The sequence below is a fragment of the Acanthochromis polyacanthus genome, chromosome 4 (assembly GCF_021347895.1).
Source record: "Acanthochromis polyacanthus isolate Apoly-LR-REF ecotype Palm Island chromosome 4, KAUST_Apoly_ChrSc, whole genome shotgun sequence".
NCBI classification, from domain to species: domain Eukaryota; kingdom Metazoa; phylum Chordata; class Actinopteri; family Pomacentridae; genus Acanthochromis; species Acanthochromis polyacanthus.
The window spans coordinates 26,841,316-26,985,494 of record NC_067116.1 but is presented as its reverse complement, the minus strand read 5'-3'; the positions used below and the strand labels follow the sequence as shown (position 1 = coordinate 26,985,494).

Sequence of the window (144,179 nt, the reverse complement as noted above, 5' to 3'; positions counted from 1 at the left end):
CGGGTGTCACATAACCTCCTTGGCAGAGGTAATTAATTGTGTTGCCTCACATGGCTGCAAAAAGCGCAAGACACTGCCATTATTAGAGTATCTATTTGAGTCAACATCATTTCTGTAGCTGAAATATTTCCATATAACTGACGCCGTTTCTTTTTAACAACAAAATTTTCATTTTCATTGTTTCCTCTGTTGTTACTCATTCATTTGGACGTGAACACACTCAACAAACTCTGTCTTGTAAATACAGTAAAAAGATTAGTCGCAAACAAATAAGAACTACGTGAGTTTTCTTTTCCTTTCAAGCAGAAAAAAGTTTCGGCCTGATAAGTTTGAGGTAATAAATGACTTCAGATCATACTTCCTGCAATGTCACTATCACACATGTGCCAAAGGCTAAACAATATATTGTGTAAAAACCCTCCAGGGATATACACTACACACTGATTACATACATATGACTTAATAGAGCTACGTGAGCTGTCTTTACATTTAAAATAACACATGTGTACTGTGTGTACCTGATGCATTCAGTCTGTTGCGGACCGCCAACATCCCCACACACACACACACATAGAGGAACTACCTGCTCACACTGTGCGTCTAACATTTTGTCTCTCCCATGGGGAGAATCTAAAATCAATAGCTGCTATGTTAAAAATGCAGCTTGCCGTCTGACCTGTCCTCCCCTCGTCTTCATCACAGGCTTTTTGGCTTTCTCTCCCAATGCTCATCACCCCTCCCTCCTCAGCCCTCGTAAATGATGTGCCCACATGCTCTTAACAAGACACAAATTGTTTAAGTCAGTCTAGGTGAAGTGAGTCCCGCGTCCTCAGGCTGTCAGAGATTATGTGCACAGGAATAGCAGGTCAGAGTTCAGACAAAAGACTCGATCCAGCCTCTTTAGTTTCCAAGGAGGGGAATTGAGTGCGCTTAAATGACTTGGGAATCGTTTGCCTCTTGATTTTGGAATCAATGAAGGGGGTGAAAAGGGAGGGGTGGAAGGTTTCTGTAGCAGAAAATGGCATTAGAGTTAATGACCAAGTTTGTCCCAGAGGGGTAGTCCATATTAAAGCTATTTCAACAGTGACAGCACTCACCACATGACCTGACTGATTAATGACAAAACGGTGGTCAAAAAGGAATAACAATAAGTGTCAGTCACTATGAAAGAAAAACAATTATTCAGCAGCATTTGTAATATTTTTGCAGTTTCGCTTCAGGATTTTGTGACATAAATAAGATGTTATGGCAGCTGTTTTTTGGTCCATTAATATTTGCTTTAATCAAGTGAATTTCATATAGATAAATGCAACACAGGTGGTTATTTTTATAATCAAGCTAACATGCAATGATCAATAAAGTGTCAACAAATGTTGGAAAAAGGCATTCACAGCTCCCTGATAGACCAAAATACAAGTAAAAGAATTCACAAAAATATAAAACTGAGATCAACAGCAAATCTTCACATTTAGAAATAAACGTACACATACTTACTATTGAATGACTAAAAAATGGTTTGACTATTAAAATTATCACAATTATTATTGATGACTTTGTTTAAACTCATACGTGACAAATTGTTTAAGCTCAGCAATCAAGTCTGACAGCTGCTGATGAAGCAGATAAAGTATGGACAGCAAACCTGATCAGAGGCGTGAATTAAATATGGCAACGGGCGGTGAAAATTTTCCTAATGACAAATGTAACTACAGACTCGTGTATGCAAAGGCCATATAATCAGCAGTTTGGTCACGGGAGTCTCAGATAGTTATGAGGAAGGAAGTTGGAACAGGGATGTGATATTCATGAAGGTCCAAAAACATGATCCCTTTGGGGCCCGGGCAGTTTCCCGCAGCTGCAATTTTAAAGTCGCCCCACCACTCAGAAATGTGTTTTGGTCAATGATATTTCTCTTGGATGTTTGAGCTTCACTGTGCAGAATGTTGGACAATGTGCAGAGTCTGATACCAGAAGAATGTTTCCAAATTTTTCTGGTGAGAGCGGAAAGCTTCTCGGAGCTCACCTTCTGTCTGAGTTTAAGGATTGCGAGCAGAATTTGTGACAACACTACACAGTTTGGAAGCCAATCAAAGAGACTGAAACGAAACATATTTGCACATTGACAGATTCTCAATTTTCCAACTATGTAGGATCCTGTCACTATTTTGTGTTTACTTTGGGCTTCTCAGAAGCTGCCATTTCTAATACCTTGCTGACAATGATGTTCACAAGCTTAATTTTTAACAAACACACAATAATTTGACCTGAAATGCGTATAAAAACGTGTCGATAAATAATTATTAAATACTTAGAAGATAATTATTTACTGAAACGGATGGGCCCACAAAGAAATTATCTTGAAGAACCTATTAAAGTTCTGTGGTGCACCATTTATAGTGCCTAAAGGAACCATTTTTGGATCGTTCTTCCAATCTTCTGCAGCCCAAAACCAGCAACATGATTTGAAAGGCATGTCACCTTTGAACAAAACTAACTAAAATCACACCAGGTATCAGTTAGAAACTGTAAAACAAAAAGAATCATCCTATTATTCACCCTGAATGGTCCTAGAACTACTCATCTGTGACTTGAGGAAAAAAAAAAAAACTAAACCAATCTAAGCTTAAAATTGTAAAGGCACTTCATTACACATGTTACTTAAAATGTTGCCAAAAATGCTCCGTTTGCCCCAGATTAAAAACTAGCATGAAGGACAAATAATGCCACTCAGCTGTGTCAATCACATGAGGAAATTTCAGGAACTTTTTGGCTGAATTGCCGGCTGTGGTTGCATAGAACAGTGAAGAGGAAAGTATGAGAACAATTTAAAAACGCAGGTACTGAAATATTTCTATTATGTAGAATTGTACCTTTTGTTTGTTTGGTTATGGAACTATGACTTTGTTATACTGCTCACAAGACATTCTTGAGTTCTTTCTACTTCTATCATGGTTACGCTGTTTCCATGGAGATGCAGGTCCACAGTAAGTAAAAATGTGACGGTAAAATATGCTCAGAAACAGCGTGGACTTTGGAGGGTTAAAGAACCTCTTGTTCAAAGGTGGAACTCAAAATTGTTCTTCTGTGACATCATTGTCCAGAACCATCTTTTGCTTCCAGTAAGCATTTTACATCTTTAAAACTGTCTGAAGGGGATGTTTAAGTACGTAAATGTAAAAATAGAAACAACTGGACAGTTGTACTTGAAAGGGTCCAAAAGTTAACAGTCACACATGCAAGTGTGACAGCAATTTGCAAAATGCTCATTCTTGCACCATTTGCAGAGGATTTGTTTTACTTCTTGGTCAGTTTTGTGTGTCAGAATCCTTAAAGCCATTTTTGGGTTATAGCCACCAGTTGAAAAACTCCTATTGTGTTGGGGATTGTTCCGAATGCTGATTGTATCGTGTCTGTGCAGCAACTGAGGCCCCATCTGATATTTACCACCGCGAGTCTGCTGGGGGTGACGAGGGGGCAAGGCCAAGTCCCACGTGTCCGACTGGAGAGCAGATTAAAGTGCTCTGAAAAGCCGCACACCGGTGCCCGCAATGAGAAAAATAATAATGTGGACATGGCCTTCCCTTTATGACAGTAACAACACATTCTCCAGAGACCAATCTTTTTTTTTTTTTATCAATTCCAAAGAGTGACAAACAGTGCACACCCAAAGCCAGAATTGTATGAGAGGATGTATGGAGTATTTATGATGCTTGTGCGTCCAGAAGGTGGTGATGACAAAAGCAGTCAAACAAACTTATATTACTATCTGCCATTTTTTATCAAAACAGGTCCATTGTATCTCGTTATTTCTTTCAAAATGAATGAGGCACTGGCTGTACCCTACAGAAAATCCTTGAACAAATGTGACTGCTGAAAAAAAAAAAAGTGCTTGAATCAGATGATTGCATTTATTACTTGCAAAAAGGAACCTGGAAATACTGTGGTTTAGTGATTGAACACGTACTCAGATCCTTGAGTAACCAAAGCAACAGCCAGAAATAAAAATGCAAGTACTGCACTCAAAGTGTTAACTAAAGCTGTTCTAAACCCAAATATCATCTAAACTAGCCAACGTCAAACGGGTCACTGCATTATTAGTGATGCCAGATCTCACGTTTTCAGAGCATTTTAACTTATTTTATATATTCTTTTATATTTTATATATTTTAATACTGATTTTGTGTTGTTTTGTTAATGTAATGTGTTGTATATGCATTGTTTTAAATATGAATGTTTGTTTTTATGGACCAAGGACTACAGATGGAAATTAGCATGATGCTAAATCTAGTGCAGCCATCTTTTTAATGTAACTGCACGCTGTCCTTTTTTAAATAAACTAAAATAAACTAAACTTTCACCTTATTGTTATATGGCGCGCAACTATTTTAGTTCAGTCTTAAATCTCTCTTCAGAGATGTTTCCAGGCGCATATCAAAGTAGAGAACAGCCGGCCAACATGGTGGCTCATTTAGCACAATTACCAACTGTTTGGTAAGATTTTCACTTTACTGTTCTACAAATATTGACAGCAGGAACTACAGAAACACTGGAAATAAGACAAAGGTTTATAGCATTTTAGGATACATCAGAAAGTGTACTCTGTGTTTGGACATGCCCAAAGGTAAGGTAGCTAGTTTTTGTTAGCTAGCTTTATGTAGCAAAACGAATTCTATTCTTAAGATATTGGCCAATTAAAATCAACTGTTCAATCACAGAAAAGGTGACTAATCAGATTTCTCTAATGCTAGCTGTGACTGCAGCCGACAGACTAGACATAACTAGCTGGAACCCAGTCTCTGCAATTTGTTTATTCCCTCTTTTTTTGTTGTCGTCTCGTCTGTTCATTTTGAGCCTGCATGTCAACAGCATCATTTAAATAAATATGTAGCATATGTTTGGGTTATGTTGCCTTACTTCACATTCCACTTCCTGTGGAGGTGCATATCACATAAGTCCATGCTGAAACAATACATCATGCAGTTCTAGTTTACAGCCCGATTCTGCTGCCTCAAGTGGACATAAAATGAACAGTTAATGCAAGTTTAACTATATTCACACGTTTTATCAGTAAAATATACTAATTAATATCAGTATAAGATTTCACTTATTGTTATAATGTTCTGCATACGTTAGAGGATCATTTTTTACTGATGATAATTTTAACATCATTTTTGCTGTTGAGGTGCAAAGTTATTTTTCCCTCTGAAATATAGTGAAGGTAGTAGAATTAGATTCGTGCTCTAGCAGTACAATGACTACTTTGCAATGCAGCTGCAATCATTTTATCTGAAGTAGAAAGCTTATATCAGTAGAAACGCATTTTGACTAAAGACATTGTTAATGGAGTGCTGATGGCATACAATTTGAAACGCACAGTACATTTTGAGTTAAACGATTAGGAAACACAAACTTTAACCCTCCACACAGAGTCAAGCATTCATGAGGAACTATTCATTTTTAGAGCACTTGTTACAGCAAGTAAAGTCATTGCACAGATTGTTAATATTTAAAGGTGCTACATATTCAAGTCTATACGACATAGTGTCATTTAAACAAGGAAAAATGCTTTTTTAAGTTATAATAGTGTAAGGCTGTTGCGTATTTATTGTACATCAGTGATAAAGTGTGTTTTGTCCTGCTGCTATGAGGGCAGCAGTCAGATTAAGGGCCTAAAATCAGACATGTAATCTGGCTTGAGGGAAACAGCAGATTCATGGTTCACAGTGTGTGCAGGGTTTTCACAATCGAAATGATACTTTGGCCATGATCTGTGCAGGTTGTTGCAAAGTCCATCACTGAAGACCACTGCTGCCTCAGTGGGAGCTCAGCAGACCTACTGTGTTTGTGTAAAGCAGATTCCTTTTTTTGAACGTTGAGTTGATTTCAACATCAAAAAAATTAAAGAGCTACTTTCTGGCAACACTCAGCTGCTACTGCAAAATAATAATTTTTAAAAATGTCAAAGAAAACCCAGAAATATTACAAAAGAATGCTTTAGGAAGGAATATCTTGGACCCACCTCTCAAGTGCCTTCCACAAAAATTTAAACCTAACCATGCAACACAAGCAGTTCAACTATTTTTTTTTTTTTTTTTTTTTTTTAATGTTCTAAACGCACATACACACAACTCTAAGAATAATCTGTATGCCAAACCTAAAAACAAGGCCAAAATTGTTGACTGGAAGTGACATTTATAAGAAATAAAGTAACATACCATATGCACGTACAAAAAACCCCACACTAACAGTACACATTTCTATAAAAATAAGAAAGGAATATAGTCTGTTTGTTGAAGCATAACTATATATGTATAGGAGGAAACTACTCTGGTGAATGTTAGCAGTGCACAGCATCTTTGAAAACAATGAAGACACATTCAAGACAAAAGCTGCACATCTCTGTGAGATCTCTGCACACTAAACACAATAGCACTTGATCCTTTTCTCATATTATACAACACCGCGAAGTAAATAGACGCTACATTGACGGAGTAGAAAAGAGGTATAAATAGATGTTGTTATTCTAAACCATCTAATGTGAAACAACATAATTTTCCTCACAATGCTTCCCAGCTTCTTTTAAACCAAACACAGCGCTTTGATACAATCTTTTGTTTCGTCTGTCTTTCTGTTCTATTATTGCAAAGAATTGTTGCTCCGAATCTACAGAGGAACTCACATGCTCGAGATTAAACTGGTCACCATAATCAGGCTGCAGATTTTAATTGTAAGAGCTTCTGCTGGCACTGTTTTCTCTCTTTTTCTGTCCTCCTTGACAAAAATCTGACAGTGGCTTTGCATGGCAAACCTGTTTAATGAATGACTAATCCAAGAAGAGCGCATTATGGCAAACTGTCACACACACATTGTACCAATATTAACTTGAATTTACATTATCATCCTCTGGTAATGCTGGAATATTTGGATTTCCATTAATGCATGGCCTTTCTGTGTGAAAAGCAAACAGCAGTGAACTAAATCTGTTTTCCCCCCTCTTTTGACTGGATGTTGGTGTTAACACCGTACAGAGGAGCTTTCTTTATTGGGATGACAGCTCCGAGGCTTCCCCACTCCTCGCAATCAAGCTCACAAACAAAAGACCCCGCTTGCATTACTCAAAACCTCTTCTCAGGCAGCAAAGCCAAACTCCTATTACGCCATTGTACTGGTGCTGTAAATCAACAAGAACAATGAGAAGAGGCACAATCACGCGGGCCGGCACCATCATCCTTATAAAGCATGAACCCCAAGAACAATGAATCAGACACTCGTGTGAAAAAGTACTTTCCTCCTCCACTTATTTATTGTGTCTATTTTCAAACTCTCTATTCAACGTGTATATTTTTATTATCCTATTTCAGACACATGAGACTCAAAGCCAAAATAAATCCAAAAAGCAGACAGTTAGGTTTTCTGGGTGGGCACCCTACATGACCATAAGAGTCTACAGACCACAGATGTGCAAAAGCTTCATCAAACACTTCGTAAATGCTCAAATAGTCAGACATATAATCTCAGTTTGCTAACAATTTTCATTAGAGCTGCAATTATTAATCAGTTAATCGATTACTTAGCAAAAAAGGAATCCTCAACAATTTTGATGATCAATCAATTTTAGTAGTATTTTCAGAAAAAAAGGTTTAAATTCTCAAATCCACACTTCCTAAATGTGAGTATTTCATTTCCTCCTCTATGACTGGATATCTTTGAACATTTGTAATCCTGGGTTTTGGGAAACACTGATCGCCATTTTTCAGAAACTATATTGACTAATCAACTAATTAACTAGTAGAGAAAATAACTGACAGGTAAATCAACTATGAAAACCATCAGCAGCTGCAGGCCTATCTCTAAATACATCTAACAGGGTCACTGTTATTGCACAGTCAGCCTTTTTCTGTGACTTCTGCCCTAATGGTAGAAGTGAACTGGACACTCAGTAATTCACCTAAAGCACAGAAATGACTAATGCCGTCGACCTTTACTTCAAGAGATGAAATAGATGTTTTGTCGATATATTTCCAAAACAACCCACGTCAGCAGACAAACACATTTTGTCCTGAACTTCATCTCTAAGGTTTTAAGGAGGTTCATAACATCACACAGCTTCTGTCTTTGGTCCTCACTATTAAAAATGTTTTGGGTCTTATTAAAGAAACATTTTAGATCTATTTTAATTGTGCTCCAAAAATAATGTAAAGGAAATACTTCCACCACCTAATTATATGTATAGTTGCAAAATAAACATTTTAACTTACTGATTTTGATAACCTTTCAGTTTGCAAACATTACTTGATGGGTTGTTTTAAGAATCGAATTTCTGCATTAGTTGATTTAAAACTAAATTCAAGCTGAGGTAACTTGATTAAAATGGTTGAATAGCTGAAAATGTTTTCACTTGGAGGCCAGGATGTAGACCTCTTACTAATATTGTAACTTTTTTTTTTTGTTCAGAATTATGATAAATAGGTGTATAACATGGAAATACTGCTTGGAACAACTTAATTCATTGAGACTAACAAACTTTAAAAACTGCATTTATGCTTCAACTCATTCAGTAAGTTTTTGTAAATCATTAAATAGGTGGGTGACATTAAATTGTTGCGATAACTGTTCTTTGTTGAGTTCAAACCTAAATTTGGTGCAGGTATCTGACTTGCTATTGAAGTCCATCATAAATCTTTCCATCCTTCCTCTAACGGCACAGATGAGGTAAACATGTGGAGGCTAACAGCTAGGTCTCTGCAGATAACTAGCTCTGTAATATTTCAAGCCCCTCCCACAGTTTTAAACAATTCAATCACAATTAAATCCCTCTGGACGCTAAACTCAGTCCACATATTCCACAGTTTCCACAGTCATGTCAGTATTTCTACGAGTGAAAATAAAGTGCAGGAGCGGTGACTCAGGTGATGCTCCACTCCTATGGCCTTGGTTCACTCCTTCAATTTTGTTTCAATTTTTCTCGGTGACAGAACAGCAGCTGCAGTGATCTTACATTCGGATGGGTGTGAGGGATTCTAAGCATCACTTAATCTCTTCAACGCCACACGTCAAAACAATCCTCTTCTCTTGTCCTTCCTTAAGCTCAGTGTGCTCAAAACAGAAAACTCAAACTCAGTCATCACATGAGCATGAAAACGCGGCACAAAACCTTTAACATTTTGAAATCTATCGTGAGCATATGAATACTTAAAGACATTATTTTACTGCAAGGACAGCTTTGATAGTGCTACTCTTTAAGTTACACTGATACTGTGTACTCTGTCCTCCCTCCTTGTACCGTTCTGTAGGTATCTCAGGATCCAGAACTGTGTGTTTCTGACCTGCTCAGTGTTTTTCTTTTTACTCAATGCTCATCATTTCTCTCTCCCCTTACACAAGGGTCGAGGTAGATGGCTGCCGTCCGTGACCGTGGCTCTGTCCGAAGTTCTCTCTGTTAAAATAGACTTTATCCTTCCAGCTGTTGCCATGCGCTCGCTGAGGAGGTTGCTGTGTTTCTCTTTATCTGATTGTATTATATAACGTGACCTAAGATGACTTCTGTTAAAATGTGGGGCTATTTAAATGAAATTTCATTGAACTGAAACTTTTCATTGTAAATTCAGCTCTTCCATTGTAACTGCTTAATTTACACTTTGTTGGACCTTGGAGTCAACAGGGGAAGAGCTGTGAACATTAAAAAGAAACATTTGTGGTTGAAGTACTACCTTTGTATGTGCAACTATTACATCAGTTTTGTGCGGCTGTAGTCTTCTCACCAAAATATTACAATTTTAGCGGACTGATTTGCTCTAACAAGGCTTTTATTGCAATTTTGGGGGAAATCCATCTGTGTATTGTTTTGTTTTGTATGTTGATATGCTTATGCGTGTTTCTTTTCTATAAATATCTGTTTCAGTCAGTCTGTGTCCTTGTCTAGATTGTTCCTGGAATTGTGTGTATGTGCAATGAGGGCAACAAAAACACCTGATTCACACTGCTTGTAAGTGCACATAAACATGGTCAAGAAAGTTGACTGCAATTCTAATAAATTACAGGCAAAAATAACAGTACTGCCAATGGTAATTCACAGCATGATAAGGTTATGATGAGGGCATCTGGTTCTGATCGACTTCCTTCATTTAAAGTGGGTACTGCCTGAAGGACAGTGATGTCCAGGTAGACTTATTGTTGGCTTAACTGATATAGACTTAGACTGACTTTACTAATCCTCAGGGTGAAATTCAGTTGTTACAGCAGCATGGATATTCAACAAAGGGTTAAACAAAAAGACAGCACAGGGAATGTTCTCATCCTACCAAAAACCCTTTGGTCAGGCAATCACTGGTGTTACTTCATAAGGAGAAAAGTGCTAAATCAAGACTTTTCAAGGGTCAATCCATTATTTTTGGCAGCAGGAGAAATGGACTACCTGTAAACACCTTCTCATTTTCACAATTTTGAACTGGTAAACCAAGGCTGGGCGATATGGCCAAAAAGTAAAATCTCGATTTTTTTAGTCATCTTGGACGATTACGATTTTAATCGATTTTTGTTGTTTCATTGCGGTCTGTTTGCTATGGCTAGTGCTAGCCATGCCGCACTCCCGTAGCTGCGAGCACTCTTTCCATTCTTTAGGATGCCTATCTACCGGAGGTGCTGAAAGAGGTTAGCTGTGCTGCTACTCTTCGTTTTCACAGTACTTTTGCAAACCTTGCACATGACTGTAGTTTGCTCTGTGTCAGTCCTGTCAAAGCCAAACCACTTCTATATGATCGATGCAACATGAGGCCCTTTTCTCGCGACCAACTCTTCGTCTGCTGTTCTGTCCGCCATGACGGGGGTGCGAGTGTTTTTGCGGAAGGAGATGAGAGGCGCAAGCAAACGCCAGTGCACAAGTTGTAAAAGGCAGAAGAAGAATCTGTATTGTTATATATTTAAGCTCTCCTCGATTTTACGATTTGGCAAATTTTCAAATCGTCAGGTTTTAAAAAGGCGACTTAATCGAATTAATTAAATTTATCGCCCAGCCCTAGGCCAACCTAATGGAAACTGTAAACTAATTGACAGCGTAAGTAATTTGTAATTTGTCTGCATTATACTCCTCAGTAGTTCTTGTGCTGATGCAGTTCTATCTTCAGACTCACATGATCTTATGTTTATGGTCATGTGTATGCTCTGGGTCTGTTCTTACCATTTTAGTGCAAAATAACCAGGCCATAATGATTCAATATGCTATAAATAATAGTTTTTCTATGTTGATTTAAATTTAATTTGGGTGAATAAGACGAGCAGGTGGGGAAGACTCCATTTAGTTCATCTACAGATAAGGTGCTGATTTGTTTTTCTCTGCAGCCAAAGGATTGGTTAATGATTAGGCACCGTTTTAGTGAATAAGAGACTACAGAGTTTCATTCATTGCTTCATTATGTGCAGTCAGTAAAGTCACACTGTCTAAAAAGGAAATATAAAGTATATCATAGCTGTATACTGGCCAGTGGTAAAAGCCTATATAAATATTTGTCATCATAAACCCAAACTGCTTAGTTAATAATGCTTACGCTTAGTTTAGTACAGTGGCAGCTTTTCACCAGTCACACATAACGAAAGAGCAGGTGTGGAAAGGACATCCATAAGCCCGAGACAGGCAGAGTGGTGCTGGGGAGACGGAAGAGCAAAGCAGCAAGTTTTGAATATTACTGACCCAGCACTTGGAAAAGGCAATGCACAACAAGACGAAAAATGAATGCTTTTTAGTCTGAAAATCCTTTCACCCTCTCACATTCAGCAGATCAGATTAAGAGAGAGGTTTAAGAAGATTTTGACACGCACAAAAAAAAAAAAAACTTCTGAGCCACGGGAGGGGGTGAGTCGGGGAAGGTGGTAGAGAGCAGTTTGTAATTCAGTGGCTTCAGGCAATTCATCACAGAAATTGAGTTTCTAATGCAGCATCTTGTGAATCCCTTTTGCCCTGTCAACGTTTTAATACATTACATTGAGAATGTAAATCATGTTTGAAATTTGGCACAAACTACACAGCTTCTACTGCACTCACTCTCACTGTATCGCACATACTAGTCCCACATTATATACAGCATGCACGGGGTGACATGTGCACGCATGTATGCATCATACAGACACGCACATACTGTAGCCAGAGCTCTGTAGGCGGAAATATTCTGCAGGGAAAATGTCCTTTAAGTTCTGCTGTTGTTTGCCATTAAAGAAAAAAAATCTAACCATTAGATTCTACAAATGAAAGCTAATATTAAGCTGTGGTTTTGCATAGAATCTTACAAGGAGTCATTGATTGTCTTAATCATTGGAAAAGAAGACTAAAAAGAATATGACAAACCACAGAAATAGGATCAAAAGCCAAAATATGCATGGTGAGCAATGAAATTTTCTGTTTCAGCAATTAAGCTTATTTGTACTGAGAGAATATTATCATGACATTTACCCATTACTGCAAACACAAGTACTGTTATTATTATAATGTTAAATCTTGCAGTTTTCTTCTCTAAAAAAAAAATCCCCGTGTCTTTGCTCCAAAACCATTTGGGTGATTTTTGTTCTTAATTTCTCTTAATTGTGGCTTCTTATTTTTCACAGCAATAAAAGTCTCGTTCCTCTTTGGCAACAGTAGAGCCATGGATAGCAGTAAAGCCTGATCAAAAACATATTTTGGGAAGTAAGACACAGCTGTAATGCCATAAATTGTTAAAAATAAAAATGTGTGGATTCAACATGTACAACATTTTTCTAAGTGCTCAGTGGTGTTATCAATAGTTCAAGAAATGGAGATTCTACACACTATGGATATTTAACTACTTACATTTTATCACAGTTTCCATACTTGTCTCCTCTCTGCTCTTGTTAAACACAGCCTGCAGTCCAGCCAGAAAATATCCTTGAATGTTGGTCATGTGACTGCTGGTCCTCACTGAGTCAGTCATGGCTTCACATTAGGACAGAGGAGTGCACGATTCTTAGTTGTTTACTATTTTTGGCGAATATATAAGTGAAAGAAAAAAGACTTCTCTTTAACCTAATTTCCCAGATTTTTCTCCTTTTGCATCACAAGGCTGAAAACTAGTTATTTCCTCTGTAGCTACCAAAATTTTACACTTATTGCTCTGTTGTTATTAAGCCAGAACCTCCTTATAATCACAATCTCAGTATAGATTATGACGCCATTGTTCTTTATATCTAAATGACATGTTGCTACTTGTCTCTGAGCTCCACATGAAGGATTAATGAATGAGCACATGAGGCACACACCCAGAGATTCAAGGAGTCAGCGTTTCTTGCTGTAAAGTAAATCAAATGATCACGGTGAAATGCAAAAGTGATGACAAAGAAACACAAAATGACTCTTAATAACTACAAAGAGCCACCAAATGACTACGAATAGAACAAAAACAAGTGACTTAAAAAGAACACACAGGAGATGCAAAACACATCCTTTGTCATTCGTGGTACATTTGTGTTTCTTTCAGCCAGTCTTTTGCAATCCAATTTTCATTTTCAGTGCTAAAATGAACTAAGGCCTCCTGTTTTAAAGTCCAATGTTTTGTCAACTGATCCATCCACCCTGACCTCGTCCCTGAGCAACACTTTGTAGCTCTGTAACAATGTCACTTCATTTTCTCCTTTGTTCCACTCAGAATTACTACAGTTCCTAAATGTCCTGGCCTCAGTGAAACATAACTAAGGCTTGTACTAAACCCCTCAAGCAAATAACCATCCTGTATTGTGCGGGTCGCTCATGAGCTCTTGTGTGTTCTAACTTGAATAAAGAGGATGATGTTTGAGGCTGGTAACGGTGTTCAGTATCAGGTCTCATGAGACAGGGGATGGAGCACACATAATCAGATAATGCAATGTTTCTCTAAACAAACAGTACGTCTTTTTGTCTGATGTTTTTGTAGACCTTCCATTTAAAATATTACTTATTGGCCACGTAATCCTTAACCACTGGCTGTCATATCATATATTCTAGAGGTTATTCGGTTAGTCAAGCCTACAGCACCTGGTGGGGATTATCCAGTTGCTGTGTGTTTGTCACACGGTGCACTTAAGATTTATGACAAAACAGATCTTGATCCTCAACGATCTCGTTTAGACACTGCACATGTGTTTGACATAGTTGTATTCATTACTGGTGATTCTTTATTGTTTTGGGAAAATGAACAGATGCAAAGTGATCAAAGTTTGGCACTGGTTTGTGGTAAAATTCTAAAAGTAAACGATCTTACTAAAGCTTCATTTTTCTTCAGTACATCTACCTCAGCGAGATGTCAGATTTAGGCTGGAGGTAGATGTTTAAACTGCAGAGTCTGAATGTTAGGATCAATATGAAGGGCACCACGGGATGTTGAAGGAGAGGGTAAGGCTTGAAACATCTTTTATCTTCCCTGTTGAACCCAACTGTGTTCACGTTTGCTCTTACAACCTTTGTTATGCACCTAGTAAGGAGTTTAGAAATGTTTTACTTATTAGATTTGAGTGGCATCTAACCTTTCCTTTTAATAATTCACTATCACCACAATGGGGCAGTTTCTCCTGCAGAAAAGATATTTTCCTTGTTTCTTAGTCACAGTGATTAAAGAAAAAAGGTTGAGAGGAGCAACATTTTTTAATGAAAAACTCCAGCTTGAAGTTGTTTAAAAGAAGTACACAATGAAATCTGTGTTTAATGTTTTGGAGGCAGCAAAAACAGTGCATTCATGCAAAAAAAAAAAGGTCATGCAAAGTTCATTCATGTTTTTTTGAGAGGAGTCAGAAGAGGAACGTCAGAAAAACGTCTAAATGTTTAACAAGTTTGTCAGATGACAAAAGTCAATAACTTCTCACAGATAAAAGCTGGCCACACAGGACCTTCAGTGGTCCCAAACAGTCACACTTTTCTTTCACTAAAAGTATTCTGCCTAGTACTTGATTAAAATAATTTTTAAAATGGCAGCCCTCCATGACTGTATTTGAAAGACACAAAGAAAAACTGCTGTATCGACCTGCTATTTTTATTGTTTTGTTGATTTTTGTAAACACTGCCTAATTAACAACAGCTCTCTAATTATGTTACAGAATGAATGAAAAACACAAATGCAGGATGAAATATAATGTGATAGTTCTACAATTTGTGTGCTTCACATTAGGGCTGGACCCGAATATCCCGAATATCCGGATATTCGTTCGCTACGGCACTATCCAGATATTAATTTGGTATCCGAATATTCGCCCCCACCCCCCAGACGTTACCGGGTGGAAAGAATATGCCGCGTTAGTGTCTTCCCTCCGCCTTCGGCCCACATCGGCTCATCTCGTCCTGTGATCACATAAACATATACACATATGTCTATGTGATCACTCCCTCCTCCCCCCAGATGAAAATATTCGGAGCTCGTCTCTTCCCTGCGCCTTCGGCCAATTTCGGCTCGTCCCGCCGTGTTCTTCGGCTCATTTCGGCTCCTCCATTCGTTTGTTTGTAAACACCACCCGAATGGCCGGGTGGCTGCTGACTCTGACGTCGCGCTTCACTTCGTTGCATAAACACAAGACAAGATGCCGAAGACCTCTGCTGAAGACAAAACGAAGGCAACGAAGGTCGGTTTACACTGGGTTCAATCTGTCATCAGGAAATGTTGGCCAGAACTTTCTAAAAATGAAAAAGGATCCGAATTTTCGGGCCGTCTGTGTCACAAGCCGTCGCCGCCACAATATGAAATTGTTGGGTGGCGAGTCTTTTAGCTAAAAATGTGATGTATTACTGATTATGATCCCAATGTTTGAACAGGAAGACTATGTGAGCAAGACCATGATACAGATGTGACAGACGAAACCTTGATTCCCATTTATATACGACCATGAGGGGAAGGAACACCGTCCACATTCTGTAAAAAACTAAAAATATCTGTGTTCCTCAGCACAACCAGGAAGCCATTAAGGACAACCAACAACAAGACCAAAATTCAGGGACTTTTCTGCTTAACAGTAGAATGCCTTTACAAAGAGCAGAGGGGAGACAAGTGCACTGCTTCTAATCAGTTGTTCATACATGTGGAAGTTGTAGTCTCAAAGTCATATAAAAATTTTGATGTTCTGGTAGAAAGTCTAATATTGTGCACCCACTGCCAGCTACATACAATACATCTGCACATCACGCTACTGTCCTCACTTGATATCAACGAAGTTACACCAGTACAACTGCTGTAGTTAAATGAGAAGTTAAAAGAAACCTGATGATACTGTGGGGAAACATTAAAAGAGCAGAGAGCATCACACAGTCACTTCCCAGCCCACATGTTTCTGCTCTAGTGACTCTGGTCCAAAGTCAGTCTTGCTAACCTTTAGGCTATCACAACCCTAATTAACTTAAGTACAACAACAATGCATCTAACAGTGGAATTCTTGAGTCTGTCATTCTTCATAATGTTTTTTTCCCCACTAGCAGTTGTGCAAATACAGCCCTGCAAGCATGTCTTCTTTGGTGGAGTGTGCCACTCACGCTGCTCCACAAGGTAAAGTGCACAATGAGCACATTTGCTTCAAATACGGTACTATCGTTTTCAGAGTGGGGGATCATAATATTCAAATCCGTATTTAACCTTTCAAGGCAGGAGGATTATGCAGCAAAGTCTCCATTCCGAGCGGTTTCCTCGCCCCCTACTCCCCTGCCATAATAATGATCATTATCATCATTGTGTGAAAAGAGGATTATCATATCGTTATATAAACCCAGGAACACCCCTACTATTATGAAGTAATTTCACTCTCATCAGTGGACCGGTACTGTGTCTGACAGTCAGCTGAGCTGTCACAGGTGACCATGGCAGTCTTCCATCATTCTCTGAGCTGGCAGAGTCTGCTCTGAACGAGAGGCAGCGTCTCATCTGAACCACGAAATGGAAAAGATAAAGCTGAAGTCATTGTCTAAAACATGGTGTCTGAAGGAAATTCTGCGATATCTGCAGCAACTTTTTATGTATTTGGTGAATGAAAATGAGAAAAATATATGTTTTAGTAGACTGGGACATTTAGTGTCCTCCTGTGTTAAGCTACTATATTATTGAAGATTGCACCAAAATGGCTGTTTCTACTCCACAGGGAGATAATGGGTGCTAATGAGCAAAAAAAAAAAAAAAAAGACTGTTCATATGTGGTCATAGCTATACACTCTGCCCGAAACCATTGCAGTCCAACAATGAAGCTACATAAAATCTCCCTGCTCACAGCTATCCAGAAATAATCATGAGAACAACTTTAGGAGTTAGCCAAAGTACAAAATAATCTATGAAACATGTATCACATGACAGTGTCTGACTGTGTGCTCTGCCAAAGAAGTTTCGTAGGAGGTGAAAAGCTACTATGTATCATTCTGATATGACAAAGTTGAGATGGACCGACCGAATGATGAGTCTGTCAGTCAATAATCACAATCCAGCGACACAATGTTCCAGTCCAATGCATCGTAAATACATACCAGTGAAGTTCTGACCAGCAGCTAGCTTTAGTACAAAGTAAACTAGTCAGAATTCTTCAGTTATATTTGAAGTGCATCACATTAAAATGTTAACCAGCTTGATAGGCATCTAGTGGTTGTCCTGTCAGTATGTGACTGTTAGCCTCAGCCGACAAAACGACAGCAATATGCACCAGCGACAGACAATTTATCAGTACGAATAAGAAAATCCTAGAAAGAATGTTGATAGTTTATCTAAGTGCAGGAGATGCAAACCACAACGACAACACAAAGGTTAGTTGGATGAGTGAACCAAGCATGCTCCTTCTATCTATCATAAACAATCAATCACATCCTTTGATCATGGAGCCCTTTCACACACTGTCCCTCTGCCTGTGGTTTTACATACAGATCCCCCATAGAACGCTGGGACCTTTTGTCACTGTCCTCTGCAGACTTCCCCTGGTGGAGGCTGCCAGGGATCAGCCGTTGTCCTTGTGAGATGGGTTTTAAGGTCCCCCACCATCCCCATCTCACCAACAGCCGACTGCAAGGGCTGACAGACCTGATGTCAGGCAGCATAGATGCAGATACAGCTCCTCCATCGAATGGTATCTGGTTCAGGTCACCACTGTGAACCTTAACCTCAACACAGCGCCTTTGGTCGCCCTCTGGGCATTTCCACACGTTACTTGCTTTCTTAATTTAATGTGCATTATAGTAAGATTTTTCCTTTATCCTTATTTTTATTTATAAATGCAAATTAATTTTATGTAATTTTCATTGTTGTGTTAACATTAAAACTATCCCCTGCGTACCTTGATTAATAAAGTGATTAAGTTCAAACGAAAACTTTCATGGTCCTTACTTGAAAAAATTGGTTACTGAAAATGATCACTAATTATCAGTGTCGACTGAAATAGAACATTTGATCATGATCATTTTTTCTGCCGGCAACTATGTTAGCTAACGTACTATAGCTCCACAACCAAATGGAAGCCTGAGGACCACCAGCAAGATAAAGCCCAACGTGTCATCAGCTCTATGTTTCACATGACTCATCAGCGGTTTGTCATTAGTACGGTCAGCACAAAACTACACAGCACCATTACTAAATATGAAGCTTTGAGTGTAGTCATGGAAAATAAAGCCATCCCAGTGGCGTAGGTATCATCATTAAATGCCAACTACTGTAACTCGGTCTGGTTTTCTTGTTACAGATGAACTTTAAAACATTAAACTAATATTTGACCATCACACATTTAAGTCCAGATGAAAATTTGAAAATCTTAATATCTTTAGTGAAGAAAGACAAAATCTCACCTAATTCACCCCTTGAAAAGTACTAACGGGACCATTTAACTTCGTGCCAGACAGTTTTGGCTGCTACACCACAAGCACGAAGCTTGTAAGGTACTGTATTTATTCTTTAATGTAGCTGGTTTGCATATGGAAGCAGTGTCTTTTCTGAAAGGGACACTAGCACCATATTGTGGATAAAGTCAGCATTACTGGACACTGATTGCAAAAACTACCCAACGGTAGTGACAAACAAACACGCGCCTTATTCAAAGATTGCTTTTCTTTCGCTATTCCCCATCTAATTATTTACACTGTGATGCATGCTGTCATTTAGAAACTCAATAGCGAGGTCAGTTCTGTCATTCCCAAGAACCCCGATGTGTCTGCATCTCCGTAGGTACAGTCTTAAACATATGAACTCTTTTAATTAAATCATACCTTGACTCAGTCCTTCTCAGTCTTACTGACAGCAAGGTCATTAAACTATTAAAGGGAGTCACAGGCAAAATTGTTGTGAGCAGATTGAGGCAGGAAAGGTTAATTAAATGGCCATTGCTTCTCCTTACCTCGAGCAAAGCAGCATTCTTCCATCTCAGACAGGCCAATATGAGAGAATGTGGCTTTTTTTCCCACACTGCACAGGAAGTGTGAGTGTGCCGCTATTTTTTTTCATCTTTTTTTGTGCCGGAGAAAAAACTGGTTTATCTTTCTAAAAAAAAAAAAATTTCTTCCCACAATGCTGATACAAAACTGTGACCTCTTTCTGTGAACCCAGCAATATAGTAAAACTAAGGAAACAAAAGCAGTGAGATAGCACCTCTGTGTCTGGTGTGGTTAAGGACAAATCGTCTCAAAGTGCTGCAGAGATGATTATAAAACATCCAGATACTGCATGACTTTCTTATTACCGTTTGCTGAAAGGGTCAAGACTTGGCATATAAAGCTCATTTCAAATAATTAGCTTTTAATTAGATGGCACACCGCATATTGGAAAATTTGCCTTATTTTCTCGCTGGTTTGTCCTTGCAATATTCCAAAAACATAAACATGCTTTTCCAGTCTCGAGGTATGTAGAGAGCAAAACAGTTCACCGCTTCCCATATGAATAACAACATGCTCAGCGTCAGTACTGCCAAGGTTTGTCTACCTCTGCCTGCAGGTGTAAGACATTTTCCACTGAATGTGCAAACACTTGCCGAAATCAAATATTACAGTGGAATATAAAAGATTTTCATTCCTTTTCAAAATATGATCTCAAAATTCTTCTCCACCCTGCAACTTCCCTGTGCCTCTCTGGTACTGGTAAGATTTTGTGGTAGATTACAGGCACGATGGAATCTGTATTGTGGCTACAATCACAGCCCTCTATTATAACCACCTTTGCATCAGACAATACAGCGTTTTAACTGCAGACAGCTCTGATGGATTTAACAACAGCTGGAAGTGATACTTTACAGAGCTCAAGAATTTTATCTTCTCTGTACCTGCTGCTAGAATTCCACAACAACCATGCAGTGTTTTGTCTGTGAGCCATCTTCAAACGCTAACTTGGTCTTTGTGATAATCTGGACATACAGTATATCTATAAATACATGAAGACCAGGATGGATGTGATACTTTAAAGATCTAATGAACCTTCACGTTAACAACATCCCAAAACCGTGAATCAAAGCAAAAACTGTCGAAATAAAGGCAAAGGTGCAAGCAGTTGTGATAAAAGCAACATATTTGAGTTCTCCAGCATAGTCAGGGTATGTTAAATGTATATTCATTGGTTTTCTTACTGATTATACACAAGTCTATTAGAATATGTCAATACTTCTCACTTCATCCGCTTCCTCAGTAAACATTTTTCTTTTGTCTTCTTCAATAGAGCACGATGTTGCTTGTCGATCCACTTCCAGCATTTTTTTCTGTACACTGAAATTTGAAGCTACGTTTGAGTAAAAAACACCTAAAAGAATGAAACTGTCACTGTTATTTCTCATCATGTCTTTGAGTCAGAACCTGCAATACTGGACAAGTAGAAAATAGTCTGACTGCTGGTGAGTCAAAACACGAAATAAACGTGCAATAAAACATGCTTTAAGTGGGTCGACAAGCAATTTTTAAAAAAGATAATCTCGGAATGTATTTAATATGCCAAGTTCAAATACCATAAATACCTTTTTAAATACCAATAGTTTATGATAAAGAAGTTTCAAGTAAATCAAAGATGGTCAAGCAGAAAGCCCCAGATAATTTGAGATAGAAATAACCCCTTAGTGGATTTATTAATTCATAACAGGCTACAAAGTAAGCCGACAGATGTGACAGATGTGACTATAAATCATGCTTATCAGGCCGATTTGTGGTGAAAACATTACTGATCATCACTGCATACACTTAGATATTTTTACAATTCCACTTCTGATTAGTATTTAATACAGGGATGGGAATAACAAGTTCCGTTTCCAGCGGAACGGGGGGTGGGGTGGGGGGTAGTGGTGGCTCGGCGCGGTGGCCGCAGCGGCGCAGCAACTTCCAATCGCTGGGCCGTTTACAATCGAACGACAGCTTGTTAACGTCGTTAACAAGCTATCGTTAACGGCGTTACCATCTCGCGGGAGTATCAGCGACAATAAAGTGTTCAAACTTGAAATGAAATACGCGGAAGGATACGCGGAAGGATCCGCGGAAGATTCCCATCCCCGTTAATAGTGCTGGGCAAGGATAACAATTTTTAATCGCAATTAATCACATGACTTTCTACGATTAATCACATCGTTAAAATTTAATTTAAAAGTAGTGTATTCTGCACTTTATTTTAGAAGTACTGCTATATGAACAAAAAATGCAATCACACTTGATTTGCAAACACTAAAATAAAGGGCTTTTGAACAGCAGTATTCCCTTTACACTGTAGCAGTTAAAACATTTCTAGTGAAAGTCAATCTAAACATTCACGTAATGAAATCAAATCAAAGCTATTTGCCACTGCAAGGGCATTAACGTTTTATCTGGTTTGTTATCAAAAAGCAAGTTACCCTCAGAGTCCAGAGCCACAACCATAACATAAAAAACCTACCTACAAAATAACCGGAACTTTCCCAGCAACAGCAAGTTAACATTTTTACATCTGTATTCTTATTTTTTCTCTAAACAGGTACCAGCAGAAACATTTTTCTTTTAACAGCGAGCAGCAGAAACATTCTATGTTCAGTAGAAGCTGTGCCTCTTAGAGTGAGGTGAAGTGGTTGAACACAAAAGAGTCCACAGCTGGGACTGACTGTGCAGAAGACTTTTTAGACTGTAAAGTCCATGTTTGTACTTGTTTTTTGGGCCTTTTTTAGGTTCAATGCATAGGACAGTGGAGAGTGACACGAAATGTGAGGAAAAGAGCAAATGGCCATGGGTCGGACTCGAAACCATGACCACTGTGTCAGGGACAACAGTCCCGGTTTATATCGTCACACACAAAAAACCTTCCTGTGATGCAGGTTGAGGCTCAGATGTGTCGTCATTCGTTGCGATCCTAAGAATGTTCCTCAGACCAATATCTTCCACAATACCAACCAGGTAGCTGCAGGACTTGCTAGCTTCTCTTGTTTTAGTTTATCTCTACTTCCCACATGCTGCATACAACCAGTCTACCGAAGCCTCCCTCTACTGTTAGTTTGGTTGAGACGTGATGACGCCCATCCCAAGTACTGATCGACATCCCAGCCCTCCTGTGGCCAATGGTTGATCTGTACGTGTATTCAGAGCCAGTGAGCAACAGACTTTCTGAATAATATTTTTTTTTAAAAAAAAGCATTATCGCGCTATAAAATAATTGTTGGTGTTTAAAAAAAAAAAAAAACACATCACTTTACCCACACTAGTATTTAACACAAAATTTAAAATCTGTTGCATCATTTTCTTTACCTGTGTCCACAAAAATGTTCAAGTTTTCACTGAGATTTTTTTTTTCTCTTGCTCTCCAACAGTGCAATAACACAATAGTTCAGTCAAAAATAACAGTGAGACTTGAATTTTGGTGATATCGTTCCTCGCAATGTATTCTAATTAACAAGATTTTCTTTGCTTTCTGTAGTCCACAAACCAATAGGTGACTTCACAGTAGCTACAACCATCACTGAAATACAGTGTATGTAAACAGCAGATAGGGCTGTGTGACAAAGCTGAATAATGTATTGTATTCCAACAAAAAATGAGTCAGTATTGATATTCATTTATAATTTGTATTGACCTATTTTTAATAAAAAACCAAGAGAGAAAAAATTATATCTATAAGTCATCAACGTACAGCATCTGGGAAGCAACCACGTCTTTACAAAGTCCAGCTCATCCGGTAGATGTCGAGATATTGCACTGTTGAAATTCAAAGCGTGAATGTAATTCATCTCTCTGTCAAAACCGTCTAGGTGCACCAATGGCATCAAGCCAATCCTTTCATAAACTGAATAAAAACAGAAGGTACAAATGAACTCGGTGGAAAGATTTTAATCTCATTCAGTATTTTAGTGCTGATAGTAATTTCCTGTCTTTTTTGAGACTGACCCACCAAAAATTAACTTTTATACTTGACACTGTGATTTCAAAAGGCAAACGCTGGTGAAAAGGGAAAAGCATAATTATTGAGATGAATGTTTAGAAGGTTTTTCTTGTTTTCAGTGAGACTCAAAGGTTGAATTGTGTCATTTTCACAGAATTTTTAATGTGGGCAGTGTGAAGCCCTCTTTGTCTGTAACTGCAAAAAAAGACAGAAAAATTAAATTACACTTCATTTGGTAATGTGTTTGCTCTTCTTTGGCTACTCTGTGCCTTTCTCAGTCAAACACGAGGTATGCAGCATCATGCAACAATGTGGGCAGTAACAAAGGTAGCAAACCCAGGCACAGTGGGAGGAACAGTCAACGTTACAGACAGCCAAATCACTCTCAGTTGCTGTGTGCTGTGTCAAATTTCACCGGCTGCTATGAGCACCTTTTCAAAGGTTTACTCAAGTTTGAAAAGTTGCATTACAATCGTACTATCAGGCAATAAATGCTTATTTAAACAAATTTCAATTCACTGTTTCAAGACAGTGTTTGCTTAGTAGAGAAGATTTAGGTACTGGTCACTGCCGATGACAGCTCAAGAAGTAGAGCAGGTTGTTGATTTATTGTAAGTTTGGCAGTTTAATCCCCACCCACCTCCACACACCGTAGTGCCCTTGATACTGGCTTCCAGCTGCAGGCTAGTCGGAACAAACACACCTGTGTTCATTACAAATTTCCTCTGGCATTAGATTTAGCATTAAGATATAAATATATAAGAACAAATCTATGACATTTTGCGTGGCAACACAATTCACCTGTTCGATTAATGTTGACAAGCATGTACACCAATGGTAATGCTATTTTAACAAAATATGCTAGCATGTAAAAGTAAAGTCCTCAAACCACTCCAGTAGCATATTCCACCTGTCTGCTGTCCACATATTTTGTATGTTAACATACATACAATATTTTAAGCAAGAAAATATCAAAGTATGGCTAAAAATGTTGCTGACCGCTCCATTACACGCAATGCTGTCATCCCAAAATTACGAGTTCTATGATAACTACCCAAATAAATAATGAAACGTTGCCAGAGCAACAATTTTAATTAGCAGAAGCTTTTGTCCAAAGCGACATACAACACAAGCAAGAATTCAGACATTTTTCTCAACTTTGTCAGTGCTAAATAAGTGCTGGGTTTTGGACCACCTGACTTATTCTACCCTATGCTTGCACTAGGAATTTGAAATGAAGAGCCACTGTGGCTCACTCATAAGAATAACAATGAGCCACAAAAAGCCACAAATTTCAGTGTCAGTGATAGCGGAAAAAATGGAGTCATTTTCCTGCATTCTGGTGCATTTTGAGGAAAAAATGCTCAATTAAACAGTTCTATTTTATTTCTACTTATATGTATGTATGTTGTTATTTTTATTACAAACAGGAAGTCAGGGGTGAAGACACATTCCCATGTATATATGCATTTGGTCATTTAAAAACCTGTACCTGAAACATGTTCATGATCAAAACTTTTTGACCCATAAAAATATTAATTTCATGTCCAATTTACTTTCTTTTCCTCCTACGTCCAATTCTTGAACCCTCACTATGTTCCATATCTCACAACTGTAGCATAAACTCAACAAAAACCTCCTCTAGGGGAGTCAGATTTTGTTAAGTGACCCAACAAAATCTGAATCCAGATTTTATTTCATATCATACAATCTGCACAGTTAACTCAACCTGCATATTTCTGTTAAAGTCCTAGTTTTGAAATAGTCTCTCTGTTCTTAATCTGCCATACTGTGATCATTTAGCCCCTTATTTTATTATTCTGTTCTTACAGAGTGTAATTTACTAGTTTTTAAATTGTTGTGATTTGGTGTTTTAGCTGTTGTAGCAAATAATTTCCCAGGTATGGGATAAATAAAGAATTTCAATTCTATTATATTGTTTACTGGCCCAATAAAAATAACAACAATAACAAATGACTTTATACTTAAGAGCTATACTTATATTAAAGACTTTATACATAAATACCAGACATATTGTGATGCCATATCTTGCATTCTTAGGGGAGTCCGATTTTAAATAAGGAGTGTCAAGTAAGATGCAGATGTTGAGGTCTCAGAGAGGACTCAGGCTCATTATGGCCCTAAGGTAACAGAGGTTTTGAAGCAGATAAATAAAGATCTTAAGAAGAAACATTATAAGTTAACCATATGATTATGCTTGCTAAAATACATATATATTTTTTGAAGTGTTGATTTTATTAAAGTAATGATTCAGATGATTTATTGTGTTCAGATTGAGAGGAATGATTCAAGAAATGATTCTGTGTGAAGTAATCCTTGTTTAGGCTCTGTGTGTGCGTACAGGCCTCATAAGCTTGTGTGTCCAGGCCTTAAGAAAGCAGAAGTGCAGTAAACAACAGTCACCATGACTCGGCAGCCACAATGACATTGCAGCCTCCTCAGAAAAAAGGGAAGTTTGGGAAAAACCCAAAAGGGTGGGCTGAAATGTGTGTGTGTTAAACAGAATGTGGACACTGTGTATTTGCTGTAACAACATGACTTCTGTATTACTGTTGTATGTGATGACAAAGTTGATTGCATAAGTTAGACGGTGTCAGAGGGCGTACCTAGCCAGTTTTGTGTGTCTAGAGAAAGTATAAGAATAGGAGAGCAGAGACATTATTGGGAGTCGTTCGCCGGAGCTGCTAAGAAGAAGCTGCAAAGGGAACTTAGCCGGAGTTCTGAAGAATCTTCACCTTCCTCTTTTGCCCAAGAGACGGGAAGACGACGCGGGACTTAGGCTCCAGAGATCGCTGAGGACATCGTTGGAAGCAAAGTCTTTTTCTGACTTTGTTCAACAAGCGAAGACCACACTCTGCCAAACGGAGAGTCCTAAGAGGTTCTGCAGTTATCCAGAAGAAACCAATAGAGGGAAGAACCGACTACACCCGAAGAGGCAAAGGAGGCAACAGCACCGGGCTGTTCCCCTCCCCGGGGCTGGGAGACCCAGTGACCCACTACAGCCTGAACAGACGAGGGTTTTCCATCACCACCATACCACAGAGAAGACAGCTGGGGCGTAAGCACTAACGTTCCAGCCAATTCCAGAGGTAACTGCCAGACCACGATTGGCTTACAGGACTCCTCCGCTCCCCCCTGCCGAGGGATAAGATCCTTTTGTCCACAAAGAAGACATCGTACCGAGTCCTCCGGACAACTGAGTGCTTTTCCCAGACGCAAGACAAGACCGAGTGATACGGTAGTGGCCATGCTGTTCGCTCTCTCTCCTAAATTTAATAATTAGAGAAGATTGTCAGGTACGCTCAATTTATTACTTTAGTCTCATTTTTAATCAGAAATAATTAATTGTTTTAATCATGAATTGATGCTGTGCTCTTGCTAAAATTTGCTTAATAAAACGCTCTATTGCATTTAAAGAGAAGCCTAATGAAATTATTATAAACCACTGAAAATCTGCATAGTGGTAAAAAGTTAAGTTGATTGTGTGCATTCAATCCAATGGTTCTTAAAGGTTACTTAGTCCAAAGTGAGATTGTTTAAACATTACCCCTGAGGTTAGTTCTTTCCAAACCTCTAAAACGAACCCAGGAATAGCACCAAGTGCAGGCAAGTCCTTAAGAGAGAAGCTGACCGATAACGAATGTGAATGATAGATCAATTCTACTACTAGAAAGGCTGCTTGGTAGAATAGCATTTATCAGATAAGAGGGGTGAGACATTCGGATGCAAGGCAGTTAGAACCTGGGCGAGTATCTCTCGATTCCAGCTTAATTTATTCTGCTGAAACCTGTTAGGTGGAATACTAATAGGCAGATAGAATCTAACCCTTTAAACGGAGAGCTGGACCAACTTTAACCTGAGGCAAGGGTTAAAAAAGGCTAGACTGGCGAACAGGAGATAAAGTTTTCTCAGTGAACAATTATTTTATCGACACATGTAGAACACTGATGGAATATGAAAAATATTTGGCGACTACACCCTGTCCTGTCCTGATGTCCTCATAGGAGTGAAGCTGAGAGTAGCGTAGAATCTCCCCCCGATGCCATTTACCCAATTTCCACATAACGCGAAAGCGCCGCGCCGCGCTCTTGAATCGTACTGCACAGCACTTAGGACCCATTCTCTTCTATAAGACAATTTCCATTGCACGTGCTACAGAGCGCCAGCGCCGCGTCCCTGGTGCGCACATACGGATGAGAAGAGGAGGAGAAACATGTCACCTTATCATATTTAACAGGAAAACATGTCTGCAGTTCCGTACTTAATCACATTTAACCTGAAAACCTGTAGAAAACAACAGCAAAAACAGTAAACGTACAACAGAAAACCTGTCAAGTGGTCACAGAGTGAAACGTAAGTCGCGCGCTTTCACACAAAGGGGGAGTCAGACGCGTGACCAAGATTCGGGTGGTTCCGACCATTTCCGACGCCTGCCGAGAGATAAAGTTTGTTTTTCTTATATTATCGCTCTGGCGTTTCAAAAAGAAAAAGTAAGTCGAACCCTTTTTTGTTGCTTTTTACAAGAAAAATAGAGCGCCACTGTGGCTCACATGGTTCAGAATGACTGCGCCATCCAGCAAAACGATGCGCCAATGGCGCTGTGGAGATTGGCTAGCGCAAGCCTAGCTACCCCCAAGGTGGAGTCGGATTGAGTGCCTAGGTGTTCTCTGAACAATTGAGTCTTCAATTGTCTCTTAAAAGTAGAAAGGGACTCAGCAGAATGGACAGAGTTTGGTAGCTTGTTCCACCATTTGGAAAAAACAGAAGGGAAGTGTCTGGTTAGAGATTTCAAGCCGTGCTGGGCTGGAAGCACCAGGTGTCTCTCACATGCAGAGCGAAGTGGGCGTGAAAACATCAGAGAAGGACATGGAAAAATATCTGAGAAAACAGACTTAAAACTCTTTAATTAAAAGAACATTTGTGCACATTTTCGTCACACACTATGACTCTTATGCAGGAATTGAAGTTGTTTAAATGTCTTGTGGTTGACTCTAAATCCAAGGGACCCCCTTTCATTTGACCTAACTGTTCCTTTCAGGATCTTTGAGCACTGACCACATCAAAATAACATTTTTACAATATGAAATATTTTTTATGTTCAACTGCACCTACAAAATCAGTATTTTAGAAGTATGACATATATATATGTCAGGGTAGAGACTGCGATGTGGTAGAATTGGAGTTTCTACCGGTAGAGATTGCGACTGGAGTCTCTACCAGTAGAGATTGCAATTGTAATCTCTACCAGTAGAGATGGAACTTTAAATCTGACCCCTGCCCTGACCCCTGACCCTAACCTTAACTAACCCTGACCTTTTAATCTAACCCCTGCCCTGACCCCTGACCCTAACCTTAACTGACCCTGACCTTTTAATCTAACCCCTGCCCTGACCCCTGACCCTAACCTTAACTGACCCTGACCTTTTAATCTAACCCCTGCCCTGACCCCTGACCCTAACCTTAAAAGTCTAACCTTAGCCCTGACAAATCTCTACTGGTAGAATTGGAGTTTCTACTGGTAGAGATTGCGATCGCAATCTCTACTGGTAGAAACTCCAATTCTACCAAATCGCAGTCTCTACCATGATATATACATGTATAGTGAGGTTGCTTCTGCGTGGTGTAGAGATTTCTCACTGAGTGAAAGATGGGACATGCTTATGGTCATTAAACACACCAGCAATGACCAGTATCACCTTTCTGCTGCTTAAGTGAAGCCCTGCAGCTACACGAGGACAACAATAAAGACAGAAGCGTAGGGTCCCAGGTGAGGAGTTAGAGCTTGTGCTGGTGTAATTAAAAAGGATGAAAGTGCTGGACTCAATTATGAGATACAGCACATTGTTTAAGGCACAATGTGGTAGTCTACCATTGCTATGCTCAGAAGATGAAGTTAGTGTGGTTTCATCTTTTGTGCTCACATGGCATGCATGCACGATCACTGAATTACTTCGTCAGGTGGAGGTGCCAAATGGGCATAGAGCTGCAGCATACAGGAAGTGCATGTGGAGACTCAGCCTCGGATTTGATCTTTTAGCTGCATAGAAAATGGATATTTCTTCACTTATTTGGAGATTAACTCTATAATTGACCAAATGAATGATTAACATGTAAATTTGTGGTGTTTGTTTGACAAACATAAGAATCCAAGATCTATTTCATAACCATGTACCGCATTCAACTGAAATACATGGCTCATAACTGTTTTTTCTTTTCATAACTTGACCCCAACTTCCACTACCTGCCACTGGTGACACACTCTCAAGGCCACAGCAAGAAACTTTTCAGGAAATACACAGCAAACTGCTTTGTTTTCCTGCCGTTTTCATCCGATTATCAGCAGTGTAACTCGTCCATAGCTTGTTTCTCAGCTACTCCTTGACATTGAAAAGAATGCAGAGCTTGCACTGCAGCTGTCCATGGGCATCTTCTCTTTTGTTAGATTGTAACTTGGGCCAAGGTAACGTCAGATACATTTTAATTACAGCCCTTTTTACATAACTAATCTGAAAGTGCTGGTGGAGAGCAAATTGTGAATGTTTTGCGCAGAGGTTCTTTATCTGGTTTATACCTGGTGTAATCAGTGCTACTTTATGGAGGGAATCTGCAGCATTCATTCTGTGAAACAATAAGCAGTGCTTATCTCATACTTCAACAGATATCGGTCACTCTCTCGCTGGACAATGTCACATGAATATTCCATTATTTAACAATGTGACAATGTAGTATAGCCTTGATCAACCACAATGGTCCACTAATATGCATCCATTCATACTGTAGAGCTGCTGAATATTCAGATCACTATTAGGATATTTATCACTTGTATTTATTTATTTTAGAAACAACAGATTTTTATTACATCTTCATGTTTAACTAATATTTCTATTAGTGTTTAAATCTGGATCAAAATAAGACCTAAAAAATGTTCACCTGAATTTAGAGGCTGAAAATAACTAAAATTAGACCCATGCAATAAATCAATCATAGTGGCCACAGACACTTTATAAATACAATAACAAGACTCTTCTACAGAACGTTGGACAGTTTCAATTAAATGCATCAGATGCCAACTACTAATACAGATAACAAAATGTTAAGTTGCATTAAAATGTGTTTAAATTCAAAAATCAACTTTTTTCCACTTAATCTTTATCAAAAATATGACATTAAAAATGATCTGAAATTAGCAAATAAATCAACTGAAATGAAACATTTGATCATAATAAACTTTTCAGCTATATCGCCAAGCCCTCAGTAAAATTGTGGCTAAAAAACGCTGGACTGGCTGATCATCTGTTTATTAACAGAAACTACTATATACCAATGTTCCCTAAATGTCTGTGCACAGAGAAGCTTCTAGTCTCCATTCAGTCACTGTAGTGTAACCACAGTTGATCTCCTCTATATCCACACTTTTCTAATATCAGAGCATTTTAGTAATCAATAATAAAGTCACATTCATTTCATGGTGAGAAGCCAAAATTAATTCTCCATTTATTGTGCAGCTAAACAACTGGCATTCTGTTTCTGTTTTGCATCTAAATCTTGCTATTCAGTGTTTCTCTCTGGTTCCTCAAACAAACTCAGTGTCTTGCCAGCAAAATTTGCAAAAAAAGTCAGTGAATCCAAAGGCTCTTACATTAAAAGTAAAATTATTTTCATCAGACAGACTGGTAAATTAGTAATCGTAAACGAGAACCATGTAAGCTTTTTGTATCAAGCAGCAAAAAAAGTTGTGATATTGCGATATAACATGTGCACAACACAATGTCAGTGCTGAACTGAAACTGTACAACCCTATTCTGTTATACAATACAGCAGATGAACGCTTATCAACTGTTAATTGGACTAAAATGAAAGTTTTATTTAGTGGAAAGCTCTGGGTAAGTTGCCAGTGTGAAGAAGAGGCTGGTAGTCGACTGTGCTGCACCGCTCATAATTATATACAATAAAACCTGCTCGCCATCTCTTTCTTTGCCAGGGGACAGTGGTCAGAGAGAGTGAGTTAAGTGTGAGGAAGCAAAAATTGCCTTCTTTGCTGCCCTGGCATTACCTATGCAGATCTTTATCAGGAAGGCCAGTGACTCTATTGTGACTATTTTGCTAGCTTTACAATGGCTTTCTGTGCACCCATGCTACCAGGAGATTGGCTGAAATTATATTCTCTTCATGCTTGGCTAGGTTGCAGCTTAGAAACAAGCTGCTTATGGAAGCCAGGGGAAGATTGCTGATAATAGGAGCTTCACATCCAGTTGACCTTTTTCCTACTCTTTTTTCGCAATAGCTCAATTGCAGTGACAGGAGGAAAGGAAACAATCTGTTCTGTAGAGGACACACAACCTGCACCATCTAAGCCAAGGCCCAAGTGCACTGAATGGCAAGGTCTTTGCTCCCTGCAACCAATACTGTGATTTCCACCAGGCCTAACCAGGATTGCCAGGGCTTACTCATTATTTATGTCTGTCAATTTCCACATCTCTTTGCATCTTGTTGCCTGCAGCTGGGATTCCATACAATCAGGTCTCGGAGCTACAGTGGGCCTTTAGCTGTTTGCCACAAGGCAGCAAAAACATCTGAAAACCCTCAATTTTATCTGTCCTTTGTACAACATATAAAAACAACCTTATGGGCAGAGTTCCAAAAACATTGTAATGACTCAAACCTGTTGCAAAGTTGAAAGCCTTCAATCTCTAATATTACTTAGACACACATACAAGTATCATCTCCATAAATGCTTTTGGGGAAACCTAATCAAGCAGAAAGTTATTGAATGAATCTGAATGAGCTGTTGTTAACACTATCTGATTTGATCTTGCATGCAGTATTTGTAAAGACTTGATTGAAATTTCATTTTCTTACTCTGTCTTCACTGAAGCTCTAAATGCAATATTTCATTGGAAAGTCAAACTAAAATAATTTACACCTGGCAAAATACTTTCAAGCCCATTTACATGAGCAAATACAAGCATCGTGGGGTTTTTTTTGTTTGTCTGTTTTCTGTACATGGCTGGGGGTAAATGTGACAGTCTACCAATGGAGAAGACAAACAAATACTGATTAATGAGTTGTTGCACCTCTATTCAGCATTAGTCTTAGTAAACTGGAAAGCAACGAACATGAGCGCAATCACAAGCCCTATATGAAAAGGATTTTCCATGGGTACTCATTTATTTATACACCTGTTATTTACTAAAAAAAGGAACTGGAAATACACTAATAAATAATACAATCTTAAGATTAGGGGAAATCTTTATTTTTCCCCCTTTTTCCTCATATGGAAGACCCCGGCAGCCTCACACAGGGGAGTGTGTGAACACACATGTTCTTCCTCTGATGCACGGTGAGGAGCTGAACCAGGAAATTGTAAGGACTTCAGTATGCAAAGTTTGAAATTGAATTTGGTGTGTTTTCTCAAAGCCGCTGGGTGCAAATGCCAGGCCCCCCTCGCTCCATGACTGAGGATCTATCCTTAAAAGCCAGAAGGTAAAGTTTGCATATCACAGTGAGGAAGTTAAAAACTTTGACCAGAAACGTATATCCGTTTATCCAGGACCAGCTACCTGCAATGCTTCAAATGAAAACCATGGATCATTTTCTTAACTCATCAAAATTAGTTTACAAAATGCATCGGAGTTTGTTGCAGCAACTGTTTCTACTAATTCTACAAACCTCTAAAGTTGAATAGTTTTTCATGTAAACATGCAAATCTTGGGGTTGGAAAAACCCTAATTATTTAATCAAACATTTTAGTGCTGGGATTTAGAAGGAGGATTGGAACAAATTATCATTAAATGTAAAACAAAAGTGTCCCTTATGAACTTCTATTTTGCACATTTGCATTAGTGAGGATTAGTGTGTAGCATTTTGGTGAATGAGAAACCTGTTTTACACACAAACAAACTGCAGATGCTGCCATCCAAATACTGTAGGTAGGGCTCAAAGTTAAAATTCTCCAAGAATCTCTGTTTATTCTACAATGAAAAAAAGTTACAGGATGAAGACCAATGGCTCAGGGGGCTTCTCTTTGATCAAGACTGAAACAATACAAACCATGAAGAAGATACTGCAGGTCTGTACTTCAGTTAACTCCTGCATCTTTCTATTTGAAGGGAATTCCGTCAAAGAGTTCAAAGCTCCTGGGCTTATTGACTTCCTGGTATAAGACTAGACACAATTTATTCTAAATTTGAAAAAGGAATTTCAAGTGGAAACAGCATACAAAAGCGAAACATTCTGTGTTCATGTAAAATGTGTGTGTCAAACTTGGAATAAGTTAACAAATTACATAAGTCAGGGTTATACTGAAGTTCACTGCCTTAAAATTATGATACTTTACAGTGTACAATTGAAGTTACAGTGTAACTCCCCAGGCTACAAAAGATAGTTGTCTTGAATACAGCTGTATGATGTAAAGTTTCAGCATCAAGACTGATGTGTGCAATTGTTCTCCCGGGAAATGTGACGTGAAGAAAAGCAAAGCAAGTCGAACATCATGATACAACATTCGCTTACATGGAGGTTCCACATGCACAATGTAAAATTAGCAAGGAACAGGAAAGACACACTGAAAACGTAGATTTGGTTGCAAAGAAAATGTCAGCGTTGGGAAAATGTTTCAGCTTCACATAGGATGACAAGGATGATGGGGATGAAAGGATGATGAAACTAAGCAATCCAACTAATTGGTTTGACCATTTAAATCAGCACTGCAAAGCTCTGTTGACGAGTGCAAAGCCAGATCTGAATGCCATTCAAATTTAAATAAATTTATATATATATATATATATATATATATATATATATATATATATATATATATACCTAAGTGATAGTGTTGTTAGTGAGAAAGGGGGACAGAGAAAGTTTATTAGCCTAAATCTCAAGTATACACATTAAATTATCAGTTTCAAATATATAGACCAGGGACAAATTAAAAGACATAACAAGGACAATACGGAAAGAAGACTGTTGATACCTAATTTAAGTGGCCAGATGAGCTCCACTGCCAACTTGTATCATTTCAAATTTAAAATGCGAGTCACACACACTCTCTCTCCACTCTTCTGTTAGCCGAGTTATGAATCTCTGAAACTATGCACATGAAAAAAATTCTTTGACTAAATAATAACTCTAAAAGTTACAACATGTCGACACACCGAACTGCGTATCTGTAGTCCTTTATAATGGGAAACGTGGGGGCGGGAATGAGTAAATCAGTAAATCATATGTAAAACAAAGTGTTGGAACCTGCAGCTCCAGCCACTATTAACCTTACCTATTCAGCAGCCTTTTTACAAGAAACATGTTTTGCAGAATACAAAGTGATATTTACAGAGATCACTGAAACACTTCCATCATGAAATGTAGATTGCAGCAGCAAGAAACCTTTTATTTTTTTTTGCAGATTAATCTGTCAATTTTTTCTCGATTAATCGATTAGTTTATTGGTCTGTAAATTGTGAAAAAATTGTGAAAAATGTTGATCAGTGTCTCCAAAAGTCCAAGACAATGTCCTCAAACATCTTGTTTTGTCCACAACCCAAAGATAATCAACTTACTGTCAGAGGAGGAAACAAACCTGAAAATATTCACCTTTTTGAAGCTGCAACTAGAGAATTTCCCCTTTTTTCAATAAAAAAAAAATACTCAAACCGGATCATCAAAATAATTGGTGACAAATTTAATGGTCTATGACTATTTGAATACTGTTGCAGTTCTGAAATGTTTATAGATGATTCTCCAGTTCAAGCTATTTTTCTATTTTGACTTGCTGTTAGATTTCCAGTTTGTCCAATCTTCTTCTATCTACAAGAATTTCACACAAACTCTCAAAGAGTTAAATCGACGTCTCACATTTTTTTTCCACCCTTTCAGATAAAAAAACAAGAATAAAAGTGATCCAAGAGATAGCTCTGGCCCTCATGTGGGGGCCAGTGGTTGCAGGGGATATGTATATCTGCAGATAAAGCCTTCTGTTCCGAAACAGTATTTACCAGGCCTTTTTAGATACACATCAGCTGTGAAGCCATGGGTCCAGCCTTCATTATACTGTGTGAATCTTCCCTCATTTAGCTCGGATAGCATCTTCTTTCTTCCACCTCCAAATACCCCTATCCACATTCCCATTCGCTCTGCACAGCTAACAAGCAAGATGTTGCCATCGATGGTGGCAATATAGCTGGAAACAAATGTCTTTGTTCAGTCTTCGAAAGAGCCGGGAAATCAAAAGGTGCTCAAGGAGACGATACAAAGTCAGGCGGCGAGAGGTGAAAAAGACCACCGACCGATAAGGCGACCAGATAACCTTTGAGAAGTTATCGGAAAAGGGAAAAAAAAACAATAAGTCACAAAAATATCAACCAGTGATCTTTAAAAAAACATGCATCTGTATTTCACACACACAAAAAAAGCTCTCCCTGTTTATAAAGTAGGTGGTCTCACATGAGAATCAGACACTGTGTTAGAAAAATGTCCAAACCGTAACATGCAGTATTTCAGACAATTACGGTAACTGGGAATTGAGATCTACAGAATTGCGGCTGCACTATTCATCACACAGCGATTTGTGTGTGTGTGACATTCCTGCTGATGACCTCTGTCACAGCTGCAATTAGAGATGCTCCATCCTGATCTTACAGCCCCGCTGTGCCGTTTCACACAAGAATATCCTTTATATCCCACTCGCACAAACACGTCAACCATCCACAAATGATCAAATTCCGGTGTGCAGTTTACACAGCATTTACTCACAACTCCCTTAATTTTAATCACCACATAAGAATGTGTGAGTAATGACTTTTTCTGATGCTACACAATCTGATATATTTGCTGCACGGGTCAGAAGGCACCCGATGCTCCCTGAAACACTCTATTGACATTTTTCCCTGGAGAACACAAGGCCCAGGAAGCATAAACATTGGCTTGCTAGGCGTGCACTTGCGCTGATGTCGAGATGGGACCATTCCCATATCAGATTTCCGTCATATTTCTCCGGCTGACTAGACTAAGCACAAGTCAGAGGTATGAGCCGATAAAGGGTGTCTTTCACACAGCAACAACACGTACCAGTGTGCTTATCACCTCAGTGCCTAACATGCAATCACAAGGAGGACAGGGGGAAGATTGTTACATTTGGTGATTTGTTTTTTTTTTTCTTTTGCGGACTGATAAAGAATGTGGAATCTGAGCAGGAAAAGCCCGTCTCGGCAGGCACGACATGAGCCGATGCTGAGGCAGGCCTAGATTTGTTCCCTTATGTCTTAATGTAAATAAAATGCTTTGTTGGGTGGTAACCGCAATAAACACAAAAGGTGTAGACGCATCACACCAAAATGCTGAAAATTAGATCATGTAATAAAGCCTGTAAAAGAATGTTTGCCTGTACGTTGTTGCTTTTTAAAGTAGAGGTGACGAGGAGAGATGAAAATGTATATAACATCATACGTGTCATTTCTAATTATTTAATATAAAGAATTAAAAGGCTTATATTTACATAAAAATGTTCAGTGAGCTTTGAGTCTGAAAGCTACTGAGGCTCAGACTCGTCTTCATTCCTTTAGCTGTAATGGCAGCAATTAAAAAATATAAGGTAAACTTTTAAAGAGCCTTTTCTCCAGCATGAAAAACACTGTGTAGCAAAATGGTAATAATATATTCATCCCTAGGTAAACATCCCTGCCATGTCCTTTATAAACAACGGCGGTGAACAAAATGAAAGTGATAATTTCTCTCCCTTTGAGAATTCTCTTCTTTAATTCTGACAGTAAACTCGTGGCTGTTACGGGGTGTTAAGTAGGATTTAAAACTTGTCAGACAAGACATGTTTGAAATTGCTTTAAATAAGTGCACTGTGTTGCTGTCAACCACAGGCTTAGAGGAAAATATCCCTACAATTGAAGCACTCATCTGGGCTCAGAGAGCTGTGCCCCAGCAACCGGCGCCAGATTCTTCCTCCTTCTCTGCAGCTCTAAGGCCTGTGAGCCAGCGCCCCCTGCTGGAAGACCAACACGCCGCCACAGTCCTCATCAGCTCCCAGCCAGGAGATGTTCCCATGCTCTTTTCATCTGCACGGTTAACTTTGAATTCTGTCATTGCCACTTTAAAACTGCATCTATGAAAATGGGGTCAGGTGTAGAATCCAGTAAGTTTTGGCCCTCAGAAACCTATACTTGCAGAGTTTTTCTTGCAGTTGGTGATTGGAAGTTTCTGACCTGGTGTCCACCTCCTTACATTTAAACCTCTGCTGGAACTGCACTGTGTCAGAACAAACCAGCCTTCATGTTCTCCAGGACCACATAACAGACATCACCTTGAGAAAACATGCACCGTCTTTCTATCAGCACATTTTTTAAAATGCCTACACTTTCATGGAATTGTTATTACATTACATTGACTGAGGATTAGTGATTCTATCACACCAGATTTAAACAAAAAAACAAAACTCTGATTTATGAAGACATCCTGTACAGAAAATTACAGAAGTATTTTTATTGATTGTCTTTTGTTCATCCACTAAATGTGGATTAAAGAAGAGACTATGATCAGTCTTTGAATAAAATAAGATCCCAAGAACTTTTCAGATTTTGCCTCCACTGCTCTAAGATCTATTAAAAAATGTACTACAAGCCAAAAAAAAAAAAAAAAACACATTTAAATCAAACATTTTTTGAAAAGGCAAAGCATTACAATAAACTGACTTCAATCACAGAGTGATAACTTCTCTGAGTGAATGCTGTAAGGGCTTAATTGCAGACAATGTGTTCATTGAGGTGTAGAAAGAAATTCTTTCACTCAAAAATAATACACATTTCAGTGCAAGTGAATATTATTTCGTAGTTTTATGTGTTCAGTACTGAAGTACTTCTTAGGAAAATTTTATACCGTTTTATCTGCTTTTCTTTAAAAATCACACTACTGCATTGAAATTACAAGCAGAGACTTCTTAGTCGTAGATTTGTTACTTCTAACAAGAACTTTTATAGCAGGACACCGATTTTGCAGACCGAGGAAACGAATCCGCAACAATCCCCATTCTGGATTAATTCCTTTTAAAGCACAATTCTAGCTTCTCAAATGTGACAATTTTCAGGTTATCTTAATTTTACACAAATGAATATCAAATGTCTTTGGTTTTTGAAGTGACAGACGTATTTTACCATTTTCTGATATTTTCTGTACAAAAGATTTATCAGCAAATATAACTGATAACATTAAATAATAAAAATACTTGTTAACTTCAGCCCTATGTTAACAACACAGTAATGCCTTCAAATATTTTCACCCACATCTGCCATCAATTAACCAGCTACAAGCATGAAATGGAAAGAACAAGGGAGCATTGCAGAATTTTTGTGCTTCAGTAAAGGGTTAAACCAGCTGTTGTCAAGTCTATCACACAACTTTTTGTATTAGCGCAATAACTTTGGCTGCTGGGTCTCAAATTGCTTGTATTTCTCAGTGAAAAGAGGAGGGAAAGACAGAGCGGGGTTGTGATTTGAGGGACTAAACCTCTGCAGCACCTTGTCCTATGATCTGGCACACTCTCCTGCCAAGACGAGTCTTTATCATACAAAGGGATTAGATTGCCCAGTGTAAGTGCCTTCAAGTTATTAGCACCTTCTTATACAAAGTATAACAGCAAACCCAAAGACATTGATTGCAAGGAACAGTTCAAATATGATTTCCTTATAGCTATTAATATGTATGCCTTAAATAGAAGCACACCGCTAAGCAGCTTATGATATTATGAAAAGAATGTTCCCTCAGGGGCATAATATGCCAGCAGTGACAGTAAGGAGAGATTCGTATTTACCCAGATTGGCTGTACTTACGTCAAGCATTCTCAGAGCTTGTGGGAGGGAAGATGGGGCAGTGGCAACAGCTCGGTTTCGATAAGCACTTACCGTGAATAAAAGACAAGCATGAAAGTGAGGTTTAGCCTCTTTAAAGATTCCCGACCAAATGTAGAGGCAGATAGGGCAGGTGCCTTTGGTTCCGGAGGTGATTAGCTGTCTGTGCAGCACTGTTCCCACAGAAATGAGACATAGCAGAGACATTGTCCAAGCTTGTCCAGGTGGGGGACCTGTCATCCCAAACCAGAGCTTAGCAGTGCAGCGCTTGGAGCGAAAGATTAGGACCCAGAAATTCTGATTTTTCTTTTCCTTTTTTTCCCAATGAATGCTTAATTCAAAACTGTTTTCCCCCTGTTCCTTCTGCTTCCCTCACATGAGCTTTCACTTTATTTTATTCATCTTTACCTTCATAATATATTGACGATTTATACCTTGTCTCACATGACGAATGACGGCTTTATAAGCTTCCAAGTCATGCAGACATTTTTAGGTGCAAATGTTGTCAGACGCCACCACGCACACAAGTGTGTGCACTCCTTCTCCTGCTATGTTGAGAAATGTAATATATTACAAATTAACACTCGTCTGCATAGCTGCATTATGACCCAAACTAAGATTATCCTTTGAGTTAGATCAAAAACAGATCCAGTGAACATTGACAGATATGATTAAGGGGGCAGGATTTTGTTGTGTATATTTTATTGTAATATTTGACTTGCTATGGGCGTGTGTTTCCATGACCAGCCAGCAGAAATCTTCAAATCACAAAATCAGGGAAGAGCAATCTGCATAATGTGTGTCATTCTTACCATTTTCTTTCTTTTTTTGTTTTTTGAGCTGTTGAGGTGGTTGTTCAAAGATGTGTCATTATATGTATAAATGTGAACCACACCTCTACAAATAAAGCATGAAAAATGTATATTTTTTTTAATGTAGTGTACATATATGTGTGTGTGTGTGTGTGTGTGTGTGTGTGTGTGTGTGTGTGTGTGTGTGTGTGTGTGTGTGTGTGTGTGTGTGTGTGTGTGTGTGTGTGTGTGTGTGTGTATAGAGAGAGAGAGATCAGAACTGTTTAGCCCTAAACTGCAGAATTAAAACTGAATTATTTCCTTGAAAAATGTATTTCTCTTGCACAATCCCTTTGTGGGGCTTTAAGGGGCAATGACTCAGATTTACTGCCCCAGAGCTCAGAATATATCTGTGATGGATTGGTATGATTATTGATCAATACCAATGACTCAATGCCTGCTTTGCAAAAAGCACAGATTTGTGGTTTGCCAAACTTACTTTCTAGCCTATACAAGTGCAAATAAAGACACTTGATGTCATTCTGCCAGCCTATTAGGGGTAAATTTTCAGCTGTTTAGGGATTAAATACAAAAAGTACATTATTTTTACAGCATGATATATTTATGATCTCCTTACTTTGGTAGGATGTGTAGTTTTCTTGGCACTACTGTGAAACCGCAACTGTGCTCTGTGTTCGGTGTTGTTCATCAGGTTCAGGACATGAATATGCTGACAGATGGAGAGTGGGGCTGTGACATCATTTTAGCAACAACGCTGCAATGTGTGTATTCATCACACTGCAGAAAGTGCAAGCATAAAAGACAAGTTAATTCAAATACATCATGTTACAACTTCATTTCTACGCATACAGAAACGAAACAGTATTTTTCATGACGAATCAACAAGAGAGGTCTGTCTGATGCAACATCAGTTACTCTGATTTAGGAGTTCTTAGATACAGAGTATCTTTAACTGTATTTAACACAGTTTGCTCACCTTCAGACACCACATATAGACAACAAAATAAGCAAGGGACAGGAGAGAAACATTAAAAAACAAGATCTGGTTGCAAAAAAAGAAACAGCCGGTTGTAGGTTTGCACCATTTGTGGAATATTAATCATGATCAGGATTTTGGCTTCTTACAATTAAATGGACATATTTGACTGTAATATTTATGTCTAAAATGCTATGCTTGTAGAAATTAGCTCATGCTGAGAAGACCTCCTGGTTGAAGGTAAACTGACATGAAAAGGCCTTATTTTGCCATCTCTTTTCAACGTGTTTTTCTGTTGCACATTTGTCTCAGCGGTTGTACTGCAGTATCTAAGTGGAGTCCAGAAGCTTCTCTGTGGAACGCTGCTTAGCTGTTGCTGAGTGCATGTGAGGCATTTAGTGAGCATTGGGAAATTTTAATATCTTCAGTAAGCAGATGTTTAGTCAGTCTGGTGTTCTGGGAACAATTTTTATTAAAAATTTTCCTTGTAGCGGAGGCTCTGAATGCAGGTGGAAATTCTTTAAAGTGGTATTCTGATGCAGATTTGTACATTAGCAGGAATGTAGTAAAACATGAAAGTGAAAGCAATGTCACGTTTATTTAAATGTACAATAAAAATAGCTTCTAAAAATCACTAACTAATTGTGATAAATAGGCTAGTTGTGATGGTAACAGTCATGTTTTTCATTTCAGCCACAATCATGCAGCCCTAGTCAGTTGTGTGTAAATTTTCCCGCTCCTGAAACACACAACACTGAATCAAAAAACACAGCAGTAGGTGATCACATCTGTACTGTCAGGGCTAAACTTGTTTCATATCACAGTGATGAAGCTTTTCTCAATCATTTTCACAGGAAGACCTACAGTTAAAGCTGTATACAGCCCTTAGCATACTGGCAAAATTTCAGATTTCTGTGAGCAGCAAAGTGTTTGATGTGCCACTAAAACCCAAGCAGGTGAAGGCTAAACTGAAGGAGGTGGTGAGAGTGGAAACAAGCAGAAAAATCAAACAGCAGCAGCAAGAAACTGTTAGCTGGTGTGTAAACAAAGCAGTAGACACTATTGTGTGATTTCAAAGACGCGAGATGCCACACAGCTATTGACTCTGTTACAATGCATAAGATATAATACAAGTTTCTGTGTCACCAAGGTCCCTCAGTGTGTTATTAGACTGGACGTTTAACAAGCTGTGTTCCTGGAACAAGTAAAGAAATTCAAGAGAATAACATCTGTGCCTGCTCTTTTTCCCTCTTCTGTTTATCTGTGTAAAGCATGAAGTAGGTTGTACAGATCTGCAAGCGGGCCAGTACTTTAGACAATGATGTTCTGTGGTAGAATCACAATTCACTATCTGAAACACAACTCTCTGCAGATTTAATTGATCTCATGTGATCGTTGCCTTTACACAAAGCCTGTCACTTTAACTCGAAAATGTGTGCACCCTGCCCTCACTCAGATTTAATTCTTAAAGTTCTGACCGGAAGTGATCTGTATCTCTCATGTAAGGCTCTTTTGTCCACTGGAGCTGCATACGACATCATTCCACTGCTACAGCTCTCTTTCAGCTTGTGCTTTGCATTTTTCATACAGCTCAGGAGTGGCAGCATACTGCTTGTCAAGCGAGCAGATCGTGCTTTTAAAACCATCTTTGCAAACTGTGTTAATTGGTATCATGTCTCTCAAGAGGTGAAAAGCACACATTAGCACATTAGTGTTTTCTCTCTGCTGTTTGGAAACTTTCTCATATGGTGTAACTCTGGCAAAAAAAACAAACATCCAATGTAGTTCTTTTTTTTGCTTTAGATGCTTTTAGCTCATAATACAGAGCTTTGTGGTGCTGATTTACATAGTCAAACTAATTAGTCATGCTGTCTTGCGTTGTGGATATAATTGCAAAACACTACTGACAGAGCACCTGGTTTTGGTCAACAGCGTCTTTTCTGTGGCTGAAATGTTTCCACAGAACTGATGTGGTGTTTCTTTTTTACAGCTGAATCTTCCTTTCTGGTTTCTTTTCTTTCCCTCTCTCATTCTGCAGAGCATATGTGGAGCCTGCATGTCAAACACTGTATGCTGTGAAGAAAGTTGGGAAAAAAAATCATTCTATCCAAAACCCTTGAATAGGATTAAATTAAGTTCTATCAGACAGACTTCTTCTGTAGATTAGTCCTGTAAAATGAGAACAATGCAAACTTTGTTTGAGCATCATGCAGCAATAAGTTGTAGCATGATGTGTTTGACTTAATTTCTGTACCACTCCACACACTGTAATGCCAAAGCTGACACAATACAGGGTTATTCAAAAAGAATGAACCGATTTCATTACACAAAATTTGATAAGGAAAAGCAATAGAAAAATCCAGCCAAATCACAAGTATTCTGCTCACAATCAACTTTTATTTTGTTTAAGGTCACCGAATGATATTGAATAAAAACAGCGTTCAACTCAGTTTATCGTAATATGCCGATACGCATCAAGGAGGAATTCTCTCATCGTATTGATGTTGCCCGTGCTGCAGGTGGTGGAACACTTGAACACATGTAAGACAGGAAAAAAAAGTTGATTGTGAGCAGAATACTTGTGATTTGATTGGAGTTTTCTATTGCTTTTCCTTATTAAAACACTGCGTATGAATGAAATTGGTTCATTCTTTTTGAATAACCCTGTATGTCTTATTTTGAGTTATACTGGTTAACTTGAAACTCTTAACATCTGTCAAACTAAGCAGCAAAGCAGAGCTTCACAAATGTGTGCAATCCTTAAAGGGGAATTTCGTTTTTTTTTCAACCTGGGGTTACATCCTTTTTAAAAAGAAAAGCTTTAAGAGCTGCTTCTTGTTGAGGTTTTAAGGACAAATTCAGCCCGTGCAAAACAGAGGAAAGCGCACGAGAGAAACCTCACTCTGTTGCGGTCGCCAACTCAGCCCTGAAGATGACGCATCGTTAACTCCCGCCTCTGGTGCTCTGATTGGTTCGGTCTGATCTGCTCGGAGCTTGAAAACCTGTCAAAATGTGTCAATGGAGGAGGGCTAGACCGTATTCCCGTATATCCCTTATAACGGGAATACAGTCTAGCTAAGCTAGGCTAAGGTGTTCCTGCTTCATTAGGTTGAGGAATCTGACCAGACCTCAGAAGCCAATGGCGGATTTCTCATTCTGAGGTTTGCTCATTGGGTTGATAACATTGTCACTGCATTACAGTTGCACATACGGACACTTCTCATTAATGGCGCTCTTCATAAACCAGTGTACTGAATAGAAAACGGTTCATAAATAGAAAAAAGTAACTTGCTTTTTTTGAAAAGTTAGATAGTTTCACTTTGAACTGTACGAACTACTCAGTTTGAAGCACACATGGACTCTAGTTGGTGGACTTTTTTCTTTTTTTTATTTACAAAAAAATTGTCCTTTTAACTTTTTAGTTGTCGTCATTTTTAAAAGTAGTTCCAATTTTCAAATGCACTGAGTAAAAGCATGGTCAGTGACAGAAAATTAAGTTTCCTTACATACAAATGCTACGATAATGTCATATTTGCGCATGTCACAGTGAAACTCAGCATAATAACCATTTCAACACACAGTTATTGAATAAAAACGGCTGACATGGACATCGAATGAGCATCTGTGGGGTCTATTTCCAAAAACATGCTTCCAGGCCAGGGAACACTGCCAGCTTGTAGCAGTTTTTTTTTTTTTTCCATTAGGACTGAGATAACTCATCCCTTCAAGCATTTATTCAAGCATCAATACTATTTAAGCACGTATAAACACATTATGGCTTTCTTGTTCATTGTTAAACTTATAATTTTATGAAGCCACAGTACAATGGCTCTGTTAAGAGGACCAGTCTATATTTTGCCTCTGCTGTTCTAGGCAGCTGCTAAGTGCTGGTGACCAGCAGCCACAGCTCCAGCGTTCAGGCTGATGTGCATACTCATAACCAATCACATCTGTCACAGTCGCAACATTCTCCAGGGTTAGATCAAGGCACATTGATATTTCATGTGGCCTATTTCTACTGAGCATGTCGCAAATTATACAAATTTTCACATCGTATATGTAGTCTGCGGCAGAATTAGAGCGGTCATACTTCTTAAATTTTTCATCACAGATATCAAAATAAATTGCAAGTTGCGTTCTAAGATGCAACCCTATACAGAGAATGCTGTAGCAGGCAGGCAGTCACAGTGTGACCCTAACTGTTCTGCTAACTATCCACACAATCACAGCTCTGCAAAGTAGCCCTTCCTGGGTCAATTCTCCCTGTTATGGCAAATAAGAAAAATATGGTAATATGTGTATTGATACTGGACTAAGTACGTCCTGAACAAGCCCTGACAATGATCTCACCCTGACCCTAGTGTTTATCGACTCAATTATCCTTCTATCTCCACATTTGGACCATACACTTGGACTACTTGTAAAAGATGAAAGCAGGTGAAAAGTGTGGCAAGGAAAAAATGGGAAGGGATGGGGAGAGAGTCAAAGAGTTTCATTTATGAGAGGAGGGAGGTATTATGAGCACATTTATCCAAAATTGGAAAATAATGAAGAAAGATTAAAGCCCTCCCAGTATTTTAGATGTTCCAAATGGACAACCAGTCCTGTAGTTGACAATGGGCCACAGAGAGTTCCAGACACTATTATGTGCCACAAATGTGAGAGTGACAATGTGAAAGCCTCTTTGCAAGATAGAGGGAAAGAAACTTAAATAAGGTCCACTACTTGTGCACACCCTCTTTCATACATTTTGTGTTGTGGTGACAAGACAAGAGATAAGCGCTCACTGTCTTAAATGAAGTAAAAAGTGTAAAGAGGCTTTTACATCCCCCATTATGGCTGTTATTACACTCCACATTTGCAAGCTTCAGCCAGGCTGGTTATGCTGACCTCTAATCCCTCCGTTGCCGTGTACTACATGCCGCCAACACAAACATGCACATGGACTTGTTCATTCAGATGTCGCTGCCCCTGATTGACTTTCTAAAAAGCTGGAAAATATACTTTATTAGTTATGTTTTCATTGAATGAATCCGCTCCTGTGAACTACAGGTGCAGCTTCAGCTACACATAACCGGTTGAGCATTTTGTTCAGCGAAGCTAGATGAGAACTGCAGCCCCCCATCACCTCCACCTAAGCTGAGAAAATACAGACAACCGGGTCACGGAAATTCTGTCACAAGTTATTGGGCACCTAAGAGTGTGGGAAATCCTATGGTGCAATATTATTCTCTGTAAATCTCAAACTGTGAATAACACAAGCCAAGCAATTTAGGCAGGAAGGTCATAGCAAAGTAAAGCAGGAAAATTGCCAAAAAAAAAAAAAAACAGGCTTTCTGAGAGAGTGAAATAGATGAGAGATGAAGGGAGATGAAAAGTTGACGGGCTACCCAGGCAGGTCTACAAAAAGTAATGAATATCCCTTGGTGTGGAGCGATTTTGAGGAACTGTCATTCTGAATGAAGTGAGATAAAAATTATATTTCACCGAGATAAAAAAACCCAACCATTACAAAAGCAGAAAGGACATATGTCTGCCTGATGCTGCCCTTAATCCAAGACAAGGCCTGACAGCCTGCACCATCAAATGTCAAAGCCACTGAAGCATCAAAACAGTATGATTATACAACACAAATGGGAAAAATAAACACCGGCAGAACATTCTGTACAAAGAGACAGAATGCATGGACATAATGTAAAGCAAATTAAATCAAATCTCACACAATTTTCCATTATGTTCTTGTAAAATGAGGAATTGGGGGGCAAAAAATAGAAAAGAATATATGTCTTCAGTCCAGCAATCGGGCTGCAGGATTTTGAAAAAAAAAAACAACATTGTGATATTTTGTTGTTCTGTGAATGTACTGCAATAAAATAAAATACAGGAATTTTACCCAGATGATTTGAGTAATTGTATTTGGAAAGAAGCAATCTTTCCAAATGATTGGATTATCTGCAGGGGAGTGCATTCACATTGAAAAATAAAAATAAAAAATTTAAATGCGGGGAATTACTATGAATTTTTTTGAAGCGCAAACTCGTTGGAACTTTTCTCATATGGCATAAAAAAAACTTTCTGGTTCTGATTTAAATGGTCAAAGAGATTAGTAGTGTTGCCATCTATTGCAAAACCCCACTGACAGTATCTGTTTGGGTAATATAATCCTTTCTGTAGCCAAAATATTTCATAGCAACTGATGGTATATTTTGCAAATAATTTCTCCAAGCCTGCAGTAAAGTGAAAAACCTGTGTGTATCCAAGAGCTTTTAAATCAGAGTAAATGATGTTCTATAAGCCAGAATTCTGTTCTGTAGGTTACACATGGAAAAGAGAGCTATGCACAGTTTTCTTCTTGCTTCAAACAGCAAAACACGTTGTAGTACGTTGTGTTTAAGTTAATGGTCTTTCTTTACACTGCACCTTCTGTGATGTAACTACTGCAGCCCCACCTAGCATGCACATTTTCTTTTTCTTTTCTGGAAAGAAGTTTAAAAACATTTAGCCATATAAAATCATTTAAAAAATAGCATTATGAGTCAAAAAAAAAAATGTTAGTGTTTTTGTTTCGAGTTATATTCTGTGTCTCAAATGGCCCAAAATGGTCCACAAGGCTGTCAGCTTTGAAATTTGCATTGCACTGCAGCCACCGTTCAGACATGGGGGCCTATCTATGAATTCAGACAAACTTTTTTTCCTCCCCTCCTCTCTCTCCCTTTTATCAATTCAGTTTCTTTTGTGCGCCGCAGAATGAATTGAGCAGCCATAGATTTTGCCTTGTGTTGTAGAAAATAACGTGTCCTTCGCAAAAGAATACAGTCATGCTTCTCATTCCAAAGTCTTAGTGCTTTTTCCTTGAATAAATCATCCACATCTATTGAATCCTTTTCATTTCACAACACAAGCTCACCATTCAGAGTGAAAAGAAAAGAGTCTGAATTATTTCAAGCTGGAGAGTTACCTTGCATAGAGAGGAATTAAGGACCATTTGCCAATATTGTGGATCAACTATGTTGAGAATAAAAGCAGCATTCTTGTGTTACCTGGCTGGGGAATATAGCCACAATGGACTTCAAGGACCAGCGTACAATCCACAGACTGATTTTTACTTGAGGGACCTTGGACTTTTCACAACAAACAGTTTCCAGCAAAGACAAGCATAAAGGAAAGCGTTTGAATAGTCGTTGTATTACCCTCTTGCCCTTTGTCAGGAAGAATGTAGGCTGTTCATTGTACGTCAATGGATGACCTCAATCTCATAATTTATCACTGCGGTGCCTGAAAATAAATAGATGCCTTTGGAAACTGTTGTTTTGCATTGTTCATAAGCTGTTTGGTGTGGTTTATAACTAGGAAAGTTTCTTGCAAATTTGTATACTGGGTACCTTCACATGCCCTTGTCTGTTACACATTGTGTTACTAATACAGAATAACTCCCAACAATGATAAGGATGGGATAAATGATATCCATTCTTTCCGCAGACCCAAGAGCAAATTAAATCCAGTCCTTTTCAGATGCACAGGAGTAGGTGGTAAAAGTTTCAGCTTCTGATTTCAAATAAATCTTTCAAGCATGAATCAAAGTGAATATGTAGGTCTGATGTTTGCACATTTCATTGTCAGTACTGCAAGTCTGCTGACTATCCCTGCTGCTCTTAAAGGTGCCCACACTCCCACCTGAGTGACACTCACTTGAGCTCTGCTCCAGTCTCTAGCCCCTCTAACAGCAAGATAAGACTCTTATCACCTCCAAGAGTGAAGATTTGGCCTCAATCCAAGAGAACCAACGGAGCAGGAAAACCACTGTCTAGACACTTAAGGTGAACTAAAAGCAACAATGCTCTGTTTGACAGGAAATACTAAAGGGCTGTCGCTGAGGCACGGCAAGTCGAGGAGGCTGTAGTTCAGACAATGTCATTGTGCGAAAGCGCCTCACCAGATCCCCTTTCCTGCAGTCATTTTTCATCACCAGCTAGCATGAACCTTCTGCAGGTCAGTGGAAGAGATGCTCCAGAGGTCTGACTTGGCTTTAAATCCCAGCAGATTACAGGTACCCTCCAGATCTTTATTAAAAACCAACTCAATTAGGTTTAAATTATGACATATGAACACATTGCTAAAGATGATTCTTTAAAGCTTTCTGTTTGTGTGCTTTGTTTATTGCCACTCGTCAGTCAGTGTGTCTAACTGACAGCTGCAATGTGTGTCAAGTCGTCTGCAAGTGTGCAACTTTGTATGCATGTATAATAAGTGTGCGGAATACCGGAAAAAAGTGACATTCTGATGTTTAGATTTTTGGTGATATAAACGGCAATACGAAAAAATACAGGAATTTCATGAGATGATTGAATGACTCTCTTTGGGGGGAAACAGTATCCTTTTAGGATGATTGAGGTGATTTTGTGCTTCTGCAAGGAAAAAAGAATTTTTAAAAAAAAAACTTAAAATGGCATTTACTTTGAAGGCATTAGTGAGAACCGCTGGAAACCTTTTTCATTTTGTGTAACACTGGCCAACCCACCTAATATACATTTGTGCTTGGATGGGATTCAGATCTGGCTTCGCACTCATTTTACAAGATCTTTGTGGTGCCAATTTAAATGGTCAAACAAAATAGTCGCATTGCCTTTTTTGGTGCTAAAAATTCCAAGACACTTGACACAGAGTTTAGAAATTCCCTATTCCAGCATCCATTGGTTTCCATTAATGTCTGTACAATCTGAAAACATATTAGCATACTATAGTAAGCTGAACATGTGCAACTGTTAAGACTTAATATAAGGAAGATTAAGTTAAAGTAGACCTGATGTGCTGGTATGGACTACAATACTCAAAAAAGTGAACAAAAGTGTAAGGGTCTGATAAAACATTTTTAAACAGAGATTAAATTAATGGTTGGGATGAAAAAATATATATTAAATATTATAAATTGCATTTGAGTATTCACAAAGACCTGGTTATGGAGTGAAAACTTAAAAAAAATTGCAATGATCTTTAAATTAAGAAATATTTTTACCTATAACTGGCTTTCTATGTCAATACACAGCTAAAAAAAAAACAGATCATCGTCACTCAGTTAAACACACGTTAGATATCATTAAAACCATTCCAGCTACTATCTTTAATTGTAGTGAGAAGTAATTTAATTATGAGCTGAAGATTCAACAACAAACAGTAACGTTCGGTGCCATCTTGTCTGTACATGGGTTTGTTGTGGTGAGGTTAGTCTTTAAAACAAGGCAGAGCAATGAGAGATAGCAGCAGCTGCAAGCTGGAGCGTGCAGGAACATGAGGCTATGCGTGCTATCCAACACCTTTCTAGGTAGCAACTCACCTCAAGCTTTTTATTTTTCTGTCTGTGCTTTGTTTAAGTGGCAAAAACAAGATCAAAACATCCAAATGTGTTTGGGTACAGCACACTGATCTGGGGCCAGATTACTGGAGAGATGGAAAAAAACAGGGCCTCATATTCAGAGACTCAAATGACTAGAGCAGAATAAAAGGTATCACATAAATGTAAGGCGTAGTCCTGTTTATCATTTCAGGGTCAGATGAAAGTAATTAGTGGGGTTTTTTTTGTGTGTGTGTTTTTTTAAGACTACTGATGTAAACCTTTTCACACCATCAGAAAACATAAAATGTGCTTTCTTTACTGCTATTATTACTTATTACACTGCTGAAGGGGAGGAGGACTGTTTTCACTTGCTTTAATTAGCTGCAATTAATGATTGTTTCATTGTTGATTAATCTGTCAGTTGTTACATTAAACAACTACCTGTTTGGTCTGTGAAATATCCAAAAAGAAAAGTCAAAATTTGTGTTTTCCCAAGTCCCACAGATGACAAATGTTTTGTTTTGGCCACTGCCCAACGATATGAAGCTTATCATTGTAGAGGAGAACTGAAACTACAAAACATTCACATTTATGAAGCTGGAAACAGATATATGTATATTTTTTTCTTTAAAAAATACTCAATTTGGTTATCAAAATAGCTGGCAGTTTATTTAATACTTGACAATTCATTGCAGCTTTACCTTACATCACAAGGCATCTGACAGCATAATCCAACATGTAACTATGAAATCTGAAAGATGTTGCAGCTGATGTGACCGTGCTTTTAAGAATTACTGAGTACTTTATTGAATTTTTGTGTAAAAATCAGAGAGTATTTAGATATGACTCGATGCTAACAGACCTGGTAGCCACTCTGTAAAGACAGAATGATAAATAATTCACTGATAACCTGCAAACACAAATGCAAAGACTTATCATTTTGGTGACAGGCTCCTTTTTGTTTACATTTGATGGTGGAAAGTACACTGAAGCAAATGGAATAATTCCCTGGCCACATGTGACCCCTACTGGTCACTATAATGGAGTCCCCCTGCTTTCTCTCTTCCTTTTTGCTACACAAGTGCTGACACAGTCAAATAAGTACACATGAACTGCCCATTCTCTCTCTAAAATCTTTGGATACGGTACTCATGTCCTGTCAACAGATTCAATAATGCACTGAAATGTGGTTGTTGATTTTTTTTTTCTCAACTTGACCGAGGCAAGCCCAATGCAGGGCAAATCAGAAGGCAAATTGGATGTTTTTTTTTTTAATGGAAGTCTTTAAGTTCAGCAAAATTTCATATAGCCAAGCCTTTTCTGGGTGTGTGTGTCAGGGAACATTGTATTCACTGGCATATGAATGTGTTGCCTCATCATTTGATTGAGCCCTGCCAGTCTCGATCACAAGGGGATTCCACAGTCTGCCTGTGCCATTTACTGCCAGGGCCCTAAAATCCAAATTGACCTAGACAGAGGCAGATGGAGTGTTTTTAACGCAAATAAAATATGAAAATTAGAGAGGAGACAGGAAACACTTTGGCAATTTGCTTTTTAAAAAAATTCTGTTTTAAACACGTAGAAAAGTTTTACATGAATAATATTTCTTAAAACTCAGCTCAGTGCGGATGAATTCTATGGCACAAGACTTGAGCTATGAACCTTACTATTCATGCATGATGCTACAACTAACTGACTTAATATCCCAGATAGCAAACTATGGGTGAATCAATGTTGAATCTATGTTGAGACCTAATGTCGAAATTATACAGAAAGCGCAAGGTTGATAAAATGTTGAGTCAACGTTTGCTTTTCAACCATAAATCACACTTTACCCAGATAGCAAAAGATGTTAAATCAATGTTGAATTATGGTTAAGAAGGTTGAATTGTGGTTACGGTTGAAGACTGATGGTTGGATCAATGTTGATTCAACAACATTTTGTCAACATTGAAGTTTGTGTTTAAAAGATGCCATTGAATCTACATTGTATTTTGGTTTAATTAAAATGTTTGACAGGTCAATGTTTAATTAATGTTGAATCTATGTTTGCAAACATGTAATCTATGTAAGCAAACGTTGACTCAACATTTTATCAACCTTGCGTTTTCTGTATAATTTCTACGTTAGGTCTCAACATAGATTCAACATTGATTCACCCATAGTTTGCCATCTGGGACATCTACGTAAAATGTACACCTTTAACAGAAACTGCTGCAGGTAGCAAGACATGGCCATCTCTGCATCTCAATGGGGGATTCTCTGTTTCATAGTAAATTGTATTTTAACCAAGTGGGTTTAAAAGACATGCTGTCTTTACAAAAAATGTCAGGACTACATCATTTATTAGCTAGAAACTGTAAAAACAGAAAGAATAATCAGATAGTCCTTGAACTAATCATGTGACATTGAGTTACATCAGGAATAATAACCACACTGAAGCTTAAAATTGTAATATTTCATCAAAATCACTTCACTAAATACATATAAAACATTTACCAAAATCAAACTGCGTACTCTGCTCAGACTTATCAGTGCAACAGTAAATCCTTTCAGTTGAACTGCAGGCTGTGTTTACACAGAGGGATGAACTAAAAAATGTAAGTAGTAAAATATCTACAGTATGTAAAGTCATCTTTTTGTCCAGTATTGGTAACAGCTGTTGGCACTTGGAAAATGTTAAATATGTTACTTCCTGTTTTTTTAAAATAATAATTTAAATTTAAAAAACAACTTTGGTTTTCTCTTGTTTTCTAATTTATGGCAGCAAAATGTTGCTATTCTTCACAGGAGAAATATTTGAGTTCTCTCTGTTTCTAGCCATGGTTGTGTTGTTTCCAAAGAGGTGCAAGTGGAAAAATGAGGCCACACTGAGTATAAATGTGACAGGAACAGAAAACACCCAGATGATGCTCAGTGTCTAGAGGGTAAGTGTCATATAATGCACATACACAACGGGTTTTTTTTTCAACAAAAGCAGCTAAAAATATATTCATATTTTATTAAAGCTACCAGTAAAACAGCAACACAAATTTATCATATGCATTTCAGACAGGCAGAAGAGGACAGGGAGCTGTACTTGATATTTTATATTAAACATGAATAAGAGAATTTGTACAGAATAATCATTATAACGGTACTTCTTCAGAGACGGTTATCAAATGCTCCAGCTTTTCTTTTCAACATTCAACAACTGACCAACTGATTTCAGTCAAAGATGCGATGTTCAGATAGTTCGAGTTTAGGTTAATTTCTTATATTAACATGTTTGAGATGCATAAGGAGATTTGGACACACCGAGCAAGCTGATGTGGAGTGTGAAGGCTGATTCTGGCTGAGAGGAAATCAAATTCAAGTCTATCAATGCCATCTAGTGGATGGAGGTATTTACAGAGACTTCAACTGACCTTCCAGTCCCCGCCACACATACTGTACTGCACGTCATTATTTGTTGCTATAGATCATAATTATGACAGTAACTACTTTGAGTAGTTTTTGCAAACATGATTGCATGCTTTATCATTTTAAAGATTATTGTAAAAACGGATTAAATGTACTTCTCTGGCAGTCACTTCATCACGCAATAAGACATGATGACAGAGCAACAAAAACATAATCTATCATTTACATAAATTGCCATGACATGGCCTGTGGGTTATTTGTAACCTTCCTAAGTAAGCTTTACCTAGTCTAGATGCTAATGCCGTGTCCCAAATCCACACTGAGGAATTTCTGGCACCCCCCACAAAGAAGGCTTCGAGAGCACCAACGGAAAAAAATCACCAGCACCACAATATTATGTTTTGATGACTGGGGTTTCCTTCACTTGGCTGTAACAGGTATTTTTGTTTATCAAATGGTCCGATATAATACGTAAGATTCCTGTGAAATAACGCAGAGTCACTGCTGCCACTGTCTTGAGTCGTCAAACCCCAAACGTCCATTCGGATCCAGAAAAAAAATCCTGACTGTTAAGTGCTGTGTATAAAAGTTAAAAAGTAATACAAAAAAAGTGTTTATCATTTACCTGACTAGCTGTCCCACAGCACACTTTTATCTTTACATCAACCACCAGCAGCAAGTAAAAGTCAGTTAAAAGACGACTGTAACAGGTGAATGTGAACTGTGAATATGAACTTACTGTAGGCTATATCTATCAGTTTTACTGAATTAAGATAGGAAAACGTCAAAAATTGGTAGCTTAGGGTACCTTGTGAAAACAGGCAAAAAAAAAGTTAAGTCAGTAAGAATGAGTCTGACTTTGCAGCTGGTGCTGGTGGACAGTTTTGTAACGGGAGAAGTTAACTACATGTCAGCATGAAAAGAGACTGATTGCCGCCTGCTGCGGTTCATCAATGAAATGTATTTATCAACTTTGGAAGACTTCATCGTGTTCAATTTGTAAGACTTCAATTAAACAACCATATGACCAACATGTAATGATGATCATGTCTGACTGAGGTCATTCTTATAGGAATCCTACTGGTGTTTTTTGAGGACTATTTATACTTACAGGGTTATTTTATAAAATAAACTTATTTTGAGAACATTTTATAGGGAGTCTTAACACACCATCAGGTGGTTCCACTGTTAACACAATACACTTTGTATTTACTGTGAAGTGAGATAAAACAAATTGTATTTTCTTATCATTATTAAATATAAAAGTTATTAAATACACAAGTGGGAAGGCAATGAGACAGGTAATATTTAACCTAGTCAAAGAGTAAATTTCACTCACTAGGTTGGGTCAAATGGTAAAACCAAATGCTTGAGTCAAATTAACCCAGCGCATGTTTTCTATCCCGGCAGTGGGGTCAGGACTGGGTTGTTTTTTGTCCGTTTTAACTGATGCATTTTTCTTGCACCGGGAAAAGCAAAGACTTAGCGGTGGAAATTTCGGGGTCTTGGTATGATACGAACTGGCCCCTGCCAGTGCTTACTGGAAGATCTACATGGAGCAGAGCTATCATTAATGTTACTAGTAACTTTAGAAGTCATTTGTGTGCTTTTCTTTTTGTATGACAAGTCAAAATTTCTGACTAATGTGATTGCAGTGGAATGGAGTCTGAAGAAAAATATAGCATTTTAGATTTTATTAAATTCAAGGGAAAACACGCTTTTGCTAACTTATGAGTTATTGCACGTAGACAGAACAATAAAGTGCAAAAAGGTGTCTGACTGCTACCCAAACCACTGTCTATACAGATCACAGGGTTAATTGTTTTCAGTGCTGTATTCATTAATTCACAAGGTAAATATTCTTTGTCTATTATCAGTAGTTCATAATGCAAGCAGAAACGCAGCAGAAGTCTTCACAAAAAAAAAAAACTAGTTAAAGTCATAAAAGACTGACAAACTCTCCGTTGGCACTTTGCACTAAATGAAATCTGAGGCTGTTCATTCAGACGTTATGCTCCACAGTGACTGAACTGTAACTTTTCACTCATACTTTCAAATTCTTCATCATTCAGTTTTAGATTATTTCTATCTTCCGTTTCATTTTACCCTTTAAATTCCACTTCTGTTACCTTGTGCTTCTTTTATAATTATTTTTCTTTGAGTTGCCATTTAAACATGTCAGAAAAATATCATACGTGAAAGTATCTTTCAGCTCAATGTGACCTCATCAAATGTCGAGTTTTTGACCTAGAAACACTCAAAAACTTAGAGAAAATATTCAAAAATGATCCAATTACTATGATTGTAGGCAAACAAAGCAGCAAAACCTCACATTTAGGAACAAAATGCATTGGTATTTTCCTTGAAAAAAAAAATTGATCCTAAAAATTGTTTCTGATCGATATTCTTGTAATTCATTGATCGATGAATCTACTAATAGCTGCGCTCTAATGTAAAGCACTTCAAATTGCTTCTTTATTAGGAGATGCTATACAAAGGAATAGTCTTGCCTTGACCTTCTGTTGCAGCTGCTGCTGCTGTTTGAGGGTTTTCTAAAAAGTCAATAAGTCACAATCATATGATTCTACAGAGGGCTCTTAATTTGAAAGGACAGATGCAAGAACTTGTGACATGGTAACACCAGGGCTAAAGAGGCAGATAAAGAAGCATTAAATAATAATCTGGGATGTCTTGTCTATTGATGTTCACGGCCAACTAATTATTAATATTAATTATGTTATGAAAACAGTGGTTCAGCCACACTGTTACCTATGTAACACTAATGTAATGTTAACACTAATGTTAGCGAACTCAGTAAATCATAACATTCAGAATATCATACCATAATGGAGCACCTTTACCCTCCATCTCTCTCCACGACCATGTGTCCCTGCATCACCTCCACTAAAGTGACACACTCCTGGAAACCTGTTCTGAGGGCCAACAGACTTTATGTTGGCTGCTCAGGCATTTTAACTTCTCTGCTTTTATGGTTGTGTTGTTGTCATAATGGAGCAGAACATTTGACTTATTGCAAAATAAACCAATAGGAGCATAACACGTATCAAGGTGGGGTCCTTACGTTATTCCTCTGTTTTTATATTTATGTGTGAACATGTGAAACAGGCTAAATTCAAATCAAGGTAGGCTTAAAATCAGATTACACTATTTTTTTTTTCTGTGCTGTTATAAAAACAGGCCAATAAGAACGATATCAACTAAAAAGAAAGTTTTTCATGCGATTTTTCAGCTGTACTGTACAGCCCAAACTGCTCCCCTACTATTTACAGTCCAAAATGGCTGCAGTGCCATCTAGCCACAGATGCCAAAAAAACACAATAATTTCACCTCTTTATTTTTATACTCCTTGACCCTGGTACAACAAATCCCTTTCCATGAGATTTCTACTGGAAACACTGCCAGGTTTAGTACAGTAAGTAGGACAGCCTGTTTCACTAATGAAATTTATAAAGGCTGACTTAGGCTACAAGAACCTGACATATTTTGCTCAGATTTCCACCCCCACACCGTAATCTCATTCAGTATGTGTTGAATTTTGAGTTTGTCATTGGATGGCAAGTGAAAGACAGAAAAAGGAGACAGAGAAAGAAAGTGAGACAGAGATAACAGGCCACTTGGCTCTTTCATGTCGCAAGATGCAGGAGTAGATGGCAGCAGAGGCAGGTAATAAGACGACAAATGCCCAGAGACACAAATCCACCACTCAAATGTTTCTTTCATTTTCAAAATCAAAACTGCATTACCTTCTGGGCAACCTCAATGGGCAAAGAGATACCTGAGGCCACCTGGATCCCACTCCAAAGAGTTAGCCAAGACAATTTCCCTCAAATCACCTGCTATCTTAATCTGACAGCCAGACTCGATTACAAGGCGTAAAAATTGCTTTTCTCGCCACCAGCAGTCGTTGAGAAATTATCTTAATTGTGTCATGATTATGCCTCAAAGCTCTGGTGAGAGCTTTACGTTGCTGCTTTCAAACACAGGAGCTCTTCATAAGTGTTGAGAGTGTGCCTCTATCAGCTTTCATGAGGAGACAGGATGAGAGGAAAATACAGCCATTGCTACTTTTTTTCTGTCTGTTCAAGTATTTCACAAACATGTACATATGTAATCCACAAAAGGGAGGAGAACTGCAAAACGTCTGATATTAAAAGAGCTTAAAAAGGAAAAAAAATATTTAACATCAATCACAAATCACCCTTTCAGTAGTTTTAAAGTGCATGAAAGGTAGTTAAGTGTTTAATTTGGACGAGCTGTAGCATTTGTAGCTTTTTGCCACATGGAAATGGATAAAAAATAGAGCTGCATGATATAAGGAAAACGTGCAATATTTTGCTTTTCTGCAAAATATACTGCAATATGAAAAAATGTAGGATTTTTTACTAGATGACTTGAGTAACTATTCTGAAAGAATTAATCGTTCTAGAACAACTGCAATGATTGACTTTGTACAGAAAATCTTTTTAAAATAATTAAAAATCTGAAAAATTACTTTTTGTCATTTTGTTAATGTAAAGACATCTGAGAGTGAAACTTTCTCTTATGGTAAAACACTGACAAAGGCATCTGAAAGAGTTTTTTGCAAATTTTTTAACATTCAGATTTCAAGAGCTGATTCAGATTACCACTTTCATCAGTGTGGCCTCTTATGGCTTGTCCTCGACTTGCCACATGCCGCACACAGAACTAACAATTTTCCTTAAGCAATGCCTTGCCACCTCCTGCAGTTTACCCCATGTGCTGGACAACTGGGGACTGACTGGATTTGGCTGATGTGCACTCACACTTGCATAGTGGCGGTGGGCTTGAGAGTTTTGGTGTCCTGTGAATTTTTCAATGGCTTTTTTCCAATTCCTGAAGCCTGAACTAATGAAAGCAAAATCAGCTCTTTACCCAAAAGAGGGCTGGTGTGAGAAACCTTTGCTGCAGTAAAAACACAAGACTCCTCTCACCGATGGACTGTAATGTAGCCATGGGAAATCCTGAAACCATTTCTGCTGGAATGTCAATGTCTTATTAGCAAGAGTTTGTGTTATTATACACTGGGGATGTGGTTGGTATGGTTTTGTGCAATCACTGAGGTCTGAACTAAAACATGCTGTATCCCCTTCCCTTGTATCTGTGCTGCTCCTGGCAGTAAGGTCCTCATGACCTGCCGCATCTCTGCGGTCATCTGAAGTGTCAGGCTCTCTGTCTGGCCCTTTCACCACTCTCCCTGACTCTGAACAGTCCGTCTCCTATAAATAGAAATAAGGTGTTTTCGATATTCAGAAGTAACAGAACACGGGTGTTGTCTGTACAATACTATAAGTCCAAATAAGAGAGTTCTCCTTACTTCATAACACTGATAAACAAAAGCTCAACAAACTGACCTGAGACTCTCTGCCTCTGTCTGATTGGCTCTGGCTCTCTGTGCTCAGCGGACTTGACTTTGTCTAATGAAACCATTATGAAACATTTTCAAAAGCATTTCATCCCTTTCTTACAGACGTCTTTATCAAAACGCCTTGATATGATAGGGGTCTTTCTACTTACTTGGCGTTTTGGAGCAATAAAAAAATGATCGGATGTCTCTTTTTCTTTTGTCTCCCATTTCAACTGACCTGGTTGGCTGACACACACACACACACACACACACACACACACACACACACACACACACACACACACACACACACACACACACACACACACACACACACACACACACACACACACACACACACACACACACACACACACACACACACACACACGTTTGTTTTTCTATACCGGTGGGGACTTACCATTGACTCCCATTCATATCTAACTCCTAACCCATACCCTAACCCTAACCATCACCAAATCAATGCCTAACCCTAAACAAACGTTTTTGCACTTTTACATTTTTTATTAACAACAATATGGCCAAGAAAACGGTGTTGCCACCCGTGGGGACCTCATTTTAGGTCCCCACCGTAAGACAAGTCCCCACCTTTATAGCAAATAGTCAGGTCAAAGTCCCCACCTGTCTAGCAGAAACAAGCGCACACACACACACACACACACACACACACACACACACACACACACACACACACACACACACACACACACACACACAGGGGATATTGTCATTAACAAACACCCACTACTAAACTCAAATAAAGCTAATATGCATAACTATCCAAGATTTATTTTCCACATTTCTAAGAAAATGTGACACTTCAAATAATTTGTTAAAACGGGCACAGTATGGGAACCTTCAACAAAGAATCTGTCAGAGCAATCAATGTTTACTGTGGTAGTACCAGCAAACGACATCTGCTGCTAATCTGCTGTATGTTCAGGATATTTACGTTATTCACTGACCAATTCAGCGATTTAACACTGAATCGTTGCTTGGCATCACATCTAACCATGCTGTGTTTGTACCAGCTGTGTAGTCGAGGTAATTGCATGTAGTCTGTGTACAGACTGATCAACTATTTCCTAGATTTTCCTACAGAGGGAAAATACTCTTGACACAGTGTGATTTTATTCTACTCAAGGAAATGCCAAAGGTGAGATCGTATGTAGTGAATTTAGATCTCACCTCATATGGTTAAAATGCAATGAAGTTTTCCTTAATTGCAAATAAATTACATACAAAGAGGGGAAAAAAAACTTTTCACAAATCAGAGGGTGCATTTTATTGGCTCTCTAACCTCTCTGACATAATCTAGTCTAAATTTGACTACTGAATTTAGATCGGGACCTTGTCTAATGTAGTCCATGTTTTTTTAAGGACAGGGAAATCTCTGTTTATTGCATTTTTACAAATAGCATCAAGGTTTCACAAAGAGGACACTGTGTTTCAAGAACTCTTTAGCCTCTCAGGAGCAATCGAATCCAGAGCTGACCAGGCTTAGTAGAGTGATTTTAGGTCTGGACCTGATCGAATGTGATGTGGAAAAATAGCAATAGAATCTACTTCTTTGTCTTGTATTGTCACAAAAAGAATAATTCAGATTCAGTTCCACAATTCAGAGACTGTATTTTAAAGCGTTTCTGTCAAACAGTCTAGTCCAGATTTGACATGTCTGAGTACAGAGGCTATAGATTTAGATCTGATTTACTGTGGTCTACATTTTAAAGAAGCAGTGAAATCTCTGTTATACAAAGTTGAAAGTGGGTTTCAGGCAGTAATAGGGCTTTGTCTGAAGTGTTCACGAGGGTTTTCTACATTATTAAATGAATCCGTCACTCATCGATTAGGTTTTCCCCAATAACCTAATCAAACAACTTCCATTTCATTGGGCACTGAGGGCCAAAAAGTAGTAAGTAAAAACGTAAGAAATTGCAAATTATTCAAAACCCAACAAGCACAGGCATTTCAGCATCATAATGTCCATATCTAACATATGAGCAACAACAAGAGTTGACACACACAAACCCACAAACACACAGCTGCACATTTAACCAGATGACATTACACAGACAGCCAGAAGTTGTATGTTACTCACTTTACTTGTTGTTTCAGTCCGTTTACTGTCTTTCATGAACGCTAGGAATCCATTTCCTTTGACGTCCCACTGCACCTGTTGCTGTGTCGGTCTTTCTGGTAAATCTCCTCTTCCCGCCATCGCTGCTAGCTAACTCAGCTAGCCAAACGTTAGCAACACAGGATGTTAGCTACCAAACCGTTCAGGACTTAAATGGCGTAAGGTTTTTGTCTTAAAGCGACAGTTGAAGGCAAAATTTATTTTCCACAAACCTGCCTGTTTAAGACACTGACTACAGTTTTTATTGATTTCCTAATAAGACGGTGGGAACTCACCTTGCTACACTTTCGCAACTGGGTTATCAGCAATTAGCATACAGGGGCGCCGTTTCTCTTTACTGCGCAAACTCAGTAAAAAAAAAATAAAAATTTTTATTCTGCAAACGCCCAACTAGTATTTATTTCAATGCATTGCCACTATGAAATGTTGGTTTAGACAGAGCATACAGATACAAAAAAGTCCAATTTTTCACCACTTGAAGGTCTAAATTTTGACAGAATATAACAGACAATAGAATCTTGTAAATTTCATGGCAGGGAGGTGAATCGTGCATATTTCACCAACCCAAATATTAACCAAAGCTTGTTCAAATACTCTGGAACTGAAGGCAAAATTTCTACAAAATTAGTTGTCAATATTCATAGCATGCATGACAAGTTATCTAGATTTTAGCCTAAAAATCATGAATGTTTACAACTTCCACTGGGTTTTTCTGGACAAATGAAACTCAAAGTGAATACATGTTGCCATGTGTTTGCCTTCTGTGGTTGTTTTCATATTTAAAGGGGAGGACAGTTAATGCAGAGGTTATCAGAAAAAGTAAAGAAAAACTTTGAAATGCATGAATTACAGCCATTGCCAATAAGTTGATATTTTTCACTAAAAATTTTTCAGTTTCCATATGAGCACTCTACACAAAACATTTAAAAAACGTAAGTGATTTAACACCTCATTTTGCACAGCTCTCAGGCCAAAAAGTAACAGCCTGTTATGGAAACTCACAAATGACATAGCATTATCATGCATCAGATTTACCAGTTTTAATGCGTTACCTTTCATAGATAAATGCACTTTTACAACAGACTCAAAAGACACAACAAAAGATTTTCAATTTTTATTGACTTTTTGGACAATTTCTTTTCCAGTGTCATCCATAACCGTTCACTTCCATGGTATTTGCATAATCTTTCATTCAGTACTAGGAGGATATAAACCAAGGTAGGCTGATGCTAGATGGTGAATTAGCAGCTAGAAAGCTAAATCTGCACTCCTTAAGCAAAATCAAACTAGTTACGATAACTGGGGGGATGAGGGGGGTGTTCCCAGAGCTTTGAAGGGAACGATAAACATGCCTTCCAGTTAAAAGTGCACCTTCACATCACGTCTACCTGGTTTGTATCTTTCTAGCTGTAAGGCTGATTTAAAAAAAAAAAAAAAAAAAAAGAAAAAAAAAGAAAGGGGGCCATTGCTATTGAACAGAACAATCTGCACAGCAACTGGAAGACAAAGGGACTGGACACTGACCCAATACAGAGGATGAGTAACACAGGACATCACGAGACAGATAGTTGGCACAAGATGGTCTGCTGTTTTTTTTTTTTGCTCACAAACAGTCATTTTCCTTTGTAGAGTGATTTTTTTTCTTTTGAATGTCAAAAAAAAAAAAAAAAAAAAGTCCATTGAACAGTTAGTGTGAGGTTTGATACGTTGGAGCTCGAGGCCTAGTGTTGTAAGAGGTTTAGTTCTGGCATGATCTCCAAGCATCTGGCAGTTTGAGTGGGTGCCTTTCTGCGGTGCCCCCCTCCCTCCTTCTCCTCCCCTTTGTAAAGTTTACCAATTCATAAGGCTACAAGGTACAACTTGACCATACTCACAGAAGCACAAGCAAATGGAAGGATGTGACAGGACGCTCTCTACAGTGTGCTCGAGGGCTAACGACTGACAGTTTTCACTCAGCTACATGAATAAAGCAGGAGGGGGTGGGTTACTGAAACAGCTGGCCTCACTGGTCAGGCGTAGTGTCTGAATGTCACCAGCAGCAAGTCAATCCCTTTACCCCACCCTGCGAAGGCAACTAAGATAAGGGCAGCTCAAATAAAAACTGATGTTTGGCCACCACTGGATTTGGTATAACAATTCAACCACAATGAAATGTCAGGTGTAATCAACATTTAAACATCAGTCTTCTACAGACTCTGCAGACTTAACCGCAACATCTGCCATTTGTTTTCTTCTTCTTTTTTTTTTTTTTTCAGCATAAGACAGTATTATTTAATGCAGATACAAAGCTCACAAGTCAATTACAGTATCTGAAACACTTTGCAAGGGTAGACCGAGATAATTAAACAGAGAAGGATGACATTCTCAGAACTGAAGACTTTTAGGGTCAGCGGTCAGTCCGGGTCAAGAGGAGGGACAACGACGGGGAAGATTGTGTCCGGTTAAGTTCAGGCCCATCTGTCGCAGCACGGCTTAGAAGCGCTTGGGTCCCCAGGGTGAGGCCTTGGCGGCAACTGGGGCTCCAAAGCTCGGGAAATCTTCAGAGCTGCTCATATCAGGGGCCTAAAAGTGGAAAGGTAAACAGGGATTAACCCTCTAAACCCAAACCGTTTCTAGGTGTCACGTTTTACTCACTGTGGGCTCAGTTTTCACTGCAGTATTAAATCCTGCTCTTCTTAAAACAGCACAATCATGGCTAGAAGTACAGAGAAGTTAAAAATATCCCCTGTGCAGTGTGACAGTTACCACAAAGACAATTTGCATATCTCTGATTATTTTCTCTCTTGCTCAAACTGTATTTTAATGCAGCTGAATTAAAAAAAAAAAAAAAAAAGTTCTCATTTGCATATTTTTCGGAAAATAATAGTCCCTCTTTCATTTGTTTTTATCATGTTGAAGTTGCCAGTTTAACTCTCGAGTTTAGCATTTACACGTGCACATGACAGTTTGTCAAAAAAAAATTTTAAAAATTAATTAAAAGGGTCTTTTTTTGGAAGAAAACTGATTCAGATTAATTGACTAATTGGTAAAGTAGTAACAGAAAAAACTTATTTAGATACATTTTTGCAAACTCTACATTTGCCACAGAACTCTGCACAAACTGTAGAAAAATATTCCAGGCTCAAAGTATCTTAAAAAAAAAAAAAACTAACAAAAAAAACAACTCGCTCGTCTCCATACCACTTTTGAGCCATGTTCTACTTTACTCTGTTCTGTATAAACAGTCTGTAGTTTAGCTAAAAATACAGGATGAAAATAAGATCTGGTGCAAAGACTGAGTTTAAAATTGTACATTTTTAAATCAAACACATAGAACATAGCACTTTTGTGTTAAAAAAAAAAGTAATGTAATTGTAAGCGTACATTCCATTTTCCCAACTAAACAGCACATCAATCAATACGACTATTCTTACGATTTTCACAGTTTTTGCTTTGTAAATGTTGTAATTTTGTTTTTTTTAAAGATAATATACATTTGCAGTTTTTGGGGTTCAAAAGGTTAAGAAGGAAAAATGTGATCCGTTCCATTTTAAAGTCAGGGTTGTGGGAAAATGCTCACCTTCTCATTGGTGGTAGTCCAGGGAGCCTCTCTCACCACAAAGCCTTTGGATGGGCCACGCTGTTCATCCATGGCTGCAGCACTGCCGCCAGGAGGCCTCATGTAAGCCATCTTTGCTTCATTTTCCACAACATCCACCATCTGAACAAAAATGCCACAACAAAAGTGTATGAGTGCTTCAGACATTTTTTTGCATAATTTCCTGGATGGGAGAATGAGCAGTGGAGTAGGGGGAAGCTTACATATTCCTCTTCCAGGTTAAGGAGATGGTCGATGGCTTCATCCACAAGCTCAGGGCGGCCTATGACTGTCACAAGGTTCGGGTCTGCAGCTCCACTCTGGGGAAACCTGAGATCAACCTAAAAAACGACGGATATAAAGCCATGAGGCATGAAACCCAAAAAATGTGGGATCACGAAGGAGCCAAGGACAAAGTTACGCAGATCAGGATTTGCATTAAAATTAAGGAGTATCTGGGTCATGATTGGGTTTTTGTAGCTTTTGTTTTTGCAAAGCATATTCCAATTCCAGAAACCTAACTTGGCCATTTTGCCACAGTTATGAGAGACATGATTATACTGCTGGAGTTGTTTGAGAGAAAACTGGGATCCTGGTTTCTGACTGCTACCAGCGTATGCGAGGCACAGCCCTGAACAGTTCCTATCCTCCAAGCAGCCTCACCTTAAACTCATCCATGATCTTGCGGATACCCTTGCCACGGGCTCCAATAATACGGGCATGGACCCTGCTGTCCAGAGTGATGTTCTCAGAGATCATTTCTTCCAGCTCATTCACAATAGCCTGGATGGCATCTCGTGCAGCAATGGCTTTGTGCTCATACCCTGTAATAGTAATCTGATCCTGTGGAGAGACAGGGGAAAGATTAACATGAGAAAAAATATGTTTAATTCAAAACAATATAAACAACACTTCTTGTTTAGCCATGAAGCTCAGTGGCTGGGACTGAGCATATGAGTAAAACCAGAACCAATATAAAAGACTTCAATTAGCATCCTTAGGTAGTATTTTGGTGAAAGAACTGGTAATTTAGCACCACCTGCTGGACTAATGCAGTACAGCAGGCTTTGCTTTCTCTCATTTTTTATTTGCAATGACGCAGGATATATCTGTTTACAAAAGGTATTTCAGCTGGTGAGATAATTCTTTTACCTGGTTTTCATCATTCTTCTCTGGGAACTGGATGTTCACATCATGCTCAGTGCGGATGTTTGTAATGATGGCACCCTTGCGGCCAATGATTTTGGGGTGATACTTGGGGTCCACAGTGATGGTCAGCTTAAAGCTCCTGAGAGCCTGCAGAGGGTTTGAAAGAAATAATTTCACACAACACTCTGTTCAATTTCTCCTGACATGAAAAAAGTTTCAAGTATTAAGCTCTTTCCTGAAGTTACTGTCCCATGGGAGTGAATCATTAACACAGCAGAGACACGTCAACAAGAAAGATTATAGCTTCAGCACGCACACCATCATTTCAACTGGATGTAAACAGGCATCAAGTGTCACACAATTAATGCATCTGAATACTGAAAAACACTAACCCGATCCTCCTGCTCAGCCTGCAGCTCTTTGACGCGCTCCAAGAGGCCCTCTTTGGCGCGGTCAAGATGATTGGCTAAGCCAGTGATGGAGATTTTATCAGACTGCTGTTCAGGAGCAGGCACTTGAATATTAACCTGGAGGGACATAGTAAGGTCACATCAAATGCAAAGCCAAATAAAAATCTTCTGCATGCACCCTTGTGTCAGAACAACACCTTTAACACGCACCTCAAATTCATCCATCATCTTACGAATTCCGCTTCCTTTCTGTCCAATGATGTATCTATGAAGCTCAAAAGGCACTTCCACCTCAATAGTGACAGGAACCAAGGCCTAGAGGAAAAAACAAAGACAGTTAGAGGGGGGAAATGCAACTTCTTTAAAAAAAACAAAAAAAAAAAAACAACCAAAGCAGAGTTTTATGAACTAACCTTCAATGCTTCCTCAGCAGCCTCGCACCGCTCTTTGCGGCCAGAAATCACAATCACATCACACTTTTTGGGTGCATTTGGATCAACTGCCTCCTTAACTTCACCATTAGCCTCTCCATTCTCCTGAATAGGAGCTTCTGCAGGAGGTGCAGCTGAAAAGTAAATCAAAGTTTATCACTACATGTTGCTTTTTGTTTGCGTCACTCTAAAATGAATACTTTGGAGCTTGAGACTGGTGTTCTGGCAAAATAAGTCACCTAAAGATACCATTTTTGGCTATGGAAAATTAATTTTAAGTCTTAATATTTTGTGACTTTCCACAAGAAGATACTTGGCAGATTCATTGTTTTAAAGAAAACAAATGTTTCATTGCAGCTCTAATGTAAGGCCTACAGTCTTAGGTTTTCACACTGTTGGTACCTTGTGGATCCTCACGGTCTGGGAACTTAATCTGTACATTGTGATCCCTTGTGATCTGCTGGATCCGTGAGCCCTTAGGACCCATGATGGAGCGATGGAACTTCTGAGGAATCACACACTCAATTGTCACTTGAGCTTCCTGGAACATAAAAGGTTCAAACAGGAGGTGAAAAAATAAGGAGAGAACTGATCACATTTCAAATATAATAAGAAAAAAATCTAATAAAAGAGGTGTGAAAAAAAAAAAGGAACATGGTCCTAGCAAAACAGAACTGCATCTACTAACCAAGTCCTCGACAATCTCCTGCATGCGCTTTTTGGCTGCCTCCACACATTCTTTGGCTCCTTTGAGGGTGACCTTTTCGCTCTGAGAGCCTGTGCGAGGGAAGCTCACCATAACACCACCATACTCATCAGCAAGGTCCCTAAGAACTTGGCCACGGCGAGCCACAAAGTAGCGATGGTGCTTGGGGTCAACGATCATAGTGTCCTCAACAACATTATCCTGTAGGACCAAAATGAATAGGTTTAAAATTCAGACACAAAAAAAAGAACCAAAGCTTTCGATTAGCTAACCATGCTGTGTTCAAAACTCCTCTGGAGCCTTACCAGACTCTTGATGAGTTCCTCCAGCTCTTTCTGGGCTTCCCGCACTGCTTCCTCAGTGCCAACCACAGTGATGAGCTCCTGGTCTTTGTCCTCTGGAGTAGGGAAGATGATTCTGGCTCCGGTGCTGTCCCGAACCTTACGGATGTTTCCACCACCTTTTCCAATCAGGAACTTGTGGTATTCTGGCTTTGCGTGCAGCTCGGCAGTGTGACTCTTTGTTTGCTGAAAAATAACATTTTCAGAATGATTTTAGTACAAATCAACTTTACTTTTCAGGTCAGCTCAATGAATGCTCCAATTAGTTCCAAGTTTAATGTCCCTCTCTTTGTCACTGATAAACTCCTTAATTTTATTTTATTTTTTTTAAATCATCTCTGTATAGAAGTCACATATTAAGATTTTTTTTCCCCACAACAATAATCCCTTTACACTAGATCCAGGAATCCAGACTTCGACAGGATTAGTTTCTTAGGCTTGTTACATGTGAAACCTCTGCTGGCTTGCTGTGATTCTGACACAGATCAGTACAGTTTCAAGGCAAAATATTCAACCATGGCACTGACTGCTCATTAGGCTCATGTTTACTTGAATATTAAAAAAAAAAAAAAACATTTTACAAAAATAATTAATGCAATAGAGACATAAGGTTAAAAAAAAAAAAAAAAAAAAAAAAAAGAATCTTGACCCTAACAGGAAGTTCTGTGATTTTCTACAAAAACTCCAATCACAGGCTAGGAGAAACTTGGTCTTTAATTGGAAAAGTGCACCAAAAATCAAAGTTTTGTCATGTAATTTCTGACATTAGCTTGCTGGCTTCCCTCCAACTGCTGAAAAGACACTGGAAAAAGTTCTCACCGTGTGGCAATGTAAAAATCAGTTAACCCTCTGAACCCCAAAGGCTACCATCAGAAAAGTGTGTTAAAATTAAAAACAAAATGCCAAAATTCAAGGAAGTTGAAAATGCCAATATCTCATCAAAATTACTTTAGACTGCATGTCTCATTAAAAAATTGCCAAAAATAAGTGATTTGCTTAAACCAGATTCTGTATGAAAACGAAAATATTCTGTGCTTTGTGAAATCAAGAGGCCACGACTTACTCAGAATACAGATCACAAGACAAAAATTCAGTGTTTTCAAGTTACATCGCAGTGAAAGTAAGTCCACAGTGAGTAAAAAGGGTCAGGAGAAAAAAGAAAAAAAAAATCCAGAAAAACTACTTTCAGTTCAGAGGGTTAAAAACAAACGCAGCTCTTTGCCTTTTCATACGCCCTCTACTTCCCTCCTACCGTCCCCACCCTTCAAATGGTTGCCAGTTTAGCAAAGTCAGCAGAAGTTCAGCTTTTTATTAGAGACATTCATACAAACCTTCTCCTCTGCCAAAGCAAGCAGTTGCTGCTTGGCTTTCTCAACCTCCTCCACAGGGCCTCTGATGGTGACCTTATCAATCCCTGAGCCCTCTGTGGGGAAGTGGATGTGCACGCCGCCACATTCCTCCATGATGGAGCGCACCAAACGGCCCTTCGATCCAATCAAGGAGTTGTGCAACTTTGAGGGGATGGATACATCTATTTCTGTGATGTTCGCCTGGAGGCAATACGGCATTAATGAAGCAACCGTACAACATTTAGACCAGCTGCCAAAGCAATAGACAGACCAATATGCATGTGCACTTACCAGCTCCTTCTGAATGGCCAAAATACGATTCCGTGCCGCCTCACAGTTTGCCTTCTTGCCAGTGATGACAATCATCTCTGAATTGCTGTTCTCAGCAGGCAGGTCGATTTTGGTGTTTGTTTCCTCCCGAATCTAGAAAGCACAAAGACGCAATGATAAAAATCAAACTTTGACAGATGAATTCAATCACATTAATTCTGTTGTCAATATGCATTATTACCTTCTTAATGTTTGATCCTCCTTTTCCAATTATATTTCTGTGGAACTGCTTGAAGATTGGGACTGAGACAGAAAAGCTGTTCTCCACCTATTTGAAGGAGTCACTGAAGGTTAACACTGTACATTTAATTGTTCCTTTAATACATACAAGGAAAGTATCCAAAGATTTTTGGTAAAATTAAAACATAATAGACTAACAAAATCCAAAGATGTACCATTTCAGCCACAATCTTCTGCATGAACTTCGAGCATTTTTCCACCTCAGTTCGGGGACCCCGAAGCTGAACGATGTCACTTTTTTGTGCTGGGTCGGGGAAATTGATGATGACCTGGAACAAGTAATAAAAGTTATTAAAATGCTATAATAGGTTCAATCCAGACAATCCAACACCATATGAAAATCAATGCCACTGGTTTCCAACAGACCTCTGGGAATTTGTCGCGCACTTCTTTTATCTTCTCCCCTTTTTGGCCAATGATGGCTCTATGAAAACGCTGTTCAATGATCAGGTCCTTTGTACGCTCATTCTCCTGCAAAGTACAAGTTAATTAAATTTAGTAACACAAGACATAACAAAAGCTAATTTGCAGCATTTTGTGAGTGAACTCAAGTTCGTACTAACCATGCGTGACGCAAGCTCCAGCAGCTCCTTCTTGGCTTCCTGCACACCCTGGGGATCCCCCTCAATGCGGATCAGGTTGCTCTTCTCATTGTCGGGGGGGATGCGGACAGTCACCTTGTGCAGCTCTTTGATGCGGTTGACTATAAATTAATCAATACGGATGTGGTTTTAGGAGAATGCTCATAGGTCTTAATGCACTGTCCACAATTCAGAACACCAGCATTTAACATGAGAACACCACTTACTGTTAACTCCTCCTTTTCCAATAAGGTGACGGTGGAATTTGGGATCCACACTGATCTCTGTATAGTCCATTCTGCTAACCTGTTAAAAAAAATAAATAAAAATTGCTTTTCGGACTTCCTTATAAACAATTCAAACTGTTTGAAACTGAAACCAATTCTGAAAAAGAAGAATGATACAGAAAGCTCCCCCTGCAACAGGACTGGTTCCTTTGGTTCATTTTTGCAGGAAACACCTAAAGTCTGAATCTGTGATAGTCATCAGTACACTGCAGTTATAAGGTGGAAACGCTTAGTTATGGTGCTGACAGCTCATTGTGGCTGGGACACATCATGTAAAAACACCATCAGGACACGTTAACAAGATTAATCACCTGACTGGGTCTTTGATCCTCTAAAATCCAAATGTCAGCAAATGCAATTTCTTTGGTCATTTATTTTACCGATAATTTTTCGCAAATATCTAACTGAAGGATGTAGAATAACATGATTTTCAGACAATATCCCATTTTTGAACTTAGATGTGGTTCTTTTTCCAACAGAATTGAAAGTCACATGAGGATTTCAAGAACAGAAAGTTTCTCACTGACAATAGTTGAATTTTGGCAACTTATTAAGAATCACGTTTTTCAAACTTGCCAGTTGCTTTTGGGATTCAGCAGCTAAAAGAAGTTTTTTTATTTGATTGCAATGCTTACCAAATCTGTAACAATGGCTTCAATCTGGCTCTGCACCATTTGCACGTCTTTGGTAGGACCCTCCAGGGTGATCTTGTCTTCTCCCTCAGTGAACTCAATGTGCACCTGTATGCAAAACACATGAAAAATACAAGTTAAAAAGAAGCAGAAATCACTCATTTGAAAGCACAACAATTAAAGAGAATTCAACAGACCTTGGGCATTTGTTGAGTAATCTTGGCCAAATTCTGCCCCTTCTTGCCAATTATGAAACGATGAAGCCAAGACGGAGCTGAGACCGAGGAAACAGTGTAACTGTTTGCCTGTAAAATAAATATGTTGAGGTTAATATTCTCTCTGCTTTTAAACAGTATTAGCAGTCGTCTGAAGGTGACTGTACCTTGGCATAAACTTCAGTGAGGGCCTGACCCAGACGGTCTGGCTCCCCACGAAGGATGACAGTTTCTGAGCTGCTGTCAGAAGGTGGGATCTCAACTGACACACCAGTTCTATCCAAGATCTCCTGCAGGGTGTTTCCCTTGGGGCCAATCACATATTTGTGCTGAGACTTCTTCACCTCCACTGCAATGGTGGTGGCATTCTTCTTCTATAAAACAAAAAAACAGAACTGATCACAGTGCATTTGGGTGCAACGAGGTCAAGGTGCAGTATGATGCAGATATGTTTTTATGCTTTGAACATCTTAAAAATGTGTCAAAAGTTGTGAGAACAAGAAGAGGTTTACTGTCTTATCCACCCTATCAGCTGGGTGGCCTTCCAGCGCTACATGCTAGTCAGAATCCTTTTTCCATTTCTATGTAGAAACAGGCTAACAAGTAGCTATATAGCTAAAGATTTATATAATGCTTCCCCCTCACTGGGCTATGCTAAGCTAGCAGCTGCCTCATAGTCCACCCAATTTGTTTTACTAAAACTGCTTCTGCTAACTAAAATGTCTCAGCCACAAACAGAGCACACTAAACGTCCTGCTGTTGCCTGCAACAGTGAACAGAGTCTTCATGCACTCCTAATGTCTGAGGAATGAAACAACCAGTCAAAAGGAACCAATTTTCTCACAAAGTTGCTGCATACCTTGTCTTCATAAATCTTCTTGATCATAGCCACAGCAAGGGCAACCTGCTCCTTTTCCCCAGTGATGACAATCTCAGTCTTGTTAACACTTGGAGGGGGGACATTGATGCGGGCACCGGTCTCCTGCGTCATCTCTCCTACTAGTTTATTGTAGGCACCGGTGATGAAGGGGTGATACACCTTGTCAATGTTCACCCTCTCCACTGCACGCTTGTCCTAAAAAAATAAGGCGGGGAAACAAACAGGCTTGTTTTCTTATAACGTCAAGATATATAGAAGGCATTTCTTTTTATGTATTATGAATGAAGGTGTTTGCATAGGGATCCATAATACCTGCTCAGCAGAGATCAACAGGATCTCATGCTTCGCCTTCTCCAGGCCCTCCTTGGTACCAGAGATCTTGATCTGGTTGCTGGGGTCGTCAGGTCGTGGGATCTGGATTTTGGTGGCGGTCTTGAGCTCCAGCTCCTGAAGCTTCTCCCCATTTTTGCCAATGACAAAACGATGATGCTCCTTGGGGATGCCAACAGTAGCTGAAGCCTGTTGGGGTTAAAAATGTAGAATTAGTACTGCCATCTTAAGGTGCAACTACTCAGCAATATCCATGTTGTGCATTAATCATGAACAAACACAAATCTATTGACCTGAGTCTGCAGTCGGGACACAATCTCCTTACGGGCCTTCATCACAGCATCCAGCTTTCCAGAAACCATGATGGAGAGCCCCTGATCTTTTGCCAAGGAGAGTTCCAGATGGGCTCCGGTCTTATGCATGATGTCAACGCATACCTTTGCTTGGTCTCCTTCTCCAAACTGGTTGATGTCCTTGTACTTACGCTCCTCTAGCGGCACATGGAAGACCTTGTTCACGTGAAAAAACAAAAATTACAAGTCAATTTGGTATCGCTAATAATTCTTACATCAGGTATACTTTAAATAAACCCATATGCAAATTAAACCAAAGCACAATTTGTAGCTGGAACTGCCCTGAACTGTTAAAAAGAAGGACTTTATCTTGTAGATACAAATTGCAAGGAAAAATCATGAGTGCATGGATCATAAAATAAAGCGAGCCAAGAGTAGACTAAAGCTGGAAGCATAAAAATGGAAGTCAATTATGTTTTCAAGTAGAAAAATTTAAACGGCTTGTTGTCCCTGCATCATTTTGCTCAAGTCATCTTAGTCTTTCTATTACAGGAAATCCAAGCTTAAACAGAAAACACATTCGATTTTTTTTTTTTTTTTTAATCTTTAAAATGCACTATATATATATATATATATATATATATATATATATATATATATATTTAAATTTTGATTTACTGATTTCATCTTGCCCCCAAATATTAATAGGGCAAGTACTGAGTTTTCTTTCTCTTAGATGACAAAAACTTGTAGGCCGTTTTATGGCACCTCTTTCAAGGCTGTTTTCAGGGAGGATGAAAAGGGATTCTGCATGTCTCCAAACTTTGTCTAGTCAATAAAATAAAAATTAATAATTTAAAAATAAAACCGTTTTATCAGTCTTTTCTTGTAGATTAGTCACTGAAAATGACAAATGTACAAGTTTGCTTTTTCTATCCAGTGAACATAAAAAGTTGTAGCACGATGTGTCTGAGTTCATTTGCTGTACTTCACATCACACTTCTTACAATGCGGGTATTGTGAAGGCAAACATCACAACAGCTGATGTCAAAACAATATATTGTAGAGCTATAATAGATGTGTAATGGAAAGTGCTGCATTAGGTTCATAGAAATTAAGAAAACCATTACTAGAAATGTAGGACACCACTGAACGAAGAAGTGAAAGAGAGTAGACATGGGAGTACACAAAAACTAACTGAAAACACAAAATAATAACTGGCATTGTTCCTATGTGGTGTCAGCATAGAAAAAGGTAATACCTGGGTGATGATAGAAGACTTGAGAGGACGGATCTTTGATGTCCAGGCGTTGGCAGTTTCCTGGGTCCCCTCAGGTGAGGCCGCCTTCTCGGGCAGAGGTGGGAAGGCTTCCTTGTAGGTAGGAAGAGCATCCTCCTCTTCTCCGGCATTGGGTCCTGCCCCAGCAGCTGAACACACACAACAAGACATGAGTTCACTTATGCCTCTTTTAGAAGTCAAGCACAGCTGAAAACATCCAAATACTCACCACCACTTTGCTCTGGCAAGAGCCCACTGCGGTGCTCATTGAAGCTTTCCTGCGTAAGTACAGCGACTGAGCTCATGGTCAAAATCCCACGTTAACACAGAGTCCGAGTGTGCCACTGCAAGGAAAGATCACATTATTTTCAGATGTTTGGCAACAGCACAGCAAGTGAGGAAAAACATTTCAAAGTCTTGAAAACTTAGTTTCTGAAAAGGTCATATATTGAAAATCCATTTCTATTGTGTTCCGGATGTTTTATAAACTTGGAAGTATAAAATAAAAGCAGCGAGGATACAGAGAAGCTCACTACTGCCATTCCTCCAGCCTCCCCTCAAGTAGATGGCCTCCAAGCTTCAAAAGTCAGTCAGAATTTTATTGAAGCTACATTCCAAATCACATACTTAAAAAGGTGCCCTTACAAAATTCATACACTTACATGCAGTAAGCATACAATTAGGACATTAAACGTCAACGCTGTTTTCTGTAGTCTGATTAAAGATTACTTAAATGTAATACTGAAGGACATTCAGAGGAAATAGTCAGAAAAGCGTGATCGTCTTCATATTTCAAAATCCAGCTAGCTGTTGTAGAACATCTGGGTATTTTTGACATGCTGCATTGAACATACCATGCATACTGTACAGTATATTAGTTTGGCTGTGGAAACACACCCTTAGTTTCAACACAGAAACTAAGGAACCAATAGTCGTTGAGCAAAAAATCTGTATAATCCTTCCGACTGCTTCCAGGTAAGCCATTCAGAATGAGCAGTGCCTTTGCGGTCCACAAGGTTATTGACTTTCTAGAGCTGCTCCTGTTAACTCTAAAATGTGTCAGCAACAAGTGAAGCTCACCAAATATTCTGCTGTTGGCTGTAAGAGTGAACACACTAGTCTTCAGGCACTATTCATGCTTAAAGGTCTTATATGGCGAAATAAGTTTTGTTAGTTTTTCTTTAAAACTGTTGTAATGCGTTTGGGTTTTTTCTGTACTTTCAATTGTTAAAAAACTTGATATGAAGAAGTTTACTTCTGCCATTTTTCTAGTCCCATTTCAACTATAGAGACTTCTAGCATCTAAAGACGACACGATCTGGTGGACAACTTTAATTTTCAATGACAAATGTCACCACAAGAACAGGAAAATCCTTAGTGTCTGCCAATGTAGAGAAGAATAGCTAATGTGGCTACCATTACCTTTAACTGTATGTCCACAGATCAAACCCGTTTGGTGTGGAAACCATAATTCTGAAGGACACTAGAACAACTAGAAAAGCACTCGGAGAGTGCAGACCTCTGCCAGGCCATCGCTCAATTGTACAGATAACCAATCGGAGTTAGTTTGTCTGTCTGTCTGTTAACAGCATAACCCAAAACATCATGGACGGATTTCATTTAATTTTAACAGTTTGTGCACAAAGCATAATATGCATGTACAGTGTTTTGACGGCTCCGCCGCCGCACACACGTAACGGTAACGTTGCACGCGCGTGTGACGGTACCGTACGCGTAGCCGCCGCTTCGTTTCATCGGTCCCGACTCGCTCGGGCAGCCCGAACCGGCCGTGCGGAATTCGGCCGTCGCCTGGGATCGATCCGGCGACCTCTGTCTGTACAATTGAGAGATGGCCTGGCAGCCATCCCTCGCAATTGTACAGACTCCTTCAAAACAATCCTGGATCCAGACGGTGATCCGGATCACCTCCAAAATCTAATCGATTGTTACTTTTGCTCTTCCGGACATCCTGTAAAAATTAGGTGTAAATTCGTCCATGACTTTTTGAGTTATGCTGTTAACAGACAAACAGACAACCAAACTCCGGTGATTACATGACCTCCTGGCCGAGGTAATAATAAATACAGATTGACTGAGTGGGTTACTGAGTTGTCATGACATCGGTTGTGCTTCAGCTGGCATTTAGAACTGTTCTTCGTAATCATGCACTGCAATGTACTACAGTCAAATTCTAAGAAAAGCCTTATTTACATATTGTACCGTTTCAGTTGTCACACTGCAGACCAAGTGTTTTGACTGAAACACAACCCATTAAGATGACATGTTAACCAGCAGTCATTTCAGAGCCGCTTCCAAGCTGCTGCTCTGCACCAATAAGCTCCTGATTTTATAACAATGTTATCTTACAAACTCAGACACAAGTTAAAAACAATGCCTGTCCTGTAAATTTGGCGATATTTTCATATAAAATCATCAGTCAGAGAAAAAGTTAGTGAGTCACATCTACATCATCTGATGTGTGGTCAACTGGTTTGTTCGGTCAATCACAAATGCAGAGAGTGTTCTTCTTGAAGTGGGCGTGATCAGTAGCGGGTCACTGCATTTAAAGTTACAGATAACAAAACAGCCCATTTAGAGCAGGAATAAAACCAGGGAATATTTAAAGTCATGGTGAAAGAAAGATTTTTTTTTTTTTTTTTTTTTAAATGGGATTTTAAGCTGAAAATTGGAAAACACGTTTTGTTGAAGGGGGCACAATATGGAACCTTTAAATATAAAACTTCAAAAATGCAGCCGACAGTGCATTTTGTTAAACTTACGTTAATTTTTGATTGCAACTAACAACCACCATTTGCAAATAGTTGTCAGGTGGTTTCTTTATGCTGCAGTATCGGCAGTCAAATATTATCAAACCACGCTCGCACCGTCCGGTCACATGCTGTAATCAATCTTAGATTTGACCATCTGCACGGCTGGTGAGAAAAGGTACAGGACAAGTTCTTTATTTTACCAAGAAACTGGGTTTTGCATGTAGTCATGGGTCATGATAGCACAGACTTTGTTTAAATGTTAGGAAAAGAGACTCGTTCCTTTAAAGTGTCACGTGCACAGCTTCAGCATGGTAATAACTATGGAAGCTTATTATAGGTGGACTTTGGGACTGTCATCATTATCTAATCTAGCTTTATCATAGAAAGGCATGCATGTCACAGAAAAACCACGATTGTCACAACAGCGTGTCAGCACTGTGTTTGTGTATACAGACTAACAAGATTAAACTTTAGCACCACAAAGAAGTTGGTGTGGGTAGGGCTGAAGCTACAGAGCATTTCACCAAGAATCCAGTTAGTCTTTCTGTTCAGCTACCTTAGTCTGGTGCTATTCTAAGTGTGTAGGCTCCAAGGTTAAGAGGATTTTACCCCAATGACCACTCTGTATGTCCTCACTGGACAGGATTAAACTAAAAATCCACCAAGAGAAACCTCAGTAGCCCTGTCTAGGATTGCTGAACCTATTTTTTTTTCCTCCAAGAAGCCCATCTTCTCATATGTGACATTTCCGAAAAAAAGGAAAAAAAAAGTCCCACTGCCATTTTGATTTTTGAATTATATAAACCTGACAGTCTTATTAATAACAATTGCTTTACACTTAGAAAGTGGGGAATAACTGAGTGCTGCAGCTTGATTTTCTTTCTCTATCAGTGACATGTGACCAGGAGTCTTCACTCTGTTCTTTTGGCAGGTAAAGAAACTTAAATTCTGGCCAAGAAGCAGAGGAATGTGAATTGTTTCAAGGTGGATGTTGCCCCGAGCATGCTTGAAATTCATCTAAAAGCATGAAAAAACAACTCTCCGATGTCTGAGAGCTAGCCGATACTTTGCCATTTTCCATAAACCAGGCAAGTGAAGGAAATGTGTTTCAAGCTTCAACATGGTGGAGGTTAGTGTAGCAGGCTTCCCCCACTCCTAAACGCATTTCACTGAACAACCTTTCACTGGCCTCTTCCTTGTCAGGCTTCATAAACTTAAGGCTGCTGTGCCCAGCACTCATTACTGTTTGCATTTACTGTACCAGTTCAAGTCTGTGAATATCCTTAGTTTAAGCACAGAAAGAAACATGCAACAACAGATTTGATACTTGCAAAGATGCGTGTAAAAAATGTTCTGTTATGACTGCTTTTGTTGACTAAGATTTAAAAATTGATTCCATTATTGTAACAACTTTAAAGCAATAGTTATTGAACCACATTGTGTAGACACTTTCCAGCAGAAGACAGATACAACACAACAGAGCCAGGCATGGCTGGGCAAAACGTAGCCACTCCAAAGATAAACAGACCAGGTTAAACGTTTGCTCTTCAAACTCACTTAACAGGCAACAGTGCACATTTATTTCAGGTTCTTCCCTTCAAGAGTCAGCCAAGCACACTGAACAATGAAAGCTTTTACCAACCTCCTACATACAGCGACATTTCGCTACATCTCTAGAATCGAGCTTTCTGCAAAGATAATGCTGCTACACACTTAAACTGTCCAATTCATCAGCAACTATTTTGATAAATCAATTTGAGTAATTGTGTTAAATACAATTATAATTCCAGGTTCTTCTGGTTTCTAGCCTTCTCTGTGACAGTAAACTGAATATCTTTGCGTTGTGGACAAAAAAGCAATTTCCAGATGCCATCTTGGGTTTTTGGAAACACTGATCAACACTTGGTACAATTTTCTGACATTTTATAGACAAAACAACTAATCAACTGAGAAAATGTATTTTTTTGACAATCAAAATAATCATTAGTCACGGGTGTATTAAATCCTTAACTTTACAACAAATGCTGTAAAAACTTACCAGCTAAATGGTCAGTTACCAGATAATCCGTCCTGTAAAGATGCAATTTCCCGTCAGCCTGCCAGCTTTTGCCTGAAGAACAGAAGGAAAAAATGAATCCGTCATTATGAGGCAACCAGTACGATCTTTCTTTCAAAGGAAATGATATCCGAGAGGATTGCAATAAATTCATTTGAGCCTTATACTTTGCTCTACTTATTCAAACTAAAGAAAATGGCATAACAATGGTGGACACTGATATGAAGACTTATTAAATAACAGAAGTCGCTAAAGCCTAACTTGCAAATGTTGTGAAAGTGTAGTTTATGAAAAAAGAAACATTCTGCAATGCCGTGAAGTCAGACAGCTGAAGGCATTCAGAAATTAAGAAGTGTTCAGACAAAGAAGACGCCAAGAGGCGCATTACTGAACACCGAGAAAGTGAAGGTGCCACTGGAGGTCACTCTTCTTGACAAGCATCCGTCTTCTATAATTGGACACCGCCTCATCATACAGAAATACAGACCTAGCAAGTGACAAAGTTTCTCTGGGTGAACCAGGTAAACAGGATATTGTTCTCCTATGCAAGAAGGGTGAGCAAAATACACAATGATTGATTCCAATTAAAGGATGCCATTTATTAAAAGACTGAGGTTTGGCAGTGGCAAAACATGATGTTCTGTGGTGAAGTCATAAGAACATTTGGGTACGCTTCAGTATAATGCCACTGGGGTTAGTTTTCTTTTTTATTTGAGAAACCCGGGTCTAAGTTTCCACTGAGGTGTGCACAGGCTCCCATGAAGCTTGTTTTAATAAATCCCCAACTGATGTTTTGCAAGAGAAATAATCTGAGAGACCCATTTGTGTGCATCCTCAAAATTTATAAAAGATGCACTAAATATTGTGTACTTTGCACTTTCCGTGACATAGTAGTATTGGCAAGGGCAGCAGCATGTGGCCGGTTCCCTTTCACGCTATTAAAGGAACCAGTGACAGATTAGCTGTTTAAGCTGCAACGGTGAGTAAATAAAAGACTGTATACAGGCCTTAAAATAAGCATGTAAGTTAGGCTGCAAATTAAGATATACATTGTGAATCTCTTCAACGAACACAACAGAATTTACACAGATTGTTCATCCCTAATGTGACTTATAGCACAGTGATTCCAAATTGTTATTTTAATAAATAAAAAACATGATATGGGTAAGGCTTAAGCGATAAACCAACAGCAGTACATACCAGTGATGAACGCTCAATAGCAATAAGAAAATTGTTAGTTGAATGGTCCACATTTTCATTTATAGGCATCAGACGCAAACTGCCATGAAAATACAAAGTGAAAACCCAAAGTGTGATCCTTCCCTGAATCATAAACAAGCAAGGTCCCCATTGCGAAACATATTTGTGTGTTTTTCCATTGTTGTGCTAAAATTATCATCTGTATATCATGATAAATTAACTGTCTAAATTCATTTTAAACATTTTTAATCGTGGTGTTTTCAAAATAGGTCATTAAAAACAATCAATTGTTGATATTGACTAAAATAAAACATTTTAGCTTAATAAAACATCAGCATTATCACCTAACCCCAAGTACGTGTAATAATTGCAAGTTAAAAACTGTAAAAAGCCAAGCCTCATTATAATGGTTTACCACTGTAATTTAGATTAATGATAATTAGTAATATATTGTGGAACCTAAGAGATTATTGATATTAACTGCTTTTAGATCCTCAGAGAAGCTACTTTTAACTCTTCCACCATAGATTCTGATGGGGTCGATTCTGATGGGGTCAGATCGAACCTTTGCAGCTCTGAAATTTCTTTAAGGAAAATCTCAAGACCCACCTGTTATCAGAGGCTAGTGGTTGCCATTAATGGTCATAATATTGTGGTGTCTTATGTTTATTTAAGTTGTATTTTTATAGAAATTGATTATAAAAGCCAGCGTCTTGGTTTTAGAATTTTATCTTACAAGCTGTTGTTCTGTTCTTTATCATTTAATGGGCAATATTTAGTGGATTTAGTGTTTTTCAGAAACTGATCTTGGATGTTGTCCTGTTTGTCCAGTTTTGCAGTATGCTATATTTAATGATAATGCAAGTTTCTGTTTTGCTTCGTTACACATATAGTTTTTGTTGCCTGTCTTATCACATTTACAGCACTTTGGGCAGCTCAGACCCTTATAAAACCTGCTATACTTGTAAATAAACTTGATTCGCTTCTGAACAAATTATAGCTGACTGACTCATTTAGCTGATCAAACTTACATACACTGCAGCCTGACAGCCTTCAAGCCAATGCCATTATACCCAAATCCCAGATTAAGGACTTAAGTAGCTGGTTAGTGCGAGTGCTAGCTAACAGGATATCAAGTTAACTAGCTGACAGCTGCCAGCGACACATTACAGTTAATGCTAGCCGCCGACATGTCGGCTAACGTTGGCCAACCATAAAAAAAATGTACTGCGACCGTAACAAACTAACCATTTCTTAACTATCGGGGACTCTGTCAGATATGTATGGCTCTTATCACAAGTGGGATAGTCAGTGTAGCACGGATTACTAGCTCCGAACCGCTAGCTAGTTAGCAAACTTGCTAAAAACTTTGACTGTGGTGTGACACGTAGCCCCTCTGCTAATAGTGAAGTTAGCTTTGCTCACTCACAGAGAAAGTTCAGACTGTGCCATTCCCAGCTAATATCATTCCGCTAACAGTGAGCCGAAATCATTATTGTAGCTCCAACCACACTCACAAGTGGGACTCGTGTCATTTTTATATTATTTAGCCAGCGATGACACGCTCGTTAAAAGTTGAGCTGGAGCCTTAGCTAGCAGGCTAATGCTAGCTCCCATTATAGTTGGTCGTACTAGCTCGCTAAGTCCACGTAGGCACACAGCTGAGCAGGAGAACTGACACGGAGTCAGGCCAGAACATACTGTAACATTCAGGATACTCGGAAAAACTGTGTCCCCAACAAGTGCCGCTTTATCCTGAACGTTAAAGCTGGGAGTCGTGTGTAGCGGGAAGACGGTCACAGTGACTATAAAACCACAAAGTACTTACTTATTTTATGTTCTCGTCTGCCCTGAAGGTGCAGAAGCTGAGATGAAATTCCACTGGCGAGAAGGTGGGATTGAAGCCGGACGGATATATAGCAGGGCCGCCCACCAATCACGTCTTCCAACGTCACGTCAGAGAGTCCGATTACAAATAAGTTGTTTTCATTTCTAGCAGTACAGAACCCTATGAAAGTCCTGAACTTTGATCATGGAAATCATATCAGGTAAAATGTCACTAATGTTGTAATTAAAGTAAGCAGCGTTTAAATGACACGTGGAGGAGATTATCCACGCTCAAAATGCTGTTTTAATTTATTGTTAATCTCACGTTGCAGTGTGGGAAAATTAGAAAATATATCATTGTAGTTAAATAGTGTACTTTTGGATAAATCTATTTGTCTTTTGGATGTGTGTCTCATTTTTCACCAGACGCGGTATTCAACAGAAGAGAGTACAACCCTGTGCAGTATCACCTCAAACTCAAATTTGAATTTAACTGTGGAACATTTCCTTCTATGAACAGTAAAAATACACCACTTTAGAAAGACTATGTTGAAAATAGAGGCTCCAAAGCAGAGACTTAATGCAACAAATGTGAATACACCTGTGACCACCAATATGCACCAGTATACAATGATTCAGAAACGCCACGGCTTTCTTGGTTTTGGACCTGTCTGCTGTGTCTATCTACGTGCCTGCATAACAGTTCTAAATGGAAATTAACTGCCAGAGGAATTGTAAAAATCTTATTGTGAGACTTCACAATGACAGAAAAAGTTACAGGAAAATCTGTGGAAACACAGTTGCAGCACTGATCAGGAGGTATAGAACAATCCATAGTATCACTAATCAGAGCTGCAGTGGCCGACCTCCTAAAATGACTCAATGGACAGTGTACTACATAGACAATGCAGAGCGCAAAACCAGATGAGTAAGTGCTCCAGACTTGGCACAGTGTTTATAAACAGTAAAAAAATTTAGAACACCCTCATTTTTAGTTTTTTTTATTGGAAATTATGCATGTTAATGTCTCATTGTACTCTGAAACGAAAGCCTGGGACAAATAAACAAAGTTTAAAAAAAAAAATCTATTTAGAAACTAACTAAAACTTTTGACTCATCAAAGTAGCCTCGTTTGGCAGATAACAGCGGAACACACTCGGGGCATTCTTTCCACTATGGAAATCCAATATTCTTCAGAAAGTTCTTCCTAACTCTGTAGCAGAAGTTTCCATAAATGTGTGGCACTTGTAGGTTGCTTTGCTTTCACTCTTCTGTCCAGTTCATCCCAAACCAGCTCCATGGGGTTTAAGTCTGGAGACTGTGCTGGCCACTCCATGTTTTCAATCTTACCATCTTGTCCTTTTTTCTTAAGGTAGTTCTGGCATAGCTTGGACTTATGTTTTGGGTTTGCTGTAGGATGAACCTCTGACCAACTAGGAACACACCAGAGGGTACTGCATGGGGCTGCAGAATACTGTGGTAGCCGTTTTGGTTCAGGGTTCCTCTCACTCTGTACAAGTCACCGACCCTGGATCCAGCAAAACAGCCCCAGACCATCAGGCTTCCTCCTCCATGTTTGACAGCTGATGTCGAACAACGAGGAACCATACTTTCGCCTACTCGATGCACATAAAAATCCTGCGTGATGAACCAAAGATTTAAAAATTGGATTCCTCAGTCCATAATACCTTCTTCCAGTCTTCAGTAGTCCACTGATGGTGTTTAGTGGCGGCTGGCCCATAGGGGGCGCTGGGGCTCCGCCCTACCAGCTGTGGAGGAGATTTTTTTTAAATTATTTATTTATTTATTTTTTAATCAGCTTCAGTTTTACTTAATAGTATGTGTGTGCCTACATGTATTTTAAATCATTTAAACAACATTAACACCAACCGACAACCGAATTTCCGCCGAACTACAGTATGTCATTCTTCCACGGGGCGCTCGGCAAAGTGCCCCTGACCTGCAGCTAAATAGCCAATGAGGTTATGGTTGCTAGGGGGAAATTACTGATAATTGGCCTATCGGCGTCACCAAATTTAACGCCGATGGGGCGCTGGAACTGTAGCCCCAACTGCTACGTAAAATGCGTGAACGTTTATGATCGCTAGAGCTACTTGAGGAGCCAGCAATAGTTTTGTTTTTCATGGTAGTGTCTACAGATACGGACCCCGACTCCCAGACTCCGTCCTATATCCATCGGGAGGAAAAGAGGAGGGAGAAGATGGCGACGAAAAAGGCGAAAAAGAAAGACGAGTGAAATTCTTGTTTAAATAAAACCTAGAGAGAGACAAACACATGCACACAGAAAAATAGACACACAGGAACAGAGACTCACAGAGGAACAGAGACACACAGGAGCAGACACACAGGAGCAGAGACAGAGTGTCTTTTAAGTTTATTTTACATTCAATGGGCAGTGTGTAATAATATCGTTGTGGGTTGGTTGGTTGGTTCTCAATTCTTTGTATGTTACATTTTTATAGGAAATGTTCTCTTTCATTCTCTCTTCAAAAATAACTCAACCCACATTGATAGCATAACGTCTAATATGTCTGTAAATTGTTACTTCTGTGAAACTGGAAACTGAAATTAAATTATTATTGTGGACCTGTAGTCATTTTCCAACTGTTCATTTGAATGCTTACGCTAGATTATGCAGGGAAATCTGTTGGCACACCAGCCCCACCAAGATTTTTTTTCACCAGCCGCCACTGGGCAAGCCTCTTTTTCTTATACTGACGTCTTAGCAATGGCTTTCTTGCTGCAACTCGATCTGTCAAACCTGAAACTTGAAGTCTTCTTTTCACAGTTGAAACTCAGACTTCTTACTACGACCACTATTAAGCTGTGCTTGAAGCTGTTGTCCTGTGAGCTGCCTATCACCAAGCTGTTGATTCTCAGAAACTTGTATTCTGATTCTGTTGTGGCTTTGGGTTTTACAGACCTCTTCCTGTCAGAGTTTCCTCCAGTTTCTGAATGTCTTTTGATCATGAAGACAGCTGTACTCACTGACACCTTGACTTTCTTCACAATTTTTCTGTAGGAAAGACCCGCATTTTTAAGCGTTATAATGAACTCCTTAAATTTCAATAAAAACAGGGGAAAAAATGGGGCATTTTAAAACTTTTGACCAGTAGTGTAGATGGAAATCTGAGTTTTTTCTGACAGTTCAAACAAGATAAACAACAAAGCATGACCATCTACCTGTTTGGATGGTGTCCGATAAACACACCCTTGCTTGTTCTTTGGCACAAAACTGCAGGAGGAAGCTTTGCTAAAGAACATGAGAAGAAGCTTGAACATTTTGGGCACATTCTTTGGTCAGATGAGACCAAGATAAATTTGTTCAGCTTAGATGGAGTCCCACATGTTGACAATGAGATGACACCTGGCCAGGACTTTCGCAGTGAATGCCAAGTCCCGATAGTGCAACACAGTTATCAGTACCACAACCCATCCAGCAAAATGTTCTTTGCCCGAGGGCTTTTTTCCTTTAAAATTCCCTTAACAGTCTTCTATTGGATTCATGTCGGGCAACGTACTTGACTAGGTTGTAGTTTAAACTTTTATATTTTTTGGAAACTCTTGTGGGATTTTGGCAGTGGGCTTTGGATCGTTATCAAGCTGGAATATTCCTCTTCTGCCAAACTTCTTCAGACTGGGCGTCAGCCAGGATTTTGGTCTTGCTACAGACAATCACAGTGCCATCTATAAAAGTCATCTCCCCAACACTTTTTGCGCTAAAATAGCCCCACATAATCAGACTCACAATTTTGTGTTTCACTGTCAGGACTGTGCATTCATTGTGATCGTACTGACCACATTTATGCTGAACATGCCTATATAACAGCAGAATAGCGGCAGGGTAATTGGCTGACTGAGGAATGGTGATGCACCAATCCACTGAGCGGTGTTGACTGATAAACAGAATCTAAATGGAACAGTCATCAGAAGAACCATTACTTTCAGTCTCTGCGCAAAATTCAACATCTGCAGTATGCAAAGCAACAATTCAAGAAACCATGGAGGTTGTGGTAACAAGCGCTGTGGATAGGTGAAGTTATGAAACCGAAACTGTTAAAAGGCATCTGTGAGAGGACAGTGCTTCAAAGGAGGCCTAAAAATACACTGTGAACTACTTGAAGAAACACAAGCTGAAGTTTTTGGAATCCCCCCCCCACACACACACACAGTCCCCTAAAAGTGTCTGAGAACTTGAAAAATCTCCAACGAAAAATGCGAAAATTGCTAAAACAAGAACAGACTGACTCTTAGCTGTCTGCAAAAACAGTTTAAAGCTGAATATTACTAAGACATTGCTAAGCACTGACACAGTCCATGGCCACCAAGACACCTATGACCACTCTGAAGGAGTTAAAAGCTTCAGTGGCTCAGATAGAGAGATTGTACATACAACAACTGTTGTCCAGATTCTTCACCAGTCAGAGCAATAAAGAAAAAGCTACACAGAAACTGTTCAAAGACAACAAAGCGAATGTTCTGGAGTGGCCAAGTCAAAGCTCAGATCTCAGTCCAATCGAGAATTTGTGGCTGGACTTGAAAATAGATGTCCACTCCCGATCCTCAAATAACCTGACAGAGCGGTTTTGTAAGGAAGAATGGGGAAGAACTGCAGTGTCTAGATGTGAAAGGCTGATTAAGAAATATCTACACAGACTCAGTGCTGTGATTGGAGCCAAAGATGCATCTACTAAATGCTGACCTGAAAGGGAGCGAATATGTATGCAATCATTTACTTTACTTTTTGTAATTTTAATCAATCGACATGATTTTCTAAAAATCTCTTTTCAATTTGACATTAAAGAGATTTGTTTTTGCAAATTGTTGTCAACAAACACAAAATATATTTGCCATGATTTCATGTATTCGAGGAACAAAAGGGTGAAACATCCAAGAGGGTAAGTATTTTTTATAGGCACTGTATGTGAATGAGTGAGACCAGAACTTTATATCACTTGTAACTTTTTCTGTGAGTGATCACTGTACATGGGCTGCACATTGGAGTAGTGGTTAGCATTTTTGCCTTGCAGCAAGAAGATCCCTGGTTCGCGTCCCGGCTTTCCCGGGATCTTTCTGCATGGAGTTTGCATGTTTTCCCTGTGCATGCGTGGGTTTTCTCCGGGCACTCTGGCTTCCTCCCACAGTCCAAAAACATGCTGAGGTTAATTGATAACTCTAAATTGCCCGAAGGTGTGAATGTGAGTGTGATTGTTTGTCTGTATATGTAGCCCTGTGACAGACTGTGACCTGTCCAGGGTGTCCCCTGCCTTCGCCCGAGTCAGCTGGAATAGGCTCCAGCACCCCCGCGACCCTAGTGAGGATAAAGTGGTGTATAGAGAATGGATGGGTGGATCATTGTACATGGAAGGATCACTGAATTGGCAGCTCAGTCATCGTTTTTAATTCATGCCTAATGCCAGTTTGTCAGATGACACTGCATTTATAAAATAGGTATCTTAGCTGTGCAGAGCAGCTCTTGGAAATTGATTTGAGGTGACAGCTGGTTAATGTACAGTCTCAAGGGGTGCATTTCAGTCACTATTTCATTTCTCAGTTTGTTGTCTGACAACAGACTGAGAAAACTATGTAAATGACAACAGCTTTATTAGGGATTTGACTGTATGAAAATGTATATGTGACAACAGAGAGTAGGAGAGAAACAAACAGATGTAAACAGCAGCTGAGTTCAGCTTTTAGTGAAACACAACTGGTTTGAAACTTGAGGGCGGCAGATGTAAGCAGTTTCATATCTTAGCAGCTTCTACTTCACACTCTACATTTAGAATAAAAAACACAATAAAATGGATTTTTTTTAATCATACAGGGCTTTTAATGGTTTTGCTGCTAAAATGGCACTGCTGACTTCAGAAAAGGTGTTAATCATGTACATTACATCTAGATATCAGTAGTTATCTGGTGAGTCTGAAACCACTTAATACATGTAAAACTTGTTTCATGCCATTTTGTTTTCTTGTTTCATGTGGGTTCCTCCTGAGCCAGGGCCTTAACATTGTACTGAAATATGGCAGTGGTCATTGAAATATATTGAGTTGTTTGCTGTGTAATTCCTGATGAAACTTGTTGTAGTTTATATATTTCTGCTAAGACTTTCTGAAAGTCTTCCACTTCTGCAGAGTTGAGATCACTGCAAATATTTTAAGCTGCATCTCTTGTCTCCTCACAACTGAGACAGCAGGTGTCCAAACTCTGGCTTAGGAAGGACAGCAGGACATAAACATGCTTTACTTTCTTTTTCAAAGGTTACAGAGGGCAAATTGTGGTAAACAGGAATGAAATATTCAGCCAAAAATACCACTTTTGGCATAATTTTGAGCAATTTTTCATTAAGCTGTTTTAGAGTTACTTATTTTCAAATGGTGGTCATTTTAAAAACAATGCAAACAGAAACATCACAAGACTACTGTAGCCATTACCAGATGAATTTCATCACACATGGGGACTATGAGGAGGACCAGGGATCTTTGAAGATAAATAATACAGTTCAAAAGACAGGACAGACAGCTCCCGTTCTTCATTTTATTCATTTGGAGATAATCTTTATCTTTCTCTCACATGGTTTGCATCAACAACCATCAAAGAAAGATGAAAGACAATGAAATATCAGTAAGACAAAAACACAAACGCAGTACATGTTGGTAAAAATGAACATTTTTGAAAAGTGCAGAATATCATCATCATGTGATGATTCCTGTGTGAACTACTGCATGCTGAGATAGGCTCCACTTCGTTGGCTGAAAAAACATTCAGTAGGTAAAAAACTTAAATTAATTAAATTTCTATTGCATTGGTTCCCATTGTTGGAGAATATTATTTCGTAAATACTCAAAAATGTTGTCATCCAGAATTTGCCAAAATCACACAATTTGTCAGCCATAAAATCATCAGATTCCCAACTTTCCAACAATCCTTGAACAAATCACGTATGATATACAGCTCCAAACAAATCTGAGCTTAAAATTTCTTCAAAATAACTGAAATACCTTATTTAAAAATTTGCCAAAAAAGAGAGAGAATTGGCAGCAGATCATGTAAAACCCTAAAACTTTTGAGCTCTCAGCCAAAATGGGAAGACATGAAGGAATAATAGCCATGTGACAACAATTCTGAGAGTTTTCAGGTAAAAAAAATTCCTTGAAATTGCTAGGAGTTCAGAAGATTCAATCAAGAAATTTTTATAACATTTTTTTCTTCTTGAATTAAGCACTACAGTTCATCTTTAAAGTGAGATACAACAGAAAATATCCTTATATAAAATAATATTTGACAGTAATGTAAAAATACTATAACTGAAAATCTCCATGTTCCTTATAACTATGTGGGGGACATTATACATACTTCACATCAGGGATGAATAGCTGGATTTTCATAATATGTGAAATGCCAAATACAAGTACATATTTCATCTGAAGGAATATACTTTTTAAATATTCAAACAAGTACACTGCAAATACATGTGTTTCAACGTAAACATTATCTTACATTTAGGTAACAAAATAAACATATCTGGTGCGTATTGTTTTAAATTATGATAAACAGATATGCATCAGATTTTCCATATGGAAGCATTTTGGAAGTAACCATATTGTTCTTTACTCTAAACAGAACAGCAGGGGGAGCTCTTTCACAATAAGAGAAGGAGCCTTAGGTCTTAGTCTTTTATTGTGCTGAATTGTGATGTGGGACTTTTTCCTCTCACCAGCTTCTGCATACCTTCTCCTGAACTATTTGAAAGGTCAGTCACTTAGATTACTGTTTAATAAAACTTACATGATTGTAGCTGTAAATCATTATAAATGAGACTAATTGCATTGCACGGCTACAGAACTACTAGTCTGAACTCCTGTGATATTAATGTGAAACAGGGGAAGAAGGTGTGATGACTTTACTTCATCAAAAGCACATTGTTTGATATTTTGCTCAATATTGCCTCTTTTTATCAAAGGAAAATAACTATTTCTTGTTCCAACACAGTATCTCTAGAGCATGATGAACTTCATGGAGTCACAGTCCAGAAATCGCAAGCCAGTACCGAATGTGTTTGTCATTTGCATCGTGTAGCGCCACACATCTGTGACAGAAGAGTTAATGAGGTAGTTAATATTGGCTTGTGGAATGTTTAGGACTTGGTGAAGTTGGTGGACATTCTGAGTGACAGGAGGATGTAGATGGACATATCAGTCCACAAAGTCCCACAGATGTTGGCTGGGTGACATGTCTGGAGAGTCAGCGGAGTGTGTTAGGACTGGAACATTTTCAGCTGTTACTACAGAAGAACGATGCATATTCTGGAGTCATATTGTCTTGTTAAAGCTTTAAGTGATGGTGCTAAATGAACGTCACGGCCATGAGTGACAGGATAATAGTTGAGAATTGTGTGGTATTGAGACTGAAATCAATGAAATGCAGCTGTGTTCTTCATCCATGACATATTATTGTCCAAACCATCACTCTTTTGCCTCCATGTGCCGTTCTCTGTACAACATTGCATCCACATGGTGTTCAGTTGTCACGGTTAGTGTGGTTCAGGTGGAGCAGGTTGTCCATCAAATGCAAAGTTGGTGTTTTGATATCCAGCTTCCTCCAGGTGCTGAACTGTCCATGGCCAAGATGCTGAACCCCCAGTGTCTCTCAATGGCAGGTTATTTCTTTGCATGGCAGCTCTGCCACCATTGATATGGGAATGGGTGAATGAGAAACACATTTTAAAGTGCTTTGGAGCCTTAGGTTTTTTTTTTTTTTTTAAAAAAGCACCATATAAAGACAATTTCTCATTTACTGTACTGTCTGAATTGCTTTATTAGACTACAAGTAGTAGAGCTGTGAACATTCAGCTACGTATGTGGACACAGCCCTAACTGCCAGGCCAGCATCCACCAAACTGTGTCATTTGAAAAAAGCTGCATTTTAGAGTGGCCTTCCTGTCTGACAGCTGTCCATTGAAATCACACCTGATGGACGATGGATTAAATACCATCTGAACCCCAAAATAAGAGGACGGTCAAAGCAGAACAGAGGATTGTTGGCTGTCCTCTCCCCTCCCTCATGGACATCTACTCCTCAGCAGAGCTCAGAACATCATCAAGGACAGTTCACACCCCAGTTCTCAGCTTTTTGATCTGTAGCCCTCTGCAAGGCATTACAGATGCATTAAAGCAAGGACAAACAGACTTAAAACAGCTTATTTCCGAGAGCCATCGCCACCCTAAACTCTCACGTGTCACACCCAGGCAACAATATAATGTGAAATGTGCAATATGCACCACTACCTTATTCACTCTGTTATTTATATTCACTGTTTATTTATACTGTATAATTGTAAATAGACTGCGCTATCTTTAAGATTTCTTTGCACTGAAAAAAGCATATTCTATTCTAAGTTAGTGGTTGAGAATTTGTCACTAGTTGAACAGCTTAAAACTTTTTGTGCACAGTTAGATGTTCCTCTCAATTACAAATAAACACAATTTATTTTGTTTTCTGCAGATAATTCATGTTATTCTGAACAACTTGATAATGTATGGAGCCTGGGCTGAACCTCCAAACGACTTGTCTAATGGGACTGAGCTCTGAGGCTCTGGCACAACAACAGCCTGGTAACGAACATTATAATAACACGCTCAGATCAATGCTGCACTTGGAGGTTGAGAGAGAAACCCTTATCTGTGTTGTACTATCTACGGGTCAAGGTTTAGCCCAAACTTAAATAAAGGCAGCTTCGCTTTGTGAGCTACCGATTAGATCAATCAGTCCTTTAATTCCGACAACCAGACATGTGACCGTGAGACCACGCGTTTTCCACGTAGCCTGTCCTGACTCTCCATCCACTAAAAGCTATTTAAAGTGAAGGAAGGTAAATCTTGGTTACAGCTTACAGCCTTCACACACATTTGGACCAATAGCAGCCGGAGCAGCGCTGGTTTAGCCAATGACGAGCCGCAGAGAGCTGCGCACTGCTGGGCTGACGACGAGCATGGAGCGGAGCAGCGTCCTCTTCGCTCTTACTAACTTTTAGCGTTTAGTTTCATTTCGGACTGAAAGGTAAGTTTGCTGCAAATTTGTAACAATATTATTACTTTATCTGTGGCAAGTTTTTGGGAGCTAAAACTCGGCGAAACGTTTCAACTTCGGTTCTCGACTTGTCGGTGGATACTAAACTCCTCGCAGAAAAAAAATAAAGCTCAACTCAAACATTCTTTCTGCGCTTCATTAACGAACTTCACGGCTGGAAACTTGGTCTATGGTATTTCAGACTTCACATGCGGAGTCGGGACGGTAATTAACGCTAAATCGGTGCGCCGTCGTTTCTTTGCGTATTTCAGGCCGTCGGTTGTTTTCTCCTCCAACCTGAAACTCATTTTGAAAGTCACATAGATAAATGAGCTTCTGTGAAAATTAGTCTCACGTGTGTCAACTTCGGGTGTTGCTTGTTTGTTGCATGATATTGGGAAAAATCTGATATTGCGTTTTCTTGTGATAAATATGCTGCAATACGTTAAAAAGTAAATGAATCTCAATGAATTGTTCCAAGAATGACCGATGGGATTTTGTAGAGCAGTGCATCTACATGTTTATTGTGAAATACATATAATAAAGCTGTTTGGAGCCATCTCATATGGTGCAACACATGCAAAGGCATCCCAGTAGTTTTTTGTTTTCTGTTTTTTTGCTTTGGAAGACATTCAGAACTTTGTGGTGCTGACTTAAATGGTCAAACAAATAAGTTGTGTTGCTTCATGTAGCAGCAACAATTGAATTCACTGCCAACAAAGTACCTGATTTTCATGAACACCAGCCTTTCAGTAGCTGATATACTTCCATTCTGCTAACTAGAGCTCTTCATTATGGCCAAAATGATAATCCAGATAGTTTTTATCGGTATTTAGATCATGATTATAGCTTGAATTTTAAGACAGAATATGTTTATCGTGCTTACAATGAACAAATAAGACTTAAAATCATCTTCACCTGAATACAGAGCATCTCCTCGAGGCAAAACGGAAATAAGTGTGCTCAGGACTCCTTACTTTCTGCACAGCTGCTTGCCAAAAGACACTACAATTCACCGGCGTTCCCTAAATGCCTCACTTGCAGGCTAATGTAGGAGCTAAGTAGGTGTGCACAGAGCAGCTTCTATTTTTTTTTTGCTGCAGCTCCAACAGGTGTATGACCAACAATTACTTCGAAAAGAATGAAATAAGCAGTTCTAATGTCAGATTTACTGGAAACTAAGTGATTTCTACACATGGCTGAGTGGAGCTTTTTAACATCATAGAAGAAGTCAGTCACGTTCATTTAATTGTGAGAAGCCAAAATCTTGATCATGGTAAATATTTCATTGTGTGGCCCTACATCTGATGGTGTGCAGGATTTTTGCAACCAAGTCTTTCTTTTCTTTCTTTCTTTGCTGGTTCTCACTCATTTTGCTGTGCAAATGCAGAGCTTGAATGTCAATAAACTGTCCTGGGACACTTCCTGACATGTGACTATAGTGCATATCATAATGTAAATATTAAATGGATATATCACCCAGCCCTGATGTGAATGAGTCTCAGTTTAGTTTGGAAGTTAATTTCGAGTCAGTCTGTAGCAGTTAATAGTTTTGCGACAGCCGTCCACAGAGTGAAGCAGACACAAAAGTTTCGTCTTGCTTTGTGTTTCATTTTTGTTGTCCTTTCTATGTTTGCAGGAGTGAGCTGCTCTGAGCAGTCATGGGGGAAATAGAGGGTTCATATCGGGTCCTGCAGACTCCAGGCACAAGACTGGGAGCCCAGTTCAATGCTGGTATCAGCACGCTGGAGCCGGGCCAGAGCCTCAGTGGCAACATGATCAGCGGGAGCAGAAGCCATGGGCGTGGACTGCAGATTCGTGTGCAGGGGCTGGACGACTCCCAGGAGTTCTTTGATATAGATGTAAGTTTCCTCTCGGTGTGTTTCCTACATCCTCTTGTATTTACACTGAGATAAGACTGCAGTTTGGCACACAGCAGGATACGCATTACCATGGCTGCCCTGCTTGCGTGTAGCTTGGGGTGGTGACAGCTGCCACATGGCTTTGGTGCTGAAATCCCTTCCTCCTTAAGGCTTCTTATTCGGGCAACTTAGTGTAACTCACCAGGTCGCTTTTTAGTTTCTTGGCTGTGATTCCTGTTTTCTTGCCTGTTCCAGAAACTTAACTAAAAAAAGAACTTGATATTAAAGACCTGCTCTGGTGAATGTTTTTTTTAATGTTGTGTCCATATATATTTTTTTTTACGTGCTGGATGACAAATAAGCAGTCAAACCTGTGGCTGAGCATTTCTACCTTAAAACTGCAGGCTGTGGATGACAGTCTTAAAAACACAGATGAGTTTTTTGGTTAAATCAGTAACTGGGGAGGCTGTTGCTATTGTTGTTTATTAGTTTGATTTTGTGTAAGATTTAGAGATTTTGGAGCAATGCAGTAGCATAAAGTGCTAAGTGCATACTTAAATCATTAACCATCTGAACCCCAAAATGCACAAGCAGATTAGACAGGCCTGTTGTCTTTAAAAGTCAGCAAAATAAAACAATTCATCACATCCAGAAATTTAGAAACAGAGAGATTAATCAGATTTTCAACTTTTCCGTGGTCCTTAAACTACTTACCTGCAAATGATATTTCATTAAAATCACTTTATATTACAGGTCTCATTTGAACATTTGGCAAAAAGTAAACAATTTGCACCAGATTATGAAAAAACAACTAAAAAATTGTGTTCTCCTTAGTGCAACCATGAAGTCATCAGTGACTCAGCTGTGAGCAACAAATTCAGAAACTTCTCAGGTGAACTGCAGGCTGTGTTTACACAGAGCAAAGGCAAATATGAAACCGTTTTTTGTGATATATGCCAGTATGACTTTGCCATTTTGCACAGCAGACTTTTTGACTTCTCTGTAGTTCTTGCCGTGGTTGTATTATTTCTAGAGGTGCAAGACTTTATATTCCAGTAAAAAAAAATGTAACCGGACCATAGAAACCCCCTGTAACTGCTTGGAGTTCAGTGGGTTAAGTGAAAAAAGTAAATCATAGCCAGAAAGTCTTGCTTTTGTTTTTTCTTTTCATTGTAATTACTCTACAGAGAAGTTAATCCCCTTTAAAGATTGGCAGTTGGTTGGAGCAAACGTTTAGATCCACACTGTTGCACTGCTTTCCCGTGTTGACTTGCCAAGCTGCTGCAGGAGTCATTCACAAGGCAAATAGGAAGCAATAAGGAAGCCACTATATCAGAGCATGTTTCCTGCCTTTTTCTATGGAGGGAAAATGGCAAAGTGATCCGAGTGGAAGCTCCACAGTGATTAAATCCACAGTTCAGTGAACGATTTATGGTCCTGGCGGCTGCTAATTATGTTTGAATCGGTTAGTATATTTATACTGTCCTAAATCCTTGTGTAGCCACTACAATAACGGGTCTGGCAGATGTAGTTTAGGGCCACTGCTGAGACAGACATTTCATAATCTTATGCACCATATGTTGTCTCAAAGTCTTAAGCTAATGGAATGTGACAGACTCGAGTTTAATTTGTGTGGAAGTGGGTCCATGTGCCGTTCAGTCTGGAGGAAAAGAAAGTTCCAAGCTATGTTTGTCAGTTTTAGGAAAATATCCTGCCCTGAGAAGGCTGAACTCGGCTCTGTGAGTTCAGCGCTGCACATGGTGTTGATAGGAGGTGGCAGACAGAAATACATGGCTGCAAAAGGAGAATGACCGCAATCCTGTTGTCAAGCAGACTGCCGTTTGCCAAGAACAAGATGGCCTCTGAGAGGCTCTGTTGTTCACCAACACTGCTTAATATTTGTGTTCATTCATTCTGAGGAGTCGTGGGCTGGTGGGAGAGTAGTATTAGTCTCTGTGTGCACATTGATGCACAGCTGTGTGAGTTATGCTTCTGTTTCAGTACAAGAACATCTACATATTATTTCCCTTACATCTGTCAGACCACAGTTTTTTAAAAGAAAAATGTATAAAACTGTCGTATTTTTCCTACACTGTAATAGTATTTTTTCCGTGTGCAGACTGTATACAAAAATAGAAACAAAATTGCAGTGTGGAATTTTTGCAATGGCTGTGGCCTTCAAGTAACTGCCTCCCCTCATTGTGGCATTTTGGTTGCTCAGCTGCCAAAATATCTTATACATTTGTGTACAGTGCTGCCATTTACTCTCCTTGTACAGTGAAGAAGTGCTGAATGAGTAAAATATCTAATTGTAATATTTAACAGATACTGTTACATAATTGTTTTTCAAGACAAGATTGAATTCACTAACCACTGTGCAATAGATATAAAGCATGTAATGGCGCCTGATGAGATACTGTCAGAAGTCTGTCGCACAGGAGGATGACATGAATTTGTAAAACCACTGACACAAAAGTTTAAAGTCTGGGTCAGTAAACTGTGGCTGTTAACCGTCTGAATCCCAAAACCTGTCAGCAGGTTTCAAAGGCATTTTATCTTTTCAAAAATCTCAAACTACCCCATTAATCAGCCAGACACCGTAAAAGCAGAAAGAATTGTTGGAAAAGTTAACCTTATCTGGGCTTATGATGATGACTGTACATCAATCACTTTCACCTATGTCTCATGTAAAAACATTGCCAAAAATAAACAGTTTGCTGTAATCATATTTTGTAAAACACTAAAGGTTTTGCACTCCCAACAGAACTGAGAAGCAATTAGTGACTCGGTTGCAAATTGTCTAATTTTTGTAAATACATTTTTTTTTGTTTTGTATGATTTGTGGCATTTATACTGCCATACTGCACAGAAGACATTTCTTATTTCCCTCTAGTTTTCGTCAAGGTCGTGCTGCTTCCATAGAGGTACGAGACTTCATATTGCAGTGAAAAATGTGACAGGAGCAAAACTGTTCAGAAACTACTCAGGGTTCAGAAGATTAAATCATGAAACTGGGGTTTTGCCAGTCGAACCACAGCGTGAATGCCTCAACCTCGCAGTGTGCGCTGATCAATGGACACCATAAACAACCTCTGAAAGTTTCAACCTTCTGAGATTAGATAAAATTGAATTATAGGATTAGTGTCATTATTTTGCCTCGTGTATTCTTATATATTGCACCTTTGTCCCTGTTTTTATCTTGATTTTTACTGTGTCAGTCTGGCGTACATTATTCATCGAGTCTCTTGTGATGGTAGTGAACTGTAGAAACATATGGTGCAGGAGAGATTGTGTATTTATGGCCATATAATGTCTTTAGCCTGGAACTAAGACAGACAAATCAGATCAGAGAGCGTGTGCTTTGATCTGTTGGCCCATCATCTGCTGCAGGTATCCAGCCCGGGTCATCTTCAGCAGACATTTGCTTGCATGGCTCTGGTCCACAGGCTCCTCCCACAGCCAGCGCAGGAGAAAGCTCAGCCTTGTGGTTTCTGGACAGGGAGGCAGGGCCGGCAGGGCAGGGGAACACAGGCTCCTTTTATCCAGCACAGCCGGCCCCTTTGCTGGCCTTAACTTCCAGCTCCAAACTCGCAAAAAAAGAGCCGAGGGTGGGATGAGGAACCTAGCTGTGTGAAAACGCAGTACAGTCGGGGCGCCGGTGGGAGGGAGGGAATCCGGGTAGGCTTTGCTTTAGTGTTAGCAAACAAGCGCATAAATAGCAAGGTTGACAACCGAGTGGGCTGGGAGAGGGGGGCAGAAGAGAGGGGCAGTTTGTGGTGTTAAGAGCAGTTCAGAGGGAGCAGTCGTGGCCAGCTCAAAGTTTGAGTCGATGGGGGAGGGGACGCACACTCAGGAGTGGAGAAGAAGTTTGACCGAGGAATTTGTACCCCCGGCCTGTTGAGAAAATCGCATTTAGAGTTTGACAAAACGTGTAAAATTTGTTTTTATTTGTTACTGCTGTTTTCATTTTATGTAAGGAACAAGATGCAACTATATTAAATCTCTCTGAAGTCCAAACAGTGTAAGTGTTATGCTCCCGTCACATTTTTACTAATTTTTCGCTGCAGTATGAAGTCCTGCACCTCTATGTAAACAGCACAACCATGACTAGAATTAAAGAGAACTCAATAATGTCTTCAGTGCCGTATGACAATTATATTGTGATAAGTCAAAAAAGGGAGAAGATAAACCCCTGGAAGTTATATGTACAGCATCTTTACAGGTTACTCTCTATACAGTAAATATTTCAAATTTAACATTTTTAATTTGTCTCCATACTTGTCCCGGCTCTGTGTGACTACAACCTGCAGTTCAGCCAAAACAATCCCAAAGTTTCATCATGTGACTGTTGGTCTCAGCTAAGTTACTAATGGCTTCACAGTTTTTACTTTTTCACAGAATCTGGTGCATTTGCTTTAGTGAATTTTAAATGAGATGTGTAGAATAAAGTGATTTTGATTAAATACCCCAATTGTAAGCTCAGATTTGGTTGATTTTCTTGATGGACCGATTCATCACACATTTAGATTTAGTTTAAAGACTGTTGTATGATTCAGACCCCAAACACTCGGCCTTCTTTTACATTTCTGGCTGATAAATGTTGTCATTTTGACAATTAAAACATGCTTTTCAATCCCACAGGTGGGTTTTGGGCTTCTCAGGGTTACATTAGTATAGAATAGAAATGTGTTTATCTGTGTAACACATGGAGGAGAATCTGTTTCATGTGCTGCTCATAAAAAGAGAGCTCTTGTTCATCATTACAACCACTCAGCTCTCTCTCTCTCTCATTCACACTGTCCCACTGTACACTGAAGTAGCTAAACAATCTAGCAGCTGTGAAAGACTCATTAAACATCTCAAAAAGTCCTTCACTTTGCATATTACAGCCGTGTTTCTATATAATAACAGAGCTGCTGTAATTGGTCCATTAGATGTGGAAGCAAAAGATGTGTTGACATCAATATTTTTATGACATGTCTTTCTATGACGTCAGTTTATTATAACAAATGTATTTCTTTGGTGTCACGATGTTTTTGGCTCCAGTCGTTGGTCAGCTGCAGTCAGTGCCACAGTTTCAGTGGTGGCTGCAGCAACGTTCAACTCGGCGTTGAAGTTTCCAGAGATGCAAGAATTTCAAAGTCTGAGAGGACTTCAGTGATCACAGAACAAAAAGATGGTTTATGAACTGTGCATAGTTTGGATGGCAGACCAAAGGAGCACAATGTACGAACATCTGTTTGCATCTCTCCTGCTCTCTGTGCTCGCATAAACTGTATTTCAATTCCCAATGAAGCTGTTGTCGTTTACATATTTTGCTGTTTCTTTTGTCAGACAGTTGAACAAGTATGGACTAGTGACTGAAATGTGGCTTATTAGGACTTCATGTTAACAGTCAGTTCCAAGCTGCTGCTCTGCACCATTAAAATCCAGATTTTTCTAATTGCAACATCTTCTGACAGACTCACATGACGGCTGTACTAACAATTCAGCTTCATTTTCATGGATTTCAAAGCTACTACTAAAGTCAGAACCATTACTCAAGAAGAAAATGAGTTGCTTCAGCTGCTCTGTGCTTGTGAAAGATGCATGCATGTAAAATATGCTCTGGAAACACGACTACTCATCTCTGCTGTTCCTCTTCTGGTCATTTTGTTGCTGTTGGTCTCTACCTCAGAAGCAGCCAGCTATCCTCAGTGTTTTCTGTGCTGTGAGGCTGAAGATTATCTGGGTTACACAGGTGACCGTGGCAGGAGGCAAACTGTAAAAGACCAGATCCCGATTAGCACCGCCATGCAGTGTTTATCTGCCAACAAACGTCGCTGCCAAGTGTCCACAGGTGTGCTCCTGAAGCCAGGCAGTTAAAAAAAAAAAAAAAGAAACCAGCAGCGATTCTACAGAATTAAAGTTAAGAAAGGCATCAAAGAAGCTGTTGAAACTCTGCGCATAGGCTTGTGAAATTGGCCACTGGTGTGCAGAGCTTTAAAATGTATATTAGTAGGAAAATCTCCTGGCGGCAAGGCCTAAACAATGTGCATCCCACTGTGCCAGATGCAAGCCCCAACACACCCCTGCTGTGAGGAGGAGGTTCACTGGGAGCCTTAAACCCAGCTTAACCTGTCATGCAAGGTACGACCCAGCCCTGCATGTGGGTCGGCCGATATTTGGGTTACACCTGTGTTTCTTTGTCTGCTTTCTTCTCATTTCTCCTTCTTTATGCATGAGAAGAGCAGTTAGTTCTCACCCACAGTTGAGTGCTTTTCAAACTAAAACACACACACAGAGGAAGATTTGTTCCCTAGAGAAACATCTGTTTGTCATAATCCCCGCTGTTCTCGGAGCTTGATTGAGTGACCCACTGACCTGCCTTAGTGTTGGCGCTCTGAGATGAGCCTGTGGTCCACACCACAAGTTGGGTGTGAACAAACTCCAGTGATCTCGCTGCCACATCACACATGTGCCTCGACTTAAAAAAAAAATGGCAGAAAGGCCTGTAGGTAGCAGCCTACTGGTTTATGACACATCTGTGGGCATAGTAGAATGAGAAGGCTTTTTAAAATGCTAGAAACATAATCAATTTTTTTTTTTTATCTGATAATCCTATTTTCAGGTTTACTGTTTGATTTCAGAAGATCATAATGTCCATAGAATTTGATGTAAAACCATGAGTTTCTGGGCCTTTTTTTGCTTCTGTCACATTTTTCTTCACTGTGGGCTCCTTTTTCACTGAAATATGTAAACATGCACCTCTATGGAAACAGCACAGCCACGGCTAGAGGTAGAGAGGACTCAAAAATATCTTTTGTGCAGTGTAACAAAATGATGATGCCATAAATCATAGACACACAGTGTAAACACAGCCTGCAATTTAGCCAAAAAGTGTCTGAATTTTTGTCTGCGGATCTGTTGCTGAGTCACTAATGGCTTCCTGGTTGTGCCGAGGAGAGTGGAATTTTGTGTTTTTGCCAAATTAATTTTCTCATCTGCGAGTTACCAACTTATCTTTGGGTTGTGAGCAAAACAATATCTGTCATCTTATGTTTGGAAGCACCTTTTCCCTCCATTTTAAAGCATTTTGTAGAGCAAACACCTAATGGGTTAATACACAAAATAATTGACCATAAAAAAAGATGTTAGTTGCAGCTGTGGTCTTCACAGTGTGGCCTTGGTCAGTAAGAGGAGAAATTGAAGGAAAAAAAAATGTCTTCATTGCTGGATACATGTCTTTAGATGGGTCAGTGCAGAACAGTGTGCTGCTACATCACTGATACTGTCTGTGTATTTACGCTTGGCTGTAGTGAAGGTGATTTGCAGTAGCGTACCTTGTCCTGTTTGCTTGCCGTTTGGCAGCACTTAGATTTGTGTGAAAATGTCACCCCTCCCACTCAGACTGGAGAAGATAAAGCTGAAAGTCAAAGTTTGATCTTACTGAGTGCTGCAGCTTTACATTCCTGCAGAGGGTTAATGAGTAACATGAAGGAGGGGCTTCTGAAAGCAGTCAACGCTGAGTGGTTAACTCATGACTGCTGCACTCAGGAAATAATCAACAGTTCAAATCTGCCATCCTCTTCTGGTTTTCTTGTCAAACCAGCTGCCCCAAATCTGGGTTTTAACTTTCTCTTGATTAACCACCCAAACCCCAAGCAGTTCCTGGGTGTGTCTCAGTCATACTAACTGTGGGTAGCATGCACAACATTTTCCAAGTGCTCACAGGGTTATCAATACTGGGAGAGAAAGCTGTACGATAAAATTACTAGAGGGATTTTACGATTACATTTTTAGTTTCCATCCTTTTCTCCTGTCTGTTCTGTATGAACACAGCCTCCGGTTCAACACAAAATGTTCAAGTGCATCTAGAAATCAGACATGAAATCATGATTTTAACCTTAGATTTGAGTCACCAGTGTAATGGCGTGTCACAGGTGTGTAGCTCAAGTACAGCTGGAAATTTGAAGATTTGACAAAGCTTTGTTTTTACAGTTTCTGACCACTAAATGGTGTAATTTGCAAAGTTTAAAATGTATTTTCTTTTAAAGACAACATCTCTTTCAAACCCACTGGTGTGTTTTGGGGTTTTAGGGATTAAAGCAACATTTTTTCATCTGGTTGAGTAATGATTAGTATGGTTCTAGCTGTTTGACACTGCAGTTTAAGCTTCAAACCCACAGCTTTGATGCTGGTTAACCTGACTTTACTCTAAATTACAACAGAATGAGGTGTACATTGTAAACCTCCAGGGACAGCGGGGAGAAACGAGGATTACTGTATGGAAATGTTGTGTAACCACAGGGAAGATTTGGCTTTGATTTAATAACTTTGTTGACAAAGCACTTCAGCCATTGGTTCCATCTGCTTGGTGCTCAGTGTGTGACTACATTGAATCTCTGTGGAAACAAAAAAAAAAGCTTTTTCTGAACTAGTCAAACTGAAGAAATGCCTCCAAAATTCATTTGAAATACTCGCTGTGTGGAGAGCATGTCTGGCCTGCACTCAAAGGCAACCCAGACAAAGTGTTGTAACACGGTGATTTTTATTCTTGGTGTGAGACAAGCTGTAATCAGACACTGAATATGTGGAAAACGGGCATTTTACAACAGATTCCTACAATTTATGGATGTTGTGCCAGTCGGTTTCACCTGCAATTTACAGATTTTTCAGAATGCAGAACATATGATGGCATCAAAGTAATGAAAAGGCTACAGTAAATCTTCTGGTGTTCCTTGAGTTGTAATGCTTTACTTCAGCCAATGCAAAGCAGTTCTTTTTATAAGGCTTTTAAAAATACTATTTCACATTACAACCAGATGTTTCAGGCTATAATTTTCTCAAAAAGTCACAGGCTAGGGTTCCAAACCTCAACTGCAGTGTGTTCTTAGTACATAGTAATTAGTTCATCGTTTAGTGAAAACAAACCCCAGAGCGTTGAGAAGGTAAACTTCTGCAGATTTCCTGCCTGTGATTTTTGTGCTGCACTCTGCTCAGGGCCAGACAGCAGCGGTGCACTACAGAGAAGTCTGCTTTCCAGCCTGTGTAGTTCTGTTGTAAAGCTCAAAATGTTCAGTACAGCAAAGTTTTATGTTAGAATTGTACAGTGGGTCCCCAGCATTTAGAAACCGCTGAATGCTAACTGGACAATTTGCACATTTAGCACAATTTTCCATTTTTCACCTGTATGGACAATGTTTCAGAAACAGTTAGGTCAATATGGACAGTACTCCAGTGGCTTTGGGGATTATTGAGGACGCTCAATCTATTTAATTCTCTGTAACCCAAAACCTGTTTTTGGGTTTGAAAAGAATGCTATTTTTAATAAACTGCCAAAATTGCAATGTTTATCAAAACCAGAAACTAAAAGAGACAAATCAACTTTCCCACAGTCCTTACCATCTGTGATGTTTGGTTCCATCAAGAAAATTCCCCCGATATAAGGTTGAAGTCGTGTTATTTCATCAAATCAGTTTATTCTACATGTGCTGGTACCATTTTGCCAAAAGTAACCGCTTTAGAAAAACTAAAATTCTGAAGTCCTCAGGATAACTATAAAGGCTTTAATGTCAGTTGTGACTAACATTCAGGTACTTGGTTTTAAAAATGCAAAAATATCTATACGAGTTACCATTTACTTATTCAGTTTTGGTAACACCTGTACTCTCCTGAAAATATCACTTCTTTTTTAGCATTATTTGTAAAGTAAATAATCACACAAATTAAAGTTTTTATGATTTATGGCTGTAACATACTGCACAAAAGACATTTTTAAATTCTCTGAACTTCCAGCCATGTTTGCACTTTTTTTAGATAGATACTTTATTAATCCAGCGGGAAATTTAAGAGATGCAGGACTTTATCTTGCAGTAAAAAATGAGGCCGCAGTGATTTAAAAATGTGACGAGCAAACAAAACCAAAATGCCCTAATCTGCCTGGATTCAGCATCCTCAATAAGCCATCAACTACTCTAATAGTAACCATATTGGCTCAACAGTTTTCTAAATATTGTCAATATAAGAGATTGTTAATTACTGCAAATTATACAAAATGTCCTACCTGTACAAGATACCATTTTGCAGTTTCTAAATTGTGGGGAACCACACTGTTTGTTTCTAACATTAATTTGTGGTACTAAACATTTCTCAGTTCAAAATGGTGGTGAGTCAACCAGACGGACACATTTTTGCTGTTTCGCTGCTCATCCAAGTCGAGGAAACTATTTGAATGGACAGATGGAAGATAAGCAGCCGTAAAACTCACAATGAAGTGGATCATTTACAGACGCCACATATTTTATGCACCACACAGACAGACGGCATTTATTCATCTTCGAACACAAGCCTTCCTGTCCTCGGCCATAGAAAATACATTTGTGATAATGGTGGCAACCGTGTTGTTTAAGATTCCTTTTAAATATTCCAATACAATTTCTCTCCCCAGAGCGATTGTGTCATCAGAGGACTTCTAAAATCTTTGTGTTGACACAGCGATGAAAATAATGATTCATTCTCTTCTTTTGTTTTTTTTTTTCTTCTTTTCAGCCCAAAGCCTTTGGACAGGCCCTCCTCACTGAGGTTTTCCACAGAGGCAACCTCATGGAGAGTGATTACTTTGGCCTCGAGTTTCAGAACATGCAGATGAACTGGGTGCGTACACAAACAACTTTAATTTCCTGTATGAATGTGCAGGAGCTGCCGTGCAAACTGACTGTATGTGTCCGTTAAAGTTGACTGCATTGCAAAGGTCAAACGTCGCAGCTTGATGACACGATTCAAAGTGCAACATCAGCTTTAAGTCTTCGTGTTTCCCTTCTTCAGCTTTCTGCATCAGCGCACACAGAGAGGCAGTTCTGTTTTCACTGGACTTGAGTAGTATATAATCTAAGAATATTTTTAACTTGTCCCACACGAGTGCCCGTATACGGCCGTCAGACTTTCCATTGTTTTAATTCTTCCAGAAATAGAAGTGAAATTCAGGACCACCAACAAGTTGTGTTTTTTTTTTTTTTTTTTTTTTTTTTTTGTAAAGCAGCAGAGAGGAGCTCTTAAGCACACTATAGATCTTCTTCAAAGAGAACGTGTTGTTTATTAAGTGTCTCTGGCCTTTTAGCTCCTATTTTGATGTGCATTGAAAACCTCAGTGCTTATATGCAGTCCAGTTGTTGCTCTGCAGTTTGGTTTCTAATGGAGATTCCTCTTTTAACCCTGTGGACTCCATAATCCATCAGCAGATCTGAAAGGCTTTTTGTCTTTAAAAAAATCACCACATTTGCACCATTTATTAGCCAGAAATTTTACAAACCACAAAAAGTGATTGGGTTTTGAACTTTACAACGATCCTTTTAATGTGGACAGTGGACGAAATCTAAGTTCATCATGATTTATCATTAAAATCACTGAATTCTTTGTTTCATGTCAAAAATTACCAATAATCAACCAGGTTCTGTAAAAAACGATTTAAAAAAAAAAAATCTGCATCTCTTGTAGGGCTGGACCCGAATATCCGGATATTCGTTCGCTATGGCACTATCCGGATATTAATTTGGTATCCGAATATTCCCCCCTCGCGTTACTGTCTTCCTTCGGCCCACATCTTCACATATCGGCTCATCTCATCATGTGATCACATAAACATATACACATATGTCTATAACATATACACATATGTCGATGTGATCACTCCCTCCTCCCCCCAGACGAAAATATTCGGAGCTCGTCTCTTCCCTGCGCCTTCGGCCCACTTCGGCTCGTCCCGCCGTGTTCTTCGACTCATTTCGGCTCCTCCATTTGTTTGTTTGTAAACACCACCCGAATGGCCGGGTGGCTGCAGACTCTGACGTCGCGCTTCACTTCGTTGCATAAACACAAGACAAGATGCCGAAGACCTCTGCTGAAGACAAAACGAAGGCAACGAAGGTCGGTTTACACTGGATTCAATCTGTCACCAGGAAATGTTGGCCAGAACTTTCTAAAAATGAAAAAGGATCCGAATTTTTGGGCCGTCTGTGTCACAAGCTGCCGGCGCCGCCACGACCGCATCCCCACCCCCGCGCCGCCCCCACCCGTCGGACGTTGCGGGGCGGAACGAATATTCGGATATTCGTCTTTAATAGGGCCCGAATATTCGGAGGCCAGAAACCACTATTCGGGCCAGCCCTAATCTCTTGGCACAACCAGGAAGTTCTTAGTGATTCAGCAACAATCAACAGTCGTGTTTACACAGAGCAAATATGTCTATAGTGTGTACAATCAACTGTTTTTCACTGTTGTTAACTTCTGTGTGCACAGATTTTTATTTTTTTTAATTTGTATAATACATAAAGGAATCCAATGTTTTAACCTTTTTTTTGTACAATTTCTGGCATTATAGCGGTGTCATACTGCACAGAAGACAGTTCTGAGTTGTCTGTACTTCAGTCATGGTTGTGCCGTTTCCACTGAGATGCAGGACTTTAAATTGGAATTAGAAATGAGCCCAAAATGAGTAAAAATGCGACTGGAGCAAACGACACCCATGCCTTGTTAATCTTTTGTCTGTTGATTTCTAAATCAGATATAGAGGTCTCAGCACCTTCCCTGAATGTATTTTGATGCCTTACACAGACAGAGCAGCAGCTTTAAACTGAGCAGAATCCAGGCAGGTATCAGCTCATACAGTAGATCTGTCTGGATCGAGCACATTCCTCCTCAATCAGGCCCAGATGTAACACTCCTACAGTGAAGCCAGGTTTAGCCGACAACACTGCGACATTTCTCTGCTCTGACATAGTGAACAGTCACTGTGCAGTAAGGAAGTCCTCGACGTTGCGCCGTCATCACCCGTCCTGTTTTGTTCTCATAATATTGTGAGAATGATTACATTTCTTTCCCTTCAGGTTTGGCTGGAACCCACCAAGCCCATTGCAAAACAAGTCAGAAGTGAGTGAGCTCAGATATCGGCTCAAATTCCAACTAATGAAATGTGTCTGTGCACTCACGATCTGTTTTCATGTTTTTCAGGACCAGCAAATACGTTGTTTAGACTGTCGGTGAAATTCTTTCCCCCTGACCCTGGTCAGCTGCAGGAGGAGTACACCAGGTCAGTGCCTGTAATTTCCTACTGGATATTGCTTTCATCTCATGCCTGTGTAGAGAGCTTTACAAACTAAACTGATCTTTTCTTTTGTCTTTTTAGAAGTTCACATGTATGGATTTCCGGGCTTTTTAAGATTATAGTGTTTCTCCTCTAAAAAAATGTTTATGAAATTCTTTTTTTTTTTGCTGAACTTAAAACTCTAAACTTGTGCATTCTTATCCCTCTAAACCCCAAGTGGGCTCTGAGCTTTTTCTGCTCCGTTTTACTTGCTGAGGGCTCATTTTTCACTGCAGTGTAAAGTCTTGCACTTGTGTGGAAACAACACAACTGTGACTAGGAGAGAGAATTCTGCACTGACACAGTTACACATGTATCATAGAAAAAGACAAAAATAAAATGTTGTTTATTTATTTTTACAAATTTGAAAAATCAACATTGGTAGAACTTCTTTTCCAAAATGATTACAGGTGTTACAATTACTGGAAAAATGGAAACTGTACAGACTATACATATTTTACTTCTTGCATTTTTAATTAGTTTCCATACTTCTATCAGCTCTGTGTAAACACAGCCTGCAGTTCAGCTGAAAAGTTGCTGAATCTTTATCACATGACCGTTGGTCACAGCTGAGTGGCCAGTGGCTTCATGGTTTATTTGTTGTGCAGAATCTGGTTCAAATGCTTTCTTTTCTTCAAATCTTCTAATTAAGACATGAAACATGACGTGATTTAGATGAAATATCACAATTTTAGACTTGGATCTTGTTAAGTCTTCCAATGCACATCACAGATGAGTAGTTCAAGGATTATTTATGTTTACCCATTTCTGACTGATTAATAATGTGACTTTTGTGGGGGGGCTTTCAAACCTGCCAGTAACTTTTAAGGTTTAGAGAGTTAACTGAATGCATAATCACATTTTTTGTTCCAAGAGTTGTGGTTTAATGCTGTTACATGGTTTTAGTGTTCCTAACAATTAAATTAATCCACAATAAGCTTGATTTGTGCCAATTAATTCTCCTTAACATAAACAGATGGACACTAAGCCTGTCTGTTGTTTTTTTTTTTTTCTATAGGTACTTATTCTCCCTGCAGATGAAAAGAGATTTGATGGAGGGACGACTGGTCTGCACAGAAAATACTGGAGCCCTGCTGGCATCTCACCTTGTCCAGTGTATGTTTGAGGCTGATATCTGAACTACAATAGTAGATTTTCTATTAAGTAATATTTAGCTTTTTTGTTTATTATAAAGGAACAATGCATTGCAAAGCTTATTTGATTAAGCTACTTCTGTTATTGTAATTATATATATTGTGTTTTGTATGTTTTTTTTCTAACATTTAGGTTTGCTCTAGGCTACTTTGTTTCAGACACAAGAATATAAAAAGTATACATTGCTCCAGATCGTTTCCCTCTGAAAATCTATAACCCTCTGAATCCCAAAACTCACCTGCAGGTTAGAAAGGTGTGTGTTATCCTTTAAAAAAATGACATAATTTATCAACTAGGAACTGCAGAAACAGAGTCGTCATATTTTTTTAGCTTTCAGGCGGTTTTTGATCTATTTGTATTAACAATTGCTGAAAACTTAAACGTAATATAATTATGTATTTGCCTAAGCTATGCCATTTGCATCATATTTTGAAAAAATAAAGAATAAGAAATGCTCCATTCTTCGGCAAAGCAGTGAAGCCCGTTCTGACTCAGCTGTGGCTAACAGCCCTTTGACAAAAACTCAGAGTTCTCGGTTGAGCTGCAGGCCGTGTTTACAGAGCAGATGGTAAACCTGCATGAAAACAAATTAAATATTAATAATTTTTTACAGTATGTTTAACACCTGAGGGCACTGAAAATTTTTAGATTCCACTTTTTTATTTTTGTAAAATAAATAATTCTTTTTTTTTTTAATGATTTATGGCCTAATCACTGTTATACTGCACAGACAGTATTTTTGAGGTGTCTCTACTTCTAACCATGGTTGTGCAGTTTCTATAGAGGTGCAGGATTTTATATTGCAGTTTAGAATGAGTCTGCAGTGAGGAAAAATGTTGCAGGAGAAAGTTTTTGGAGTTCAGAGGGTTAACAGAACAGTTTGAATGTCAGATTTCTGAATACTTTACACCAGAGACTTTCCAGTGTAACCTCTAGTTTAAAGGTCAGAAAATGGAGGACACACCATTAAAGTTGTTTAATTGCAGTTATTAATAAACAGTCTAATCGAATTTTAACTGCACATAGTCAAAATAAAGGGAATGAACCCTCCTAATAGATGTTTACCCTGATTTTACAAACTGGTGTTTTGCGTTTTCCTTCGCAAACCACAGCGGAGATCGGAGACTACGATGATGCAGCGGACAGAGACTTCCTGAGGATAAACAAGCTGCTGCCTTACCAAGAGAAAGTGCAAGAGAGGATCATGGAGCTCCACCGCAGGCATCTGTAAGTCTGTGGTCTGTCCTGCACCTCGTTTCATGTGGAGATGAAGCTGTGTGATGTTTTCCTCACATTTCTGAACAGCTCATGTCATCTGACTGTGGCTGTTCAGTTTGTGACTCTGAGAATGTTTGAGTCTGACCTCCTGATATGAACATGATGAACTATGTTGGTCTGTTAGGGCTGCATGATATGTTGTTTCAGCATCACATTGCCATGTATTAACTCAATCACTTCATGCTGCTGCTTGTTACAAAAAGAAAACTGACGGTTTTAATTTTACATTGCTAATCTGCAAGACAAGTCCTTCTAATAGAACATCATTTACCTTTAAGGGTTGTTGGATAAATAGTGTTTTTAACTTTATTTAGACAGTTGGTTGAAATGTAGCCTCCACATGTACACACCAAAATGAAAGACCATGAGAGAATCACAATTATGAAAAGACATGTAACATAAGTTGTAGGGCGACACAACCGATGGAATTTTTCAGTCATGATTTTTGTCTTTTCACAGTAAATGAAAATGATGTACTGTGATATTTATGTTTTAAAACGGCTCCTCTAGGTGAAATGGTGTTTAACTTTGGTAAATCTGACATTACAATTCCTTATTTTGATCTTTTTAAAATCATTTTTGGTCTCACATCAGTCTGAGCTGCTGCAGTACCTAAACGGAGACTAGATGCTTCCCTGTGCACAACTGTCTAGTTAGCTTCCCCTGTAGCCTGCATGGAAGGCTTTTAGGAAACACAGGTGAATTATGGCGTCTATCAATAAGCAGATGTTCAGTCAGTGAGGAGCTTTGAGTACAATTTTAATGACATTTTGCTTTTAGGAGATGCTCTGAATTCAGATGAAGAATATTTTAAAGCAACAGTTTTGAGTTCTTCTTTTCAGACATAAAGTGAACAGATAGATGTTTATTACCTTGACAGTTTCAGCGAGCAGTTCTCGCCTCCTTCAGAAGCGTCTCACTGACAGCGTGTGACGTGTCAACCGGCAGATTTTGACAGCCAGCATATGCAGCACGCCCAGTAGAGCAGCCATATTCGCCGGGCCAACCACGCCGTAATGTCATGTTGTGGTGAGCCCAACGGACCTGACCGCCCCACCAGGCGTGCCACAAACCACACCGCCCTATTTTTTTCTGGAGTAGGGTGTCCCAGGTGTAAGAGAGCATGAAGCTCCTCTCGTCTCGTCTCTGTTCATGGCCAGCTGTCAAAGTCTGCCGGTTGGCACGTCACGCTGTGAGTGAGATGCTTCTGAAGAAAGCGAGAGCTTTCACCGAAACACGTCAAGGTAATCAACATCTGTCTATGCACCTTATGTCTGAAAAGAAGAACTCAGAATTATTGCATTAATAAGAAGACATGATGAACATTTTTGAGATGGAAGAATATTTTAATGTAGATTTGTACGTTAGCAGCACAACATGGGATTGAAATTTTGCAACCATAGGCAGTTGTAACTGGAAATATTTTGCCTACCAAAAAAGTGATGTTGGCCAAAAACAAGTGCTCTGTTTACAGGGTCTTACAGATGTTGCCACTACTTGAGGTAACACAACTAGTTTGTCTGAACATTTAAATCAGCACCAAAAGTTCAATGCGACGAGTGCAAAATCCTCCCAAACACTCACACAAAAAAGTTATTTTAATTATCTCGTCAAAATTCCTGTATTTTCTATTATCACAATACATATCGCAGAAAACCGAACACCACCGTGTTGGTTTTTTCAGATATCGTGCAAATGAGACAACCGTGTGTTCTGGTTGAACAGCCGTAATGAGGCAATTCTGCCCATTTTAGAGTCTCACAAAACCCCCTCGCTGCAGTTTTCCCACAGCCAGCCTCTATCCTATGGCCAATAGGAGCCCCTTTCAACCCAGTGTATTAGGCGGCACTAAAGACTTGAGCTAATCTCCTCCCTTGGTTGCCAGTGTGGAAGCAGCAGCGAGTTCCCCTGGCCTAATCCCTCACTCTGGCCGGTCTATTAGCCATGAGGCCAGTGGGGCAGGGGAGGGCCCTAAGGAGATTTCACTGCTTAACGGATGAACAAAATTAGAATGGGGTGATGATTGGATGGATATGTCTTCCTACCATGCTGTTTGGTTGTAATCACATGGTTTCTGATAATGCTTCTAAAATCCTAGAAGTTACAAAGGATTTAGGGTCGCACTATATGTCATGATACTGTCTTACTTTGTTAAAATTTGATGTCATAAATCAAGAGGAGAAGTTGTACACCTGCCAGTAGCAGCCATTAAAATAGTTTTATTATGTAACTGTGCTTTAGGCATCGCATGTCAAATTTCAAATGTACTCTGCTACAGTAGACAAGCAAACCAAACATTTGAGAACATATATGTATATTCACTGCCCAAATTTCTGGAAAACCGATGTTATCCTCTGAAATCTGAACAGTTTGTGGTTATTCATGTATACTACGAGGCTCAGGCGTCCATGATGTGGTTCAACAGCCTGAACCCAAAGCAGTTTCTGAACATTTTTGTTCACTATGGGCTAATTTTTTTTTTTTACTGCAATATAAAGTCTTGCACCTTTTTGGAGTAGAGAGAAGTCAAATGTGTCTCCAGTGCAGTATGCCACAGTTACAATGTCTTAAATCATGACAAAAATAAAAGTTGAATTGCTTTGATTTTTTTTTTTTTTACTTAAAAAAATTACTTATACTCAACATATCCACCATTCCACAAGTTTTACCAGTACTGTAATAATGTGACTAACCCACATACTATTAATGCTTAATTATTATCCCCCGCCTCCACTAAGTGGAAAAGGGGGATATAGGTTTGGCCTCGTCCGTCCGTCCGAGATGAAGGGGACAGCTTTTCTCGGAAACTATTACAGCTAGAATTACAAAACTTAGTGTGTAGCTTCACACCATGGACACCTTGATCAAGTTCGAAAATGAGACCTGTGCGATAATATTTAACAGAGTTATGGCCCTTGATCACTATTTTGGATATAGACTCATAGACATCACATGTGGCGGGGGATATTGATGACCATGTCGTCTTGTTTTTTACGTTATTGTGTTTCCATACTTGTCTCCTCTCTGCTCTGTGTAAACACTGCCTGCAGTTCAACTGAAAGTCCCTGAATTTTACCTTACAGCTGAGTTGGTCATAGTTTGTTGTTTGTGTCGATGAGTGCAGAACAAACATGTAACATTAACAGATTTTGCTGAACCATCTCAAACTTAGGCCTACCATTGGTTAAGTTTTCTGACTGAACAGCATGTCACAGGTAAATGGTTCAAGGTTTGTAGGAAAGTTTACAACCTGACAATTGTTCTGTTTTTGCAGTTTTAGGCTGTGCTATATGGAGTCATTTGGGGTCGAGTGAATAGTATTACAACAGATAGAAGGCAGTCAGATTTATTTATGTTCAAATGGAAGTTGTGCATCTTAAACTAAGTGTTGATGTATTACACAACTTATCTTGGAAAGCACCCACGACCTGCAGGACAGCTGAGGCAAAGTTATTTGTGTAGCACACCACATGCAACACCACTTCAGAGTGCATGATTGAATGCATCAGGGATGTTCAATAATCACGAGTCAGACGTTGTGAAACATGTGAGATAAATAGAAGGAAGGAGGAGGAAAAGAAAAGTAAACAATGGTGAGCTTCAGGTTTTATAGATGAGCTGCAGTGTTATAAGTCGGTTGTGTGACAAGTCAGTGAAATGTGTATTTATTTTTCTCCTTTGAGTTTTATTTCTGATCTACTTGATGCTCCTGTTAAAATGTTGTGGACAATATCTCTACACAGACGCCTAGACTTTTTTTAGTTTAGTCTGTTGGTATTGTCTGTATTTAGCTGAATGAATTGAAGCAATCAGGGATTTATTTAGTCAGCTTACTCAAAGTCTGGGGGAGTAAGGTCAGTCACACAGATGAGTAAATATAGATGTTTGCTGTAAAACTGTAACAGGAATTGAATAGTTTTGTCTGATTTGGTGTAGTGGTGTAACAGACCGTAGTTGATCAATGATCAATACAGATCTTTATCCATGATGTCACCCACAGGAATCACAGATAAATTGCAGATTTAAACCTAAATATTTTTCACTGCCGTTTGAATCCCAAAAACCCACCAGCACTTTTAAAGACATGCTACCTTTAAAAAAAAAAAAAAAAAAAAAGTCTCCAAAATCCACTTATCAGCCGGAATGTGTGGAAACAGAAAGTATTGTCAGATTTAAACTTTTACAGTCCACTAACTACTCATCTGTCACGTGCCACGCTGATCGAAAATGATCCAAATATAAGCTTGAAATTGTAATATTTAATCAAAATCGCTTTAATATATTTCTAATTTGAACATTTAATTAAAAGCAAATAACTCTGTGCTTCGTAATGCAGCTGTGAAACCATCAGTGACCAGTTGTCATGTGACAAATATTCAGAATTTATTTGGCTGAGCTGCAGGCTGTGTTTACTCTGAGCAGATAGGAAACAAGTATGGAAGCTAATTAAACATGTAAATAGTAAACTGTTTATAGTATGCAGAGTCATCATATTTTAGTACGGGCAACACCTGGGTGCACTTTTTGAAATGCATAAGCAAAAATGTTAAACTTGTTTTTGTTTTGTGTTTATTTTTTTAATATTTGTGGCATTTTAGATGACATTTTTGTGTTCTCTCTACTTCTAGCCTTGTTCATAGTATTTCCATTAAGGTATAGGACTTCATATTGCAGTCGAAAATCAGCCCACTGTGAAGGAAAATGCAGCAGGACCAAAAAATCCCGAGACGCTGCTTGGAAGGTGGAAGTAACTAGCTTAAAGAGTTGAGTCCTCTACCACGACCGATGCCCAGTCTGGCAGTATTGAAGCAAATTATCCAGATCTGCACCTGTTTGTTTGTAGGATTACACAAAGACGTACAGAAACAAACTTCCACCGCAAAGAGAAATAATTATCTAAATCTCATTAAGAATTAGAACAGCAGTTTTTGTTTTGGCTATTAAACCAGACTAGGATAGTGATGGGGAAAATTGATCGGTTTCTGATCTGCACAGCAGTATTACATGGTCAGCCATGATAAACGGAGCACTAAGAAGACCTCAGATGACCTGCCTGTGAACAACAAGCATGAAATGGAAGTGTTGTTACCGTTAAGTGTTAATGTGTTTGTTGCATTGTTTCCACCAGAGGCCAGACTCCCGCTGAATCAGATTTCCAGATCCTGGAGATTGCCCGTAAACTGGAAATGTATGGAGTCCGCTTTCACCCAGCAGCCGACCGGGAAGGAACCAAGATTAATCTGGCTGTCGCTCACATGGGGCTTCAGGTTTTTCAGGTGATTTGCTGCTCTGTGAAATCCAGTCCCTACCTGTGTTCTTTAATGTTACCTCTGTCTTTATAGCAAGTCTTTCTCTTCCAGGGCCACACAAAGATAAATACCTTCAACTGGTCCAAGATTCGCAAACTGAGCTTCAAGAGGAAACGGTTCCTGATCAAACTTCACCCAGAGGTCCATGTAAGTACTCAATCAGAAATCAGTGTCCAGGTCCAGAAAATGAGACAGTTATTTAACAATCTGAACTCCTGAAACCTGTTGATGGGTTTGAAATGGCCAAAATGACACCATTTATCAACAACAAACTGTAAAACAGAAATTTTCATCTTTTTGACAGTTCTTGAATGCATCTTATTTGACAAAGTGACTCAGTTGGAGTTTAAGCATTGAACTTTTTTTAGTAACACTTTGTTCTGCCTCTCTTGTCTGAAAATTCACCAGAAGTGGATCTTTGACCAGACTCTGTAGAAAACTAAAGAATCACTGCTTCTGAGTGCAGCAGACAAACAATGAAGGCCTCAGCTATGACCAACAGTCACCAGACAAAAATTCAGGGACTTTTCAGCTGAACTACAGGCCGTCTTTGTACAGAGCAGAGAGGAGACAACAATGGGAACAAATCTAAATGGTTAAATATCAGAACCATGAATGTGCTGTTTCCAAAGAAGTGCTGGATTTTATATTGCAGGGAAAAATGAGCCCACAGTGAGGAAAAGAGGAAAAACACGAGGAAAAAATGTCCAGAAATGGCTTTGAGTTCAGAGGGCTTATGTCAGATTTCACATCTGCTGCAAGGAACACCAGGTCTGTGTTTATTTTTTTTTTATTTCTGTTTAACGTGTGTTTTAGGGTCCTCATCAGGATACTTTGGAATTTATGATGGCCAGTCGCGACCAGTGTAAAATCTTCTGGAAGATCTGTGTGGAGTATCATTCATTTTTCCGTTTGTTTGACCAACCACAACCCAAATCCAAAGCGATCCTCTTCACGAGAGGCTCCTCCTTCAGATACAGGTAATCACTGCTGACATGAAAACAAAAGCATCTGTCATGTCTTTAATTCTTGCTTATGTTCAGCTTGAGGTTTCTTGTTGGATCAAACAGTAATTTCAATGACCTTTGCTTTAATTCAAACCTCTCTCTGTCAGTGGAAGAACCCAGAAGCAGCTTGTGGAGTACGTCAAGGAAAATGGAGCGAAGAGGACCCCTTACCAGAGGTGTGTGTTTCAATGTTTACACTCTGTCAGTCACTAATTCTTCTTAAGCACCTGCTGGAAAATGTTTCCATCTGTATTCATAATAAAAAATTCTGACATGAATGTGTTTTTTTTATTTTTTTTTTTCCTTGTTTAGGAGGAACAGTAAAATACGAATGTCTGCTCGCTCCCTTGCAACAGATGTGCCAAAACCGGTAGGTGGAGTCTTTAACGGTTTAAAGGCCAGGCATGCATGATGTGGACTTTGAAAACAGACGGCAGACATAAACTTAGTTCTGTTCATACTATCAGAGGTATATGACATCACCCAGGCCTACATGTACCTTTCATCGTGGGAAGCATGAATTAGCCTTAATGTATTTTGTCTAACATGTGAAACTTAAACTGTGCTGTAATGGATAAACTGATACAAGTCTTCTCTTTTTCCTTTTCTCTCTTTCCTCACTCTGTATTTGTCTTTGTTCTCTCTGGTTTCTGTTGTTTCAGAGCTTGTCATTCAATGATAGTCTCAGGACCTCCTGCTCCCCTTCCTCAGCTGCCGTTTCCTTCCACCCAGCACACATCTCCAGCATTCACCCACGAACAGATCTCCAGCCTCAGTTCCAGCCTTTGTCCACACTGAGCCATTCTCCAGCGCCTCACCACCAACAGCAGCAGCAGCACCAGCAGCAGCTTCAGTCCCCTCTTCAAGCTCCCAGACCCCCCAGCCCTCCGAAGGAAGAAGCTGTCAAGGCCGCTTCCCCGTCACACTTCGCTTTTCAAGGTGCCCCCAGCAATCAGGCAGCAGGACACTGCAGCCCCTTGTTTGTGTGTGTAGAGAGTGCCACTTCCCAATCACAGCCCTCCAAAAATGGCAATGAGGATAGTGAGCGTGGTGGGAGGAGGGGGACGGGCTGCTCGGTGGGAGGGAGAGGAGCGAAGAGGAGGGGGGTTCTTACACCTGAGGCATTTGAGGCAGAGCTTTTGCGTACGAAACAGAATCCCTTGTTCTCAATGTCAAACTCGCCGCTGCAGGTTACCGAGGAGTTTATCGATGATGATCCCACTGAAATCTCGTTCTATGGTGGGGGGGCAGAGGCGTATTCGTACGGCCTCGAGGATAAAGTAGATCAGTTGGATTTTGTGGAGGAGTCAGACCTCAGCAAGAATAGGATCTTTAGTGTAGGTATTGAGGACCTGAATGGGAACACCAATAACTTCCCTGATAGCATTGTAGGTCACTCTGAGACCAGCTCTCTGGTTAATAACCGCTCAGAGTGCAGCTCCCTGGACAATCTGGGGCTCAGCTCTGCAGGAGAGTCCATGTCGGTGGGTTACGGAGGCCCCGACTCGTCCTCGCTCCGCCTGCCGGGGTCGGACATCCAGTCAGAGGCCAGCTCCATGGTCAACTTCCCAGCGTACTCGGTGCGCTCTGAGAGCAGCTCTGCTGTTCAGTTCAGTGACCTGGTGGAGCAGCTGGAGCAGCTCAGCTACCCGCCCACAGCCACCGAAGGCTCTGGGAACGGCAGCTCGGATTCAGATTCCGACTGGGGCTCTGACAGCGTCCTTCCCCCTGAGCAGAACCTGTTCTACAGCAATCCTCTGACAGGGAGCAGTGGGATCGAGGGGTTCCTCCTTCAGTGCCACAACCTGCAGGCCCTGGCAATGACAGACCCCTCTGGAACCCCACATGTTAAAATGTAAAGCAAAGGCCTTTACAGCACTTGAAGCCTCAGTCCAGGGCTGTCCACATTTTATGATGTTATAGTTCATATAAACGGCAACACATCTCACCCTTTAGAGGTAACACTATTTAGCCTGGGTCTCAACAACACACTTTAAAGGTTTGTAGCTGCTCAAAAAGATGCACATAAAAGCCCCTTTCAGACATTCACTGCTTTCTGTTAATCTGATGACGTCCTTGTGTAAAAGTCAAACCAACAGTGCTACTAGGTTGGATCCAGTCACTTTGCTACACTGAAGACAGTCTGTAACACGCCAAGGTTAATGAGAATCACCAAAATGAATGTAATCCAGTTTATCAGGACCTGAAGCTTAGTTTGGTGTTTCCAGCTGTTTGTAGGACTTCAGGTCTTTCCTCTAAGTATATTTAATAAATGCATGGAGACGGGATCGACCATAATCTGTCAGTCCGTGTGCTTTCGTTCACCTCAAACAGATGGACACAGTCACAGCTAATCAGCTCCGTCAGTTCCAACTAGGCCGTCAGTTATTTGGACAGTTTAATTAGCCGCTATTAGTTAAGATTTATTCTTTTGTTATTTAGTGCATTATTTTTTATTGTACGTCACTAGATGCTCTCACATGAATGATACATATTGTAGTGTGGCACTCTGTCAGTGTAGTTGGAACATTAACATGACCTGAGTCTGAACGACAGGAAGTCGTCTCTTTAACAGACTGAAGAAGCAGCAGTGTTCTGTATCCCATGTCTGAAAGGGGCTTCAGTCTCAACAACACCCTCCAGCAAGCTTTTTGCTGCTGAAAAGGAGATGCACACAAAGATGGCTGCACCTGTATGAGACAGTTTGTAGGCTGATAGATTTGTCCAGCCATCTCTCTGTTTTCTTTCCAGCAGCCTGTCCTCGGCATATCTGTGTATATCCACCTACATCTACTGTTCTACTGCGGACAGCGCTGTTATTTCTGTTTAGATCTGACCTGGTGTTCCTGGGATCCCAGCCATGGTGGGGTTGTGGTGCTTTTTTTTTTTTTTTTTTTTTTTTTTTTTTTTTTTAAATCCCTCGTGCCTTCCCGTGAAACTCTGCCCTTCAAGTTATGTCTTTCACTTCAAGATTTTTGAGTGCCAAACGTCTTTCAGTGTCTTTTTCAGTTTCTAATAATGAATACACATTTAAGGGTTCATCACTCATGCCAAGCAAACCATTTTGTGCTTTTATGAAATGCGCGTTCTTTTACTACATAAACACTAGCATAGTCATACTAGATTTATCTGCCACTTGCTGAGTGTGTAACAGTTTAACCCTCTGAACCCCAAACAGTTTCTGGGATATTTTTGACTCATTTTTCTCTGCATTATAAACTATTGCACTTCTGTGGAAACGGCACTACCATGGCTAGAAGCAGACAAGATTCAAATGATAAAAAAAAAAAAATCATGACTATTTATTTTCAAAAATTTGAAGAGCCAGCAGACTTAAACACTGCCTGCAGTTCAGCCAGAGATTCACTGAATTCTTACCATGTGACTGTTGGTCACAGCCGAGTCACTAACAGCTGCTTGGTTGTGGTGAGACATGCAGAATGTTTTGTTTTTACAGTTTCTTGCACTGATAAATGGTGCAATTGTGGCAGTTTTTTTTTTTTTTTTTTTTAAAGTTAACATGCTGTTTAAACCTGCTGGCAGGTTTTGGGAGTCAGAGGATTAAAACACAATGTACATATTAGCATTGTCTTATTAGATTTATTTTCCACTCACTGAATGCATAGCAGTTTAAAATAACATTTTCCATTTGCCTTTTAATTTGATTATTTGGCATTATAGTTCCAAACACGGCAAACTCATATATTGATAAAGGAAACTTGTCAGTATTATGGAGTTTTTGTAATTATTTCTGCTTATATTTTTAATTATATCATAAGTAGGCTTCAATAATGGGACACCCTAATTGACAAAGTACCTAACAAATGCTTACCTGCTTTTATTATTACTTAATAATCATCGTCGGGCATTTAAATCTGATTACTTAAATTTCCCTGTCTGTGTAGTGGCAATCATTGGTCTGTCTTTAATCTCAGGGTGAAATGAAACCAGTAGCTGTCCAGGTCTAGTGGTTCTTACAGACCTCCTGTATTTAAAAACGAGACATGCCATGAAGCCATTTTTCCATTTTCACTGCTGTGCCTCACTGACACCTACTGGCCTCAGCAGTTATCAGCATTCCTCACATCACACCAATCCACAGTCAGCGTTTTATTTGGTCACTTCAAGACGTCTGAAGGACTAGAGGCCCGTATATTTCATCAAATTTAACTCCATCCAACATTTTTTCTGTGTGTTAAGCTAAGTTGAATGTAGACGGTGTACTAATGAGCCAGAGAGTGCACTGTTAACACCACTTTCTATAAAATGAATGTATCATCCTACATGTTTGTAAGGCTTTAGCATGAATAGTGTGTCATACACGAGTGCTTCCTAATTAAGTTAGAATGTAGAGCAATGCAGCGCTTCTCAAAGTTATAATCAAAGGAAATCTTTTTGGTGTATTTGGTAGTTATCATGTACTTCTGGTGCAACTGATTTGTCTTCTCTGGCTTTTCATAGCCGTGAGCATGTTTTGGGGTTTTGGCATCAGCTACCTTTGGAATACCAACAAGATGATATTCTGCTTTGTGGAAGTAAACGGGGGTCTTTTGCACATTAGCTATGAGTTTTTCGGTGCTTTTTTTTTTTTTTATTAGCTGGATTTTTGGCATTGTTTTATTCAGCTTTGGTGTAGGAGAAATAGTTTTTGGTCATAAAGAAGGCTTTTTTTTTTTTTTTTGTATAGGATTTGGTCAGTCTCCAGGCCTCAGATGTATCTGGTGTCAGATCTGTCTTAAAATGATTCTATTTAGATTCTTTGGAGCACGAGAAGTTCAAATCCGTAGTTTCGTTAGTTAACCCTCTAAACTCCCGGTAGTTTCTGGGCATTTATGTTGCTGCTGTCGTATTTTTCTTCACTGTTGGCTCATTTTTCACTGCAATATAAAGTCCTGCACATCTCAAAGCACCTGTCTTCTGTGCATTATGACATAATTTTATCTTACAAAAAGTTTAAAAATGGAATTACCACATATAAAATTTTTGTAAGTGCCCACAGGTGTCATCAGTACGACATGTCAAGTTTGAATCTCTTCAAATTTGACACTTTACACGCAACACATCATAGAGATTTGACCATGCTGAATGTATCTTTCAACAACTTGCTTCTCTGTAAACCATTTTTAAGCAATGCTGCATTTATTTTATTGATCCAGTCACTCCTGTGGTCTCCGCTCTGCTCTGTGTAAACACTGCCTGCAGTTCAGCCAAATGGTCCCTGAATTTTTGTCACCTGACTGCTGGTCACAGCTGAGTCACTCCTTGCTTTACAGTTGCAATGAAGAGCACAGAATTGAATGTTTTTACAGCCATGTTAATGCAGACTTTGTATTTTTTTTGCCAACTAAGATGTAGAATTTAGAGATTTGAATGAAATATCAAAATTTTAAGCTTGTTTTTGATATTTTTTTTGTTTGAATGGCACAAGTTGCATGATATGTTCATGGACCGTTGGAAAGTTTAAAATCTGCTGTTCGTTTCTGTTTTTACAGCTTCTGAGGTTTTGAATGCTGTAATTTTGTTAACTTAAAAAAAAAAAAAAATAGAAACATGCCAGCTAAACAGGTTTTGGGATTCAGAGGGTTAACTAACATCTTGTGCTCTTAAATACATGCTAGACTAGAATCACTTCAGTGTGCCTGGAGTCAGACTTGACTCAGATTTCTTGACGTCTTTCTGTCTCTGTACATGTTACAGAACCTCCTTTTGTCTGCAGCACTTGCACCACAGTGCCTTTAAGCACTTACCTTCACCCTTGTCATGCAATATGCTTTTATCTCAGGTGTCGGTTCCTGTTTTGGGGATGTTTCTGACAAATCAATGTAGAAAAGGGGGATTTACATTTTAAAGTTAGAATTTAGTTTTTTCAAACAGTTGATAAATTCTTGACTGTTCTCATTGTCATTTTGAAGGATGGCAAGTAGCCAAAACGTATCAGAAGTGTTTTTGCAATCTCTCTACAGTCACAAGTGTGGACAGGTGTTTCTGTGTCACCTTGGAGAGCTCGGAGCGTCGCTTTGTTTCAGATCACATCAGTAAACTCTGTAGAGTCACTGACGTGATGAAGGGTTTGCCTTTTTCTACCATGTGATTCTTCCCACTTCTTAACTAAAGATTTAATTCACTAATGACGGGCTGACATTTATAACCAGCTAACTGCACTTAGGCACCAAGTAATCATCACTTAATCCTGAACATGTATATTTACTAATTATAAACAACTTGTACTTAATGTTTGTGTGTTTTACTCTCAAGAATAAAGTAATCACTTTTGGGTACCATGAATGTCAGACTTAAAATTCTTTTTGAGATGCAGATTAGGGCTGAACAGTTAATATAAATATCAACTTTTTGATACCGGTAAAATGTGTTGAAGTGTTAAAGGTGATGCAGATGCATCCCAGCCTACAAATCGTCTTCTCTGGGCACAAAGGAACATGCTTGTGTACTTTATTTATTTTTTGTTTGTGGAAAATGGTTCAAAATCCCCACCAAAATATTAAAATATGTTGTTTTTTTTTGCAACCCATCAAAGCTAAAATCAATAAAATAACAGCTATGTAATTCCTTTAACTGCTTTAACAGAAGCCTCTTCATGTCAGACATTATTTTATCGATGCTGATATTGGAGGCCCAACCTCAAAGGGATACTGTTTGGATATGTACTGTTTGATTCTAATTATGCTTCATCCCTCTTTACCCCAAAACCTGCTGACAGCATTGAAAGGCATGTTTGTTTCTTAAAGAATCGAAAAATAATTACTAACTTTAAACTTAAAATTGAGATATTTGATCTAAATCACTTTGTGTTTCTCTGTGTAGTTTCAAAAACAAACAGAAAAACCAAAAATTCTGCGTTCATTGAAACAACTACGAGGCCGTGACTGACTCGGCTGTGGCTAACAGCCAGAGTTTTGGGCTTAACTGCAGGCTGTGTTTACATAGAGCAGAGAGAGGACAAGTATGGAAACAAACTGAAAATGTAAGTAGTAAAATATCTATACTTGCGCTTAGAAAAATGTTGCATATGTTGATTCCTTTTTTTTTTTCCAGTTATATAATAGTCAAACAAATTCAACTTTTAAAAAAATGACTTTTTGCATTTGTTCTCTCTGCTTCTAGTCATGGTTGTGCGGTTTCCGTAGAGGCGCAGCACTTTGTACTGCAGTGAAAATAAACCCACAATGAGCGAAAATGTGATCTGAGAAAAAAATAAAACCCAAAGCCGCTTGAGGTTCAAAAACTAAACGTAGCTCTGCGGGAACAACTTATGATCCCTCATAAAATATATATATCTTTATCATCTGGGGCAATAACATGCTCCAAAATGGTTTTTTTTTTCATCTCTTCACACTTAAGCCAGTCCTTCTTGTTCTCTGAAGGAACCACATGTCCCTGCAGATCAGGCAGTTGTCCTAACAACAGTAGAAAAAGAGGGCTGTCTGGTTTTATTTTTCAACAGTGCTTTTCCTTTAATATTTGGTGCAATACACTTGTATGCTGTCGGGGGTTGGGTCAGATTTGTACACTACAGTTCTGCACCTAATTCCAGCTGAGTGTGAGCTCCCTGTTTGGACAGGCTTCGGGCCAAGTCATTCCACAGCAAACCCCCGTCCTCCCGCCGTGGAGCCCAGCGTCCGCTCTCTTCCCCCTCGTGTCATTCCTGGTGGGGAACTTCAAATAAACAACTGTTTGCCCTCCAGACGAGCCGCATTCCTGATAGTGTGAGCAATTATTTCCGGGTCGAGTAGTGAGGTTTTTTTCTCCTCCTCTCAGCCTTCCCCCACTCCTTTTTTTTTTTTTTCTTTTTTCTTTCTTCCTCTCTAATAGAAGTGGAAGAACAGCTGTGGTGACCCATGACTCAGTGGAGAGAATGGCCAGCGTTTCAGCCGCTTGTTTTGTTTCCTGATTTGTTGTGCAGAGAAGCTCACAGGCAGAACAAAAGCGGCAGAGCTTGTTTTCTGAAATGGAATCAGGATCGTATAACTCACAATTAATCATTTGTTCCTCTTGTCAAGGGCTTTGAAAAACAGCGGTGAAGGATAAAAAATGTGGGAACCATTACTCTCCTTGGTCGGCTTCGCTGTCTCCCATTTCATTTGTGTTTTTGTGAATTGCTCCACTTGTTTTTGTTCAAATGTGCAGCAGTGTTTTTCTCATAGAAAGTAAGATGACTGAAAAAAAACATGAAGATGAGTTTTACTATCGTATGTTTGACTATATGCAGCGTCTTACAGAACTGGACATGTGGAGATTGTTGACTGAACCCTGTGGTCCTCATTTTTCACTGCAATATAAAGTCCTTCACCTCTGTAGAAACGGCACAACTGTTCTTAGAAGTAGAAAAATTAAAAATGTTTTCTGTATGTTATGGCACAGTTTTACATCGAACATAAAATAGAAAAAAAAAGTTGAATTTCCTTGATTATTTTCATTTTTTTTTAAAAATGAAAAAACGAGAATCGGCATATATAACACTTTCTTCCAACAATGTAAAAAATGACCCGACATACTATGGATACTTTCGGACTCTGTTTTAAATTGTTTCCATCCTTGTGTTCTGTGTAAACCTGCAGTTCAGACAAAGGTCTTGGAATTGTCACGACTGCTGGTTTCAGTTGAGTCACTAATGGAAACTGCACCAAATATGCAATTTTTTGGTCTTTTTTTTTTTTTTCTCACCAAATCTAGTCAAACCAAATGTGGGTTTTTGTGTTTGTATGAATGTTTAGATGAAATGGGCAGAATAAAGTGATTTGGATTCAGTATTGCACTTTTTAGCTTAATTTTGTGGAAGGTTTCTGACAAACAGATGTAAATGATGGACCATCAGAAAATTGAATATGTGCAAATAAATTCTTGCTCTTTTTTGACAGTTTCTAACTGACAAAGAATGCAGTTGTTTGTGTTTTAATTTTTAAAAAATCTATTTTGAACAAGACGACGTGTCTTTCACAACCCACCGACAGGTTTTGGGGTTGACCTTTCCCCATTTCAAAATACCATGTTTGACCTTTTGGGCAGATTCCTTTATCTCATTCTTTCATTATTCACTTTCCCACTAACTCATACTGTCGTCTTCCTTTAGCTGATCTTTCATTTGGCATGAGTGCTTCAAAGAGTAATTCCATTTGTGTTCCCCTCTTCCACAGATTCAGTGGTTGACAGCCCTCAGCTCTCCCCCTGCACCTCCAAGGGTCCCCTCTGCCTGTCGCCCTCCTTCCAGATGTCCACCCTCAGCCTGCCGGGTCAGGCCCCGTCGCCCCTGCAAAGCCCCATCCTGAGCGAGGTGGGCAGCACTGCCAGGCTAGAGGAGGAGGAGGAGGGCAGGAGGAAGGTACACTGCTCACATACCACCCTTCCAACCCCAGCCGCACAACCCTAAATCACACAACACACACTCCATTTACATTGCAATTTATCATAGGATGGAAAGTTATTTTTGTCACAGTGAAGGGAAAGTCAGTTTGCATCTACTCCTGTTTTGAGGTGTTGTCTATCGCTGTATTGCTTTTTTAAATTAATGTCCCTCTTCTCTCTCAGCGATATCCCACCGACAAGGCCTACTTCATTGCCAAAGAGATTTTGACCACAGAGCGAACGTACCTGAAGGACCTCGAGGTCATCACCGTGGTGAGTTTTTGTTTTCTAAACCTGCTGAAGTACAATAACCAGAAAGACATGCTGAACATTGAAAATGCCACAAATTATGCTGGATATCATGTAAAATTACATTAAAAAAGACCTCTTTAATGTATGTTTTGGTTTATTTTAATTTCTGCAATAGACCTCCATTCATTGAAGATTTGTATTGTCTTTGCAGCTGTAACACTGCAAATGTCCCAAATAATGTAGGGTTTTGGTCTTTAATTTTGTTGCATTACCGTATTTTAGGAGATGGTTATTTTGTATTATTTTACTGTAATTTATTGGTGGTTCAGCTGCCAAAATATTGCAGTAGTAATCTTATTGTGTTTGTGTACAGAACGTCATAGATGTTTTTGTTAGACAGACCCATTAGCTTAAATTTAAAGTTTTAATAGAATAATATCTAGAGTCTGAGCGAAGCTGAACTTTAGGGGCTGATGCTAATACTGATTGCAAACACTACATGCTATCTATTCTATATTTGTTTTTATAAAGCTCAGTATAATGAATTTATCTTTGTATTTAGAAAGATTGGGGGAAAGTTTCTCCATGTCCGGTTGGAAAACTGAAGTTTTAATTTGAGGCTTTTGTAGATGCAGTGACTGGAATTGTTTGGTTCAGTTTGTCCTGAACAGTTTATGCTTGTAACTTTGGCAATATTTAAACTCCTATTAATGTTGTAATGTAAAAAAAAAATGAGGTTTGATGCTAACACTTTAGCTTCCACTGAACTGATGAGCTTGGAAAGCAGCTAGTGGGCTTGTTATAGATAACAAAATAAGCGTGAGTGACATGGAAGTTTTAAAAAATATGAAGCTTGTTACTTTCCAGCATTAAATCTCAAGATGTTGTGATGCTAACCTTTCAATCTGCTAACTATAGCCCACAAACTGTAGCTGGCTAGCAAACAGATGAGTGACATGACGGTTATCAGGACAAGGATTATGCTAGTTATGTTGGAAAGGGAACATAATGGGATCATATTTTTATTTTATAACGTTCCAGCAATGTCTTTTACAAACTAGTTAGCAGATTACCATGAAACAAAGCTGGATGCACCAACATGTGATGTATGCTCTTCGAGTTACATGGGCTGCTGAGAGTTTCACAGATAATGCAGTCAGAGCGCTCTCTGCTGGGCAAACTATGTGATGACACCATTTTAAACTGCTCTAAAACCTCTTTTGCTGTTTTCTTTTCAAAAGCTCTCATAACAGACAATATGCAAATATCGATGTGATCTGTTATAGAGACCCTAAAAATTGGCCAATAATTTGGGAGACTCTGAAAATATCCCAATACTTAATTTACTGACTTTCACTATTTCTTCAGTATAATGATGGGCTTAATAGTCAGGCTGTGGAAGCTATTTACTGTTCTCTAAGCCTGAAAAATCCCAATCTAGATTGCTGTTTTCATCCCTGATCATATGTAAATGTATGAATGAATATTTTTTGTGCTCCCAGTGGTTCCGCAGTGCTGTGATCAAAGAAAACGCCATGCCTGAAGGCTTGATGACCCTCCTCTTCTCCAACATCGACCCCATCTACGAGTTCCACCGAGGCTTCCTGAAGGAGCTGGACCAGAGGCTGGCTCTCTGGTAGGTTCTCCAACACGTTTTGTGAGCGATCAGATGCTCTGAGGCTCCGTATTAAATCTGTGTGTTTCCTCAGGGAGGGGCGCTCAAATGCTCACGTTAAAGGTGATTACCAGAGGATTGGTGATGTGATGCTGAAGAATATGTGTGCTCTTAAGGTAGGAATGCTTTATTAACACTTCAGTTAACATCTCCTCCGCTTGTGTGGCCAACAAACGGAACTCCTTGTGTTTGATTTGATGTGCAGGAGTTCACCAGTTACCTCCAGAAACACGACGAGGTGTTAACAGAGCTGGAGAAAGCCTCCAAGAGGCTGAAGAAGCTGGAAACCGTCTACAAAGAATTTGAACTGCAGAAGGTCTGCTACCTGCCCCTCAACACATTCCTGCTGAAGCCCATCCAGCGCCTCATGCACTACAAACTCATCCTGGAGAGACTCTGCAAACATTATTCCCCCGCCCACCGAGATCACGACGACTGCAAGGGTGAGTTTTCCACAGCTGAGCTTCTTTCAGTTTATGACATTGCTCATAGTGTGGAACCATGTCACATTTTCACTCCTAGTTGAACCAAATGCATTAACAAAAAATATTGACAGCAAATGTAGCTTTCCAGTGCCAGCAGTAGTGGGGAAAAAAATATGCATGTTCGGCCTTTAGGTGTAAATAATGTTCAGACTTTAAAACCTCACCTACATTTGGCTGTGAAAGGCATGTTGTCTTTACATTATCTCAGGAGTTACATCATTTATCAGCCAAAGAAAAAGGAATCATCGTTTTCTGGACTTTCCGCTGGTCCTCAAACTTTTCTTCTGTGATGTTCTGTCTGGAAACTTTACCAAATCTAAAGTTACAAACGAGATGTTTGGTGCTTCATTTAAAAATTTGTCAAAAACAGCAGTCGCATGACCAAAAATTCCAAAATGTTTCAGCTGAACTGCAGGCTGTGTTCACTTGGAGCAGAGGAGACAAATATGAAAACAAATTTTAAAAAATCACCATTTTTTTTGTAGTAACGGTAACACCTGTGGGCACGTGAGAAATGTGTTCAAGTAGTTTTAAAGTTAGCTTTAAGTTTTGTAAAATTAATCCTCTAAATTCAGCCTTTTGTATGATACATGGCACTAAAACTGACTGCACAGAAGATTTTTTTTTTGAGTTCCCTTTACTTCTTTCCATGATTGGATATTCCCATAGAGTTGCAGAACTTTATATTGCAGTGAAAAAGTGTGACAGAATCATTAAACGTCCAGACACTGTTATGGATTCTGAGGATTACTGTAAATCTTTCATGTTTGTACAATAGTGGCTCAGTTTATAACATGACAGTTTATTTATGTAAAATCTTGACCTGAAAAGTAAATGTAAACCAGCTCAAACTGGAAATACTCCAGTACAAGTACAATCAAATTGACTGCAGTGCTTGAAAGACTTGTAAATATCTTTTCCTTTAGTGTCAGTTCTCTAGGAAAAGGAATGGTAGTCGGTTCGATGTTTGTGGTTTCACTTCAAATGATAGTTCTTAGACACATGAGTAATGGAAATATTTTTATGCATAAAAATAAACATGAAGACTAAATATTCTCAAAACTGTCAAAATGAACTGTGTGAATGTTGGGAAAACTTCCCCCCTCTTGCCTCAGATGGTAATAAATCAGTGATGAAGATGTTTTTGTTCCACACAGAGGCTCTGAAGGAAGTGGCAGAGATAGCCACTCAGCTTCAGAGCAGTCTGATCCGGCTGGAGAATTTCCAGAAGCTGACAGAGCTGCAGAGAGATCTCATCGGGATCGAGAACCTCACGGCACCAGGCAGGGTGAGTGTTGCAGCAGAGGGCGGAGGGCATCAGGAAACTGGGTGAAAGAGTCTAACAAGCTTCTTGTTTTCAGGAGTTCATTCGGGAGGGGTGTCTGTACAAGCTCACCAAGAAGGGGCTGCAGCAGAGGATGTTCTTCCTGGTTAGTGCTCAACTACTTCTGCTCAAACTCTGATTAAAGCATCAGTAGTATCGAGCCTTTAGTGTTTGTTCTTGTCTTTTCAGTTCTCAGACATGCTCCTCTACACCAGCAAAGGTGTTACAGCGACCAATCAGTTCAAAGTGCACGGACAGCTGCCGCTCCATGGCATGATCGTGAGTCTACGAGCTTTTTAACTCATCTCTTTGTCAACCTTTAACCCTCTGAACCCCAAAACCAGAGTGTTTGAAAGGCACTTTATCTTTAAGAAAATCGGCAAACTTTGAAAATACAAATTTCCAGTGGTGTTTGAACTGCTCATCTGTGACATGCTGTTCCATTAGGAAATTAACCAAATCTGAGCTTGAGGTACTTAAATTAGTGTAATATTTCATTAAGATCACTTTACTCTTTGTGTTTCATTTAAACATTTACCAAAAAAAGTTTGCTCGAGCCACATTCTAGACCAATAATCTGCTTGCCTGGGACTTTTTGGTTGAACTGCAAGCTGTGTTCATACAGAGCAGATAAGGGACAAAAAAAAAGTATGGAAACAAAAAAATAATTAAAAATGTCACTCTTAAAATATCTCTAGTACATAGACCCGTCATAGTATTTTCCAGTGTTGGTGGCACTTGTAGGCACGTGCTGATTATAAGTTTTAAAAAAAATTTGGGGGGAAAATGATTGCTTAAATAAATTCAGATTTAGTTTTTCTTTTTAATGATTTTTTAGCATATATATATATATATATATATATAAAGTGCCATTTGTAAAGAAGATATTTTTGGGTTCTTTCTACTTCTTGCCATAATTGTGCGGTTTCCATAGAGGTGCAGGATTTTATGTTGCAGTGAAAAATGACGGCGAGTTCAAAAAATATTACTAAACCAAAAAAATGCCCAGAAACTGCTTGGTGTTCAGAGGGTTAACTTACCTCAGATCCCGCCAGTGATTCTGGTACACTGTTGGAATAATAGTAGCATCTCATGATCAGATGCATTGGTTAGTTTGGATGTTAAAACGTACATTGTATTGAGGAGGGAGAGGGTGTGGGTCTCCTAACTCTGCATTTCTCTGCTTCACTCCTGGCTGCAGCTCATAGTGCTGGACGCTCCGGTAAGTCCTCAGAGCTCTGCCAGCTTTGGACGCCCAAACCCTGCCCTTCTTCTCCCTGCTAGTGTAAAGCTAAAAGCACGCCTAGTAGCTAGCACAAGACACTCTAGGACGCCAGTCTTTGACCAAAATGCTAAGCTCTAAGCAGGTTATTATTATTATTATGTGTCGTCTTGTCAAAACTGATAGGTGCATTTTGACTTAAACACGGATTCTTATGCCTCTGAACACCAAGCAGTTTCTGGGTGTTTTGTTTTTTTACACCTTTTTTTTTTAACATTTTTATCGACTGTGGGCTCCTTTATCTCATCAAATTAATGCCCTGTTGAGCAGTTATAATGCCTGAAATCATTTTTAGTAAAAGTACATTCATTTAATTACTTGAATCGGCATATACAACCAAGAAGGGCTCACAGATGGCATCAGTACTGTAAAAAACCACAGTGGCTCTACATACTATAGATATTTTGCCTTTTTAGTTTAATGTGTTCTCCCTATCTGCCTGCAGTTAGCTAAAAAGTTTCAGAATGACTTGTGACTGTTCACAGCTACGTCACTAATGGCTTTGTAGTTGCTCTGAGAATCACAGAATTTTTAGTTCTTTATGGCTCTCATGTACTTGATTATATGTTTGGGCATTTTCTAAAAATTAGACGTGTAGAAAAAGGGTTTTTAATGAAATATCTTGAATTTAAAGCTAATATTTGTTGAAGTTTTCCAGTGGTGTAGCATGTCACGGATGTTGAAAATTGAAATTACCTGGTATTCAGATGGTTAACTTAAAAGTCTGAAGGGGCTGTGTTTTAGTCACTTTGTCAGACTCATTCTGCTGTCTAGCAGCAGAAATAGTTAAATATGCAAATGAGAACAGCTTTATTGGAAACTTAGCTGCATTAAAATACAGTATATATGAGCACAGAGCAGGAGAGAGCAACAGGTGACATGGAAACCCAGTCCTTCTTTGTTGGTCTCAAATCACTGAAATTATCCACCATCTTTGAATATCCCTCAGCGCTATTAAGACTTGCCTCATTTTCTTCCAGCTCCAAGTTTCTAAACTGCAATAAAGTCTTGATTTTGACCATATGGGGCCTTTAAATCATTCCTGGTTAAAAGCTTGTTCAGATTGCTGTTAGAGGTCTGAAACCTAGATGATGTTGTTAAATGATTTTCTCTTTTGTCTGCAGGTTGAGGAAAGTGAAAATGAATGGTCGGTCCCCCACTGTTTCACCATTTACTCTGCTCAGAGGACAATTGTAGTGGCAGCCAGGTGAGATATGAAATAAATGTCCTTAGTTACATATGACATGTTTTTAAAGGGGAACTTTGTTTTTTTCAACCTGGGGTCTGTTTTCATATGTCATTTCGTACATGTGAGTGATGGAGAAATGAATTTTTGACATAGCTCCAGTATTTAGCCAGGCAGGCAGCTCAGCTAGCAGCTCAGCTAACGAAAAGTATGGGGCAGCTGGGCCCCCCCGCATCAAAGTCCGCCCTAACGTGCTTTTTTCCCCACACTGACCGGCTCAGATAGTCTCAACGAGTGTCCCACAACATACTCGAGATGAGAAGTGAGCGAAAACCTCCACATTACTTGACAGCTCGCACCAAAACCGGTGTTTTGGCTAAATACTGGAGCTATGTCGAAAATTCATTTCTCCATCACTCACATGTATGAAATGACATATGAAAACAGACCCCAGGTTGAAAAAAAAAAACGAAGTTCCACTTTAATAGTGTATCAGAAATCACAATTTTTTGCATCTGCTATGTGTAGTTATGTTGGGAAACCTGACCAAACCTAAGCTTGAGATTGAGATGTTTATATATAAAGTAGATACAGACAAGATTACAAAACACTGATGCTTGATCTTATTTTTATTTATTTTGTTTATTTCATTCACCAAAAACAAATACAATATAAATACATATACAACAAAAATATTTGAATGAAGGGGTGGCAGAAGGAAGTAAAGAACTTATAAAATCTGCCCCCTGTCAACATAAAATCATTGACATGTCATGGTCTAGTTGCGCTGTTGAACACGGACATCTTTCAAGAGATTCAGCAAAAACATGAAGCAAATTTTCTGTTACACAGCAGTGTCATATTTTTTTAGTAATGAAGCTTTTAGACTTTTCTTAAAAATAAAAATGGACTTGAAAGTTTTAATTTTGTCATCTAGATTGTTCCACAGTTTGACCCTTTGGATTGAGATGCATCTTTCCTTTACTTTTATTCTAAACTCTGATGTTGAAAAAACTACAGTTCCTCTTAATTTCTATCTACTTTCTCTCCTTTAGAATCTGTTTAGTAAGTTGTCTGGTAATATTTTTGGTGAGCTTTATACATGCAGTGGGGGCGGTGCCTGCTATAAGCTCTGCCCAAACTTTCACAGACGCCATTATTGTGTTTTCTGTTACTTTGAAAGTGTAAATGATGGAAATAAAATCTGACTTTTTTTGATATATTATAAGAATGTCTCATCTGTAATTTGATGCCTTTTGGAGATTTTTCCGTCTTTCCTTGGCTTCTTTATGCACATTAATGCAAATTTTTACCTGGGGTGCCCAAACTTTCGATCCCCACTGTAGATTCTGTTATGTGTAGTTTAGTGTTTAGTGGGCAGCGCAAACTCATGTCCTCTGAGGTGCTGTGAAAGATGAAACATTAAAGTGAATTATGTCTGAATGATAGAATGTCGTCTCTTCACCAGTCTGAAGCAGCACTGTTGGAAAAGAAGGAAGTAACTTGGCATTCAAACTAAAAACATGGTGCTCTGTTGAAAAGAAAGCAGAGGGACAGTGTGTTGTTACAAATATTGTCGAGCTCTTAAAAGGGTCCCGTAAATCTGGTTTAAGGAACAGATCAGTGAATTTTGAGGTGCATCAGCCGATTAGGAATGCCGGCAAATATCAGTTTATGCCCATTCAGATCAAAACACAATCCCAGAGTTTCCAAACTAAAATGGGATCAGCAGTGTCTCTGTATCTCAGTTTACAATCCTGAAATCCTGAGTATTGTGGCTGTAGAATGTAAACGTTCTGTAGCAGCAGCAATCTTATCTTTTGTTGCACTGATTGGAAGGTAAACAATAGAAATAGACTTTTTGCTCCACAGCACAGGGCACCAATAGTAAGAGGAATGTGTCTACTTGTGTGTTTTTGAGATATCAGTGAAAACTGAGCCTGAAAAACTGTTGACACTGAAGGTGTCACAAGAAACGTACTGTAATTGCGTCACTTTTAATGCTGTGATAAAATCGGCACGTTCAGCTCTGCTTCCAACAATAACCGACTTTTAGGTGTGTAGTGCCACCTGTTGGACGTCATTGTGTTTATGCTGCTGTGCTCTCAGATGTACATAAACTTATTTTGGTGAATACAATGTCAGAATCAGTAGAAATGAACAATACAAGACTCAGCTTATAATAAACTGTAATTTTCTTTAATGATTTTATCACACAGTGCTGAAGAAACTGCAGTCTGTAGTTTACATGTTCTTCATGAATGCATTCAGAACTCTACACCAGCATGTGATTCATTTTGTCGTATCTTCTTTGTGATTTCAGCTCCAAAGTAGAGATGGGGAAGTGGATTGAGGATCTGAACATGGCTATTGACATGTCTAAGAAGTCCCAAGAGAAATCCAGCATCTTCCTTGATGCTGGACTCGGCGATCGCTCCAACCGTACGAGCTTTTCATTGACCTCAGTAATGACAGTATTATTGGAATGAGTGCTTTGTGTGACTGTTTTGTGTTTTCCTCCACTTAGTAAGAAGAATATTCCTTTGGATGAGGGGTGGGCAGTCTGACCAACAGATCATATGACGGTCTTTTTGGGTAGAATCACGATCTCAATCGCACTTCTTCCCAAATTTAGTTAAACTCCTGTGATCACATGATTGATTATGCAAATGACCGCCTGGATATGAAGGCAAGCTCAGCTCACAAATCTCTGCAGCCTGGTTTTACTTACTGCAGAATCTCCAAATGATGTTCAGCTTCTTTACTCAGCAGAAAAGAGATGCTAAAACGATTCCAGATGGTTGTTTGCTGCACATAAACAGCAGTGGTCATTTCCTGAATTAGAACGCCTGGAAAGAGAACAAGCTGCAACAGTGATGGAGGAACATAGTAACTGTGACACCGTGCTGCCAGGTGTTTGTTAAACTGTAAAATCTTACAGCTTGGAATGCATTTTACTGCACATTATGCTAAATCAGTTATTGGATTAATTAATGTACAAAATGAAAATGACAGGCTGTCAACAACAAAAATAGCTTAAATGTGGGAGGAAAACATTTTTGTTCACAGGAAACTGTAGTTTGATGAATCATTTAAGGGATTGAACTATGGCTGCATGGTAAATGGTTTCAGCATCAACACTGATATACACAACAGTGACATCGTAGGATGTAGATATGACTGATGTAAAGTAAGGAAAATTAACTTCTCTTTAACTTTTTGTCTCCTTCATACAAACATAAAACTCATGCAGTTCATGATTAATCTAGACGAGAACTCTGACCTATAGATCATTCACTCAGATTAAAGCAGTCTTGGATATATTGCCTTTATTTGAAAGATACAAAGTTTGTTGACGTGCAGCTAAACAGTATCGATCTACATTCATAGTCTCTGTGAGAATAATTCACAACAACACTTTGTTCATGTTGTTGATCTATTCATGACACAGTCTTCTGTTTACAAAAACCTCTGGTTTGCATCTAATGAGCATCAGCCTAATTGTGGCAAACCAATCAGTTTAGGTGCAGCAGAAACGTTTGTTCAGTGTAGTTATTTATGAGATAAAAACCACATCACATGAGACATTAAGATCATCCATGGTCTGAGATGGTCAGATCGCCCACCCCTGCCTGGGACAAAACCAACCCAAACGTACAGTTAATCCGTCTCCTCCACACAACTTCCTGTCCCTCTTCCCCCTCCTCCCTCAGGGTCGTCTGACGAGGTTTCTCTGGAGCAGGAGTCAGAGGACGACATGAACTCGTCCCGCACCTCACTGGACAAACAGACGCATCATCGTGCCAACACAACCATGCATGTGTGCTGGCACCGCAACACCAGTGTGTCTATGTCTGATCACAGCCTGGCTGTGGAGGTACTCCTCCTCCTCCTCCGCCCTCCACGACACGCAAACACAACCATTTACATACCCGAGCACTGTGGATGTGGAAACCAAAACCACCAGCAATGTCACACACATGTGAACACCATTCTTCATCAGTGGAGTCGAGAAAAGCGGCTGCTGTCAGTCTGCGGTTCATCTCAGCGTTTTACCTTTTCTTCTTAACCCTCTAAACCTCAAACTTCTTCCAGAATTTCTTCTTTTTTTTTTTAAACATAAGTTGAGGAAACTTGGAATCAACAACATTTTTCCAAGTGTCCGCTGGTGTTGCCAAGTGGAAAAATAATGGCTCCACATATTGTAAATATTTTACTCCTAACATTTCTGATCCGTTTCCATACTTGTCCGGTCTGTGCTCTGTGTAAACACAGCCTGCAGTTCAGCCAGAAGTCCTGGTTTTAGGTCTGGTGACTGTTGGTTGCAGCTGAGTCACTAATGGCTTCAGAGTTGAGTGAAAAAGCACAGAAGTTGTTCTCTTTTTTTTTTTTTTTTTTTTTGCAGTCACATTGTAGAAAATTGACTCTTTTTTTTTTTTTTTTTTTTAATGAAAAAATGAATTTGATGAAACTTCACAACTTTTTAAATTGACAGAACAGTGAGTCACACAGAATCCCTGCAGGCACAATTGGAAAGTTGAAAATCTGTTGATTCTTTCTATTTTTCTTTTCTCGGTAAAATGGTGTAATTTTGCTAAAACATGTCTTTGAACCCCACCAGCAGGTTTTGGGGTTCACAGGGTTACCTTTTTCTTTAAACATTCCTTTTTTTTCCCTCCTGTGTTTCTGTTGTCTTTCCTGTTTTACTTGACTGTGCTGTGTCAGGATCTAACAGCTCATTTGTCCCAGATATTCCTCTTCTGTTCCTTTTAATAATGTCCGTGCACGAAACTTTCTCTGACACTGATGTTTCACTCCACAGACCTGGAGGATTTTCTAACCAGCTCTTCTTTCCCCTTTCCTTCCCCTCAGAGCTAACACGCTAACACTTTCTTTGCATCCTTTCTTCCTGTTTTTGTCTCTTCATTTTCTCTCAGTCTTCGGCTCTCCGGCTGTCTCACCAGAGCTTCCTCCTCGTTATCTCCTCGGTCAGGGCCAAAGACCAAACACCATCACACATGTTTGCTGGTACCGAAACCAGAACCTCTCTCTCACTGATTACCTGCGCATGAACCAGGTACTGGAGCACCAGGCCATGATGAATTATTAAAACACAGAGACTGTGCTCTCTCTGAAATCAGAACAGAATCGCAGCCAAGTTAATAATGGCTAACTGTATGCTGAAATTCCATGAAAAACAAACCTCGTCAGTTTATTTGTTCGTTTATTGATACAGTTGCAGTGTTTCCTCTGTCTCCCAAGAGATGCATATAACTTGCTGTATCCATTCCAGTCTGAACCAACAGAACCAAACTAACTATGCTGAATAGAAATATTAATATATAGATGTATAAAAAACACATCGCCAACATTTACTTTAGGTTCTTTCCAGGTTCTTTTTTAAATTAACTAGAAGCCGGAAAACTTATTAAAAGGGTCCTAGAATTAAACCTACAATATTACATGAAATATAGATTTACTAGGTTCAATTAAATGCAAAGTTAAAAATCCTCAAATATTATTTATTATCCAAATTTACCGGACTAACCTCAGTTTTAAGGATGCTTAAGCATTTTAGTGATTCTGCGTGGGCGTATTCTCAGTCTTGGTTGTAAATTGCACCAGTATCTACGGATTGTCAATTAAAAGGTTACCACCCCCCCACCCCCCAATCATTATGTACAGTTATATATGCACATTTACCTGGCTAAATGAAATATTAAGGTGAGGAACCTAAAGCATTATTATTGGTGCATTTAATAGCTTCTTGATCAGTAACATCATTGAATTCCTCCTTGGTTACCTTTAAAGTGACAGCATGCATCAACACTGACCTGCAACAGTCCTAATTAACACACAGACGTCTTTAATGACGTCAGTGAAGCTGCAAATCATACGAATTCTATTCCAAAATTAATTTCATTCATTTATATAGTTATCAGTGTGCAGCCTCTGAACTTTCTGCTCTTCCCATCTGTGCAGAACCAGCTGTCAGGTTACCTGCTGAGGAAGTTCAAGAACAGTAACGGCTGGCAGAAACTCTGGGTGGTTTTCACTAACTTCTGCTTGTTCTTCTACAAGACGCACCAGGTTTGCGCCTCAGCTTTATTTGCATTATTTCTGCTAGAATACAACTCGTGTAAAAACATGAGACTGAGCTGAGAGGGTTTGTTGTTGTTTGCTTGCAGGACGACTTCCCGCTGGCCAGCCTGCCGCTGCTCGGCTACACAGTCAGTACACCCGAGGAGTCGGACAGCATCCACAAGGAGTACGTCTTCAAGCTGCAGTTCAAGTCTCACGTTTACTTCTTCAGAGCAGAGAGCGAGTACACCTTTGAAAGGTACATTACACGTTTGCAACTCTTCCAACTATAAGCAGTTTTTGGGTGTTTTCTTTGTTACATTTTTACTCTCTGTGTTACCAGCATTGGAAAAAACAGTGGCTTCACATACTTTGAAGTATCCAAAGTATGTTTTTTACATTTTTCATCTGCCTGCAGTTAGCTGGTGAATTGAATGAAATTCATTTTTGCCATGTCAGAGGAATACAGAATTTTTTTGTTTTACAAAATCAGGTTAAAGAAAATGGTTTATTTTTGGAGACTTTCTATTATCGCTGTCAAACTTAACACGTTAATACAGATTAATCCATTGTCATGATTAATCTGATTTAAAAACTTCCAACAGTTAATCTATCTGCAGCACAGAGACTCAAAATCCCTGAAATGTCTCCGGCAACGCATTTCAGGCAGTTTGTCCAAGTAGACTTATCGCGCATGGCGCAAATAGGCAGATGATCCAGTAGAGGCAGAATCAAGCAACTCGAAATGGAAGACGGTAAACGGCACGTTGGCCGTCTCAGAATGCTATATTTATATATATATATATATATATATATGTGTGTGTATGTGTTCCCTTCTTTCTTTGCTCATGCAAACTGAAACGTGATTAATAGAGATTAAAAATGAATATTTAATCTGATTAATTGAAATGAATCTACAGCAGCCCTGTGATTAGTCTGATTAAAAATTGTAGTTGTTTGACAGCACTACTTTTAGATTAGATTAGATAACGACACGGGACAGATAAGTAGCTCAAGGAGCCCCAGAAAGAGGCCGAATAGCTAACATTTTCTATTTCTAGTGTCCCATTCTAATAAGAAAAAAAGCAGAAAAGAAACAGAGCTTCAGATTTAAAGGTGTGCAGTGCTACATTAGTATCTGCTGTTGTCTCTTCACAGATGGATGGAGGTCATCAAAAGTGCAGCCAGCACTACGGGCCGCATGAGCCTGCTCATACCTAAAGGAGGTCCCATGGAGATCAACGGAAACTGAATCTAGTGTCGTGTATCTGGAGGCTGGGCCTCTGGGACGCCACAAAGACTCTTCAGTGTCATTTCAGAGTGAAACAAACATTTGAACAACTGGAGACTGAAAGATGCTGCCAGTTTAAGTGTTAATGTTTGTCAGCTTCACTCTAATGGTCTGTGCATTTTTTTGATTAATGATGTAAATGATAACATTTGTTCCAGCATACAGGATATAATGAAAGGGAGACATGTACATTATGATCAGGTTTGTTTGTTTTGTTTTTTTGTTTTTTTTGCATGTGTAGTGCTCAGTTTGGTTTTTCACATAGACTGATGGGAAATCCTGTTTTATGGGACCAACTGCGACACAAAGGGCTCGAATGCAGACTTTTTGAAGGAATTTTCTTTTCAGCACGTCACAACTGAAGCTTTACTGGGAGACGGATGAGTTACAGTATGTGGGAAATGAAGGTGCAGCAGATGGTTTGTTCTGTTCATTCCTTTGATAGTCCGGAGCTGTATGAGATGAAGGTGAGCAGAAAGTTAATGAAATGTTAGAGCAAGTTAGAAACTGGAAGTTTTGGGAGACTAATGGGAAGTTTTGTGGAATTCATGCTGCTGTTGGAAGAAGTGAATTAACTGCAGGTATTTGAACTGGTAGATAAGCGGTATCTATCTCTAAAACTCTGAGGCCAGTCCAGCTTGAAGGCTTTATTTGCCTGTTCAATGGAAGATGCAGCCAGTGTTTCACATATTTAAAAGGGAGCAGTTCTGCTTAGTAATCCTGACTAGTTAGTAGCGTTCTGGTCAGTTTGGTGCTACATATCTCTCTTTAATATCAAATGTAATCAGACCTATCCTGTTTTTGTTTGCGTAACAACTCGAGGACATCTTGTGCAGTGGTTACTCTAGTGTTTACTCTGTGTTAAAGATTTTCTGCTAAAACAAAAATGAAGAACATATTTTGAAGTAACGGTGATGGTGTCTTGCTTTGTGTTAGGCTGATTTAGACAAATCGGAGCTGACTTAAAGGAGGCACAGATGACAGTTACATGAAACCATGGTATTATTTGGTATATATATTTTTTATGAAGACTGGAATCTTTACTTTCTGTGAGTGTGTGATTGTGTGTGCATCTCCCCTGCCTCTGGAGCTTTAGCAGAAAGTGATGATGGAGGTCATCTCCAAACCATCAGACCTTCTGTGTGTGGACGAGACCGACTCTGTTGCTCAGTTAACGTCCAGTATGTTACTCCTATTTATTGTTTAGAGTGAATCAGGGTTCTGCTCCTGAATGCCCTCATGTAGTCTTCATGTTATTCCATTGAAAATCTAACAAATAAAACTTCTGAATCCGTTTCTGTGGCTTTGTCCTCTCAATGCTACTTGTTTTGTCTGTCCAACAGTTTTAGAACTTCCACTTCCTAGATTTTTACATCCGTTTATGCAATGCTAACATTTTACTAGTTTGCATCATGTTTAAATGACTACTGTAGGGTCCTCTCCTCCTCAGTGACATTTTATCCTCAGCCTTGTCTAGGCACCTGTTTAAGTAAATATAAGATGAGATAAAAGACAATAAAACCATGCAAAATATAAAAACCCCCACAAATCTACAGTATCTCTGTTATTGCTGGCATCATGTTACCTTCAGGCACATGTACACTACCAGTCAGAAGTTTGGACACACCTTCTCATTCAATGCTTTTATTTATTTGTATTATTTCCTATGTTGTAGATTAATACTGAATATTAACACTTTTTGTTTACAAAATAATTCCATTTGTATTATTATAATCCTCAGCACTAATGTCTAGAGAGGTGATTGTTCATTCTACACAGGCTAATATTTTTCAGCTGCTCTGTACTAAAGAGACTGTGTTGCTCTTTCTTTCTCTTTCAATATAACAAAGGTGTTGTATTGGAATCAAATCATGAGACATGCCCACTCAGGTCATAGTTGTCACTATTTTCTTGAGAAACTTGTGGCATTGTATTTAACTTCTGCCAAGCCTCTTGGAATCATCTTGTCCGCTAATATTTTGGTATATCCACAGACATTCATGGCGCCATCAGTGAATGGCACCTATCCAGAACCTTTGTTGCTCATGGAGCCCCATATCAGCACACCTCCACCTCTGTGCTTCACTGTCAGCGATATGTATTCATGGTTGTAGTTCTGACCAGATTAATAACAAATGGGTAGAACTTCATATGAGCTGAACAAATTTCTTTGAATTTCATCTGTCAAAAAGTGTTCTCAAAATAATCATCTAGCTTCTTTTTATGCTGTTGTGCATTATTTCGTCTTGCGTTTTTGTGCCAGAGAGCAGGCAGAGGAGTTTTTGCTGGACAGCACTCGTAGATGTTGATATCATGTTTTGTCCTTCGCTTGGTCCGAGCCGTGACAGAGACCTTCCACTGATGACCTCAAGTGACACTGATTGGAAGTCACAGTTTTGCTCAGTTTAGTTTCAGTAATAAGTTTTCTAACTCGTGTGTCAGTGACTGCAGTTATATTTAGTTTTGTTGCGCTGAGTTTCTACTCTGGAGCTGTATTTTCATTACAGTCTTTCTAAGGTACTTGATTTTGATTCTTTATATAAGGAAATACTATACTGTTAAACTTACAAATAATGCAATTATTGAGAGATGATACTATTTTGAATCATTTAACATTTGAGGATATTGCAGAGGGGTGTATTCACTTCTGTTGTGTGAGTGTATTGTATGTTTCAGTGCTGCTCACCAAGGAACGTGTTAAAACGGGGACAAATGCATGCAATACATACTAACACATACAATATGGGGTGTTTAGTGCTGCAACATTTGAGAATTTATTCCAAGAAATCTCAAATGTTGGTACTGTAATAGCAGGAGAAAGCCTTGAACGTTCCTCCAGATCGAGTTCTAGTTTGTTGTCTAAAGTATTAACAGGGATCTGCAACTCTGATGTCAGTCCGTCATAAACAAAGCAGGGCATTCCTCAGGCAGGTCCAAACAGCGTGAATACTGGGTGTGGCGGCTTCCCCAGAACTGCCAATATTGCTTGTATGGCAAGGAAATCTGTTGAGACGGTTTTCTGTTGTCTTGGTGTTTTACTTCCAAATAACATAACTACTTCCCTGGAAAACTGCTATGCCTCTTAGGAACTTAAAAACTAACACTAAAAAAAGAACATTTTGCCTTTTTATTGCAATAGAGAGAGAGGCAGAATCTGTCCAACATCTTTTCCCTATTTATAGCATGACAGTAAACACAAAACTTCCCATTGGCTCATTTATATATAGTTTTGTAAGTTTAACCTATGCTATATTTTCATTGCCACGTAAAAAAAATGGCTGATTTCTACTTTCCCAAGACAAAAAGGTCAACACAGATGAAAAGGCATCCCCTTAAATGGATCTGGACCTATTCCCTCTGACTGGAACCCTTGAAAGAGGCCTCAGGTCCCTATTTTTGACCCTCGTCATACAACTCACTCTGATCTCAAGCTAAAAGCACTAGTCAGCTGTATTTGAAAACAAAACCTTTTATTTCTTGAAAATGAGTGAACATGTATGTAACTGAAAAGACCAGATGATTAACAAATACCATCCATCCATTTTCAGCTACTTATCTGGGGTTTGGTCGAGGCAGCATGCTGGACAAGACATTCCAGACGTCCCTCTAAACATCAGTGTTTTCAGTTCCTCCTGGGGGATCTCGAGTTGTTCCCATGCCAGATGAGATATGTAATCTCTCTAGTGAGTTCTAGTTTTACCCCTTCCGGATACCAAGAAAACCTCCAAAGGGAGATCCCAGGAGGCGTCCTAATCAGATGCCTGAACAGCTGACTCTGTTTGACGCAAGGAGTCTACTCTGCTTTGAGATCCTTCCAGATGTCCGAGCTCCTCAACTCTATCTGTAGCCCTGAGACCAACCACCATATGGAGGAAACCCATTTTGACTACTCATTCTTTTGGTCACTACCAAGAGGTCAAATCAACTAGTAAATTTAGAGATTCACCTTTTGGCTGAGCTCCCTCTTCAGCACAACTGTCTGGTACAACACCTGCACCAATCCGACTGTCCACCTCACACTCAGTTTCTCAAGATCTCAAGGTACTTAAACTCCTTTGCTTTTGGCAGCAGCTCTCCAACCCAGAAGGATCAATCCACTGGTTTGGAGGTGCTGACTCTCATCCTGATGGCTTCACACTCAGCAGCCAACTGTCTCAGTTCACTCTGGAGGTCACAGCATGATGAGGCCACATCGTCTGCAAAGAACACAGACAGAACTCAGAGGTTCCCAAGGTGGACACCATCTTCACTCTTCAGATCACGTCCATTATCATCAAAAACAGGATCAGAGTCCAACACCCACCAGAAACACGTTTGACTTTGAGCTGACATTATAGCCACGTATCTTATTTTGGTTGGACAAGGACCAGGTGGTTTGTAGCACAGAAAACCCAGCCTGCTTCCTTAGAGGACAAAACACATTTGGACCGGCTGGTCAAACTCCCATGATCCCAACAACGCCACATGAGCACAAAGCTAGTCCACTGGTCCACGGTCAGGACAGTCGACATCCGTCCTCCTGGATCTGGAGATTGACAGTCAGTCAGAAGCTTCTCTCCGGCACCCTGAAGTAAACTGTTCAAACCCTTCAGTCCTCCTTTTTCAAAATGTCCCTCCACAGACACTGTCCCCGACTTGACTTCAGTCTGCTTGTTTACTCACCTTAAGTGCAAGTCATGAATTTTTCTAGATTTTATGCTTTTAATCCACCACCTTTATCTAAGTTACTACAACACACAGTCACCAGATTAAACTGTTACATGCAGACTTTGATAAGTTAATAAAAAAACATGAGGACAGAAGTGCAGTGTGTGGGTTTCAAATCCTTATCATAGCTCACTCTTATCACTGCTGGATTGCTGTGACTCAGAGGGCACACAAAATAAATGACCTCCAATTGAAATACTTTATAATAAGACGGGAGACACCACGTGACTGTCAGGTTATTTCCTCCTGTTAAAGGTGCAACACCAGCAGTAATAATGTAAACATTTTTTGGTTTAATTTTACATGACATTATGTGTATTTTCATTTCAAGTTTAGAAAAGGACATTTACATGTTTAAAAATAATTCACCTACCTATAGTATATAATATATCCAGGATATTTCTCATTTAACAACAAATCAATGTGAAATTCTTGTGCTAAAATTTCTTTTTCTGTTAATTGTCACTTGTTTTCTCTAACTATAGAAACATTACAGTATTAAACTTGAATTGAACGGGTTCATCTATTGAGTGAAAAGGAATTATTTGTGAAGTTCTGACGAATTTGTGCTCCTCTTTTTACATCCAAAAAAACATGAATTTCTTTAAACAAAAAT

At 39.2% G+C, this 144,179-nt stretch overlaps 2 protein-coding genes across 3 annotated transcripts; one reads left to right on the top strand and one right to left on the bottom strand.

Moving 5' to 3' along the window:
* Positions 1–62,315: 62,315 nt before the first annotated feature.
* Positions 62,316–82,211, bottom strand: hdlbpa (high density lipoprotein binding protein a). Its single transcript, XM_022191996.2, has 28 exons — positions 82,102–82,211; positions 79,056–79,127; positions 74,476–74,590; positions 74,229–74,395; positions 72,968–73,183; positions 72,657–72,863; positions 72,324–72,539; positions 71,632–71,838; positions 71,447–71,554; positions 71,253–71,357; positions 70,558–70,636; positions 70,313–70,452; positions 70,116–70,220; positions 69,905–70,018; positions 69,691–69,777; positions 69,471–69,602; positions 69,162–69,380; positions 67,795–68,016; positions 67,472–67,690; positions 67,186–67,324; positions 66,766–66,917; positions 66,563–66,667; positions 66,335–66,469; positions 65,946–66,089; positions 65,457–65,636; positions 65,018–65,134; positions 64,776–64,916; positions 62,316–63,778 (listed from the first exon to the last, which is right to left on the bottom strand). Exons 3-28 carry the CDS (start codon positions 74,549–74,551, stop codon positions 63,689–63,691), a joined length of 3,822 nt encoding a protein of 1,273 aa, XP_022047688.1. The 5' UTR covers positions 74,552–74,590; positions 79,056–79,127; positions 82,102–82,211; the 3' UTR covers positions 62,316–63,688.
* A 9,762-nt stretch (positions 82,212–91,973) lies between these two features.
* Positions 91,974–140,152, top strand: farp2 (FERM, RhoGEF and pleckstrin domain protein 2). Of its 2 annotated transcripts, none has more exons than XM_022191995.2 (27): positions 91,974–92,180; positions 93,829–94,051; positions 104,582–104,686; positions 106,915–106,957; positions 107,039–107,117; positions 108,190–108,287; positions 109,439–109,553; positions 114,733–114,880; positions 114,965–115,060; positions 115,730–115,893; positions 116,028–116,096; positions 116,233–116,290; positions 116,583–116,859; positions 125,073–125,209; positions 125,464–125,553; positions 127,035–127,168; positions 127,242–127,323; positions 127,413–127,650; positions 128,850–128,980; positions 129,054–129,122; positions 129,206–129,295; positions 131,423–131,505; positions 133,808–133,926; positions 135,198–135,361; positions 137,467–137,574; positions 137,673–137,824; positions 138,724–140,152. In XM_022191995.2, exons 2-27 carry the CDS (start codon positions 93,851–93,853, stop codon positions 138,815–138,817), a joined length of 3,144 nt encoding a protein of 1,047 aa, XP_022047687.1. In that variant the 5' UTR covers positions 91,974–92,180; positions 93,829–93,850; the 3' UTR covers positions 138,818–140,152. The 2 variants fall into 2 exon arrangements, with proteins under 2 accessions (XP_022047687.1, XP_022047686.1); XM_022191994.2 differs by having other exon boundaries at positions 91,975–92,180; positions 125,073–125,257.
* The last annotated feature ends 4,027 nt before the right edge of the window (positions 140,153–144,179 follow it).

Bases quoted from the DNA above. Each gene is read 5' to 3' on its own strand.
- hdlbpa (XM_022191996.2), bottom strand. From the start codon at position 74,551: ATGAGCTCAGTCGCTGTACTTACGCAGGAAAGCTTCAATGAGCACCGC. The intron at 73,184-74,228 runs GTATTACCTTTT...CACGTGAACAAG, and splicing joins AGTCTTCTATCATCACCCAG to GTCTTCCATGTGCCGCTAGA. The intron at 71,555-71,631 runs GTACAGTCACCT...TTTATTTTACAG, and splicing joins TCACTGAAGTTTATGCCAAG to GCAAACAGTTACACTGTTTC.
- farp2 (XM_022191994.2), top strand. From the start codon at position 93,851: ATGGGGGAAATAGAGGGTTCATATCGGGTCCTGCAGACTCCAGGCACA. The intron at 116,097-116,232 runs GTGTGTGTTTCA...TTCCTTGTTTAG, and splicing joins AAGAGGACCCCTTACCAGAG to GAGGAACAGTAAAATACGAA. The intron at 127,324-127,412 runs GTAGGAATGCTT...TTTGATGTGCAG, and splicing joins AGAATATGTGTGCTCTTAAG to GAGTTCACCAGTTACCTCCA.